Raw genomic sequence first — 144,179 nt, 5'->3', positions numbered from 1 at the left:
TCAGAAAAAATCCAAATGATGTTTGAAATCACAGAATAAAACAGATGGGCACACACCCCAGCCTCATGTCTTTCCTCCATGAGAGATTTTGTTTGGAAGTGAAGAGAGGAAGGCTGCAAGAATTGTTTATACCAGCACAGGGAGACATATTTGTCCAAGGGATCCACAGCTGAGGGGAGATAGGAAGTTACACTTAGATGAGAAGTATGCAAATAAACATCATTTGTCTGTCTTATATCAAGCACACAGACACATCCACCAATGAAATCCCCAGCATTTTACAGTGACGTAGATCAATTACTGACACATCTGTAAAAAAAATTATTTGCATTTGAAATTCAAGGTTATACTATGCCAAGGTTGCTTTCGTAGTGGAACTTATAGACCCTAAATCAGAATTTTAAATTACAGTGGACACCTTCAGAAGATATGGAAGGCAAATGGGACAAGGAAGCACTGTTAATAGTTAGCAACATTTTCTTTCACCCCCACATTTTCCACCTTCCAGCAGCAAGGGAATCGGCACTGTGAACTTCATTTTATCCAAGAATGGTTTTTTATCTGTGCAGAATAGATGACTAGTTAGACCAAAGTTCAACAAAGAGAGATTCTGCTGATACAACCTGGTTGTGTTCTTTTCTTCACAAACTCATCTGGCAAAATACTGTATGATCTTACTTACTCAACTCCAGTTCAGTGAAACTCCTGAAGTTCAGTATAGTTTCCCTACATTCAAAGACTGCATTCAGACTTCTCTAACCCATTTTAAAGGGTTTTGATCTCATCATCTCTGGAGACACCATTCTTGCTATATCCTAGTCATATACCAACTCTAAAAAATGGTAAAACATGTTCATCAAAGTAATTTCTTTTTCTCAGAATATGCAGAGCCTTTTTCCAGACACCAACTTGCAAATCACATTCCTGTCTTCTGTCTTGTCCTCTTGACATCAGCTCTAAAACTAAAAACCCAGATGTGAAAACGCTGCCTGTAAAGTTGGCCAGCCTCCTACTCTGATGACCAGAGGTCCTTTTTGATTGTCCTTTTTGACCAGCAACACACCCCTTTTTCCTGACACTTCTGTAGTCTCCTGTCTATGGATCTCTTTGCTGGAAGGATTCCACCTTCCTTGATTCCATTTTGCTTCTTTGTAGAAAGTTTGTGCTCTAAATCCTGTGCTCCATCTACTTCACACTGCTCTATCTCCAGTGGGCTCTTCCAGTCAAGGATCCACGGATATGCTTCTCTTCAGGGCCCGTTTCATCAGGAACATGAAATGATGGCTTGAAACAAGCAAAGAAGAAAATTTTCCCATATGAAATAGAGTATATTCCATTTCCCCAGTATACGTAATGCCCTACGTAACCCTAGAATCAGTCAGAAATAGTTATAAATAAGTACTTATGACTACAGATGCTGACTTCTGGGGATAAACTACTTAATCATGAGCTAATGACTCTCTTACAGTCAGTTATTCCAGTGCCAGACTCTGCTGGCTCAAGTTGCCCTATATGCCCTTGTGTTAATTACTTTGACTAACTGCAGAAGCAACTTATTAAATTTACTGATTGCCCTGTCTATAAACCAATATTTTACAATTCTTCCACATCCATAGCCAGAGCACTGCTCTCTTTAGCTCTGATAATTTTTCATTGGCCTTTATCGCTTTTGTACAAATTCAGTGAAATTTCCCTCTGTTTACAGGACCAGCACACCACACTAAGATTCAGTGACTGAGTTGTGCATGTTTTGTTGTAGCCCTCTCCAAGGGACAATTTTTCTTCCAACTCCAAGGTTTCAACATTTGGCAAGCAGTAAAATAGACAAATATTATACAGCTTTGATATTAAGATATATGGGACCTTATTCCATTTATGTCTTCTTCCAATGCCACTGAACTATTCCTGCAATTTGCAGAGAGGCTGTCACAGTTCAGGCATTATTAGCAGTGCCATTTTCAATTTCTTTCAAGAACAAGTTAATGTCATTATCATCACTATGTATCAGTACCCCCCTTAAGCTGTCAATTATGAGGGAAGAACACTAATGTAGAAGTCAGACGCGTCCTCAGCATTACTAATTTTAATGCCAGTGTATCTATTAGTCTGCATATGTATGAGGAAATAAATTATTTCATCTGCTTCTTCTACATTATATTTCCCATCTCCTCCCATCACTAATTTCTGAAATTTCTGCTTATTTTGGTCTTTTAAGATCACAAATTTAAATATCTTTGCTTAATGTGTCTTGAAGCAGACTAAAATTGTCACCCTTCTGCAAGTTGCATTAAACTTTGGTCTCTCAGGTCCAGAGCAGGTGACTATCTTTCTCCACTTTTAATTAGCATAATTACTTATCTCTGTGCTTCACCAGCTACTTATGGCAGAATCTAGAGCAGGCAGTGACACAGTATTGCTCCTATTACTACAGGGTAACAATGGCAAGGTTTCCCATTCATAAATGGAACAGAACTCTAATTTCTGGTGCCTCTAATGCATCATCTTCCATATGTGTAACTCCCTTTAGCTCGTCAGACACCCATCTTGAGTTAAGAGGTTGTGTGGTAGCACAGCCAAGAGTGCTCAGTAGGGGAGAATTAAGGGGTCATTAAACACCTTGGCACCAGGCTCTGGAGGGAATGCAACTTAATTAGGATAAGGACCCGAGGCTTTCTAAGGTGCAGTGGCTTCCCCAGACTGTTTTAAAGCATTTCAGTATTGCCTAAAATTCCAACCAGATGTTTTGCAGCTCAGTCCCTCCCATGCAGCACATCATACGCTTTGCAAAGGAACTTTAAGAAGGCAGCACCTGATTATACCTGAGATGACAGACCATTCCATGGTCAAGTGGGAAATTTTTAAGAGTCATTTACCTTTATTTGGAGCAAGGACTACAGAGAAGAGGCATAAAATGAGGATTTCAGACCTTTCTCTGTATGATAAAAACCATAGTGCGTTTTAAAAAGTTGTAACGTTATTTATATTGAAAATATGTATACTGTATTCCAAGCATTTGAACCATTGTAGAAGAATAAAACCAAAGAGCAGTTTACTACATTGTAGTTTTGTCACTGAGCTGCTATTTTACCAGGCATTGGAATTTGATAGTTATCCTGTATCAACATGCAGCACAGAATTTTGTGAGTCAATGATGTTTTGGAAGTAAGCCAGGCAATAAAATAATGAGGGATTTGGGTGTGAGTTAGAGATAAATGATCCAGAATATTAAAGAAAGAAAGGAAAAAAAATAAAAAAAAAAAAAAAAGAAAGAAATAAAAATAAATATAATTGACCACAACAGAGTAAAAATCACAATGTTTTAGAAATTACTGATCATTTTTCTAATACTGCATCTAGAAATATATTGAAGAACCTAAAACCAAATGGCTTTATTTTCAGAGATTCTGAGCATTCGTTCACACAGCTGGAGTGGTTTCTGTTCAGCTCAGATGCTATTTCTTTCCTTGTAAAAGAAATAATTTCCTACACTACTGTGTGTCACCTCTCACAGTGTTATGACTACAAGCAGCCAAAACCTAATGATGACACAGATTTCTGTTGGAAAAAGACAATTAGGTTTTTTTAAAAATTATGTTCCATGGTGAAAGCTCAATTTTTGCACATTTTATAAAGCTTTTCTTCTGGGAACCTGGGTCAGACTTTTCAACTTTGGAGTAGATTCAGCTTGGAAGCATTTAAAATGTTTCTCCCAAGGAACCAGAAGCTTTATGAATCCCACTGTGAACCAAAGAATTCAGGGTCAAAGTAGTGCTTGGCATTTAACACATGTAGTTTCTTTGTTACAAACTTGTGATCTTGAAAATTGCAAGCTTTCTGTTCCAAGATGGCGATATTAAGTAAAATTCAAAAATCTCAGTCCTACCAAAACTCACATTTGCAATTGTGTAGTCATGAGATCCAATTATTCAGCTGCACAGCTGCTTTTTGAAGAGGGAGGATTCACCTAAAATGAGAAGAATTACACGGCTTTTGGTTATAATCTCTTGGAGATCACAAGGAACACGTTTCATTTCACAAAATGAAATTTTTAGGATATTAATTATAAACCTTTTTTCTCATTATTCTGGATTGCAACTCTGGACTAGGCATTAAAAAAATTTTTTTTAAAAAATGTGGAAAGGAAGCTAAGACTCACAGCCAGCTTGAGACAGGAAGATCCCAAAGGACCACTGTTTCTTTATATTTCTGTAGAGCTCCTTGGGACCTTTTACTTGAATGCATAAAAATAACCATTAATATGGCATAGCAGAATTAGAGGAGTCCCAAGACACATATGTAAGCTGATTTGTAAGGAGCAGAAGATAAAGATTTGTGTCTTTTTATCTATTTTTCCTCTAAAGAGAAATTACCTTTTTTCAATCCACATTTCAGATAGTAAATTATGTGTTATGGAAATTTTTGATAAATATATATTCCTTCGTATTCCTTCCACTCAACACCACTCTGAGAACGGGGAAAGAAGAACTTTTCTTCATTTAAGTCACGAAGGATTGAGGAGTGTTAGAACCACCTATGAGAAAAAACAGAAAAACTGATACCTCTTCCCCTAATCTACCTTTCCCAAAAGAATGAAAAGCCCATATCCTAACTTCCCCTCCAGACATTTTCTAAAGATTGCTCTGCTTTACCTCCCCAAGTATTTGATCAAAACTATTTGCTCAAAAAAAGCAAAGGTTAATGACTTCCAAAACCTTCTCTTTACAAATGGATCAATAAAGCCTCCAATGGCAAAAAGCAGCTCATCTCTCATTGTCATCTCAGTATTTGCATTTTCATCCACTTACAGCAATCAGAGACACAGGGACCCTGCTGATATTGTGGACTTCCCAAGATATGTGCTAGAAGGAATAATGTGTGTGTGTGGATAGATACCTGCACACCAGAGATCACCAAAAACACAACATAAAATAATCAGCTAATACATAGTCTAAGTAGGAGAAAATAATGCCCTTTATGTAAATTTTATTAAAAAGTCCTAAGGATTAATTTCTAAAAGAGGTTTCAAACGTTATCTGTGGATTTCTCTTTTCCTGCTTCTCAGTAGTCAGCATTGATTGGCTGGGGTTTTGTATAGCATCGTGCATGCAAACGAGGTAGAGTTGTTGTTAGCACTGGAAAATCACCTGCCACTAAGCTGCACACTGTGGATGCAAATTTAACATGCTCATAAATGGAAAACTTGAGAGGGGTACAGAATGTCCCTATGGCTACAGCTCGGAATATTAATCAGTTTGAGATATATTTAGACTGGATGAGCTGGGATTAATAACATCTCAGAGATAATAGATCTTTCTTCTTTAGATAATCGATCCAGTTTTTACTTTATTACTGTTTTATAGCAGTGTGGTGGCCCATGTGAAACAAATAGGAGGTTCTGAAGTTTCCTACTGAACAGCTTTGCCCGCATTTCAAGATCTCTCTCTCATCTCAAACAGTGTTTGTGGCCCCAGATGAAAGGTGAAAGCCTGAGGGGGCAAAGGTAGTCCAGGATGGGATTTTCAAAGGCTGGATCAGGGCATCATCTCAGATTCAGAAGGCCCCTTTCTCTCCTGTACCCACCCCCGGGGTTAGAAAGCTCATCACTGACTTACCCAGGGTTGCTCTTCCTCGCCACCCCAGCAGTGCCAAATTCTTCACTGAACATCAATATGGCTTCAGCAGGAAAGGCCAAGAGGAAGGGTAACTCCAGAATCCAGTGGTTACAGTGCTCTCCTGGGAAAAGGAGATGCAGACATGAAGCATTTCTTTGCATGCAAAGGGAGATCTGCTAAACCAGGTTTCCTGATATGTACAGCTCATGCATGAGGTCACAGGGCTCCTGCCTTCTCCTCATCTTCCTTGACTGCAAAGTGCGGTCACGTACTAAGAGAAAGTCTCACGTACTGGGAGGTACAAAACACTGCAGCACTACAGCTATGCTGGCTCCTATGAATCAACCTGAACTACAGCATTTCTGCTTCAAAAGGTTGAAATCCAGCTCATCCCATATTTTATCTGCATGTTTCTCACATACCCTGGCTCTAACACTTGTCTTATCCCACAGAAAGCCAGTGCAACTCACTAAACATGAAAGCTATTCAGAAGATACATTTTGAAATAGGAGGGTGGCTTAGGAGTCTCGTGAAACCCTTCCCCAAGTCCTTTTTTCAGTCTGAGTCCAAGATTAAAAGACACCCCACTCCTGAGTGTCCATCTAGGGTCAGCCAGCTCTCTGAGCAGCTTGCTTTATTGTCCCCCCTTCATGTTTGACTCAGCATTCCTGAATCTTCTGCAGGCACCAGGATATGCATATCAGCAGTAGCTTTGCCATACCTGCGACTCATCTCTACAGGCTTTTATGTGGATGCCTCCCACTGTTTTGAGTTGAGTCAGGAGCTTAAATAACTGAAAATTTGATCCTGTAAGTCTTTTTTTCTAGCCTCAGCCCTGAAAATTTCAGTCCCCTATGCCAGGAACTATCATTATTGGTTACAAAAGGCTTACATTCAGTCCTTACTGAAGACATAAATACACGACTTCAGTTTCTGAGAAGCAATTTTGAAATAAGAGATAAATATGCCACAGCCCCTATGCATCATGGTTTCCAACTTATTTTACTGCTGACTGTCAGCATGAGATTTTATACAACCCAACCCGAAAAACGAAGTTTATCATGGAACTGCTGATAGACTCTTTGTAATGTGTTATATGTTAATGCTTTTTAAAGTCCTCACATGCAATTTAATTTTAAGAAAAGTAACAGACAAGGATGAAACCTCACCACTAATACAGTCTTTTCACAGTGAAAAGATCTTAGGGTATTTCCACATATACACATTACCCCAGGGTAATTCACCTTTCAGTGTCTAGCAAGAAAATAGCTATCTTCATTAAAAAAATTTGCCTCAAGGAACTTGACAAAAGTTGAACTATTCCATTAAAGAGATTTTAATGAGCTACCCAGTGAGATGAGGGAATTACAAGAGGATTTTATTTTTTTTTGTTCTACAACTACCGTTTTATCACAATGGAATAAATACATCTCCACGAATACATCTGTTGTTCTCCATGGTTTTGCAGTGGGGATAAATTAGACCTAATACTTCTTGTTGAAATTCTGTAGTGATGGTTACAAAAACACCTTTATGCTTTCCTCTCAACAGCAAAGACCTTGTAACTGCAAACGCTGAAAGAACCAGTGGGATTCGTCTTCAGATGCCATGTTTTGCTAGTGTTGGCAAAAACAACCCCAATGAGGAATTTCTTTCCTCATGGAAAATTTCAGCAAAAAGAAAAGCTTTGTCTAAACTTTGCATTTAGTTACAACACTTCAGTCTTTTGTCCCAGAAATATAAACGGACAAAAGTCTTATCTCAGAAATTTCAGGTAACACTCAGGATCTAGACATTCTGGTGTTAACTTCAAGCCATTAGCAATATGTTGGATATTTACTTATATATGGACTCCTTTGGATGTTTATTCTTCACCATCCCCTTACCATAGTATCCCACTGTCCAGTAGTATGTCAAGTTCTGTCACAGGTATTCCATTTCTCCAGCTTATTGTCTGTGCACCCTCTCCTCTAGAAGAAGATGGGAGCATGTGGGAATGGGCTGCTGTGGGTATTTCACAACACAATAACAAATAATTCTTACTTGACAGCTATCATACCCCACTTAAAAAAAAACAGTGGGAATCTCAGCACTCGCGTCAGTTGCAGTAAGAAAAGAAATAATATTTATTGTATTTATTATATTTAAAAATCAAGGGAGAAGAAGGAAACTTTTCTTGAATCTAAGCTAATTTTGACAGTTACAGATTTTACATACTTTTAATCCCAGATCTCCTGCTTTAACAAATCTTTTAAATAAATAAATAACTGTTACCACAGAAGTAAAAGACCACCACGTACTAATTACACACATAATTTGTGAGGAAATGGAATTGATGCGACCAGTGAAAGGCAAAACCAATATACATTATGGTATTTGTTCAGAGCAAATGTAAAAGTAGAAGCCAAAACCAAGCAAGAGTAACATTTCTCTTTGAACTCATAAATTGTTTTAATTAGAAACAAACAGGCTGACGCAGCAGAAGGTGACCACCTCAGTGAGATCAGAAAGGACTTCTTCAGGTCTCCTCAGAGAATATTTACAATTGCAAATCAGGTTGTGGAACAAGCACAAAGCAGTAAGAGTATCCTCCTCCAGTCTGAATTAAATCCAGCTCTGTGACAGTATCGAAGCTAATTTAGGTATCCTGATTTAATAACCTCTTTTACAGCAAAAACAAGAACAAAGAAGGTTTAGCTACTAATTTTTACTATGTATCTTAATATCTAACTTTCAGGTAAGTTTAGAAACAGGACAAGTGTTATTTCCTTTATTTTACTGAAGGCTACAGCACAAAAGCAATGTGCTACCCAAGGTCAGGAGGGTTGGCAGCAGAGCTGGAACAGCAGTGCCCAGCTGAGAGTTAGATTCCGTGGTCCCCTGATGCAGAAGGCAATCAGAGAACACAGGCACCTCTACCCCTTGAGAACCAGTTTGCCTGAAGAGCTGTTTGTACCTCTGAAAATACTCAATCAGCTAATCTGGGGGCCAGGAAGTGAGGAATTCAAACTGGAGAGCACATTGAAAGTTCTTATCCTGAGCACCTAAGAAGGAAAACAATAAACCTCTTTCACAGCATCTCCATTTTCCCCTGTTATATTCCTCTACAGATTCACCCTCTTCACCACTCTCCACCTCAATCAGGGTGTATATGCATTACGCAAACAAAACAATAAAACCCAAGCATGGAGATAATTTTTCATAAACTACATAAAAATAGCACTTCTTTGAGATGACACTGTGTTTCAATGTTTGGTTTCTCCACTCCCACACACATTACAGATAGCCTACAATGGCACAGGGACTCTGTGGGGTATGATTTATTGCCTTGATTTATTGAACTGAGCAATGACAGAGCTCCCGCTTGACAAGTTTTCGTTTCTTCATGGCAAGCAATTAGCCTTCATATTGCCAAAGGGCCCTTCAGCTGCCCTGTCAATGCTGTTCCAACCTAATAAAAATACATCATCTTATCATAGTAAGACATTTACATTATTCACATGCTGCTTTCCAGTAGCCTCTCATTAGCTCCAGCCTGCTTAACTTCGCTGGTTTATATGTTGCAACAAAACGAAAAATATGATGCTCAAGGAGGAAGGGAATCGCTCAGCTTCAATCCTGCCTTGCTGCTGGGTTAGAGCAAGGTCTTCTGGCACCCCCATGCCAAAGATTTTGAAGAGAGGATGTGAGGATATACACCCCAGCACACATTTTTGGCTATATATTTACTCTTTAGCCTTCACAGAGCTGCATCCTGTCATTAAGCTCCACCACAAATAACAGGCAGTGTTATAATCTGCACTTCATCACAGTCATAATCTCTCTCCTACCTCTTCCTCCTGACAGGTAGTTTACAGCTATCTGATCCTGATACCAAGCTCATCTCCTGCCAAGCTGCCACTGCTCTAGGCCAGCAAACAAAATCTTAACCACATCCCTACCTCTTCCCTAACTACCTGGGGAGAGGATAACTGTCAGGAGTTCAACATCCTTGCTAACTCTCTCAGACTGGGACCAAACCCTGCAGGCAAACAGTCCAGCTGGGAAGGAGGAGGAGCTGTGAGGGCCTGCTGTCCAAGCCACAGTGCTGCCAGGTTTATATAGAGGAAGATGGTCTCCTGAGTAATTCCATAAAATCCTGCAAAGAGAGCTCCCACTGAAGATTGTGAAATGTAAAGTGATTCAACACCTTAGCACATATCACACACAGACCTACCCAAAATAACTTTAATCCAGCCGGTGCAGCTGGAGCAATCCTGTCCAGCAGCAAGATCTTCAGCAAGGCTGTACAACAGCACCTGGGACCCCTGGTTAGGATGACAGTCAGATTTGTGAGCAAGAAAAAGCATGTGGTGAGAGTGAACAGATGAGCTGCCACAAAATATACATTCAGCTAGGCTGTCTTATAAACATTCTAGAATGATGCTACATGCTTTCAGAATTCTTTTAGCATTTCAATCCACAGATTAAGATGCTAAGGTGTTTTCTACACCTTGCAATTAATTTTGTTCCTGTTTCTGGGACAGGGAACTCTTCCACATTCATATAGGACTGGTCTGTCCATTGACTAGAAGTCTGGACTGCAAGAGAGAGAAATTAGGCAGCAAAGAATCCTTATGAAGAAAACCTATTCCTTCATCTGCAATGGATGATGAAGAAATATGAATTTTACCTTGTGGACTTCAAAGCTGTCAATGAATTGCTTAATCTACAGTGAAAAATTTCAGTCTGCCACCAGCAAGTATTAAAAAGGTGTAGGAAACCAGCACCTGGCAAAGATACTTCTACAAAAAGCTGCTTTCTTTGCAGAAGCCATCTTGCTAACTGTCCAGCAGAATATTTAGTGAGTTTATATTCAAGAAGAATCTAACTTCCATCTGGACTGCTGGAGACTTGCTGGGTTTATGCCAGATAACAGTCTAACCCTAGGTGAAAGCAAAAGGGTAAAATAGGGAATAAGGACCTCCAGATATGCGCTATTCTGTAGCTGTTCTCAGATCTTGCCTTCCCCAGGAGGCATAATGAGGGGAAAGCAAATCTCATTGCCCTCTCTTTAATCCTAACAAGAAAAGACAGTGAGGAAAAGGTGAAGCATGCTCTCAGTCTCATCAATCCCACTGGATTGCACACCTGAGAAATACAGTATGTAATATTCATGAACTGGGCATATTGCTCTCAGCATGTTCTCCACCACAAATGAGAGATAACAGATAAAAACATTGTTCTCTAAATCCCACATTCTTCCCCACAGATCCTTTGAGGATGATAAAGACACATATATCTCCTCATTCTGGTTTTCTACTTCTACCTTTATCCATGGAAGGAATGTCTCATCACCAGCCTGATGCTTACTCTTTTGCTTTATTTCAGCTTTCAGGACAAACAATTCCCTGATGTAAAACTACTGTCCAAAAGAGCAAAGCCCAGAATGGATATGGTCTTCTGTTTGCCTGTGTTTATTTTTTCTGGTATCGCCTTTGATACTAACACTGTATCTTCCTTTCAATCGGCAAAGTACCTAGAACACTTTCTACTGTGCAATCAAAAAATATTAAATACTCATAAAACATTGCTTGGGAAACATTGAGTAACAAAAACCCAGCTGTCCTACAGCCATGTATTTTGACAAAAAAAAGTAAGGGTTGATTAAATTCGTGCTGTACAGTTTAAGTGTTGCTATTCCAACTGTGAGCAACTACATACTTCATCTTGAGCTTGCCTTTCAAGGCAGTGCCTTAGGAGGGTCTTTAGTCATAGTTCCTTGCTCATTGCAGAAGTTTCCCCATGCCAGTGCTATTATGCATACAGCAACCTTGGAAACTGTGATATTGGGCTTCTAATGTTAAGGCCAAAGGCTGCAGATAAATCAGGTTGTGGTGACCCAAGGGAATCACGTATTTCTTCTAATTGCTTTTTCATTTTCAATCTGAATGTTTAGTGACAAAAGTCTACTGAAATTTCAGCATAGCAGAAGGAAGAAGGGTGAGAACAGAAAAGTAATCATTTTTTCAAGTCTCCTTAAGCCCTAAAGGAGATTCAGCGGTGAAGTCTTGAAAGTCAAAAACTAGGTCCTGCTTTTCTACCTGAGTGATCAGAAAAAAAAAAAAAAGCTAAATTTGCCTGATACTTAAATCCTAAATACAAAAATGAAAAAAGCAAAAGCTGAAAGTTGCAAGAAAACTAAAGTACATTTGTAGAGATTTTAATGACAAAAGAAAATCCTCCTTCTTTTTTTCCCTTTGACCCACTTATTATCAGTTTCATTTAAATCTTGCTGTGGGTCATGTAAGCTCTGATGACACTCCTGTAAGCAGTAGGGAGTTTTCTTGTAGGCTGAAGGCTGTATGGCAGATAAAAAGCCTTCCCCAAGATGTGGGGGCTTTTAAATCTCATTAATCCCTTTTTGTCTCTCTATTCTGCTTTTCTTTATGAGGCTTTGTTATGTTTCTAACAACTCTGGAAGCCCCATCCCTCTAACTTTTTTTTTTTTTACTGGCATTTTTCTTTCCTTTCTCTTTTCTTTTCCGAGAAGTCTCCCTTGTACTTCATTACTTCCCCATTTCATCACATCTTTCTTTTTCAATTCCCTGTGGTGGGGGGAATTCTCTGTTGTGTGTAACCCATCCCCTGACAATGTTGGCATTTCTCTTATCGAAGTACTGCAAAACTCAACACCAGAGTTGTATCAACATCCCCAAGTCTGGTTTCCTCACAGCACTTCTCATTATTGCTTAACTGTGAAGAGATGTCCTCTGAGATGACAATTCATGTACAGACAGTTGATGTCTGAAAAGCTACTTGTACTCACCCTGCCCAAGAATTTGTGCAAGGAAAGGGAAACAGGGATTTCTTCCCTGTTTTGATTATTGTTCACTAACTCTGAAACTAAAGGCTCCATTTGCAAAGATGGGGTTCAGCCAAGACATAGATGTGCTGATACAGATGCCAGCTGAGGCAACGGTGTTGCAGAAGATGATCTATTATTAGCTTTTGGCAAGCTGGCACCAAGTCCTACAAGCTGCTGAGTTAATGAGTCATGAGAACAGGATGGGAAGGAAGACATCCCTCAGGGTAAAAACTGATGTCCTTCAGGGACTGAACCAGAGATTTGAAGAGCTGATTCTCAGAGGGGCTGAGTCCAGAGGAATTGCAGTTGATCAGCATCACTTCACATTTTCCTGCAAACCGCCCACAAATGTGGATCCTTTCTATGTGGCCACTGTGAGTTACAAACTGTGTACCTCAGAAATCTTTACGAGTGCACCTTTCTCAAGCCTTCTCAAGCAAAACAGATTCATCTATGGAGTCCTTAACTACAACTCTCATTTCAGCTCACCAGTGTGTTACAGCCCTTTGTGTAACACGAGAGTCTAAGTAACAGAGATTCGGTTTCCAGCAACAAAGTAAATACTAAATCTCCCTCTTAGTTCATGTCTTACATTGAGCCAATGGTTTTATAGCATTGCCAAGCAACCATTCTGCTTTCCCTTAGTGCTCTTGGTCCTGCAGATTTCCTGCTCTTTATGCTACAGTGTTGAAACAGATTGAATTGTGCAGACAAATCAAAACTGAGGGGGTTAAAAATCCTCAATGTTTTGAACTGTTTTAGTAGTGTTTTTCAATATTTTCCTTCTTGGGTTTTTTTTTCCTGTTTAAAACTCTGCCAAAAGCAAAGAATAAAAAAGGGGGGAAAAAAAAAGGAAAAGAAAAAGAAAAGAAAAGAAAGGGAAGGGGAGGAATCACAAGCATGATCCAAAACCTAGTGGATTAGGTATTCTTGAGATGCACACTCCTCTAGCCCCTGCACTCCAGTGAGGGAGTTTCCCAAAATGTAGTAAGAAGGATTTCTGCCTTCTCCTGCATTCTCAGACACCACACAGCCCAAGAACTCTGACAGACAGAAAAAAACCCAGAATGGTACATCATAAGACCATCAAGACAGTACTTGGATTCACTTCTAATAGATTTTTCTCATCACTTTGTCACATCTAGATTAGATGTCCAGCATGTAAGAGGTTTCAGAGGCTTATACAACAAAAAAGAGATAGAACTAAAACTGCTGACTATCGTATATTCAGAACACCAACTAGAAGAGTTAAGGGAAAACTCACTTCAATAGGAACAACTCCATTATCCTCTCAGTGGACCAGTCACAGAAAGTGTATTAGAAGAGTAAAAATATGACAAATGGTAGTAACTCTCACTGGACGACATTATTTGTAGCACAAACATGATTATATTTAACAAAGAATTTTGGCATTACAGATTCCGGACCAACACTTAAGAAAAGAAACAAGATACTCTAATAATATATCACTGGATAAGAACATTTTAAAGTGTTTTTACAATTTTAGAAAGATCAGCCAAACTTGCTTGCAGCTTCTAATAAGAGAATAGCTCCTAATAAGAGAATAGTTCCTTGTGTAGTCCAAGGACCTTCAGTACAAACTGAAGTAGAGGAAATATTATACTTTTATTGTATAATTTATTAAAATAAATAAAATTATAAAATAATAAAATTATATCATCTGTTGATTCTTCTTATCTGTTAAAATGAGACGAAAAACAAGTAAAAAAAGGTCATTTTCATTTTCATTAGATGTGTCTTCACTATGATATTCTTATCACTACTCTTTTCCTAACCAATGCAAGTCAACCAAGAAGTTTTAGGAAGCAAGCCTGGGAAATAATTACCTCCTTAAATAAAATTAAAAAACCATCATCCTTTGCTTGCTGCTGGAAGGTGAGAAAGCATATAAAAAATGCACAAAGGTCCAGCTGCTCCTTTGCAGCTCAAAGCCTCCTGCTTTTTGCAGGTCATGGAAACAACACATTCATTTGTCAAATCTAAAATGTCAATGCTTTGAAGTGCCAACAGGGAAAGGAGAAGCAATACTGGGACTAAAAACAGGGTCCGTATGGACACGGTAATTTATTATTTACAAAGCAAATTTTGGGTTTTGTTCTCTGATAAGGACTTCAGCTGTGATCTTTGATGAGTCATTTTAGGACAAATCTGAAGAAAGACTTCGGTTCCAGAGTCCTGCCTGATTTCCATTTGAGCAATGCAAATCCAAATTAAAGTCTTGAGAATCATCCCACAGCTGCCACTCCACAGACTCTTCACCTTTTGCCAAAGACGAACTGCCTTTATAAAATATCATTTCCTGGAAGTGTTAAGAAACAATCTACTTCAGCTTGGTCCTCTTTAAACTACTGCCTATGGAGTTTTTGCACTGATAGATAGAAATAGTATAGAAAGTCAAGGAAAAAGGCAGTAGTCAGTTGAGAGAGCTGGCTGATGCCATTGTGTCTCCATAATCTTTAAGAAGTTGTGGAGATTGGGGGCACATTCCAGCAGACTGAAAGAAAGCTGTGGACAGGCTGGAGAGGGTCCAGAGAAGGACCACAAAGATGATCAAAGGACTGGGAAGCCTGTTGTATGAGGAAAGGCTGAGAGAACTGGGTTTATTCAGCCTTGAGAAACAAGGCTAAGGGGAGACCTTAAGACTCCATGTTCCAGTATTTAGAGGGTGACTAACAAGAGGATGAAAACTCGCTTTTAACAAGAAATCACATGGAAAAGACAAAGGGTGGTGGGTACAAGTCGATCCTGGTGAGATTCCAGTTACACACAAGAAGAAATTTTTTTACAATGAGAACAATAATCCATAGGAATAATCTCCCCAGGGTAGTGGTGGATTCTTCAAAATCGGACATTTTTAAGATTTTTCTGGACACTCTGCTGGGGCATCTTGTCTAGCCTGTGCTTTTACCAAGAAATATTTGACCAGACAACCCTTGAGGTCCCCTTCAAACCTAGTATTCTATGAATCTATGATAAACTGAGCATAACAGTGCATGCTCAGTTAGGTAAATATTACTCAGGACAAAACAGTTGAATAGAGATAAGTACATGTGACTCTAAAATTCATAAAAATACCTTGATTACCTTAATTCATGCAACAACACACTAGATTGTATAGCACAGCTAATACACACATCTGAAAACATCTTAAGGAATGTCATTAAAGAAAATCTTAAAATAGGTTTAAGAAGAAAAACATGAGAGCATCCATGCAGGGAGAAAATGAGGGGTCAGGAACTGCATTATGGGTCCCTGCACTACGAGATGCTGAATGAGTAAAGAAAGAAACTGTTGTTGCTTTATTGCCACACTCCATGCAGACGTTCATGCAAAGACAGCCACAGACTTATTGATTTTCATAGCCACAGGACAGCTTAAGGCAGTTGAGAGAACGCTTTTAGAAAGACAGAAGAAATGGGTTCAGCAGGAGAAATGGTTAAAATATGATCCTCTGGTTTTGCTCAGCTACAGTTGCCCTTTTTTTAGTTGGACCACAAGGTGTATATAAAGTATTGACATACAGAAGGAGAAGAAGACCTCAGCCTCTAAAATTGTGTTAATAGATAACTTCAAGGGGTGGAATATGAAGATTCCCACTAACAAAATCATAGATGTGAATAAGGACACAAAAAGTAAAATAATGTAGAAGAAGAAGAAAAAATACAGAAGGATAGAATATAGGCATAATAATTCATGCCTGGCCTGTAACAAACAGAAGGAATCCCATCTAAAAAGTTTAACTTCAATGGGAAAAAAACAAAGCCAACCAACTTTGAATAAAAGTTTAAAAAGGAAGAAGTGGAAAGGAAATGGCAATTTCACCTTCAGATAAAAGCTACTAAGGGAAAAAGAAAGTACAGAATGTAAAAGGGTATTTTCTTTAAAAAATATTTTACATATTTCATTTCTGGTATTTCCCTTGGGGTTTGCATATTTCAGTCACATAGTTATCCAATTAAAATGAAAGCTCTGCATTATCCTTTAGGCGAGGACAGCTGCCAGCTGCTAAGTTTTATAAAGTCTTTAATCTTGTCCATAAATATTTAACAAGAATTGGTTGGTACACAAGCCAAAGTAAAGTAAGAAATCAAAGGCATGAGCTCTGCAATAACCTCTGTATTGTCTGAATGGAGATGAACTACTTGAACAAAATTATGACTTTTCTCTTTTTATGTTAAAATTATTATTAAAATGTATTCAGGCAACTTTTCTGATCATTTTCCCATTTTTTTATCCTCATGTAATGTAGAGTAGGGAAGCGAAGAACTAAACATTTCAAAACTGAGATAAATCTCTCTGTTCCAAACTGAGTTTGCAGCACAGCAAAGTACCAATCTTTGTCACTTTATTTTATATGCTTTGTATGTTAATGAGTTGTTTCTCAAGAACAGCCTTCAATAAAGGGTTGCATCTTTTCAGGATACACTGGATATACAGAGGCTCTGTATTCAATATGTGCAGCCCCCAGTCGGGTCTTTGCAACATCAGCAGCAGCACACCCTTGCATGTGGAATGTTGTCCAAACCCCACGGCAGCAGAAGTGCAAACAGCCTCCTCATTTAGACTGACAGCAGTCTGACAGCATAAGTCAGACCCAGGAGCAAGGAGGAGTTCCTGTGATCTGCTGTGTTCCCACAGATTATGTGCACAGGAACCTACTTAGGAGGAGGGACCCCTCAAAGGGTTTGAGGAAAACAACGATGCAACAGCTCCATGCCAAACCAGGGAAAATTGGCAGCTCTTGCTTGGATACAGGATATTCCAACTGAGGGACTTGCACACTTACATTTTTAAGGCTGCATGCCTTACATAACCTGTTTTTTCCAAAAAGCAGAGGAATAGTCTTGTTGGCTACAAGGAAAGGGTATCCTTAAAAAATAATTAGCGTGGCCAATTTCTTGCCCTTTTGGTTGTCAGGTCTGTAGAAACTCAGAATTGAGAGTGAGCAGTTTCAGTCTAATAGAAAATATCCAGCAGCAAGGGCTGTTCTTAATCCTGTTGGTTTGACAGTAGCTTTTTAAACATCATACTATTTCAATGGGCAGAATATTGAAAACCGCAAGCGAAGGCTCTCCAGGCACAAGCTACTGAAGAAGAGGATCAGCCAGATGACCTAATGACTCTGTCTCTGTGACAAAAGCAGGTATCTTTGTCAGCTTTACCTAGCTCAGTGAGTGAGAGAGATGGTCTTAAATTGATTGGTTTTTACTAAGGCAGATGTAGCAGAAATAAAAGAAAGAAAAATAATTTTAATTTCCAGAAAGACTGTATGACTTATAACAACATAAAATAACTATCTGTGTCAGAACGTCATGCCTGATGTAAACAGACAGTTAGATATTGGAACTACACTCAGTAAACTAAAGATGCATATGCTATAAATTGGTTATAAGGCACCCCATGGCACTGTGCTGTGGAACAAATCACACACTAGAGGTTAATCCTTCTGCTTTCTGAATCAATAGAAATATTCTTCTCAACTTAACAGGATGGGATGAAAACACTAGAATCATCTTCACATGAGTAGCAGAGCGAATTGTGAGGGATGCTGGGCATAAAATCATATGAAAGGGGTCATTTCCATGATCTTTGTGAGTGACAAGTGCTTTTCAGAACTTTGCATTTTCAGTTTTAATCTGAAACCTGGAAATAAAAAAGCTTGACTTTTCAAAATAATTAAAACCTTGACATATTCAAAATCAGTAGTCATTAATGAAAAAATGACTCATTCTCCCATCTCTGCCATTGATGAGTCAAGAAAGCCTGGAAAATTATGGTAGGAAGAACAGGTGACTGCAAGTCTCTCTGAAGTTAATGAAAGCTGCAGGGAGCTGCAGGGAAAAGTCAAGTTATTAATATCCCTGCACCAAAATTTCACATAATTCTGAGGCAGTATTGACTTATCTTCATCAAGTAATCAAAATAAGGACTCCGAAATACATCCATGAAAAAATTGCTTCAATTAGTCTGAACACAAGCTCAAAATACAAAGTCTGTGGCACATCCCACCCAATCTGTGTTTAAAAAGCTACATGAACTTTTGAGTCCTTCACAGGACTGTGAATAATTGAACAAAGGAATTGCAAACTGCTATGGTCAAGGTGAGCAGAACTTGATAAATATTTTCATGAAAGAACTTATCCTCATAAGAAAATTTCATAGCACAGATTCATCTCTGACATGTATTAATTATAGATGAGGGAGCTCAATGCAAAGATAAACTAGGCCAGATAGGTACTATGAAAGATTCAGAAAACTTGCACTTAGCCTATCGAGCAACCCCCCTTTTGTCAAAGCAGGGCTCCTCAGGCTCACAAGCCCTTAGGGCAGAGCTAATTATAAAGTTCAGAAAGAACAGCAAGAAGTGATGAGTTTGACAATTCCTCTGATGGAGAAAACAATCCAGGGGATACCAGTGGAAGGCTGAGCATAATCAACCTGAGAGGTGAGATGTGTCAAAACTAAGGAAGGCTTAGGAAAAGTGGTGATATCTGGGTGAGAACAGCTGGGGTAAGCAGGCTGCCATCCCATTCTTTGCAATGAGGGGTGCAGGAAAGCAGTAAGTTACTTTTTTTTTTTTTCTACTCAATGGAAACTTAACTTATCTTCAACAAAAGCACAGTTTGTGTGTTGAAGGGCAGCAAAACTGAGCACGACCTTTGGGCTACGCCTCTACATCCAAATTTTTAATCCTTGATCCTGAATTAGCCGTACTGAGCAATAAAACACTATTGGATGAGGCCATGGCTACTGCCAGAAATGCTATGGGTGGATGAAAACATGCAGTTCAGCTGTAGAGACTGCTAGGGGCACTTAGCTGCTGCAAGCTGAAACATATTCTGCAACTACTATGGGACAGGGAGGAGAGGGGGAGCAGTTCACCTCCAAAGGGTTAAACTGTTCAGTGAAGCAATATAGACTGGCAAAAGAGAGAGCAGAAACCGGATTGTGTGCATCCAGACAGCAATGTGCCATCAAGAAGCTTTGGTGAGAGGCACAGACAACAACTCTCCCATTTTGGATCTCCCCAGTAGACAATACCTATAAGATGTAGTACAAGACATAAACAACTTAAAGTGCAGGACATATTGCAATTCTATTTTCACCTGATGCTACATCAGAAAAGATTGTGATTAAACTACTGAAAACTTATAAAGTATTGCCAACTGCCTCTAACTGATACTATTACTTTAACTGATTCCTTCAGCAAATAGCCAGCAATAGCCTCTATTTTCTAAGTTACTTCCCCACAACAGTAATCGAATTCTTGTTAACAATTTTCAGTCATGGAGGAAATCTGAACAAACCAATCTCTGACAAAGCACCTCTGCTCACAGCTCTGCAAGCTGAAGTATTTCTGAGAGAGAGACATATTAAGCCTTGAAATTCTTCCATTTACTATCCTCATGCCAATGAGAAAATGGAACATTTTAATTGAGTTTTGAAAGAGTGTTTGCAAACTGCTGACCTAGAAGGAAAGCTCTGCAAATCATTTGCCATAGATTTCTTACACAACTAGCGGGAAGCCTGTCATGAAGCAAAACAGCCACAGCGCACTCACAACGAGTGAGTAGTGCATAAAGATCAAGGTAAATGCTGTTCTTCTCAAGCTTCAGCCAGAGCTACATGGAGCTTTGATTCAGGAGCAAGTGAAGCATTTTGCACCACAGCATCACACACACCACTTCAGCTTTCCTTTAAAAGGGAAAAATCAGGAAAATATAAACAGATTCAGATGATCTCGTTTACAGTGCTTGCCTCTCAGCAGAGCACACAGGTAGAAACTCAAGTTGCTTAAGCAACCACCTGCCTGTTCTCTAATTTGGGGGAGCTCTATGCGAGCTATCATAAAACTTAGGCATATAGTGGATATGTTCATATAGAATCATAGAATCATAGAATCATAGAATCGATTGGGTTGGAAAAGACCTCCGAGATCATCGAGTCCAATCCTTGGTCCAAATCCAGTCCATTTACTAGATCATGGCACTCAGTGCCACGTCCAATCTGCGTTTAAAAATCTCCAGGGATGGTGAATCCACCACCTCTCTGGGCAGCCCATTCCAATGCCTGATTACTCTCTCTGTAAAGAATTTTCTTATCATTCTGATAAGAATTGATTCAGCGCAATTCAGCTCCCTTGAACAGACCAGCACAGCACACCACCAGTAGGCAGCAGAGGCTACTCTAACATGGACTTTTTGTAATAAATTATTCAGGTTGGATTCTAAAACTAGGTTTCTGACAATGAAATGTGCTCCTAAGCCCAGAGATGCTTACAGCTGCAGAGGAACACACACCACAGTTACCAGTAAGGAAAAACATGAAATGATATAAGCCGTACTCTTGCACTTCCAGACCAGGAGATTACCTTTTGGGTTATCTTAGCAGGGTGGATTGGAATACTTGATATTTTGGGCAGAGCATAGTTGTGACAAATAGTGATGCTTCCCCTCTAGTCAGCCCTGATGAGACACCTCTGGAGTACTGTGTCCAGCTCTGGATTCTCCAGGACAAGACAGACATGCACAGATGGTAGTCCAGCAAACCATCACAAAGATTACTAAGGGCTTCCAGTGCAGCAGAAGCAGCTGAAAGAGCTGGGGCTGTTCAGGCTGAGGAGGGGAAGGCTTGGGATGGTCTCATCAATGCATCTCCTGATGGGAGAAGCCAAGAAAATAGACTCGGGCTCTTTTTAGCAGCTCCCAGTGGCCAGACAAGAGGCAATGGCCACAAACTGAAATAGGGCAAATCCCATGTAAACATAAGAGAAAGCTTTTTCACTGAGAGGGTTCTCATGCTCTGGAACTCAGAGAGGTTGTAGAGAGTCCATCCTTGGGGCTATTCCAAACCTAACTGGACAGGATCCTGAGCAATCTGCTTTAGCTGACTCTGCTCTCAGGAGGGCAGTTGGACTGGATTGTTTCCTGAGTTGCCTTCAAACAGTAACCATTCTGGGATTATGTGAATTTACCATTTTGGTTAATTGTCTACATATCTTTCAGTGAGGTAATCCAACAAAATTGTGATATGTCTATGATTTCATTTAAGAAACGTATGTATGGCACCAGGCAGGATACATTTGGTGGTGTGTTTGACAGCTGCAGTCAGGGAAATGGTTTTAAAGTGTACTTTATATTGCAGTGCATTAGTGTGACTGCTCCTGCTGTCTAGGGACTATTCTTAGACAAAAATACCTGAAAATATGGATGCCATTGCTCTTTGCAAAGCAATGTGTCTATGAAAGAGTCCAGCCTCTTTGGTAATGCACAAAGAAATTGTAACTCATACTTATATATATTTTAAAGCTTCCATAATTCAAAGATGCCAGCACTTACATGTTATTGATTATACTTACAACTCCTGAGTCCTTGGACTTGTTTCTCAGAGACAAGGATCACCTTTTTTCCCCCTCTAATCCATCCATAATTGCTTATTGAAGAAGGGGTGTTTCACTCACAGGTACCCACTTGTAGTCAGTTGCTGCTTAATAGCAACTCCTTGCCTCTCTGTTTTTCTCTTAGCTCTGGTATAATCTCAACAGCAACTCTGTACTGACTAATCTTACTCACATTTAGTGTATATATGTCTCAAATAGCACAAACATTAAATTACAAAATGCCACCCTCTGTTCTGGTACTTCTCTGCCTCGGTTTCCTTTCTAAATCTGTTTGTCTCATCCATAAACTTCTTTGGATCAAGAAGCATTTCAACTAAGGCAGAAATAGGTGGACAGAAATAGGAGGAAATATGAACAACAAATCCCTCTCACTGCACACTGAAAGAAGGTCTTGACTTCTCTCCGCATGTGCATCTTCAGAAAACAGATTGTGATGATTGAACACAGGAAGATTTTGCCTCTTGGAGATAAACATGGTGAGGAGGGAATATAATCAGGCGATACTTGAATAAATATATTAAAAAACAAACTAAAATAAAACAAAGCCATGTTTTCTCTAGAAAATTCAATACCGTGACCAGCCTTCTCCATAGATATTCTCCCTGTCAGAAGTACTAAGTGCTGCTATGGTGCCATCTTAGGTGGCCAATAATGAGTGGCTGGGGTATGACTTAGTGTGGTCTCATCAGCATTCAGAAGCACTACATCATACTGCAGCAGAGATGAGACAGAATGGGGGAGGGAGAGGAAATAAAAGGAAAAAAGGATTAAGATAAATATTATTTCATAAATTACATGGTAGGTTTTCATGTTAATGGATATCCCCTTCCAGACTTCATGCTAAGTAAAGAAATTGGCATAGTATGTAGTGAAGACTAGCATGATTAGTTTTGGTGGTTACACTCTAGCAGGAATTTTGGCAGTCTTATTCCACATAGATAAGTAGACAAATCATTTATTCTGTAAACAAGCCTCCATTACAGCCAGAACAACATCTACTATTATTCTCTTCTTCCCTCTCTCTGCTCCTGAGACAACACCAGCTTTGCTTGAACAAAAATACATAGAGTGTCCACAGTCTTAACAGCACCCCAGGCCCAGGTCTAATTTTGGTGCTAATGACCACAGAGTTGCTGTACACTCCTCACTGATCTCTGCCAGAAAGCATCTATTGTCCTAGTGCAGCATTTGTTAAAAGTATTTAGCATGCCTGTTATTAAAGTTGTCCACAACTTCTACAAGACTGTAATTAGGTATGGCAATGAGGTTTTTTGGAATTTTATGAGGTTTTTAAATTATATTTATATTATATATTTGTTGGAGGATAATATGTATTTATTTTCACCCTTAAAGCCCCTCCTTTTCAACTGGGCTAAAAAATTGATAGCTTATGCCTTTGATGAAACTCCAACATTTTCAAGCAAAAATCTACCTTGCTTAGCACTGTAACCTGGACTGTCTCCAGGCACAATTCCCCCATGGAACTGTCACACCCTTTTCTCATGCTCTTATGGCATTCCCATTATCTAGAGCCTTCCCAGTCCCTCACTGACCAGCTGTGTTGGCTGCTGGGGGAGAATGGAGTCACAATCGCAGTTTCATCTCCTCAGACTCACACAGAATTTGGTAGGTGGGAGTAATAGCACCATTCCTTCTTAAGGATTTACGGCAAGTGCATGTACTGCAGAAGAAAGCAGAGAGAGGGAACTGTAATGAAGATACGGGTATAGATAAAGTTCCAGCTTGTAGTTTCACATGGTGTCACTGTGAAAAGAAAAATCACTTCCATTTAAGTCTCCTCTCTTATTAATATTGCTGGATATATCACCAAACTTCACTTTCAGACCTTGTCACTTGGCAATATACAAACAGAGCTACACCTGGTTCTAATTGATTACTTTTACCTGTTTCAGAGACCCTATCTAAAATTTTATAAGATATAATTCCAGCAGTTTGCTGTAGATCTATTCAAAGGGACCACAGATTTCTGACTCCCATTTGTATTGAAAATCAATAACTACTAGGCATTAAACAAGAGATTTGTTACTAAAATGGAAGGTCGGGAGCCCATATATGGTGGTTATATTTCTGGGTTTAGCCTTGGTGTTGTGGCTCCAAGTATATCACTTCATATTTGCCTATCTAGCTGCATTTGTAAAATGAATTATTTAATTTGCAGAAGGCTTGCAAAGGCAAGGTATCATTTACAAAGGAAGTCTGAAGTCTTCAGGTGGACAGGCAGTCTGGTGTCACCAGACTAACAGTAGGTGTCTAGTAAATTCAACAGGAAACAAGTGAAATGGGAGCTATTAGGAACAAAGTCTGGCAGAATGCAATTAGTCAAGGCCAGTTCAGTTGCCCTGATTCCCTTCCCTTTCTACACACTGAATAAGGTGAGTACTTGTAGAGAACTAAAGTAGGATGTTATAATTTAAGGCACTGGATATAGAGATAATGTTGCATGGACAACCATAAATCTGGCAATTTTCAGCCTCAAAATACTTGATTTTGCAACCTAAGCAACTGCCTTAATGAACTGCATTGTTCCAAATAAAAAGTAGACTGTTAATCTGGAACAAGCATCACTTTGAAGTGTGAAGAAATATCAATAACATCATTTCATATTTAATTTTTACGTGGTCCCAAGCTTACATTCCCACAGACAGTTTGTTAGTCATTCTATGGACACACCTGCTAATCCCACAGCCCCATGTTCTGGGGGTCTGGCTGCATTTGCCTGAATTCAGAGGGTATCACTGAATCCTAAAAGACTCCCAGCCTGTGGGTCAAACAAGCATTTACTAAGGAGATAAAATGGTTATAACAACTCTTTCTGCCCCCCACTTTCTGCCTGTGTGTCACCCCTGACTTTGCTTCTCCCCTAGAAACACCAATCTTGGCATCTACATCCTGTACCACATCCCAGCCATTAGCACCTGGAAAAAGTCCCAGAGACTTCATTTAATTCTTATTTGAACTAAACCATTCCTTTCTGTGAAAGAACAGTCTTGCTATCTAGAAAGGCAAAGAGCTCTAAACCTTACACAGGCTCTTTATTTCTTGTACGACACTCTCATCTAGGGGGAAGGCTGTGTAGGTCAGATGAGGTGCCCAGTTTCACCTGTGTAACACCCTCGCTGTCAGTGTGTTTGCACAGCTGTGACTTAGCAAATGGGTCTAATGCTGAGGAGAGACAAGTAAAGAAGTGTTTTTCTTTGTGGTATTGGCTGAGCAAACCTCGTAGGCACTCTGCTAACAGAGTGAAAAATCATCCAAAGGTGTCTCTTGTCAGGCGACTCAGCGAGTGTCATACTCTGGGTGCAGCCTTGTTGAGAAGGAAGAGGCAATTCTTACATAGATACCTTTTGATCTACAGTGCATTTTAAGGTAGAGGTATGTATCTGAAAGTGAGAACACAGAGACCAGTCAGAATAGAAAGAAATGCAGCTTCTGCTAGAATGAAACCAGCAATGGCAAAAAGGACAAGACTATGATGAAATACTTTCTTTTACAGCATGAATATCCAGCTTCAGCATATGCCCTTCACAAAGCCTTGAGGGCTGACCCAGAGCCTGCTGAAATGAACAGCAGGCTTCCACACAGAATATTGCTAGTGGCACCCTGACATGACTGCAGGTATTTATACATTTCTTGCAACAGACACAGTATTTTGTACCTACTGAAAATCAGCCACTGTCATTACCCAGCCAGTGGGAGGCCGACTGCTTTCCATTATATATGTAAAATAACTAGAGAGAGAACTAACTAGGCTGTGATCTGGCTGCTTTCACCCACCTGTTTATCCTTGTGGCAGTGCTGTATGACTGACAGCAGACAAACAACAGTGTAGGTTCCTTCTTAAGAATGAGTTTTGCCAGGCCTCTTCATTAAAATGGTACAGACTACAAAAAAATGTACGTAGGAATGTCCCTATAGCTCTCCACAACAGGTTGTACCCAGCCTTGTCTTTCGGATTTACTCTCAGATGTTAAAATAAGCATTTCAGCTTATTCTTGAGAGTCGCAGCAATCAGACAGGTATCCCTCCTGAAGCAGCAGGAATGAGTGGCAGAAAGCCTTTTTAACCTCTGTTGGCATTATATATATCCTCTCTTGAGTTAAATCTAGAAACTGAAGAAATGCCTGGAAAAGTGCAGCTGTAACCTGAGCAGACACACTGATCTTTATTTCACACAGCTGTGTCCCCAGCCCAGTCTCATCTCCCCAGAAGCGTCACCCCAGTGTCAAGGACAAAAAGATCGCTGGCGTTCCTACCTGCAATCTGCAATTTTGTGGTGCACCAAAAGCAGATATACACACAACACAGTCAGTGCATGGGAAAATGCCACTAGCTGTTAATTCAGTTAATGGCTGTATTAGTAGTTAGTGTAGAGTTTCACGTCCTAACAACTGGCATATTTTAAAATTATCTCTAGAAGTAGAGAGCTAGAACAGGATCACACCGAGAAAAAAGGTAATTTCAGCCATTAAAAAAAAAAGGGTTTGATTTTTAAAAGTAGATTCAACACTAAAATGAAATTAAATAAATTTTCCACAACTTTGAACGTGATATTTGCAAAAACGTACTAGTGTATGTGGGTTTTTCCACATGAAGCAGTTGATATGTCCCAAGATTTTCATGCCAATAGAGACAGCATTTCATATGTCATTTCAGTGCCTTCATTTTGGGGTTTTTAGCTCATGGCACATTAATGAAACTTTTCAAGGCAAGTAAGTACTGGTGTCAGATGAACACATCAATCAAAGCACCAACTAGCTCCTTTCTTTGGAAAGCACAAGTCGTGTTTTTTTATGTAAGAAGTGAGCTACACAAAAATGACTATTAGTTGCCTGCCCCACTCTAACAAAATGTTTGATTTCTTACAAAAAATATTTGAAATTATGACAACTCACTATCTATGATGAGGTACTGTTGCAGGATAGTCCCACCCTGACCAGACCCAAGATCCAACCAAGCTATCATGCAAGATCAACTGCTGGACCCAGGGTGTTGTCTTGGGTGTTAGCTATGCTAAAACCATCCTGGTTCATCAAACTTTGAATACACACCCTGCTTTTTGAAGTCTGATTTGACATATAAGCTGATAGCTGGCCTGTAAAGGTGTGACTAGCAGTCAGTTGCTTTATACTATAAAAAGTCTGGTCCCCTCTCATGGAGTCAGGTTCTTCTGACATAACCCTTTTTGGGGTTTGGCTCGGGATGCCCTCCAAGGTTACTCCTCGAGGTTCAGAGAAAGAGATCTCCCCATGAGCGTTGGTATGGGTGAGTTACATTAGATCTCTACTTAATAATTATTTCTTTTTGCCAGCTTTAATATAACTGCTTTGATAATTTCTTTGTTACAGTGTACTATACTACTTTATGCTATATTATACTCTACTAGTAGATTTTTAGTGTTTATATTGTTTTAGTGTTTATGTTGTGTAGTAAATAGTTATGATTAAGGTTTTTTGTCTGATCATTTGTATAAAATAAATCATTCATTTTATATGAATATTCTCATTTTGCCATCATTAAAATCTGCGAGACAAAGTGGTGTAATACCTCTACAATTCCTTTGAATTTAAACCATTAACACAGTCCGAGGCTAAGATAGGATTCAGCCACACTTAAACCCTTCCCTGAGAAGGAGTTTAGAAAGCAAGGGAGTCCTTCCTGCACCTTGAGACTCCCCAGCAAGGCTTTGCTTTCTAAAACTTTGTCCAAGCCTTCCACTCTCTCGTGCCAGGTACCTAAAGGATGATGGCACAGTAAGAGGTGCACTCTGCCATCTCTCGCACTGAGGTACAACGGGAGCTTTCTGACTCCTAAGTCTGCAGGGGTACTCGTGCTGCCTCTGCAGTCCCTTTAGGGTCTGTGTACTTCCAACTTTTTAAGCAAAAATTACTCCTTGTAATTTTGTAGGACAAACCTAAAAGGGGATCAACAGACTACCTGTTTGAGAAATTGTCTTTTTTCATATTTAAGAAGCAATTCAATATAAATATGAAGCCAGAGGAGGCTGTTTTTATTTACAATGTCCTAGTTAAGGCTGGTTTCTATGGCAGCACAAAAAGAAGGGTGTTGTTTCTTCCCATACACACCCCTCTAGAAGAACTATTAAACTACTGAATTTAGGAAGATTTATTTAGCTTATTAAAAGAATTTTTCTTCTTTGATGATATGCAAATAGTGATAAAAGATCAGCTACTTATCAGCATATCCTTCTATGTGTCTGCAACTGCATTTTCTTATTGCTGTTCTGTGTTTCAAAAGAGGTGTTTAGAAATATAGCAAGGACATTTGATTATTTAGCATCAGCTGAGGTCAGAAAATCACTCTGAATAATGATATTAAACTGAGGAGAGTCACAAAATTAATTATAATTTATGTCAGATCTTCAGAAGCAGATAGCTCTAGGTTCATAAGAATGACATTAGGGTTTGGATAAACAGCTATATAGCTGAAGATAATTTCTCCTATTAAAAGTATATGCATTTACAATTTCTATTTTTGTATCTGATAGCAAAAGCTATAATCACCAAGTCACTGTGCAGATAAGGAAAATTCTGTTCTAACATGTCTAGGTTAGGTAAAAAGTTGCAGACAAAAGAAACAGGAGTCTACTTTAATTGAACACCTTACAGCCACACATTAGTAGGCAAGTTCAAAGACTCAAATACTGTGATCTTTCTACACTGCCTGCGGAAGACTAATATACTCTCAAATGGCACAGTGGTAAAACAAGACATACAGCCTGGCATTCAGCAGTGGTGAACAACTATAAGGGCAGATTTTGGATATCTGCTCAGGATTATTTAGACAGTTAGGCACTCTGAGACTGATCTTATTTCCACTGAAGTCAGTAATTACGCTTCCATTCACATCCATGGTAAAGATTTGACACTTTGACTAAATAGTTTCCCTGTTCCTTGATAAGTCTTTTACAACAAAATATGTCAAGCTGCACAGCTTCCCAGCACCAGAGGTATGTGTATATATAATCAACATCTGGTCAAATTTGTGCTCAGTCCAAACCACTACTGTGTCCATATTGTGTGGACACAATTTTGGTTTAAATCTGCATGATTCCTTTATGTATATTGAAAGAAAACAGTGGAAAAAGCTGGATGCCTCATGTCCCTTGGCACAAGTCCAACTGCATTGATATCCAGTGTTGATAGGACGGATATGCTACACTTAAGAGGTCTGTTGCCACATATCCCACTTGCTCTTGCAGCAGTGGCTGAGTCAAGAAGACTTATCATCTCCTGGGTCTTTCCTGGTATCCTTTTGCTTGCATATGAGCAAATTTTACAAGACTCCTGCACTTCAAGCAATGCTATAGGCAACAATCCACATACACATCATATGCACAGCTCTAGTTCTTACCTTCCTCTCAGGTGTTTGTATGGCAGATTCCCTTCAATTCATGAGAGGCAGCTTTGATGCAGTGAAGATTACCTCGGCAGATCCATCCCATGCTTTGCAGGACCTCTTCCATCTTCTCTGCAGCACCACTACCTTCTGGAACATAGCAAGCAAATAAAGGACATAAAATTTATTGTTTTTAGAAGGATTCAGTCACAGAAAATCATTGGCATTAGCATGGTCCCAACTCAAATAACACTCTTTTATGGAATTTGCACCCTATATTCATAGTTCTTTGCTAACCTGGCCTTATAATCTTCAATTCTGATGCCACAAATACTTACACAGATAAGCAGTTTTTGGGATAACCCAAAATCCCACCTATGGAACACAGTTCAGCAATCTATATAACTATAAAAAATGCTGCTTAATTTGGAGCACTGCTTTTATCACACTGCTGTACTAAACACTTAACATTACTATTCCAGGATGACATACTGTTGAAATGTGCTCTGAGAAACTCTAGTGTACAAACAGTTTTGCTGCACTGTCCTGTGAAGCCTTTCAGTTCTGCAACTGCTTCAGTGCAAGGCTCTGAAAGCACAAAGAAGAGTGGCACCTCACTCCCATTGACTGCACTGAGAATTACACTTCATTCCTTTACAAATCGTCCTCTTTCCTCTCCCAGATGGAAACTTTCCAGTTTCTACTGGAGGAAGAAGAAAAAAAAAAAGAGATTAAAAAGGCAGCAAAGTGTATGGTGATTGCCTTTTTCCCTATCTAGTGAACATTGTCCCAGTGATGTTCTCCTCAAGTCAGATAAAACTGAATAATATATTTTAATATCACTGAAGGCTAAGTTTGACCTTTAAATATTAATATTTAAATATTAATGAAATAGCAGGAGAAAGCAGACTGACAGGTGTAATACAAGTCAGACAAAATAGCACAGTAAAATTATCTCATGCATTGAAATTCTCATTAGTGATAATGAGAAATGCACCTATAATCCATGATCTGAAAATGTACTCCAGGAAATCCTAGTAGAATAGATGATCAGAAAATTTTGCTTAGAGTAATTATTCTTATTTTATAACTTTGAGGGAAATTTTTTAAGAGAGGAAAAGTCAGACACCTCCACTTACGCATGGACTTTTTTCTTTAAATTGCACTCTACTGGATCTGTTTCCTAAAATATTTTACCCAAGGGCCTATTTCCATTCCAACATATAGGAAAATCCTAATCTTTATACAATTCTTCACATTACCTCACTAGTCTGTTCTTTATTTATCAAAGTACATCTCTCAAACACACCCAGAGTACTGTTTATACCACTAGAGCTGTCTGAGAATAGCAGAAAATTACATGCTGAAATTATAAACATTTTCTCATTAAGTTGAATATAATGAGAGACAGAACTCTGAAGTAGGATCAGTTCTTCATTCTGCACCTTCAGTGTAACAAAAAGGCAAAATCAGAGAAGTCAGGTAGAGACACTGGGAATTTTCAAATCATTCACACTTAAAATCATGTGTGCAAATCTACAAGATGGTTTTGAGAACAAAACTCAAAGAATCTGCCTTAAAACCAATAAAAACACACATAATGAAGGAAAGCTTAAGAGATTCACAGCTGCTGCCTCACAGATCTGTGTGTCTGCTAAAGCTGTGCTGTTTAGTGGAAAGATAATATGATGTTGGAAATTATGTAATTAAAAAATTATTTATAATTGGTTTGTTTATCCTTTTTAAAGATAGTTAACTACTGAGAAGGTGTAAAGTTGTAAAAGGTATAAATGTGTAGAAGTGCATGGTGGAGGTGATGTTTAACTTCCCTGGAAGTAAATATTCTACAGTAAAATCGGGCTGGCTAGGGAATTTAATTTGCTATATCCCCCAGTGTCTCTCAGCATCACCTCCAGGGCCAGGCTTATTCAATGCTTTGTCTTCTGTCAAAAAAAAACAGAGTAACACCAATTCTGTGGCACAGCATAAATGACTTTATTTTTGCAGATAAATTCTTATCCCAAGCAATCAGACTCTGGAGGAAGTCTTACAGTAACCAAGAAATAGCAGTACAACATCAGCCAGTGTCATAGTACTGCAAGATCATGAACGTAGAATAAAACTGAAAATGGTGTTTTCAAAGGGCATGTCTGTTCTGAGGAGGCCAAAATCTGTGTGTGTTCTAACTTTGAGCTGCCACCACAGAAAGTGTTATTTTAAATAGCACCACACCACCTACTTTGCACTTCCTGAGCTCCCAACGCAGCCCTTGCAATACTTACACCCCAGCACTCACCTGCCCTGTGCGCATTTCTTTGGCTCAACATACAGTCCTGCCAGCTCTTTACTCTCCCTAATGATTTCTCCTGATTTTATTGTGCCAGAATCCTGTAAATAGCTCATAACAGGACATGACAGGGCCCTGAGAAAACACAAGCACACCTTTGAGGATACACAACATATGGATGGTGGTGACTGAAACACAGCATGTTCTTGGATGTGAGATATTGCATTTTGGAATCATCAAAGGACTGTCCCACTGCTTTGGTCAGGGTCAATGAGGGAATGCTCTTTCAGAAGAGCATAATCAGAGGACTCCAAGGTGTAGCAAAACCAAATCTTTTTGTTGAAGTTGGCTATCACTTTATTTTAATGAAGGTTTAGTTCTAGGGCACTTGGAATAGCATTTTTAGAACTGTAATTTTGCTCTACATTTTGTATCTGGACAGAAGACATTTTTTGAATGCTTATGTTTGCTGGGATGTTAAATCTTAGAGCCTAAGAAGTCACACAGAATTCTGTTTCATTCATCAAAATCCACTGCCCATTTGCAATATATATATATATATATAAAATATATGTATATATCTATATATGTTATACTCCAGGTCTCCAAGTGAATCCTTGCCTTATTTTTCTTGAAATGTACAAATCCCAGGTCAGGATCTCAGGAATTTTTTCTTTTTTTTTTTTTTTTTTTCATTTTGCCATCTAAATTGGTTACGCATCTCTTGGTTTTCTTGCCTTCTTTTGTGAAATTACATGACTACAGATTAATGCCATTCAAGGTTGAAGTAATTCAGGCTTCATTTGAAACCCTAAATTGTCCTTTTACACACTGTAGAGCGAGTACATTTGCTCTCAGCCCAGAGCTTACGTATACTGATTTGCTGGCTCCTTTGCTTTTGATTATCTTCATTCCTCACAGACATGGATGGGAAGGTGAAAGCACGCTATTAATACAAAGGATGGAAATTATATAGAAGCAATGTCATTCTGAGACTAAAACAAAATAAAAATCCTTTCCATTTCATCAACCTTAGAAAAAGTTTTTTTTTCACTCCATACCCTCCAGAAGAGCAATGAGGGCATGGGCACAAAAGCTGCTGCAAAGTAAGCTGAAACCAGAATTCCCTCATGTTTTGTGCAGAGAGGGCTGAGGGTGGACAGGTTCTCTGAGAGGCCAAGGGCTTAACAGGAGGACACGGGAACTGGTCCAGGCCAGACTCTCTCTGACAGTAACCAGGAGCTTTGATTCCCTACATACCCCGGATCTAGGTCAAGGACTGATTATTGTCATGGATCAGAAGCATAATGGTTACTGAACTCTGTGCAAAAGGGTATGAAGAAGCCTCTAGGGAAGTAGAGCATTTCAACTCAAGCGGGTAATGCTTATAAACCTATAAACCCAGATAAACATCCAGCATGATTTCCAAAACTGCACTGAAGGACTGCTCTGTACTCCCAACAGTCCATGAAGAGAGACAGACACCGCTGTGACATTTGGACTGCTTCTTGAAGGGAGTGCTTTAATGTAGGACCTCTGTCACCGTCCAGAGTCAGATGGCAGGAGTGCAAACATTTATTTCAATCATGTAGAATGTCTTTGGCAGAGGTGGAAGCTCTGCATGTAATCTCTGAGTTCCAGTCCCATAACTGACACTGAAATAATTCAGTTATATTACTAATGTTGTTTCTTTACACCTACCAATTTACATGAGAATGTTTTAAGCTGTCAGAGAATGGGGGAGTGCAGAAACTAGACTGTATACCGTGGCTGAACACTGTTTCAATCACCAAATGCTTTCTTCTTTCACTAATGCATATCCTTAACAAGGCTGTGTTAATTCCAATATCTGATGTGCTGTTGCGTGCTTGATAAATGACCTGTGTTTTACCATTATGTAAGTAAAGATGGAACATCTCTCTTTGAACGACTCAATGATTTAACAGTTATTAATGAGACATTATGTCTTCAAACATTTCTGCCAAATGATTAAGATAAATGTTGGACATAGCTTTTAGAGGCCCGTAGAGTGATGCTGCATAGCAACTGAAAGGTCATACACACAGCTAAGGTAAACTGTTTCTGATATTCTGTGAAACTGAGAAAATAACAAACTTTGGTAAATACGTTAAGGGTCATTCATATGTCAAGCAGTTTTTGCCACACCAAGGAGTTTTTAACTCTCAGTGTATCCATATTCCAAGCCTATATCCAGATACTCCTTAGCATGTACACAACTCTCACCTGCAGAATCCTGGCACACCAGTCCATAAGACATTTGCCTTCTAGATGGGAACAGCTCTTCTTCCTGCATGCCAAGTTAAAAATAGAGTTCTTCTGTGAGAACCAGTCATCTGCAGGATGACTCCAGGATGCATGAATGCTCAGGAAAACAGTGCCAAGACATTGAGTAACATGCATCAAATTGAACATGGTGAGCTGCAGAAGAAAGGTTAAGGACCTTTACACAAAAATATGTCACGGAGGTCTATTATTACTAACTTGAAAAACCAAAAAACTTTCCCTTAAAATACTGACAAATATGAGTGAGAATGTAGCTGGACCTTTGGAACAACTTATTATTTTTCCTCTTTTCTTGGTTCTGCGATAAGCTCAGGTAGCAATCAGAATACTTAATAAACAGCAGCTAGCTTCTATATCTGCCCATCTAATTCAGCACGGCCTAAAAGAATGTTTTCATTTTACTATTGTTAATATTGTTGGCCACTGAGGGGTTATTTATGACAATCCGAAATGTTTGTAAGGTACAAAGCAAGTATTTGCCCCAGTAGTAGATGAAGGATTAGTCCAAACAATGTAAAAGCCTGATGTGGTTATGAATATAATGTAATGTAACGTGTGCTCTTGGTCTCTGTACACTTGCCATTCCCCTGCACCTTACTGCAGTTTAAGGAAAGGAGTGGTAACACTGAGAGGCAGCTCTGGGAGTCTGAAGACCATGATGACTACGGAGATACAAGATAATTAGTTTGTTAGAATTAAATCTATCACTGGTTCTAATAAATAATTGAAGGCAGATCATGGTTTTCCTAAGCTCTGTTTGAGTTGCACTGTGTCAGTAAGGACAAAGACTCCATTTAAGACACTCTTGTGCTCTCCTGTGTCAGTTTCTTGTGCTTACTCTACAGAAAAACACAAAGAAAGGATGGAAGGTTTTGTTCATGCTTGCAACCAACAGCTCAAAAGAAACTGCTGCCTAATACTGACATGCAGCAATTAGTTCTTTAGCAGGAATAAGCAACCACACATTAGTGCAGTGATATCCCAATGGGTTATAAGCCAATGTGATGCTGCCTTTAATCAGGTTAATAACAGACCAAAAAGCACCACAGCCAGTCAAAACCATCTTGGTCACCTGCAGAGCAGCTGAGCAGTCCAAGAATGGTGACAAATAAATTAAGGGACACACTAACAGAGAGACAGAGTGGATCACACAGTTTCTGGATTACTATATTTTTACTGATTAAACATACATGAATGAACAGTGGGTTGTTTCTAAGCCAGTTTTCTGTGAAATAGCCTGCCTTCAGATGAAGGACACAGTCTCAAGTGGGCTGGCTAGTCACTGACTTCCCCTGTGTGTTACCAGGAAACAGAGAACTGTAGTTCAGGTATGTTGAAACAGCCAGGTAAGAAAACTGCACTAAGGCCAATGTGAAGACTTGGAAAATCACAACTCCCTGGGTTTATATGATTGTTCAAGATCTGACACCTGAAAGAAAAGCCTCTGGAAGATACCAGAGGGGTCGAGTAACGACTTTCTGTTCCAACGGGACAAGAAATGTGGCCCTTCCCTCACTTCATTTTAAATTTTTGCTTATTTTGAGGAAAAGGAACAGAAATTGATAGATTTTAACTGTGATCCATTAAGAAAGACTGCCACCTCCTGGTTTCTTCAACGACAGTTTTCCTCGGGATAAAAAAGGGTTTAGTTAAATCTCACGGTTCATCATAAAGTCATGCTTGCTCTGAACCTGTAAGGGAAAATGTCACAGTTAATAAAGGACAGGCAAGGGAAACTTGGAAAGGCTAATGCATTACAGCTACACAATATAGGTTAAGCCAACATGTGCAATAATTATAACTATCACATCTTGACACAGTTTATAAAGGCTTGAACTGTAAAAGCTCAGCCCAATAACACAAGCTATTGAGCATTCTCTTCTGGAGTGCTGACTCTCCAAGCTTCCACTGATTTTCCATCAAAAAACCTAACATTACATAATAGACTAAGAATCAACCATTCTCATTCTCAGGAATATTAAATCTCCTTTAAATGGCAGTCTGAAAGGGTCTTAAGAGCAAAAATAATTTACACTGATCTTAAGGACATGCAGAATTATGTAAAGCAGAAGAGTAGTGTAAAACTATGGATGTAGGAGCATACTAATAATATTGGGCAGGGGAGGGGTGAGCCACCCAAAGGAAAATGTGAGAATGAACCCATTAGATATTTTCTTGAAAGTATTCAAGAATGGGCTAAAATATCAGTCAGCCAGAGATACCACAGATTATTTGACATGTTCTGTGTTCACTGTTTAGTTTACTCCTCTGTCCAGGTTGATGAGAATTTTATCCCATAAGATGTGTACTTTGTAATAAAATTGTATTTTACTATTGCTTGTATGTTTAAATTTTGGTGGTTAAGAGTAATACACTTTTGTTTAATATTAAAATAGTGCCCAGAGCTCCCTGACACACACAGGCCTTCTCTGTTCCAGGTTCCATACAAACATATTTTTTTAAAATAGTTCTTGCTTTAAGGCCTTGCTGTCTAAACACAAACAGGCAGTGAGAGTAAGGGAGTATTGTTATCTTCATGTTACTGAAGAAGATATTCTCACTGTCTGGGTGAGATAAATGAAATTAGAATGACCACCTAAGGTAATATGAGCATCTACAACACAGCAAGGCATTGAGTTCTGTCTCCCAAGTTCCCTACAGATGTCTTCAATGAAACCAGCATTTAAAGCATGAATGTCACTTTGAACATGGGCATGCTGTCTCTATCAGTAAAATCAGGGGCTTGAGCTAAAGGAGTTTAATATTTAAGATATCTACTCCCAATCCATAATCAGAAGAATGCCATTTAATTAATGCTTTGTTTAATTCAAGATTTTCAACTTCTTCTTCCTTGAAGGAAGAACTTGTACTGTTTAGAGTAAAGGTAAAGGGAATTTCAAACTGTTACATGAAGAAAGTATTACTCTTCAGCACAAAAAGGTTTACATATTTTAGGAAGAAATGTAACAATTCAACTACGTGATGGTATCTGAAGTTTTTCACAATAGTTACCGTTGCATCCTTCTATAAGCTTTTAGACTTCTAGGTAAATATATGAAAATGAATGAGACTGAAGAAAACTCAGAAAAATAAGTCACTGTTCTCCATCATCTTTTTCACCTACTGTATAAGAAACATAGGGCTACCATTCAAGGAAGTAAAATCTGATTTCAAATTTCAGAAACTACTTTAAAGTATCAATTAAAAAATGATAACTGGCATGAGATAATTTATTTAAAAATATTCAACAAGGTGGAGAAAATTTTGCAGTGAACACTGTTTCAGGATAGGTAAATGAAGGAACACATGTAATGGACAACTTAAAAAACAAAAAGGTAAACCTCAATCCTTCATTCTTTTTCCTTTTCAACTAATGGCATTTGTGTGTTGGAGCTCTCTCACAGCGAGGGTGACATCTTGTGTTCATTCTATCCACAAATTGCCACTGATCAATCTCCATCCAGCTGCCATGCTCCCAGAACATCCCTCTCCTTCAAATTTCATCTTCAAAAGAATTACAAAGAATTTTAGCTGCCCCTATGTATTTCACTTACTGCCTCAGATATCATAATCTCTTTTAGTTTAACTGTGACTTTATATTATTTGAACAGAGCTATTTTAAATGAAGATCTGTAAATGATAAAGCAATATAAGAGACACACTCCTTCTGAATAGGTAGCAGTAATATTTTTACTAGGATTCTTTAAATTCATGAGGGCACTGTAAAAAGAATGTCTTTTATGTCTGAGAAAATTATTATTTTAAAGATTATGAACCTGTCAGTCTGTAAATTATAAACTAGTTGCTACACCCGCAGTTTGATTAATATGCTAATAAATCACTTGATCCTATTTGTAGCCCTTGCAGCATTTTGAAAAACCTTCACTAAGTTTTCTAAAAATGGGAAAATATTAAAAAATAGATCTTTGTATGTAAAGAAAGAATATTGTGAATATTGTGAATACACATGCTGTCTTAATAAGAGTGGTTGTATCTTACTGTCATGTGAGAACAAGATGTTTATCAACACTTACTAAGGATGGTGGAACAGTGGAAACAAACAACTGTAAACAGTATCCTAAAACAGAACAGAAAATGTTTGATTATTATTTCATCTGATTCAGAAAAGCAGCTTCTGAGTACCCCAAAAATATTTTGTAAGTTTAAATACAAATGTCAGAAATAACTTGTAAATAAAATAAAATAAAATAAAATAAAATAAAATAGAATCAAATCTCAACTATTCAGCTGTGTGTCCTGCATACTTTTACACTACATTTATCCTCATGGTACCCTTCTGCCTGGTACATTACAAACCGCTCTTGTATTATGTATTTTCTGTACTTTCGTTGTCTCTGTGAGGATAAAAATGTGCATAGCATCCTATTTTCCAAGAAAATTTTTTTGTTTGCAGTGTACAGGTGTTAAATATAAAGTTATTGTCTATCTATCCTGGAAATAGCAAAGTTTTCTTAAGGAAAAAGAGTTACACAATTATAACAGAAAGTCCCACAGAAACAACTGTGACATACAAAAGGGGATCCTTCCCTCTGCTCAGCACCGAGCTGAATAAGACATCTCTGGACCTCTGTGTCCAGCTCTGTGTCCCCAGCACAAGGACAGGGACATTCTGGAGTGACTTCAGCAAATGGTCAGGAAGGTGATAAAGGGATTGGAGCACCTGGCATACAAGGTGAGGCTGAGAGAGCTGGGACTGTTCAGCCTGGAGAAGGCTCAATGTGTATCAACACCTGATGGGAGGGAGTAAAGAAGATGGAATCTTCTATGGAGTCTCCATCCTTGGAAACACTCAAAATTGGAGCTGGACAAGGTCCTGAGTAACCTGCTCTAGCTGACCTTGCTCAAGCAGGGGAGTTGGATCAGGAAATCTCCAGAGGTGCCTTGTAATTTCAACCATTCTGTGATTCTACAATTGCAACTTTCTTCTTCATTTCTGAGAGATTTAACAAATATTTTAGATAAAGTAGGCCCTAGTGTTGGTGTATTTTGGAGATGAGGATCAAAACATTGACCTTTGCACAAATTTCAGTGGCAAGAAAAAGTATAATCCCTCTTACTGCATGGAAGAACTACAGTATTTTATAGTAGGTGGCATTTCCTAGACTTTTCCCCTCTATCTGTGTAAAAGAGAAGATCATGAATTAGAACAATTGCAATGGTTGCAGTTCCAGTTGCAAAATATGGGCTGAAGAAGAAATATCCTAAAAAAAAGTCATAAATGTGATTTGAATCCACCTGTATTGCCATGTTCACACAGCGCTGATGATGTCACTTCAAACTGAGACAATACTTACATATGGCACAAGGGAGACATTATTTAAAAGCAGTATTAAACAAAACCCCTAAAAAAAGGTGATTATGATAGCCCAGCTTGCTTTTTCCAAACATAGATACATTACTCTCCTTGCAAACCATACTTTAAATTCCCTCACAGATTCAGTGATATTCAGTGCTACCCTATGAAGACATGATTTGTACCAGCAATTTTTAACTCCCATTAACATTGACATGTTCTATAAATCAAGTCATCCATTCTCTATATGATATACCTGAATATATCTGGATCTATACCATTTACATCAGTTCAGGTTTGGGCAACTTTTCTCTGTCAAAGTCCAGATTTCAGAATTGTATATCTCAATTAAATTAGAAAATTGATTATTTCTGCAGATACTTTTGTATCCATTATTTGCATACATATACAGATTAGCTTTCTTGCATAAAGTAGACACATTTGGAAAAAAAAATCTGATATCTGATTTTAAACCAAGTCCTTTTGTATTACTGTGTGACAGATAAATTTGCTCTAACAGGGAAAATTATCATCTGTTAATGATGAAAAGACAACTCTTAGTTTTCCAGTTCAAAACTTTTAGCTTAATGGTGCAGATGTTAAATAATTACATCAGTGATGATTTTTTTCATGTCCAATCTAAGACATCAAAAAAGCATTTTTTCAGACTCTGACTTCTGAAAATAAAACCTGTCTTCTTTAAATGAACTCTGTGCCCCAACTCTTGTATCAAAAAATGACTACACACTTTTGTTTCATGACCTTTTATATACCGGATTTTGGTACATTTTGTACAAATTATCACCATCTACCTGAAATTATACAACTGAAATCAATTACTACTTTTGTGTTACATTTTAACCAACCCAAGTTAGTTAATGGTAACCTGGAAAAAATATTTTGAATTTGGCTTTAATGATAAATTGACTCTGGGAGGTAAAATACTGACTTTGGAAGCCCATTAAAAACATTCATCTTAGGAGATAAATTCAGAGTACCTTATATGGACTTATTTAGCTCTATGAAGGCTTTACTAACACAAAACATGTTTCTCTACAAACCTTCCTGCAAGACCATGTGTAGAAAATTTGAGACATTTTGACAACAACTCAATAACCATTTTAAAAAATCCTTTTGTTCGTAACGATTGCCTGATAACTCAAGCAATTAGGAATGAATTTATTGGACAGAAATGAGACATGTACTAGGTGGAATTCACACAGTATCTAAGAAATGACGAAATTCAGAGAAAAACTATTACCATGAGTTAGTGGTTCAAATTATTGTCTAGACCTGTCACAATAAAAATATCATTATTACCTTCTGAGTCTTCTTTCTGTGACAATTACAGCTTGAAGAAAAAAAAAGCAAATACAAAAAGAAGGAATCTTTTTAGACATGTTTTGAAATTTCCAGAGACGCACACTTCTTTGTTAACTCTAAGCAACATATTTTACAAGATTTTGAGAGAAAGCAATGTTGGAGCACATGACACTTTGCCACCTAATTAAATCTTCAATTTCTGAATTCCTATACACAATGCTATGACATCTGTTTACACAGATGCAAGATCATCTTTTATCTACAAAGTTCTCCCTGTGCACCATGTTGACAGTAGCCAACAGACAAAGCCAATATATTCTGGGGGATCTGACATAACTTCTCAGGACAGTTTATCAATCTAGGCCTTGTGCCACACTAATGCAATTTCACAAAGACTTGCCAAGTCAGCCAGGACCCAACATGGCCACTGAGGTGAGTTTTTATTTAGGCTTTTACCTGACCAGGGTTTTCAGGTCCTAATTCTTGGCAGAGCTGGGGATGTGATGACGTGGATAAAAGCAAAAACAGTTATGATCCCGGCACTACTGGTTAAGATGGGACCATGTAGACCATGCCATGGCCAAAGGACATAATCTTGTCGTCCCTCAGTGTAAGTATTAGTGCCAGCTCCCTCCTGTCCAGGTTTTCAATACACTTTATCTGCACAATGACCATATTCCAGAAAGAAGCCCTGCCTGGATTAAATCCAGATCCAGATAGTAAACACGTAAATCAGTACCGACTAAGGAGAGCAAACCCATGTCTACTTAAAAATACATCCTGCAAACACAATATAAGATCGCCAGGAAGAAAATATGTTCAGAACATAAATTACACTGCTCAAAATTAAGCTGGTAAAACTGAGTCCCCTGGATTTTGTACCAAAAGCCTTTCTTGCTGAGGATGGATCCATTTGCTTTCCAATGCAGCTGATGGAGATGGCAATTTTCCGTTCAACTCAATAAGCCAGTGGCTAGACCTGTTATCTAGTCCGTGAAGGTCTGGACAAGTTCACATGGTTCACAGTCTGAAGCTGTGGCAAAACAAATTTAATTCTCATCCTGCTGATCCATATGACCTCTGCAAGACAACAATTATAGATGGTGAAAAATTACTTTTGTTTCATCTCTAACATCAGTAGCTTTAAAAAAAATTATATGCAATAAACACTCAGAAATTAATACAGAAGTATTTCTGCAGGTTATTCTGTGTTAAAGCCAGGTATCACAGGCTGAGCCGTACACAATTTGTAATTATTCAGGCTTCTGAGAACGCGGTGGTTAGCGATTTCAGGTAGCAAAGCTGCAGTGCATTCCTGTGCAGTCTGTGCCCTCTGCTGGTCATGAAGGAGCTGATGGATGCTGCGATTCAGCCTCGGGGAATCACTCTTTGGAAGAGGATGCAGAGGTAAAAAGCAGGAGGACACTAGAAGGAAAGGTCATGCTGCTGGGAACTCCAGTTGGCCGGCTGGAAAGCGCTGCCTAACAGAGCTCCAAGAAACCGTGCCCCGGAAATAACGGGCTCCCAGATTCACAGATGACACTAGAACAAGTTGCACAGAAAAGTTGTGGATGCCCCATCCCTGGAAGTGTTCAAGGTCAGGCTGGATGGAGCTCTGAGCAACCTAGTCTAGTGGAAGGTGTCCATGGCAGGAGTTTGGAACGAGATGACGTTTAAGGTCCTTTCTAACCCAAACCACTCTGTGATTCTATTATTTGGGCATGCCAGCACTGCCAGGCTGTTGAAAATGCCAGGGGATTTCCATGTTTCTTGCACAGGAGGAATAGACAGTGGTGGCTACCAGGTGGCTACTGCAGATGCAGGTCTTCACCGAAGACACAGCTGTGTCCTTTATCCCCAGGGTCAGTGCTGGACATTCTGCAAGCCTGAAAGTTTCACTTTACAGGCTAGGGGGAGAGTGGTTGGAAAAGTGGTTTAGCAGAGAAGGACCTGGGGCTGCAGGTCAGCAGCTGGCTGAACATGAGCCAGGAGTGTGCCCCAGTGGCTAAGAAGGCCAATGGCATCCTGGCCCGTATCAGAAATAGTGTGGCCAGCAGGACTAGGGACCAGATTGTACCACTGTACTCAGCACTGATGAGGCTGCACCTTGAGTGCTGTGTTCAGTTCTGTGCCTCTCAATTCAAGAAGCGCATTGAGGTGCTGGAATGAGTCCAGAAAAGGGCAACAGAGCTGGGGAAGGGTCTGGAGCACAAGTCCTGTGAGAAGCAGCTGAGGGAGCTGGGGTTGTTTAGTCTGGAGAAGAGGAGGCTCGATGGAGACCTTATCCCTCTCTACAACTCCCTGAAAGGAGGTTGTAGCCAAGTGGGGATTGAGCTCTTCTCCCAGGCAACAAGTGACATGACATGAGAGGACATAGTCTCAAGCTGTGCCGTGGGAAGTTTAGGTTGGACATTAGGAAGAATTTCTTCACAGAAAGGGTGATTAAACACTGGAATGGGGTGCCCAGGTAGGTGGTGGAGTGACCGTCCCTGGGGGTGTTTAAGGAAAGACTTCACGTGGCACTCGGTTACACGGTGGTGTTCGGACATAGGTTGGACTCCACGATCTCAAAGGTCTTTTCCAACGTAATCGATTCTGTGACTTTCTCCCGTTGGAGTTAAACACTCGTAATCGTGAGCAGAGGCATCACCATCGGGCAGACGTGTCCTGCGGGGGAGATGGCGAGTCCCTTCCTGCGGAAAAACGGGCCCGTTTTCCGCCTCGGCGGCGGAGGCGCGGGCCTGGGCGGGGTACTGGGAGGGTTTCCCCCCCCGTCTGACGGCCATGCCCGGACACGGGCCCGGCCGGCGCTGCCTCCGCCGGGCCCCCAGAGGGCGCTGCCGGGCTCCCGTCGGGCCCCGCGGGCGGTTCCGGCGGCCCCGGACGCGGCGCTCCCACGTGTGCCGGGACTGCGGGGCCGCCACCGCCGCGATGTCGGTGCCGGCGGCCGCCAGCAACCTGCCCATGCGGCTGCTCCGCAGGAAGATCCACAAGCGCAACCTGAAGCTGCGGCAGCGCAACCTGAAGCTGCGGGCGGCCGAGGGGGCAGGTACGGGCGCGGCGGAGCCTCCCCCCGGCTGAGCGCTGGCCGAGGGGGGCACTGAGCGCCGAGCGCCGCTGACTTTGTGTTCCCTCCCTCTTTCCCTCTCTCCCCGCGCCCCGCAGTGCCCTCCCCGGGCCAGGCGGCTTCCCAGGGACCCCCGGAGGAGGAGGAGGAAGCAGCGGCGGCCCCGGAGATGGAGGAGAGCGCGGAGCCTGCGGACGCTGCCGGACCCCACGGCGGGGAGAAGGAGAAGAAGAAAAAGAAGAAGAAAAAGAGGAAAGCGGCGGCTGATGCGGGAGATGGTGCGTTGTCTTAGCAAATACAGCTTCTCTCCCAGGGCTGGGTTATTCTTAGGCGCCCCTAAAGCGCCTCCTTAGGGTTTCCTCCCCGTGCCATGTGCCGGTCTGGTGAGTGTTTTAAAGCCCCAGAGGTCTTCAGCATTACCTGTTTTATTGCAGCTGTAATGTTTGAACTCTAATTCATTCTAAATCAGTAGCAGCTAATATAATTGTTGCATAGAATTCTGCTTGGTAACATTCGGTTCAGATGTTTTGCTTGTTTATTGTGGAAATGTACACCCTGTGTTTCAGAGTAGAGCTCTGACAGATGGGTGGTCTCTTTGTGCAGCCAATACGACATTTTAGCAACGTGTCCAGCCTTTGGCAACGTCTTTACGTTATGAAACTAAAGTATACTGGAAAACTACCCAAAAAATAGCACCCCAGAAATATTGCTAGATTTTCATGTATTTTTTTACATATGCATATATAAACGGACATATATATTTTTCAAACTTCTATTCCTCATGTATTTAATTTTTGTGACGCTTATCGTGGTTATGCCAGTGAAGAGATGCTTTCATCCTCTGAGGATTCAGGTACTTAAAATGCAACAGAGACATTATGTTTCACATATTCTGAGCACAGACTATGTTGGAAACTTGATGTCTGCATTATAGATGGGAAAGAATTTTGTAACTTGTTTAAGGACAATTTATCTTGTTTTCACAGAAAGTATCATTTAATATACATTAAGCTTCATTGTTTTACTATGCAAAGTGGGTTGTATGGAAGGGACTTTGGAATTTTTGCCTTAGAAAAATTCAATAGAAACCTTGCCTCCCCTTGTCCAGGCCCTTCCACCTGATGGAAAAGCATGATCTTTGTACGTGGTTTAGAGACTAAAGGAGATGCAGTCTGTGGAATGCTTTTTCATGATTAACGTGTCCTTTTTATTGCTAACTGACTGGTCTTCTATAAAACAACACTCTAGATACAGAAACCAAAAAAGCAAAAACTGAAGAAGATGAATCTGCAGAGGTAGAAAATGGAGATAAGCAGAATTCTGGAAAGAAAGAAGTGGAAGAGGAGGATGGGGAGGAGGATGAAGTGCCCAGTTTACCACTAGGTTTAACAGGTATCTTGTGTTCTCTTTTTCATGTGTGTGCAAAAATCCAAAGGTCTAACACCTTCTTCCAGAGCAACTTGCAGTTTTCAAATGAGCTTTGTAATGCGGGTGTTTGAATTATGGTGATGGGACACTAGCAGCTGTTCAGCTGTCCTCCAGTTACTCTTGGGAATTTGCATTATGTACACACCTGTTAGTCTTAAAATTACTAGTGAAAGTGTGTTTTTTAAATCTGTATACACATGTGTTTAACTGTAGAGGAAAAAATCCATGAAGAGCAAGGTGGAAGCATACAACTAATAAATTGGCCATGAAAAGCAGTGGATTCATGTTTGTTCTTATTAGCTCTGTGTAGTTTTCTTAGTACCACATTAACAGAGAGCATTTTGTCAATGTCTTTGGATTTTATGGTAGAATGCAATAAGAAAAACACTTTGATTTTTTTTTCATATAGGTCAGTTTTAACTGGGTAATTTCAGAGGACAGATGAAATTGAAGAAATAAGTTTAAATATTTTTCATTTTCCCCCTCACTTCAGGTGCTTTTGAAGACAATTCTTTTGCTTCCCTGGCTGGTGCTGTCAGTGAGAATACATTGAAAGGCATAAATGACATGGGGTTTACACACATGACCGAAATTCAGCATAAAAGTATTAAGCCTCTTCTGGAAGGCAGGTAAGAAATAAGTCCTTTTAATGACTCTCATATCTGAAATGTTGTGTGAATTTTGCTAGCAAGCTAAATACATGAGTCATAGAAAAGAATCGTAGAATCTTTAAGGTTTGAAAAGACCTCCAAGGTCATCAAGTCCAACCTCTGACCCAACACCACCTTTTTGACTAAACCATAGCACTGAGTGCTATGTCCAGTTGTTTCTCAAACACCTCCAGGGATGGTGACTCCACCACCTCTCTATGCAGCCCATTCCAATGCTTAACAACCTGTTCAGTGAAGAAATTCTTCCTGATGTCTAACCTGAACATCAAAGCTTGAGGCCATTTCCTGAAATATGACTTTCTGCAGCTAAACTGTTGGGGTTTTTTAATGCATTCTCTTATGTTTTATGTATTTTGTTTATAGTAATTAATACAGAAAGTCTGTCATTACTGTGTGTGAACAAATACTTAGAGTAAGGTCCTGGAGCAGCTTTGCCTTTGGCTTTGGAAGCAGAGAAGCCTGTTTTCATTAGTCTTGTCAGAGTGTCTCAAAGACACTGTCACCAGAAAAAGAGTGACCAATTGCTGTGACCTGCATCTGACACCAAGCTCTTAACACCAACTCCACTGGTCTCCTTTAAGCCATGTCAGGTTTCTACAGTGTCAACATTGTTCAGAGTGGGACTATTCTTTTGTCTGTATGGCCAACTAAATACTTATTTTTCTATCTAAATACTTTTTCTAACTCTGTTCAACACAGGGATATTTTAGCAGCTGCAAAAACAGGCAGTGGCAAAACACTTGCATTTCTCATTCCTGCAGTAGAGCTCATCTACAAGCTGAAATTCATGCCTAGAAATGGTAAGGCTCTTCATTTCACAACTGAATTTTACTCAGCCATTTAGGGACTGAGTGGTTAGGAGGGGACTAGATGAGTTGGAATTTACTCCTCTCATTGATGTATTTTTTTAGGAACGGGTGTCATTATTCTTTCTCCTACTCGAGAGCTTGCTATGCAAACCTATGGAGTTCTTAAAGAACTCATGAATCATCATGTTCACACCTATGGTCTGATAATGGGGGGCAGTAACAGATCAGCGGAAGCACAGAAGCTTGGAAATGGAATCAACATCATTGTAGCAACACCAGGGAGGCTGCTGGATCATATGCAGGTAGATACAATATTGATGTCTAATCTGTGTTATTAAAATGTGACTCCTGTCCCTGTCTGACTGTGACTTTGTTTATCTTCTAGAACACTCCAGGTTTCATGTATAAGAACTTGCAGTGTTTGGTAATTGATGAGGCAGATCGAATCTTAGAGGTTGGATTTGAAGAAGAAATGAAACAGATCATAAAACTTTTACCAAGTAAGAACAAAAAAATCAGTCTTTCCTGGAAATCACTTGACTAACATTATGTCTTCTTTCTGACTCAAGTATTATAAGAGAAGTCATTAATTTTATAGTTCTGTAAATGAACTGCGTAGTGGTTGTCTTACTCTGTCTTTTTTTTTTGTAATACCTAGTATATATTACTTGTTTAACATCATTTATCTGACGGATAGAGTTTTCATATGCACTTTAGAGATATAATTCTGCTCATATAAGATCGTTTTTTCTCATTCATCCTCCTTTGCCTGTTTATTTCTTGCAATTCATTATTTCCTAATAAGATTTAACTATAAGGAAAAAGATCTTCTGTCTTGCAGTTCAAGGTTTTTTTTCATACATCCAAGACCAGTGTCTTAAGGAAGTTTAAGTATTTACCTAAAATTTTTCTTTTCCTAATTTTTCATTTAGTTATTCTTTGTAGTTGCTATATTAAACACATTCTCAGCATCAAAAAGGCTCTCTCCTTTTAAACTTTAAAAATGCAGAAAAAAACCCCCATGGAAATAGTGCAGAAAAAAACCCAATGATAAATATTTTGAGTTTCCACATCTTAAATATTAAAATTCAGATCTACATGCTTAAAATGCAGATATATAAATCTAATAAATAACATCATGTGAAGAATGTTAATGAACAGTGCTAAAAAGAGAAAGGGAAGGAAGAGCGTGAAAATTACATGTGGAGTGGGAATTGATAGAGAAAAGAAATATTTACTTTGCATGAGTTTAATTTGGTTTCATTGTGTTAGAAAGGAAATTGTATTTTAAAAGGGACTCTTCAAGATAGAAAAAAAAATCAAAGATGGTGGCACTGAATGTTCATCAAGAACCGTTGCTATTGTTCTTGAAGTTGTGACATGGAACAGGCTGAGTGCATTTCCCATGTACCTGTGCAACAAGAAAATCTTGTAGGATCAGGATGTGTGTTTGAGCTGAGAGATGACAGTCAGGCAGGAGATTTCCTACACAAAAACATTTAAATATTCATGGGAATTAAATTAATTAATAGATAGAATTACAAGGCCAGTCTCTATTTAAATAATTGCTTTGTGTCTAAATTGGATTGCAAATGATATTGACATTTTCCCAGAGAGGGAGAATATTGCAAGTTTATAGCTGTCAGGATTGTGGAAGTGGGACCAGCCTAAGTAAACAACCTGTACAATCCATAATACAATTACACTGCTCTTTGTTTGTCAGTAGCAGTATGTTTTAATTAGAATTTAATTGAAAAAAAGTAAGAGACTTGCTCAGGGTAGTTTTCAGTTGGGTATTTTATGGACTTGTTATTTGAATTCTCCTTTAAAAAGTGAGGCTGTCTTTCAAAATAAATATTTTTCCAGAGCGCAGACAGACGATGCTTTTCTCTGCTACACAAACCAGAAAGGTTGAAGATCTGGCAAAGATTTCTCTGAAGAAAGAACCACTGTATGTTGGGGTTGATGATAACAAGGAGACAGCAACAGTAGATGGTCTTGAACAGGTAAAGCACAAACGTTAGAAGGGGTATGATCTGTGAACACACCAATTCCTCTGTGTTATTAATGGGGTTGTACAAACGCTGTCTTAAAAGGTGTTTACCATCCTAGTGGGCAGAAGCCATCCAGTTGCCTAAAGGGCTTTATTCAGAGTGCAAACTCTGGTAAGTTACCTGCATCTAGTCAATGTTTGCAGGACAGATGATATAAAACCTCATGAAATAATAATATAGGTACTTACACTTGTCTGTTCCTGTTACATGCACAAGCTCCAGTTGTCTTTATAACTGTATTTTCCACCTTAGTGACTAGAGATCGATATGCTACAGATATATTTCATTGTTTAACTATTTGGTGTATTTGTTTCACAACATAACCCTTCCCTGATTTAACTGTATTGCTGAAACAGAATTCTTCTCCTTACTTCTCCGTATATAATAATGTTTAAAAATTTCCCAGGGGTATGTAGTGTGTCCATCTGAAAAAAGGTTCCTTTTGCTCTTCACGTTCCTCAAGAAGAACCGGAAGAAGAAACTAATGGTATTTTTTTCTTCATGTATGTCAGTGAAGTACCACTATGAATTACTCAACTATATTGATCTGCCTGTTTTGGCCATTCATGTAAGTGTTTTATTCATTAATTTTCAATTAATCTCATAGTACCTGGAAGTTGTTACTGACCTTACATTTGACTTGTTTGTTTCAGTCCAGTTTCTAAAAAAACAGACACCCTACTCACAGAACCAGTGATGGTCCTGATTAGTCTGTAGAGAAAGGAGATAAAGCAAAGACTGTATAATAACAACACTTCAGTAATTAAACTTGCTATTTTTTGAACTAGGCTGAACTATGATATTAATTTATGCTCTGTGTGTAGAAAGAATTATGGTTTTTTCCAAGAGGTCGCCTTTCACAAGAACCAAAACTCAATTTGTGGAGTAAAGCTCTTGTCAGGAAAATCCAAAGTTTCTGATCCCTGAAGTGTTTGGTGCTTTTTCTAAGTCCAGGGTGATGTTTGGTTGTGCTATGCCAATTCTTACCATTTGGATGAGCATTGTAACTTTTCTGTCAAAACCACAAAATGCATAGTTTAGGACAAAGAACTGACTGAAAGTCTATGAAACAGTTGTAACGAACCACAAATGTCCTTTTTTATTTTGTTCTTTGGGAGATTTTTTTGCTGTTCTTTGATAGAACTGCTACAAGTCTGGGTTTTGTTTGGTTGTTTGCTTTTTAACCTGTAATCACTCTTAACGTATTGCTAGACTTGCAAATGTCCTTTTTCTGAACTTCAGACATTTATGCAGCCCTCCTGAACAGAATGTTTATGCAATTTTTAATTTTTAATACTTTTGGTGATACACTGTAACCTCTGGGAATTGTCACTTGGTGTAGCCCTGTGCTGTTTAAGTTTTTCCTTGTTTCTTCACTGTGAAATGATCCTGCTTGGTCTGTACAAAACCAAGATTTGGAAAGATGCCCCAAATTATTTTATATGTATAAAATAATGTATATGTGAAATGAGAAATTGTATTTAAGTTTACCAGCTGGCAAATTTAGCTTTTTTTGGTTGATATTTCATGCTCCATGTGTTTGTTTCCTTTTAGGGCAAGCAGAAGCAAACCAAACGTACTACAACGTTTTTCCAGTTCTGTAATGCAGAATCTGGAATATTGCTGTGCACTGATGTTGCTGCCAGAGGATTGGATATTCCAGAAGTTGACTGGATTGTCCAATATGATCCTCCAGATGATCCAAAGGTAAGTTAAGGAAAGAGAGAAAGAAATCAAATCTTAACTACAAACACAGTTGCAGAAAAAAGCTGAAACTGCTGCTTGAGAGAGGTCAGGATTCAGCCATGATCATATCCAGCCACTGATTTCTTTCACTTCCCTTCACCACCTCCTAGGAAATCCTGCTCCTGAGACCTTTATCATCTTTTTAAAAATTACTTTTTAAAACATTCTTTTTGCTGTGAAATTAATTTAAAATCTAATCAGCTAAACAACAAAATGCTTTTCAAGAGGAGTGTGAATTTTTGTGTGCATCCCTGAGTCTTAACAGCTTTTGCAGTTGAAATTTGATTTTTGTTTAAAAAATAATATTATGATTTGAATAAATGTCTACTATACACAAGTGAAATTCAAAAAACTCAGAAGTTTTGACAAATATACACAGCAAATTCACCAAAGCCGAGGTTTAATTTTCAATTACAGCAGACTAAGATTTTTTTCCCTCAGTTAAAGGGAAATTACTTTGGCCAACCAAAGGTTCTGTCTCAGCCTATCTTTGCTTTGCATCTTTGGCAGTTGGTTTCCCTCATCCATGTGTCAGTGCCAAGAATAACTCTTAAGAAAGAATGAATGATATGTTACGTTATATTAATGTCAAATTTTGGGTATTTTTTGTGAAGCACTTTGATTATTGCAAGTTTTTAAGACTGATTGAATTTGCTGTTGCTTATTCTTCCCAAAAGGAATATATTCATCGTGTCGGTAGAACTGCCAGAGGCATAAATGGGAGAGGTCATGCTCTGCTCATTTTACGACCAGAAGAACTGGGCTTTCTACGATACCTAAAACAAGCCAGGGTAAACTTGTGTCTACATTTTAGTGGGGTTTTTTGTTTGTTTATTGTGTGTCAGGTTTTTAAATTTAAACACTTTTTTACTATTCAAAGATCAATTTCAATATATTAAATTCCAAAAGAAGCGTAGCCTTCTCATAAATGTAACCATTTTAATATGATAGAGCTGGACAGAGTTTTTTTGTTGCTCTCCTTATGGTCTTGTTTTGCCACTTTTAAAGTGGTATAACTTCTGAAGCAAAAGTGGTAAAAGAAGGTGTCATACTGAGCATCTTTATTACTCCAGCTTAAAGGAAGTGATAATACTGTCATATTGATGTAAAGGCACTTTACAGATACAGCTGTGGTGTTAAAAAAGAAATCTTCTGTTATCTAGCAGGTCTTTTTGTCTTGGGTCTTAAACACATTCACTATATACAGAGTGTAAATAATTTTGAAATTTCATTTCCTCTTTTGCTTTTAAGGTACCACTGAGTGAATTTGAATTTTCTTGGTCAAAAATTTCAGACATCCAGTCTCAGGTATGAAATGACTTTATACTACAATTACTTTGAATATTATATTTTACATGGAGAGTGTCACAGCCTATAACGACTGCAGTTCAAAAATAGGTGTGCTTGTTTAGGAAAGTTCCTGTAAATGAGCACTGTGCAGGAAATCCTCCTACCCTCGATGACAGTAAAGCAAGAAAATATTTAGAAATTAAAGATGAATTTTAATATCTAGTACTAAATCGTCATCATTATACAGTACAAATTTGCTTTTAAGAATTGTTTTTTCACATTACATCACAAAATAAGAAAAGGACAGTGATGCAAAATGACAGTGATGTCAACCTGCTTTCAGCTTTTGAACAAAATGTTCTTGCCTGGCTTAGCAAATAGGGGTTTTGTTGGGTAATTACTTATGTTTAGATTAATTGCGAGTAATGTATGTATTGTAAGATGATTTTCTCAGACTTCAGTGTGCAGAAATACACCCAGTACCAACACTTAGGAATGTTAGTATATAGTCCATATGTATTTTTAACTAGCTGGTGTTAATAAAGCCCAGCATCAGCTAAACCTGCTTTGTGCTCTGGTGCTACAAAAATAACCATGGAGCACAAAGTTGAGTGGAATAGCATAGATAATTCTGTAGGTGTGAATTTCTGTTGTTGGTGAGTTCTGTGAATCACAGTTTTGATAAGAGATCTATGAAGTTTCTTTGCAGTAACTTAAATTTAAAATAGCAAGTACAAGAAGCTGGTCCTTACATAGAGAGGTTCCTAATTAAGAATAATCAGGAAATAATGGTGTCTAATGTAACTTATTTTTAGTTTGCTGAATTAACATATGTTAATCATCAAATGAGACACTCTGATTTAATGAGAATTAGGAACCTGGCCCACAACAAATCAAATATCTCAGTCTACACTAGTGTATCTGCATTTTTGTCTTAGAATTAACACTTCTTATTTTACAATGCATTTGCACCATAATGGATAAGACTGTACAGAATTGCACGGAATCGTGGAGTTTAGACTTAAAAGTATATTGTCGTTGTCCAGTAATTCTCAATACACATAGTTTCATGGTGTGGCTGCAGTTGTATTCTCCTTCTAAATTAACTTTTTTTTTATTATTTCTATAAATTTAATAGTTGCTGAGGCTTTGTTTGTAATGTAATTCAGCTTCAAGCTTTTTTGTCCCTCTACTTGTTTATAAAAGCATTTGATACCTGTATGTGCACTCTGCTGTCACAGGGCAGTTTTGCTGAAGTGAATAGAGAATGTCATTGCCTCTCACAGTGTAAACAATCTGCTGGAATAATATGTATGGACTTTACAGATATAATTGTTCGTGACTCTTGGTTGTTGTTTTTTTTTTTCTCTGACCAGCTGGAAAAACTGATAGAGAAGAACTATTTCCTTCACAAGTCAGCCCAGGAGGCATACAAAGCTTACATTAGAGCTTATGACTCCCATTCTCTGAAGCAGATCTATAATGTCAATAATTTGGATCTTCCCAAAGTCAGCCTTTCATTTGGTTTTAAAGTTCCTCCGTTTGTTGACCTCAGTATCCTTTTACTGCGGTGTTTCAGAGTTGAATTTCTGCATTATAAGTGTTCTGTGCAACTTACTGAGTTCCTGTGCTACCTCAGGTTCTGATGGTTTGTAGTTGTGGGGTTTTTTTTTTGCTATTAACGATTGGAATCCATCATGCTCCCACAGTAGTTTATCGAAGAAAATGTTACATTGCACGTACTATAACTGCAAAAATTGCCTACAAGCATCTGTGTTTTGGTGCATGTCCATGCTGTGTGTGCCTCAATTGCTGTGGGGCAGCAGATACTGGAATGCACACGTGTTCCAAAGTACTGTTCTCCTCTGTGCAAAATTATTTTCATGGAAATGCGCACGCTTATGTTTCATAGTCATGGAATATTGTCATAGAGGGGCAAAAGCATGAAATAGAAGGCTGTATCTAGATTACTGTCAGACCTGGCAGTGGATGGAACTTGAAGCAGTAGCACTTTGGACAACTGCAGGAGTATTTACAACCACAGGCATGTAGTTCTGGTTTCCTCTATAGTTATGCAACTCAACTTTTTGTATAATGCTGGTATTTTTTTCCTCATATTAATAACCCTTTCAAAACCCAAAAAAACAACATTCGAAATTATTCCTTTTTAAGTTCTTTAACCAATAAAACTTCAGATGTGAACAGCAACCATGGCAGAAGACTTCAGAAAAGAGGTGGAGGAGGAGGATTTGGTTACCAGAAGTCCAAGAGTGTCCACAAAGCGAAAATCTTCAAACACATCAGCAAGAAATCAGACAATCGGCAGTTTTCTCGTTAGTCATCCAGTCATTAAAATGGCTGCTGGCATTGGAAGAGCCCACCTTGATCAAAACCATCTGACAGTTACTTTCAGTTTAAACTGCTCCATTCACGTGTTTAGGTGGGTTTTTTCCCGGGAACATCTTTTATTTCTAAGGTCAGGAAGACTCTTTGGAAGGGAGACTAAAGGATAATATGGCCAGCTAATTTTGCCATATTTAAGGAAGAAGCTCATTTAATTACTTAAAGTCAATACTACAGAGGTTTTTATTAAAGAAAGAAAAATTACTTTTAGGTTTTATAGAAGAACTTGCTTTACATTTACCCTTTTTTCTATGCACACCTCTGAAAATTGTTGGAGTGGTCAACATAAGGACATTACAACATGAGATGAAAAGGTTTTGCTCACTTGAATCTTTGCAAGGGATTTTAGTGCTACAGAACTCTGCACTGGCCATCAAATATGCTGAAGAATATAGGAAGATTCCTTTAGAACAGAGTGTATGGATGAATAATTAAGGCTGTATGAGCTTGTGATTAATTTCAGACATGGTATCTTTATAACAAGTACAGTGTCCAAAATAATAAATCACCTCTTACACCACTTCTGGGACATGCATAATACTCTTTTGATGTTGTGGTAGAATGGTAACATTCTAGTGCAATGTTTGGTTTTCCTTCATGTTCACTTTAAATCTGAAATTATCTACTGTGCTCTCTTATGAAATGCAAAAAGAATTAAGAAAAGCAGGTAACATAAATTGTACTTGACCCAGATAATGTTTTTTAAGATACTTCATAACCTTGATGCAGAGAAGGTTTGTAGTTGTGTCTTGTAAATTACAAAAGTGAATTCCTTTTAGTATATCGATCAGTGGTGGGCAAAGTCAAAGGTGCTGCCATGGGACTGAGGGTGGAGAGACTCAATACGTGAAAAAATGAAATGGGGTATAGATATACTAGAAGGGTATTTTGAAGGGAGAATATAAAAGACTGAAGTGGAAGAGGCTGGAATACACATTGCAAACGAAATGTGGAGGGTGCAAAAAGAATACAGAAGTTGGCAAAAGTAGAGTAACTGTATTACATATTATTTTCATCTCTGCTATTGTAGCAGTAGGTAACTGCTCATATGAGGCTGCAGTGGTGGTGGGCAAGTGTTTAGAAAGTGTTCATGTGTCAAGACAGGGAAAGACAAATGTCGCAGAATCCAGAAATCTGGACCCCATGTGATTACAGTAAACCAGCTTTTAATTAGCATTTAAAATGTAACTCGGGGCCAGTTACAAAAGCATGAGAAGTTATTCCAATATAAATAGGACTGTTGTTTCTTAGGTCTTCTGAAGTAGTATGTCAGATTTAAAACTATGATATGAGCGTTGATGTATGGCCAAAAAAAAATAAGTGAACTTTGTTTTCATCCTTAAAAAAAAAATAGATAATTTTTGGGGGGGAGAAATAATATCACCATTCTGTTGCCAGTGCTTCCACCATTCAGAACTGAACATTGCCTGCTTTTCCATTTCTGTCTGTAGACTTGGACTTTTCAAGATTCTTAATTAACACTGGTCAGATCTTCAGAGCTTCTGATACGTCAAAATATTTCAGTAGATTAATTTTGTCACATGGATTTGAATGTCTTGTGCTTCTAGGGTTGCATTGAAATGGCAAAATCTGCTCTGAAGGGTAAGCAATGCTAAGAACATGATGCCTGTCTCATTGAGTTCTAATCTTTGATTCTGGGGTTTCTTATATATTTATAAATAATAGATGTTAAAATAGTTCTCATGCCTGGTTATTAGTGGCACATTTTAGGAGTTATCTCTGAGACCTACAGCCTCATACAGTTTAAGGCTTCTGTCTGTACTTGCCAGCTGTGTAGTCACAGCATGGGAATTAACTTACATTACAGCAAAAGAAACGCTGAGGGACTCATTAAATGAACTGCAAAATTAATTACTTGGAAAGAGATGTAAGCAAAGCTTTAGTAAACCACTGTGAAGATCAGAGCATGGTGATGTGGGGGAAAGCAGCCTGGTTGTGGTACTTTGGAATATTTGTTTGGAACAGGTAAAAGAGCTGAGATGTTGGGCCCAGTCAGTGGCCACCTGTCTGACCATGTGCTGCAGAGCCAGAACTGGTTGGGCTTGAAAATGCATTAAAATTCCTGCCACTTCCCTGTGGAGGGAAAAGCCTGCACTATGGAGAACTACTTTTATCTGTCAGTCATTTTGGGAACAGCAAGCTGACTGCTTTCCCAACAATTCGAAAACCTCTACCTGCACCTAATCTTTTCTTTGGAAGAGCTGAGGTACTGTCTGATACATGGGAAACACTGACAAAACAGTGCTTTGGCATGAGCCTGCACAATTCCTCCCTGGGATATTTGGGTTGCATTTTCTTATAGACCCTACTACAAAGAAACCTTTGAACCAATCTTACTTAGGAGATGAAAAGACTGGATACTATTACTCTAGAGTAATACCAGCTTACCCTAAAAAAAAAATTAAACACTGTTACTTAAACATTATATATGTATGATGGCTGCACAGCCTGTGGTAACTACATAATTTGCTCTAATTTCCTGATCAAGCAGAAGACAAATTCACGAGCTGAGACTAAGTGGGAGTTAAAAGAGAAAGGGCTTCAGCTTCCTGGCTTGTGCAGATGCAATTACCTTTTGCTTTGTTTATGAAATCAGAAATGACAAATAGTTTCTGATGAAATATCATGTATGGGGCAGCATCTGTTCTACTGTGGGGTACTGCAAGAAGTGTAAAACATAGTCAAACTGATTGGAAATCCAGCATTTCCTTTGCAGCTTCCCCTGTTATCAATCTTGTGAGCAGTTAATAGACCTCAGCCCTCAGACTCTCAAGGCTTGTCTCATAACAGTGACCGATAGGTTGGGGACTAATATTGTGTGCCTTGAGAAATTGCCTCCTTTCTCTTAGAACCTTGACAAAGAAATTGGACTCTTTAAACCACTTAAGGGGGTCATCAAAACTGTCCTGCTTGAACTCGAAGATTTTTTTGACAGTTCTTGGAACAGGCCCATAAAGGAGAATTCCATTGCTGAGCTACTGTTCATAATCATGAAAGATCTTGTCATGATACGAGTTTCCTTTGCCATAACAAGTTATAGACAAGCACAAGACCAGTCAGAAAGTGTTGCCATCAAATTTTTCAGGGTGAATGTCACAGGTAAAGGCCACATTTATTGACAGTGTAGAGCAAGAATGCTTGAGAACTGGGTAAGATATTATCTGCCGAGGACTGCTGTAAATAAAAACTGTGTTTATGTTTTGGCAATAATTAGCCTTTTTGTTTGATGTATGAGTTGATGACTCAATTTAAGTAAGCTACCAAGCTCTAGATACTCAAATGATTTCCTTTCAAGCCAGTGATCTGAGGCTCAGGGGAAGCAAGCTCTCACAGGAAGAGTGAAAAGGATCATGTGATTTTAAAAAATAACATTTTAGGAGAGGTCCCCCTGTGAAGGAAGGCAGGGTGCTGACAAAACACAGCACAGCTCTGTGACTTTTGCTTGTAGTTCTACCACTGTCCTGTTTAGGAGACAGTTTTCCAGTTATTTCACCACCACCCCACCCCCCAAACTTAGAAGGGATTTTACAGAGACCTAAAAACCTAACAACTAGAAAAGCCAGTTATTAGCCCTTGAAAGGTGGGTCGGTTGTTGGGGCTGGGTTTTATTTGAACTAAATTAATGCTGAAAGAAGCCTAGAAGCAAGGGGCTGGGCGTAAAGAATAAAGTCTGTCACTGCTCTTGACTTTTGCTCTACCAGCTTGGTTTTCTCAGGATTTTAGCTGCTTGGCTTGACAGGGGAATTCATGCAACTCTTTTTGATGCTTTTGTTTGTCCAATGCTTTTAGATTTATAGATGATGTTGAGCCCTGACAATAGGAACCCAGCCTCCTGAACTGGAATGCTCTTAGCTTCTGAAAAATCTGCTTTCTTCCATCAAAATCATAAATACCATGATGTTGCTTCTGTCAAATCTCTTTATTGCACAGCCATGTGGGGAAGAGATTACATTTTTTTTCGCAGCCACCACGATAAACTTTTGATATGGAGTTGTGAGGAGAGGTAGAGGAAAGATGCCATTAAGAGAAGGGAAGACAAATGGAAAATTGGGGTGCTGTCTAGAAACACATTCACTTTGCTATATCTGTGTCATCCAACTTAAGAACTGCATTCACTTTAAAAAAAAAAAAAAGAAAAGAAAAAAACCCAAACCTGAACATACTCTTCAATAGCAGTCCATCTTCCTAAACACTTTTGTAAGCTGCAACACTAAAAAACAAAACCATCTACTATTTTTAACCAGTTGGTCAAAATTTAAAAAAAAAATTCATAGGCTCTGCAAAATCTTATATAACAGTACCAAAACTTCAAAACTCTATTTTGGCTGTCAGCTCAATGTGTTGAACCACCCAGGCTTTCTGAGCTCCTCTTTTGAGTGGTTGCAATCACCTATGGATATTGAGAATTACAGGAATACCAGATATGTCACTCAGAACTAAGCCTAGATGTTCACAGACCATGTGAATTTGCAGGGGTTATTGGGTCTCTGGATAAATGTTCCTGATACATTATCACTTCTGATTTAAAGCACTTTCTGTATGGGAAAACAGAGGAGGAGGCAAGTTCTCCCTGGCACCTTTCTATCGTTATTAAGAAACCAGAGAAAGAATTTGTGAAAGTACATAGTAACACTAGTACCTACAAAATGTGATTTGAGGGCATAAATGGAACCCTAAAATGACATTGCTAAAAAAACCAAACCAACCCCACCATAAAGCAACTTCATGGTTTTATAGAAATTGTATTCACTGATATCTTTGAATTCCTCTCTTTAAGTGTGGCAGAAGAAAAATTAGCAAAATGGTGTGTGGTACTAAAAGAGATAATTCTGTAATACTAGAAAAATAATCCTTTACCAGTACTAAGCCCTATTGCAGATGATCTGTAGCAAAACTGTATGAAGCTTTCATAGGACTTTTCAATCTAAAACAAAAATGGAAAATAAGTCAGTTCAGTGTAGTCCCTTTATAATGGTCTAAAAGTAATCTGCCTCCATCTCTAACACATAAAAAAAAACTTCTGAAAAATGTAACATTAAATTTTATATATTTGCTATAAAAATACAGCATCACTTCACATAATGAGTTGAAATTCTGTTATCTGGATGAATCATCATCCTCCAAAGCTGTTCCTAAGCAGCATTCTGGTTTTGGAAGTGCTTGGAAACAGGGTGCTGTAACCAAGCTGGCCTGGGCAATTGCTGCCTGGTCAGGACAAACACTTCCTTAGCACAGCTGAGCAAAGGGGAGCTTGGGCAGGAATTATGAGGATGCAGGGAGGGTTAAGCCAAGTTAAGAACTTCCAGACTGACAGAAAAAAAAAAAAAGATTATGACAAGACTGAGTCTGAGGAGATTCATTTCAAGAGAGAGGGTTCTGTGGGTGATGTTTGGTAAAGTGATAAAGACAAGGAAATATGTTTTGCAATTCCTCGCCTCTGTCACAAGTCCTCTTCTCAGCAATTCTCAGGTACACAGGGAAAAGTGAGAACAGATGCAAAGGAAGATGTAAAGTATTTCTCCTCTAAGACTTACAAGCAGATTACTACTTCCACCCTTTTTTTGTTTTGCATCCCTCAGACTTCCCAGCCCACAAAGAACCAAACATCCAGATGGAAAGATGACGTTACTTGGTATTCACTGTTAATTCTATCACCCTTAGTCACATATTTGTTTGCTTATTTTAAGAGCAATGAAGTGGTTGGTTACACACTGTCATACTCCACTGAAAAAAAAAAACACCTATGAAGATTTAAACCGTAGTTTCTGAAGTCATTGAAAAGTATCAGTGAATGAAACAAAGGGGTTTCATTTTTTTCAGTTCACTTTGACATGGCAGCAGCTTATCATACTATAATTGTGCATAAAACTAAACTAGGTCCTCCTTTAGTTTCAGTAGAAGGAAAATGTTTTAGTTTTGGTTTTTTACTTTCTTGGTTTTTTTTTTACCTATGTATTTTATCGTGTCATGTAATTTGTATTTGTTTTTCTGCTATTTGGAATAAGTCAATACGTGCAAGTCTCCTCATTTTTTTTATAATTCCCTCTTTTTCAAAGCATACCCTGGTTTCTGAGACATTGTAAAGTGTTGCCATAGCAATCTTTGAGGAGTGCTAAGCCTTTGCAGTCACAGGACAAGACAGCAGTGGGGTAATTATCAAGAAAAAATAAACCCCTTGGAGACTTTATTCAAGCCTCTGTATTATAGGACTGGGTTATTTCAGCCAAGAGGGAGGAAAAAGTGGGAGATTTCAATGCATTTGATGTGTGAACTGGAATGTAACTCTCAGGATGTGGCACGTAATGTACACATAATAAATAGGAGAAGAGGGATGGGGGACACGGCTTCTAGGAAAAGAAGATTTTGAGATCATCTGGGCTGCTTTAATGATGGTCTGCAACAAAAGGGTCAAAAACAGTAATCTGCTTGTAAGTCTAAGAGTAGGAATAGTCTGCAACCCGCCAAGGAAGTACCCTCACACAAGAAAAAGACAACCTCATTTGCTGCAGGAGCAGGAACCAATAGATCATATCCTGGCCCATTTGGGCCCCTAAACATGAAACTTTTGCAGTTAGTCTAAGTTTTGCTTATTTGTATGCAGTCTTTCTTTAATAACCAAGTTAATTCACATTGTGACAAGATCCTTTTAGTCCTTAAGTTCACAGAACTGGACTGACAATTGTTGAAACATTTAGAAGTTAAAAGGCTTTTTTATCTGCTTGTTTCCCTGCCTGCTTTCGTGTTTGGCTGCCTTTAAAATGAACGAAGTGTGGTTCAGTAATCCTTTCACTGGCATTTTAAAAGTGGCATTAACTAACAAAGTGAGACACAAATTAGAAAGGAGTGATATAAGGCAAAGCATGCAAAGCTGGTTGTGAAGCAGTCACATGCTGCCTGCCAACCCTGACAAATTTTTAGCAGTGTCTAGCTGTCTCAGGTGCTGCTTTAGGCTTAACTTGCAGCAGTATTATGCAAAGCCTTTTTTTGACAAGCTCTGTCAGATTCTGCCCGTTGGAAGCTCAAAGCAAAGGAAGCCCATTCAGCACTCAGAAGTCCTTTTCTCCTCATAATAAAAACTGGTAAGTGATGCAGATAGTCTTCTCTTTGCTGCTGGCTTACACTAGAACACGTGTCAGAATTACTGTAGGAAAGAACAGCTGAAATCATGTTTGCATTAAGGGCCTGAAAAAGGATTTATTGCTTTATTATTCATCTGGTGAGTGAAGTGGCATCCAAAAGTTAACCAACAAAACAGCCTGGTTATTCTGACTACAGTCATTGCCCTTAATTTCTGTAATATTTTATCACTGTTCCAGATTCTTAAGTTGGGGACCCCTGAGTAAGACAAGCCGGATCCTGCTTGCTGTGGGTAACACAGTGGTGCTGTGAGAGGTTTGTGTTTTGTCAAATGGTGCTATTTCTTCAGTGAATATGAATGCAAATGAAGAACATTGATTTGAGCAGCATTCATGTAGACAGGACCATTCTGACCCAGAAAATACTCCTTCTCTACCTCAACAATCAGCCAATCTCCTGCCCCCAAATTCTGCCCCACTACAGTTTGTGATGTAGGTGTGCTGCTATTTTCAAGGAAACAAACCACTGACCTTCTTTGGTCTTATTTACGGATGCTCAATTTCTTCTAATCCCTTTGGATATCTCTCAACGGCACCATATGACCTGGTAAGGGAAAAGAGCCTGTGTTTTTCCACCAACTCACATTGAAATAGTCCTGATCACAGACAGTGGGGAAACAGAGAGGGTGAAAATGGTGATAGTGGGTTGTAAAGGACCCCAGGAATGAAAGCAGGCTGGGATAAAGGATAACTCCCAAATACCTTAGATATAATGCTTTAAACACACTTTAGATATAACACCCAGGTTGCTATACGATCCTGTCACAGTACTACAACTACGCCAAGTTGACTTGATGATCTTAAAGATCTTTTCCAATCTTAATAATTCTGTGATTTACTGAGGATGGTGAGGCACTGGAACAGTTTGCCCAGAGAAGTTGCGGATGCCCAATTCCTAGAACTGTTCAAGGCCAGGTTGGATGAGGCTCAGAGCAACCTGGTCTAGTGGAAGGTGTCCCTCCCCATGGCAGGGGTTGGAACGAGATGATCTTTAGGGTCCCTTCCAACCCAAACCATCTGTGATTGTATATTCCATGATTTTTTACTCAGGAAGTGAGAAATCAAATTGCTATATCTCCTTTATGCTACCATATTGTTAACTCCTATTACAGACTTTAAAAAAGTTTGTGTAATGGGTTTAAAATAATTTCTGAAACATCTTGAGTTTGGGGGGAGTTGGAGTAGGGGGTGTTCTGTCACCTCATGGGGGCTGTGGGGAGAAGGGGGTGTCTTGTCACCGCACAGGCTGTGGGGACACACAGACTTCTCCTGTCTGCTCAGCACTAGTGAGGCCACACCGGCAGTGGTGTGAGCAGTTCTGGGCTCCTCAGGACAAGACAAGGAGCTACTGGAGAGAGTTTAGCAGAGGCCACAAAGATGATGAGAGGTCTGGAGCATCTCTCTTATGAGGAGAGACTTCAAGAGCTGGGCCTCTTTAGACTAGAGGAGACTGAGAGGGAGTCTCATTAATGCACATAAATATCCCAAAGGCGAGTGCCAAGAGGACGGTGCCAGACTCTGGTGGTGCTCAGCGACAGGACGAGGAGCAATGGCCTTAAACTAAAAAATAAGAAGTTTCACCTCAACACGAGGAAGAACTTTACGTTGAGGGTGGCAGAGCCCTGGAACAGCTGCCCAGGGGGGTTGTGGAGTCTCCGTCTCTGGAGACATTCCAAACCCACCTGGACGCGTTCCTGTGTCCCCTGCTCCAGGTGACCCTGCCTTGGCAGGGAGTTGGACTGCGTGATCTCCAGAGGTCCCTTCCAACCCTGACAATTCTGTGAGGAGAGGGCGTCCGGCCGCCTCCCGGGGACCGCGGGGCGAACCAGGGGGAGCCGCCACCCCTCAGGAGCGGCCGCCGCGGAGCGGCTCCGCCACCGCCCTCGGGGCGGCCGCTGGGGCGGGGCGGGAGCGGCGTTGCCGCCCTCCCTCCATCCCTCCCCGTGCCCGCTCCTCGTCGCCGTCCCGCGGAGCCTTCTGCCCTCCTGCAGCCGCCCGGGATGGTTGTGAGGAGCGGCGGTCGGGAGCCGCGGGCTGCGCTGGGGCGGCGGCACATGGCGGGCGGGCGCTGAGGGGGCGCGTCCCGGTGCGGGCTCCCGCCCGCCGGCAGCGGGGCTGGGGACTGTGCCGGCGGCCTGGGAAGGGGGAAGAGTGAGGGGTCGAACCCCGGTCCCGGGGATGGCGGAGACACTGAGCCCCTGCAGCCCACGGGGCCAGTGCCAGCCCGGCATGGGCGCCAACGCCTCGTCCGCCAACATGGACACCAACGCCTCCTCCTCGGCCGCCCCCGCGCTGATGGGCGGCAGCGCGTGGAGGGGCCGGGAGCCCTTCTCCATCTTCACCGTCCTCGTCCTGACCCTGCTGGTGCTCCTCACCGTGGCCACCTTCCTCTGGAACCTGCTGGTGCTGGCGACCATCCTGCGAGTGAAGGCCTTCCACCGGGTGCCCCACAACCTCGTGGCCTCCACGGCGGTGTCGGACGCGCTGGTGGCGGCGCTGGTGATGCCGCTGAGCCTGGTGAAGGAGCTTTCGGCCGGGCGGCGGTGGCGGCTGGGCCGGGAGCTGTGCCTCGTGTGGGTCAGCTTCGACGTGCTGTGCTGCACCGCCAGCATCTGGAACGTGACGGCCATCGCCCTGGACCGCTACTGGTCCATCACCCGCCACCTGCAGTACACGCTGCTCACCCGCCGCCGCATCTCCAACGTGATGATCGCGCTCACCTGGGTGCTCTCCGCCGCCATCTCCCTCGCCCCCCTCTTCGGCTGGGGCGAGACCTACAGCCCTGAGCAGGAGCGCTGCCAGGTCAGCCAGGACCCCTCCTACACCATCGTCTCCACCGGCGGGGCTTTCTACCTGCCCCTCTGCGTGGTGCTGTTCGTCTACTGGAAGATCTACAAGGCGTCCAAGTTCCATATGGGGGGCCGCAGGAGGAACGCCGTGGTGCCCCTGCCCGAGGCTGCCCAGGTAAGGGTGGGGATGGGGAGGAAAGCCCCTGCTCTCTCCCCCAGGCATCCGTGATCCTCCGTCTCATCTGCTCCCAGCCGTCACTCCTGCGCTGGTGGTTTCGGCACAGTGAGAAGGCTGCCAGGTGTCCTGGGGGTCCCGCGGGAGTTTAACTCTTTTACAGACTGGACACTGTTACAGACTGGACGTAGCAGTAATTAGTCAGTCAAAAAGCACCACTCTTGGAGAAGAGCTTTATTCTCATTGTTTCCTTGTGTGTCCTCAGAGTGAGAAACAGGTGCATTTACTGCCAGTCGGGAGAGCCATTTAAGAATATTCTCTTTGTTCTGAATTTGCCGTTCTTTGGGGTTTTTTTCCTCTTTATTTCTTTTTACAGTGTTAGTGGGGTAAACAAAGACATAAACAGACATAAACAGATCCCTAAGTCTGGTAAGTAAGAGTAAATGCATGCATATTTTATCTACCAACACAGACTTTGTATCAGTATCTCAATACATGTCTCAATACATTTTAATAAGCAAATTATGCACTTCATTGATGTGCTTGGGCTATTTTTCCTTGAATACTGCTCACTACATAGTGTTAAAGCAATGAGCAATTAATTGTTTCTGGTTTAAAATAACCTCCTGTATTAAAAAACATATCCTTCTTCTTATCCCAGAGATTGTCTGTAATCTCGCAGTGCCTTAGTGGCACTTAGTGTGGGAGTCTCATTCATTTTGAGGACACACCTTGCTGACAGGAAAGCTGTGTCCCTTCAGAAGGGTTGGGGTTGGCTCCTTGTGTCCCGTAAGTCAGGCTCTCTGCATGATGATGCTGTCAACCATGCCATGGCACCAAAGTGCTTGGCAATACTCTCTATAAATTCTCCCTGCTTTCTGTCATATATTCTTACTCTCACTCCTGCCTGTGGAAAAGATTCTTTATGTTTTTGTGGTTTCCTGTTGTACTTGCTAAGTCCAGCCCTTTCCCAATAGCAAAAGATGACCTGTATGGATGTCAGAGATATCTAAAGAGGCATGGAACATTTCTGTTCAATTTGGGCTAATCCTGCAGGGCCTCACTCCTCTAAGTTTGATTTCAAGTCCTGGTAGGAAACACGTTATTATGGTCACAAATAGAAGTCTGTAGGTTGTGTCTCCAGATTCTTGCAAGAGATAACAGCACTGGTAATTATATGTGATTAGACTTGCAGATTTGGATTGTAATGTCTTGGAGATATTTTTAATATATATTGGTTAATTAAGGTGTCTTCTGTGCAAAAACATAAAATGTGTTAGAAAACTTGAGAATGTCTCCTCTAGTGGCATTCTTTTTTTTTCCCACGATCTTCACCCCCTAGTTTGCACCAAATTTCTGTCCAAATTGTTATAAGTATGAGGAATGTATTGCTTAGAGTTAATGTATAATCTTGACAATTGCAAAAGCCAGCTGATCAGTTGTAGTGGTTCTGCATGCTGTGTCTTTTACATACACACATACTCACACAGGACTACTTGTTTGGCATCTAAAATTCTGGGAAGCTAAATGAACTGAGGCGTTGCTGCTTGAGCCGATCTAGAGACATGGTGGTATCTCAGTTTTGGCAGAAAAAAGTCTGGCTCCTGCTTGTCATAGTTGTGTCTGCAGAAGCCCTAGCGTGAGCCCAGCATGGGTGGCAGGTGAGTGCTTTTTGCTGATGCAGTGTCTGGGAGCTGGTTTAGGCTGTACTGACAGAAGAGCTCTGTCAGTGTGAGCTGACTCCCCATTTTGGAAGGGTTGCCAGCTGTTTACTCCTCACCTAAAGGCAGGGCTGATGCCCAGGTGTACACGTACTCATGTAATGAACCCATGGATCAGGGGAGCTGGCATTCAGGATGCATTTCTTCTCAGTTTTCTTTCTAAGAGACTGAGACTTATTCGCTGAGTTTCATCCTGATCTTATTTAAGCTTATAAGCAGGATCCATCACATCCACAGGAAGAGTAGCAGTTTCCCAGTGAATTCTGGAGGGGAATCTTCAAACACAACATGAATGTTCTTTGGCAAAACCCTTTTTTTTGTTTTAACCTGCAAACACAAGAATAACATTGCCAGGATATGTGGCAAACCTGGGGAGGTGATCCAGCATTGCTTTTCCACATGCAGAGGTGATCAAGCTGTCAGCATCAGCTCTGTCCTTCTCTCTGAGGGGGCAAATTCTGTTCCATATCTCTTGGTTTGCCCATCAGCTCACCCTAATTTACCATTTCTTTCTCCCTTAATGCCTCTCCTCCCTCTGCTTTCTTTCATCCCTTCCCTCTCTGAGAATGCTCACCTGTCATGCTCTCCCTGGCAACGTTTTCCTTCTATCACCCTTACTCTGGATGTGGATTGCCCTCCGCATGTATGTCAGTTCTCACGTCAGGTGCCCTGCACTATCCGAGGAACATTAGAGCGGTTTTTGGCAGAAGATGCCAAAGGCTGGAAGTGCTTCCCGGTCTGGAGGTGAGCAATAACAGCAGCAGTAACAGATCCCTGCTGGGAGAGACGTCAGTGTTGCACTCAGGAATTGGCTGTCAGGTAGCGCTGGATTGGAACTGTGCCCCATGGCTGAGGTATAACCAGCTGGTTAATTCTGGCAAGTTTAAGGAGGAAAAGGTTTGAGTTCATAGTGCTGATGGGCCAGTAGAGATGCCTTGAAGAAACAAATGCACCAAGTAGAACAGTGATGGTGATATATATATATATATATATGTGTGGGTGTGTATGTATATGTATATTTATAGTTACCAAGTAACTATTTTAAGTAACTTTTTCGTTAAAATCATACTTGTGTTTTTGAAAAATGGTTTTTATAACCTTCCAAAAAATCCAGGTGAGGGATATGGACATGAAACATCTAGGGTGCTTCTAATTTTAATGAGAGCTTGTTTCTTGCCTTCCCTTGAAACAAAAAAAAATTGCAGAATTGGGATCCTAAATTAAGCTGAGGCTCTTATAATTGTTTGCTTGCTAGTTATGAAACTCCTTAAAAAGTGAATTCTGCAGGCAATATTGATGTGGGTGATCCTTGTAAAAAACCTAGTGACATACCATCACTGACAGAGAACTATGCTCTGTCACACCTTCTTGACAGCAGGTAATAATTTTCTCTCTAAAGAGTCCAGTTGAAATAAATGAAACTGCTTGAAAAGCAGCAGGTACTGCTGGATAATGCCCTTTTAAATCAATGAAGTCCCTTGTAGCATAGGCTTTGCCCAGGAAAACCATGGATGATGGAATCTGAATGTCTGGATTACTTACAAGTAGCAATTGCAGAGTCAGGATTAAATTTCTATGTGAGGAGTTAAAAATAAAGTTCCATTGATGGTTGGGTGTTTTTTAGTTGTTGTTTTGTTTTTTTCCTTTTTCCCTCTTGAAGTACTTGTATAAAAAATGAGGCACGATCCAAACCTTACTGTTCTGTGAGAGTCCTTCCCACTTTACACAGTATCAGGCCCAGAGCTCCAGCAGTGCAATGTTATTCTTCACCTTGGCCCCCTCCAACTCACAATGTGGGAGAGAAAACAGATTTTCCTTCTCTGAAGGGGTCACAGGCCTTCCATTTCTTATTTCTGCTTCTGACTGTACAAATAGAAAAGATGGGTCAGGAAATGAAGTTCAATTGTCTGGAAGAGTGGCAGCAAATGTCAGATAGAAGCAAGGTGAGGCAGGAAGCAAAGTGGAGTAGCTAGTGGTTTCCTGGCAGAAATACAGTTATTCCTGCTTGCAGCAAAAGAAAATCCTGTGAGAGAAAGCAGGTGTTTTTCTCCCTATCAAATGAACTGTTTGTCTTATTGGTGGAGCATCCAAGAAAGTGTAGATGTTCCTATATTTTGATCCTTTCCTGTGCATTTCAATTTCTTGTGTTCTTGTTCAAAGAGCGAGAAGTGCCAAAGCTGCACTGAGGTAATAATGACCTTTGCTGAATCACACTGAATTTGTGGTAGTAAGCCAGATTTGATTGAAGTTTATCTTTACTGTTGTTTTGTTATTGCAGACCTTGGAGGTGCAGGACAAACACACAGATTACCTGCCACGAAGGACCAGTAATAGCAATCATTAAAGCTATAAGAAACATTTTAAATCAAGGGATTTTGTCAGAAGCTCCTTGGTAACATGTTTTCTATGACACTGCTAGGAACATAGGAATTGGGAACATACAGCTCTTGGAACATGTAGCCATTTAGTAGTAGTGATTCACTGGGGACAGACAAACAAGTGAAGGGGCATTGAACTGTAACTGCTGATCAATGTACAGAAGAATAAATTCTGAAACTAAAACCAAACTCCTTTGTGTCTGTAGAAGAATTTGTACTTGAGATCTCATTTCCTTCATTTACTCTATTATTCTCCCTGGAAAGCAGTCATCTCTGTACTTCTCAGAGCCTGTTGTCCTGGAAATAACAGATTTCATGAATGCAGAGCCTAATTCTGGCCTCAGAGTAGCAGTCCCTTCATACCAGCTATTTCCCCACTGCTCCTGACTCGTAGATCCTGGAGCAGTGCCTGGGCAGATGGAAGGAAGTCAGTGCCCAAGGCATAGTGTGCTGCTGAACACTGAGTGAGAACAGTGTTCAACAGCGCAGAGATGTTCCCAGATGAGAGGTGTCCCTGCTATAACCCAAGCATCTCCATGGACTGCTTTAATTTACAGCCTGTGACCACCTTTTCCACTGCCACAGCCTGCTCATCAGCAGGCCTGAAATGAGCTTGTCCCTCATTTCATGTGGTGCAGGGATAATGGTCAGGTATTGTGGCTTATGTTAGAAATTGGAGTCATGCAAAGCCTCCAGGATTGGCACTGAGAGCTGCAGATGTGGTATAGCCAGAGCTGTGTTTAGTTCAAGTAAATCACAACTGGCAGGGCTGGAAAGCAGCCACGTAATCTTTTGACCAGTGCTCTTGTTCAGACAAAGCCAAATTAAGGTGGATTACCCTGTGCCTGCATAGGGGAGGGAATCCTTCAGCACAGCTCCCCTGCCAGCACTGTGCACCCCAACAGGGCTTGCCTGCAGCAGGCTAATTGACCTTCCTTGGACTTTGCATGGGTTGCCTTGTAGAAAATATCTGTAACAACGTGGTCTTGGGGGCTGATAGCAGTAGTAAAGATAATCTTTACACCAACCAGGCCAGTGAGATGAATCAGGTCTGCAGCAAATCATATAGAGAGCAATAAAAATAAAATTAAAAAAAAAAATGAAGTGATAATGAAAGGTTGGACTTCCCCAGCTTTGCATTCTGCACCAATACATATTTTCTGATGTGAATGGCACTTCTGATTAAATCTGTGTTTAACCTTAAAAGCCTGTTGGGCTCACTCCCTGAGGAACAAGCCCCCATAGGAGAGTTGAGGTGCTGGAGGTCCTGCAGGAGGTGTGGATGGTGACTGGGCAGGGAGGGAGCACTGGTGCCTTTCCAGGGCATTGAGCACAGGAGTGCTGAGCACAGGGCCTCGCTAGAAACCCTCTGTAAATTTGGGGCCCCTTTGCGGTGGTACAAGCCAGGAGCACCTTGGCCATGTCTGCCAAGAGCAGCGCTCCTGCTGGGGGCTGGCCCTTGGAGCAGTGCCCTGTGCTGGGAACGCCTGGGAGGCAGGTGTGGTGGAGGCTTCTACACAGCTCCCAGCTTGTCTGTTGAAGGCACAGACTGAAAGACCTCGCTGACCAAGAATACTAGTTAACCTTTTCAAGAACATTTTGTGTATCCTTTTCAAAGGATTTCTTATGGAGAATTGAAGCAAAATATCTCCAGTGTGCCACACAGTTACTTAATGGAAGGTTCCATGAGAGATGCCATTATTTTTCTTAAAGGACCTGACTACTATTTTCTCTCTTATGGGTATTATTGCTGTTAATACAACTTTGTTCAGAAGTCTCAGGCAAAACTAGTCAAAAAACAAACGGAAAAAGAGCTGTGACAACAGAGAAAGTAGAAATTACTTAGGAAGATAACTGCTGTCCTGTAATTTATAAAACATATCATGATCTATTTTCACTTGCTGTTTAGTATTCAGAGGCTGGATCGAACAACCAGTGAAGTTTGTAAAAGCTCCTTTGACTTCAGTAGGAACTTGACCAGGCAGTAAATGGGGAAAACATTAGGGAAAACACCTGAGGACTGTGATATTTTCTATCAAAGTAAATAATTTTTTCTTAAGATATGTAATTAAGTGATAAAAGGGTTGCTGCTACTAAATTCTGCAATTGAGTCATAAACCTTTTAAAACCTGAAGTAGCAAAAAGGCTCTGATTTGATGGTGGCACACTGCAAGCTCTATCTTTTGAGCAAGAGTTGAAGGTTAAGCATAGTACCAAACTGTACCCAACACTATTGACAAAGTCCTTTGTATGGCTCTTCCCAAGAGGCACACCTATGTAACTATTCCTCAGGGCTGAGACGTAATCTTTCAGGGTTGCTTGTCACAAATTTGTCCTCGTGTCATACATTCATCCCCTTTTGCAGAGTGTGATTAAGGATGTGCAGAGCAAATCCTTCTGCAGACAAATGGTGTGATCCTTGCTACATGAGGGGTGTCCCATTTTAATTGTCAGAACAGATGTGATTTTCATTTTCCTCCATTATTTGCCTGCACCCATAATCTGCTGCTCTTACATTCTGCAGTCATGTCTCGTGCCTGGGGGTGCAGACAGGGATATCCATCTTGAAGAGTGATTGTTTAGCCATTGCCAGTGCTTCCCTCTCTGAGTTGCCATGTTCATATTAAGTAGAGGCCCTCCATCTGTTATAAAGCTTGCACAAAGGTGGCACATGCGTGTGGAATATGTAGCTAATTTAACAACAAGCCACCCTTGGAGTGATGTCAAAGTCTTGCAGTGCCTGGGGATTATCAATTAGGCAAATTTTAGAGCCTCATCCTTAAACTGTTTCTTTTATGGCACTGTCCTCATAACTGTAGTGCCTAGAAAAACTTTAATATTGCAGATACTTTAATCTTCAGATTAAAATCACAGAGGAGTATCTTTTTCTGGTCAGACTCTAAGCACATTAATAACTTGTGCCCAGAACCTGTTTGCCACAGTCTCAGTGCATAGATGACTCTCCCATAGAGAGACAAGCAGACAAGAAGTGCTGTCAGCAACCTGGAGTAGCTGAAATGTACTCCTCTCTTGTGGAACTTCTGCTGAAGCCAGAGTTTGAACTGAAGGCCAGCTGAAATGGTGCTTTTCTGGCAGTGGAGTATTTTTTGAGAGAATACAGAATCACAGAACGGTTGGGGTTGGAATGGACCTCTGGAGATCATGTAGTCCAACCCTTCTGCTACAGCAGTTCATCTAGACCAGGTCTAAAGGACTCCGAAGGTCATGTACAGCATGAGTCTAGTGTAGGGATAGGCAGAAGGTGCATGCCTTTGTTAGCCTGCCTTAACAACCTGATTTCCCACTAGGTATCAAGGCATCCAATAAATGAACTGAAAAAGAATCCCACAACACACATGGCATCAGTTACTTTTTATTTAGCTCCATTTGTCAGTCACACTTGGCAGCTTTTCCAACATAATGAGAAGTCTGGTTACTTTGGCACTCAGGGGCATTTTCTTTCTTTTAACATGGAAGGAATGAAGTTGAGGCCTTTTGTGGTAGGTGCACAGATGTTGTGCTGTCACTTAGTAATAATACTTCACTCAAACAAACTGTCTTGGTAAGAAACTGTGTTTGCTTTTGTTTTGAGGTGAAGGAAGCTTCGCATGAACCACAGATGGTGTTTACAGCTCGTCATGCAGCTATCACTTTCCAGACAGATGGAGAAACATGGAGAGAACAGAAAGAGAAAAAGGCAGCTCTGATGGTTGGCATCTTAATTGGAGTTTTTGTACTGTGCTGGATCCCTTTCTTCGTCACAGAATTAATAAGTCCCCTCTGTTCCTGCAACATCCCACCGGTCTGGAAAAGCATCTTTCTTTGGCTTGGCTACTCAAATTCTTTCTTTAATCCTCTAATTTATACAGCATTTAACAAAAATTACAACAATGCCTTCAAGAACCTTTTTGTAAAGCAGAGATAAAAGGGGACACAGAGGAGAAAATCATTCTCTGTTGCATAATGTAGAGATTTCTGGAGGGAAACATGCCTGTGATATGTACAGGTTTCATGCACTAGAGCTACTCAAGGGGATTCAGGAACAATGAGAAAGAAGGTGGAAGATGTTTGGATATAAACCAACTGACAGTTTACAGTTCCTCCTTGGAAATACATATGTGCTGCTCCAGGGTTTGGCAGAGAAGATGGAAGCAGTGAATACCTCCCGTCTGCTCTTGGAATCAACATGTGCTGAGGTCTAAAGCGAAGCACTGTGTGTGTCTGATACCATGACTGTCAAACCCAACACATCTGATCTCATCCAACCTACACGTGCCATCCTGGAGCTCTCTCATCATTAGCAAAGGCAACAGTGGGAGCTGCTAATTGAGCAATACCAAAATGTTTGTGACAGGGGCAGGATGCTGCTTCATTTCTGAGATTTTTTTGGAAGGGAATAAACATGATGTATTCAATCAGTCGTTGAGTTGATGTGAAATTAAAATGGATGATTAAGCAGCTCAGAAACATGCCCTGATGATTGAGGGGCTGCGTGTGCTCTAGTAAGCAGTGCTTGATGGGCTGGCTTGGCTGTGTCCCCTGGAGTCCCCTGGGAGTGAAATTTTAGAGCCAAATGTAAAATTATTCAGAGCTCCCAAGGACATGCTCTCACTCCTTGCACAGCAGGCGGATCTAGCCTGGAGTTTTCACCTGTGTTGCACCCTTACTCTGCAGGGCTCAGGCTCTCCCTGTTTTATGAAACCCAGGTGAGCTCAAGATAGACCCCCAATACCTCCAAGTGAATGGGGACTAGATGCATTATTGTTTCATGCTACCATATAAGTGAGCGTGTCTGTGTTACAAACACCAAACATGCTGTTCAGTCACCAGGTTTGCTGGCAGCAGCGTGTGGCTGCTTGGCAGTGGTAGGTGAGTGTCTGCACCGTGTCTTGCACCGTAAGTCTGCTCATCACCCTCCCTGATTGAAGTCCACAATTTGTCAGCTTGCATCAACTACCTCCTGCTATAAGAAAGGTGTTGATGCCATCAGGTGTGACTCCCCAGACCCCAAAGTGACTCAAAACCAAGCCTTAAATTGTTATTCCAAGGTCCGACAAACACTCCTGTCCACCAATATATACATAAATAAATGAAGTATTTCCTTGCATACTGCAAAATCTATCTCACTCCATATTGTTCCTCTAGTGGGTTTCACTTCCTCCCCTGCCCCGAGGGGGAGAGCTGAGAGCATCTCTGAGTATTTCTTGCATGGCAGCTTTTTACTGATGGAGAGTCCTGGCACCCTCTTCCATCTCCTCCTAAAGCTTCCTTAAGTACTGTAAGGGCAAATCATCATAGCTCTTATGGAGCTGGGCAACATCACAGCTCCTTCAGAAGCTGAGGTTTAACCTTTCACACTGCCCTTCTCTGCCAGTCTTGTATTTTCTGCTGCTTAAGAAACCCTTTGGTTCAAAGCATGCCCTCGGGCAAACACAAACTGCACAGGGTGACTAAAAGTCAGGAATTTCAGCTCCAGCAACCTGCACCACTGGCATCTCCATCTCACTGCAGCACATCACACTCAGCCTCATCTCTGACAGGTACCGACCCAATGGGCATCGACACCGGTGCTGAGCATGAAACTCCTACCAAAGCCTTGGTATCCTGGCAGTCTCTCCAGGCAATGGCAGCCAGGTGTGTTTCCATAGCCAGGGACTGACGTCCTGGGCAGCCACGTCAGCGAGGTATTATCGAGTACCTCGTGTGTTCTGAAAAATAAAAGAATGATGCAGCCTTTACTTCCTTAGATTTAAAGCAGAGTCAAACTTTAAAGAGTTAACTTTAAAGGTAATCTAGTGCATCTTAAAGTGATTCATGTACCTGGTGATGTCAAATTGAGCTTAGTGTCAGGTATACTGGCAACTTAGACCCAGGCATGTTCCTGCTCTTTTCTAAACAAGTGATTTAAATAAATGCCATCAAAGCACATGTTCCTCCAGCTCCTGAAGTGAGCCTGGCTGTATCTCAGGAGCACAGTGTGTGGTGAGGTCAGGCACTGCTGTACTTCACAGCTGCAGTGCTGTGACAGTGTGACCTGCTGTGCCTGTAGCCACAGCCACCTGTGTGTCTTATGCTCCTGCAGATGGTGCTTCTCCTCTCAATTTCAGTGGAAATTCAGAAATTTTAATAACCTAGAATTTCAGAGTTGTTAGATAGTGGCTCAGACTTAAATGCCAATTTAAATAACTTTCCCTTGTGACTCTCAACTTGCCTTGCATATGGAATAGCTACCATTTAAACTACTGCTTGGAGGCTTAATTAAACCAGAAGGAAGACACATATGTAAGAGACTGAAAGTTACTAAAACCCACAGGCCTCATTCAGAACCATTCACAAATTTTTCAAGTCAATTGAATTTTTCATGTGAAAGAAAAATTTTAAAATCCAAACAGATGACATGGAAAGAAGAAATGAAGAGGTCATCTTGAGCTGGTGTTAAAAAGCATACAAATCTCATAATAGCACTTTTGCCAAATTTTAGTGCCTGTACCCCCTGTGCCTGGTAAGACAAGCCATTACTATCGCAAAAATCCAATGCCAACCCTGCTGCACTGAAGTTAAGGCCCATCACAGTGTGTGGCTGCAGCAGCAGCAGTGATACTCACGTTCCAACTGTCTGTGCCAGCTGACCGGAGCAACACCTGGCTCCAGTTCTGGCACAGGAGCCCTTCCAAGAAACAACAGGTTGTGAAGGTACATTTTACCATGGCTTGGCAGCTGGAACTTGGGAGAACACCACAGAGCTGTGAGGTCACTGTGCAGGTCAGTGCAGCTGCACAGCTGCACAGGTATTTGCTGCAGACAGAGATGCAGCAGGGTGCCCTCAGCGAGTGGCAGAGCTGGGAGCAGGGCACTGACGCAGCACAACACAGCTCTCCGCCTCCTCAAGGATGAATTTAGCTTCCTTAGGAGGCGAGTCGGAGCCTCTGCAATTTTGCTGTGAGAAGTTCTGAAGATAATTAGCTGGTGCTCTGCCCGCCCAGGCATCTGTGACAGCAGCGAGCGCTACAGTGACAGCAACCAGCCGGCTTTGAATGCACCCAGAGGCGCCGAGGAGCAAGCGGGGCTTTCACTTCATTACAGTGGCTTTAGAAAGCTCTGAACAAAATCGACTTCCCACACTGGCACTGGCTCTAGATGCAGACTGCATTTAGGAGAGCAGCAGCACATGTTCAGGGTTTAAAATCCTGGGGTTTTAATGGCATGGAATCTAAGCTTAGTGCAGGGAAAAGAAATACGTTATCTGGAGGTATGGCCTAACCTGCTGGGTGCTGCTTCCCACCCAAAGTCCAAAAAGGTGTTCCCATCCCCTGGCCTCCTGCACAGCAGGCCCAGAGCTTTACCCTCCCATTTGCGTACCAAACCCAGTGACCTGGTACAACAGGAGACTAACTGCTGGATAGTCATCAACCCTGATTAAAAAAATTTGGAACTGTGGATAATGTTCTACGTCCCTTGGTACTTTTATTTCTGCAATTAATTACTCTCATTATTAAATCTTGCAACTTTATTTTAATTGAAAAAAGAGTAAAATCAAGCGTGCAAAGGATTCCTCTTTTTGGCACTTAAGCATTAGGGTTTAGATCTGACATTATTGCTGTGCAGTTATCCTTGGCATCAGGATGGACCAAAGAAAATATTGAAAATACTACTCCCATATGAACTGAGATAAATGACACAGTATCTTGACTATCCAAATAGAAAAAAAAAAAGCAGTTATTATAAAGGAGCAACATTTTGCAGAGCTTAGACATATGGTAATTTATTTCCCCAAATAGAAGCTGCCAATTTGGAGTACAGCAATCATCTCTGCTTGCACACAGTGGACTACTGGTTTTAAACTTTATTCCCTGACACTGAATGTGCTCCTAGAAAACCCCACTGGAGCCCATTGCTCAGCAGAAGGGCATTGCTGCCTCCTGCAGCAAGGCTCTGAGAACCCTGCAGCAGCTGTATTGAAACGAAGGCCTAAGTTTGTTGTGCTGTTGGAGTCCAGACTGTGCAGAAATGAAAAGGCTTTGGAACATGAACGTGAACAGAAAATGCTAATAACCCTCTATGCTCCTGTCTCCAGGAAACCTACATCCATGCTCCAGCCTCCACAACAGAAGCTCTTCGGTAATTCATTGCTGTACCCAGGAGTTGCTGATCTTCCAGCCATTCTCCAGCCTCTGCGCCGGAGTTCACACCGGCTGCAGCCAGGGCTGTGCAGGCACTGCACAAATAAACAGGCTGCAGTTCATACATTTGTAAGATAAGAACTATCCTCAGAGTATGTCACCCACCACCCAAACGAGCAGGATTTGTGTATGGCCCTGTCATGTGTCCCACTTACAAGCCCAATTTAGCAAAGCTGCTCTAAGGGGGTGGGTGCCCTAGCCAAGCACAGCTCTCCAGCTGCCTGTTTTGCATGAGTGGCAGCAGCTACACAGAGGGGGACACACCCTTTCTCTCATGCAAGTAATTTTATGTTTCTAAAGAACTTTCAGCAAAGTCTATGTCCTGTGTGGCTGGGTGTGCCCATAGTGCCTCTGGAGAGTAAAGAGTGCATCGTGCCAATTTGCCACAGAGTAGAATGCTTTTGGTGTCATACATTTCCTCCCCATCAAACACTGGTTGACTGAGGAACCTACACACTAAGGTCATGCTTCAATATGCAGATTTTGTCATAAAATAAAGAGGAACAAGGGAAGAACCCTTATAGAAAATACTGGTTACATTTAAAGTTGCCTTCAGAGATTTTCTTTATTGACGTGAGAGGTGACTAGGTGCAGTACTCCATTCATTGTGATATACTGTAACAAAAAGATTGTCTGGATTTTGTCAACTGTGTGTCACTGATTCCACTCTCAAAAGATGCTTTACAAGTGCACTTGAGGAACTGCATTTAAAGAGAGCTGTCACCATCTAAGGTAAGTGTATGCCTGAATTTCAGAGACTGTCTCAGCTTCTGAAACAAAGGGCAGACTGACTTTCCAGCAGTTTATTCATCAGTATATCAAACTAATTACATTTATTGAAATGCAAATTAAAGCTCTGAACTGGCTCTAGCAAATAAAAAAAAAGGAAGTTTTGCTACAAGTCCTGTAAATGTTACTTTACAAGCCTGGTGACACCAAATGAATTCAGGGCACAACCTTCCTCTTTAAACAAAGAAATTCTGAGAAACTCTTACTCCTCCCTTGAAACCAGCTGAGATGGAGAATTAAGACATTCTCCTTGCTATTGGTTCCTCCCCTGGTATCAGAGGAAATGGCACTCAACACATACAGCCTGTGTCAGAAGGCAAGGATCTATCCTCTTTTCATACCTCTCCAGCCTTTTTCTTCTCATTTTCACAAGAGTCTTTAGGCAAAGATAAGTGTCCATCTGCCCTGGGTTCCATCTGTTTTAGAATCAGTTATAATCTGGACTCTGATTTATTCCCTATGAGCAGTAACTGCATCTTCACAAACCTCAGATTTATATCTTAGTCAAAATTACAAACTCTTAGCCAGACAAATGGCTCTAACATTTTCATACTCCTCGTTGAAGTTTCCAGGTTACTGTGTTTGTAGCAGGTAAGCATAAAATTTAACCTTATAATGAACAAATAATCACATCATTTATTCTACATCCAAGTTCATTACTTATCCTACCTAGGAAATTTTGCTTGATGGCTAAAGCAATTTTGATGAAAATGGTAAAACCCAAATTGAAACATCCACTCAAGTTCTTTTTTTGAGAATTCCACAGTACAGAAATACAGCACAGTTTCAATTCTCAAACAGGTTTTCTTGTTGCCAAAGATGAATTATTTGATTTACAAACTAGAAAGAGCATTACAGTTTTTATAGAGGGCAAAGTTTGTAGATAAGAAATAACGTAACCTAGTATCAAAGCTGACTACAAAGTCTGCAAGTTTCCTTCTTTGAAGGAAATGCTGAATATAATTTTTTCCTTCTTTAAAGGGACTTGGAATCTGATTTTGCCTTCCTTTCTCACTAGCCCTGGGCAGACTGACTTTTTGAACAGATACAAGAGGAGCAGCCTGTATCTGTTCAGTCCCTGACTCGTGTGGGAGAGCAAGGTACCAGTTGGCTCAGTAGAAAGGTTTTCTTTATGTTTGTGCTGAAGGAACAAGATGTCACAAAAACAGCATCTCATTTCACTACTGACACAATTCATCTTTTAAGGCACTTGTAACTTGAGAGCCTGGTAAAGCTCCTAAGGCAAGTTCCACCTTAAAGACACGACAGCAGAATGTCACTGGATTCCAAACATCCTTTATTTTATATTTGCTGCCATAGAAAGTAATTGAACAGCACTGTCATCAGGGTCATTGGGAAAAAGGAACATGGATTTCTTCTCCTGAAGATGTGACGTACATTAAGAAGTCAGTCCAAAATCCTGGTGTTAAGTACAAAAAGCAACTGTTTGAATTATAAAATACTGTATATACAGATATAAAAATGTTTCAGAAAGTGTCCCACAAAGTTTCTAAACTTTCAAGATCAAATCTTCAGCAGGGTAAGTAGGCTGTTGTCTTCAAAGGTGAGCATCAGTTCGTTTGAGCACAATGTCTCAATCTTTATCTTCCTATATTACAGGTGATAGACTGATTTTCATCCCAGCCAGGGATAACATGGTAGTCCTAGTGATTAAGGTGTTTTTTCCTGGAGCTATTAATTTAACAAGCATACTCTCTATATATAAAAATGAAATTTCAAAGAAATTTATACAACAGCTAGACTTTATAAAAATATAGATCTATAATTTTACACCAGGACTTATCCAAGGTAAGTCTCCATTTTCTTATATCTTAACCATTAGAAATTAATTTTTATCCTTTGGAATCCTATCTATGGCTAGACTGTAAATTAAAGTAATGTGAAGTTATTAGGTGGTGAAGCGAGTTTCAAGAATCTCATTCTGCGGGGGTTTTTTGGGTCAAAATTAACAAACTACTGCATTCTGCAGTGCTCGTCTTGTGGTACTGGACATATTACACAGTACATATCTACTTATTCCAGAATCTTGACCTAATTCAGTGTTAAAACCCAAATAAAAACCATCTCCACTGTTCTTACTGTGGGGAAAAAAAAACCAAACCCAAATCCAAATAAATAAAATTAGACAGTATTTCTATTTTGCTGTACTGTGTTAACTCTTTACTTTGTAGTGGAGGCAATAATGAATAATACAAGCCATGTGATGAGGGATTGTAAAGTGAACACATACTGGAAAAAACAGACTTTTACAGCTGTGTGTATATACTTTTTTATATATATATATCTATATATATACATCTACATTGCAGTTATAACTGTCACCTCACAAAAGAGATTCAATGGACTGAACAATCTTCTATAAATTTCCCTAGCTGGAGTTCTTCAGGAAGAACTGGCTTTCAGCTTGGACAGCAGCATTTCATTCTTACGGCATTCCTGTGAACAGAAAGCAAACATAGGAGGAGGTAGTTGCTCTTTACTAGTTGTATCTCCACATCAACAAAACCAAACGCTTTTTTTTTGTTTTGAAGGATCTCCAAAATCCAAAGTAGTCTGGAGTGAGTGATGAGCTGAAGATAATTCCTATTCATCCACAATGTTATTCCAGTGATCATACTGATTAAACTTTGACATGCAAGCCAAAAGGAACACTGCTTGACCATTCATCTAAAGTTGTAACAAGTAGCTAAAGCAAATCCAGCAATGGAATAAAAATGGGTTAAAAATTAAATAAATAAACCTCCACCTAAGTTCTGCAACAAGGATGTAGAATTCTGTATGTCAAACAAGCAGCTGAACAGTCCCTGTCATTCTCCCAGAGCACATTGTCTGAAACAGGAAGAAACTGTCTCAGAACAAAGCAGGACAAATTACAGAAAGATGTTTTTCCTCCAACATCTGAAGCCAAATGACAATTTTGCCTGGCAGCACTCCTTTGTCATTCATTCTTATGGAGACAAGAATTAACAGAAGTACAAGATGATTAAAAGCTTGGGAAAGGCTGAATCAATGAAGTGTTAAACGGTGCTTTCACAGTCGTTAGACAACAAGGCTGGTTCCCAAAGGTATTTATAACTACCAAGAATCTGCACTTCCTCCTTATTCACACACATTCCCTCAACCCTCTTTGCTCCAGCAAAGAGACTGCTCATATGTCTTCAAGAAATTCCACTCAGAAACCTAAATATGCATCTTGCTTGATAACAAATTATCCTCCCTGTAACATGGAGGGATGCCAATCTAGCAGTGAAAGAGGAATTGCCAGAATCAAGGGTCCAAGATTCACATGGAGATAACCACCAGGATACATCATGACCATGGTGTGATAAGCATTGTGGCAGGAAATCTCGTGCATATATTAGTGCACAAATCAAGTCAAAATGGGTCACTGAACATTTGACAGTTTTACATCAGCAAAAGTGCTCTTACCTCTTTAAATTCTTTCACTGTTTTGAAGTAAAGCCTCTGTTTCTCTAGAAGCTCTAAGTATTCATCATTCAACTGGTCTCTTCGCATTTTGTTTTCTTGCTTCTTCTTTTCCATCTGTTGGTGTGTAGGAAGGATAAGAGATCATACATTGTGCATGGAATACACACACAGATATCCTGCATAAGGAACAACTATCTATAAAACACAGTGGCAGACAGATGCCTCGTAAATGATACCTAGAAACCTAGTGCTGAAGCCCCAGTAGCAGTGGCACTATAGATGGCATTTGGAAAGCAGCAAAATAGCCCCCAGTGTTAGCAGAACAGTTTTGTCTTCTCTGAACCTGTCCTCGCCCACAAACCCTTTCACTTGCTATGTGGACACAACACACTCAGCAGTAAAGCTCAGCCATTTCTCAACCAGGTCAAAAAACCCATCTAAGTGGATTCAACAGGTGAGGGCTGCAACTAAGACAAGGGATGGTTGGGACTCTGAGGTGCTCTGACCTTCTTCAGCAGCAGAGAGCGGCTCCCATGAGCTCCAGCTGCCTGAGGTGCAGCTCTGACTGCACCCACACAATCCAGGTGGAGGACCTCTCCCTGAGTTCAGTGACATTCAGCTGACTCAAGCATTTAAATCACTACACTGACAATAACCAAGTTATGGGGTATAAGCTTCCTGTCAGGTGTTATAACACCTCTGTTCTACTCTGTTCATTAACATTTAGTGGTGAGAAGTTTCTTATCAATGTGAAAAGAGATAATACTTGTTAGCTGCTTGCTTTATTTGCACCTCACATAATGGATCTCTTCACACACAGTTAGTATCCAAGAGGCTTTGCTGAAATAACTCCCAGGTTCTAGCAAACAAAAAGTGAGAGGAGTCTCAGACCTTCATTCGATTCTGTTTGATGCCTTCTACAATCTGCTCCATCTGCCGTAAAAACTGCTCACGAGAACCAGAAGATGCCATTGCTCTGGAAAGAAAAAAGTGTAACAATTGACAGGGATGTGAAACACCGTGTCTCAGCTACAAGCTCAATGTACAAAGTGTCTTGTACATTTAGCCACATCCAAGAATTCTCATTGCTTAGTGTTCTGTGTAAAAATTCATCTTTGCAATCAGTGATTTCAGTAACAGTGCAGCTCTTCAGCTGCTATAAGCTACCAAAGAGAGGAGCTCATCACAAGTGTTGTCCCTCTCAGTTCCTTGTTCTCATGTGCTGTACAGAAATAAATTGCAAATAACTAAATAAAAGCATAAATTTTTAAGAAAAAAATCGCTGTTATGAATGTTAAGAAGTTAGTAGAGGTCTAGGAGGTCAGAAAATATTCACTAAGCATTTTCAGGCCCTAACAGGGAAAGCCTAGAAATCATTTTAGACTTTAACATATCTTAAACAGAGCAAGAAAAAATAAACCAAGGAAAATGCAATCCCCCATGCACACCCCCCCAAAAAGCCCCCAGTCCAAAGCCCAGCTGTCAATTACAATATTGGTTTCTATTGTCTGGACAAAAGAATCTCATCACTGAGCAAAACAGATCTACAATCCCTGCTTCAAAGGAAAACATCTGAAATAGTAAATTCCTGGGTTTTGTTGTAATTATTGTGTTGGATAACATAATAGGAAAAAAAAATTAAAAATAATTCTGATCAAATACAGAAGGTCACAAGTGTATAGAAGAAAGTAAAGAGATAATTACTCTGAAAAAAGAAAAGCTTAGAATTTCATAACAGAATTATAAAAAGATATAATAGGAAGAACTGTTTAAAACTACTAAATGGCCATCTCCTCCCCCATGACTCTCTTGAATTGAACTGCTGTGACAAAAATTCCTAATGGGTTTTTGTTTCTGAAATCAAAAAGATCCAGAGAAAAATAAACATTGGCTGCATCACAGACTGATATTTGACCATGAACTTCAAGGGAACCATGATTTTACATAAGGACTTCACACTATAACAAAACCTTTAAATACAGAGTTGTTTTAAAATAAACATGTCTGAAACATGTCCCAGTCTGATGTTTTGTACATAATATAATAACCACAACTTCACAAAATGGAGGAAAATATTTAAATTAATGCCAGGAAAATTATGACGGAATTTCCACATCTAAAGACTCAGATATTAAAAACATATGTTGGCTATAAAAGTCTGGGGAATCATAGACTTGGAATTACTTAACCGGTTTAATCAGAATTAATAAACTATTTTATAAACCAGTTTATGATTATAAAACTTTAACAAATTTTTAGTCTCTGTAACTGATGCCCACCACCATTCTTCCAACCAATGCTTTGTCACTATAAAGAGATAAAGGACCATTACTTACTGATGGAAGTTGTCATGAATAGAATTTAGTAAGTTAACCTGTGAATTAGAAAATCAAAAAAGAAGAAAATATACATTTGTCTTTTTGGTATGAGTTCTCACAGACAATAAGATGAAATTTAGTTCAAAAAATTGACTATAGAGATACTGCCTTGAAAAGCAGTATGAAAATCATCATAAGCTTTCTTTCAGGACAAAACCCATGATTCTTCTGATTAGTAAAATCTATTTCAGTGGTGGAATCACAGAAAGCAGAAGTAGGTCTTGGATCACAACTGAGATTTTTAATTTCACTGACACTCAATGATATCGCTGAGAATTTTCTAGCACGATGACTTCCCAAACTAAAGCCATATGGTAAAATGGCCTGTACACATGTCCAAAATGTGTTGAAACTTGACATTAAAATACCTTATAGGTACTGGCCTAGTGTTCAACAGTGACTGTGCACAAGCACATCACAAATAAACAGAAAAAACCTCCACTCTGAGACTGGAACCACACACTGTATTGTGATTAAGTATCTCCACACAATCCTGTGAAGACTCACCAAGCAGTGCAGGCACAGCAGGTGAATTCCTGCCCTGCTTTCATCATGCAGATGAGTTTTACAGGTTTCTGAACTGCATCATTACTTGCTTTCCTTATATGTACTTTACAGGATGCTAGAAGATGAACTTGCAAAAGGTACAGAATGGCATTTCACTAACATTGCACTGACTCAACACAAAAATAGCAATTTATAACAGCATCACAGGACTATTTGTTGCTTGGTATAAATTCCCCCAACTAATTAAACTATATTCAATATATCCCATGTAAACACCTTTGATTTTTGTCTTGTTTTTTTATGTATTGCTGAGAATATTAAAATTCAGCAACTAGCAATTAATGTGATCTTTTCTCTTGGCTTTGAATATATCTTCCAAGTCTCCTCTGATTCAGCCTTCCAAGCAGTTTCTCCTTTTGATGAGTGTTTGAAGTGTTCTGCATTAAACAAACCCAAGTGTAGCAAACAGAATCACCTGCCCCACTGCTGTGGAAAACTGAACCCATCTCTCCCAAATTTAAAACCTTCCACCTGGATGAGACAGCAATAAGCACATGCATGGCAGAATCTGCAGGTGTTCCTGACCTTCCCTTGGAAAATTTAAACAAACAAATTCTGAACAGACTCCAGAGCAGCCAAGATGCTTAAGAATTCCTGTTATTTACAGGACAGAAATTGTTGCATGACTCATCATATCAATGATCAAATCAATATTTGCCAAATCCACATCCCTGCCTCAAGACTCTTCCAATAAGTGTGTGTTTGAGAATGTAGTTACAGTTTATACCACAAAGCATTCACGTCATGAAAAGTAACCCTGCACAGCAGTACTGCACAACCACTGCACAGGAAGATGTGATGTGTTACATTACAGTGAATCAGAGTCTGCACCCCAAAATTGAAAGACATTATGAAAAAAAGGAGTTCAAAAAGCATTTAAAAAATCTTCCATAAAATAATGATGAAAACATGAACCATGATCACAGAGACCATTCATGTCAGAACTAAAACCTCCATAGCCAAAATTCAACTTCAGAGTAATTCCTGCTATTGCTATTTTAAAGCAATGATGTTCAGTGTGTTTTATGAAAGGGTTGGTTTGGGAAGGAGAAAAGAAAAAAAAAATAAAAATCAGGAATAAGACAAAGTGTAAGTATATTCCAGAAATCTTTGTGAGGCACAGATGCCAAAGGCATCTTTTGTACATTACTAGACAATATTTAATTGGTGAAACCTCAGTTCTCATATTAAAAGCGACTCAAGGAAATCTCAATGGTATTATACATTTAACTAAGTTAAGATGGGATCAGAAGAACAGTCAGAATTCTCCCTGTGAACCCCCAAAAAGGCACTGATTTATTTTGACAAGAGTACTTCCAATTGATATATCAGTGAAATAAATCTGCTCTGTATTCTGTTGCCTGTTGTTTATGTGCCCATTTCAAAAACAATCTTGGCATGCTTTTAAAATTTGCAGGCTTGCCCTCAAAATAAAAAAACCAAATAAATCCATATTAAACTCTAACCTAGGGGAGAAGGGAAAGTAATATAAATTCTATAGCTGCTACTTAATGTAGTTTTTTAAGTCTGGTATATGACTCTTCTGAACAGAAAAAAATGAAAACTACCCAACAAGTAGATTAGAATCAGCTACTTAAGGGAAGGAAATGTTTGCTTATAATCTTTGAAACCAGAGATACAGTGTCTTTACACAGTCAAAAATTTGACCACTGCTTGTCTGTCAAACTAAACAAATATATCTAAGTAATGCAAAACTCACTAATCTGTTCTTATTTCATCAGAATAAACAGAGAAGCCTGAAGTATCAAAACATATTTTAAAAGTAAAGTCATAATTTTTATCAACTCTTGACAACTCCTATTTCTCCATCTTTACTGAAATCAGATGTTTTGTCATTGCCAAAAAAGAAAGCTGAAATCACTCAAGTTATGCCTAGCAAAGAGGTGAACCCTGAATAGCTGGGAGAGACAAAAAACAAGTTGCTTCCGTGAAAACTACTGTTCTGATACAGTAAAATCACCAGTGGCTTCAGTGCAGACAGGCTCAGACCCTGAGAACTAACTCTGATGTTGCTGACAGCAGCTGGAATTTGCTCTCCAAAGTTATTTCCTGGAGCATTGGTTCATAATAAAAGATATTGACAAAACGAGAAAAATAGGGCAATTTGGACCTGTGATAACATGACAGAGATATTTGCTAATCAAATGTTACTCACGTTTTGTGAACACAGCAAGTGGTTTAAACATGGTGTACTAACATCAATTCTCTTACAACACAGACCATTTCCCCTCCAAGATTAGAAATATTCCTATGAATCAGTTGTTCCATTTTTATTTACAAAGACTGGTAACTCTGCTATGACAGGACTGAATATGGCGAAAGCCAAGTAAAAACTTTTTATCTCATTCTCCACAGATGGAATATTTAGAAAACAGTAATAACAACTTCTTACCTCCTTTTCCAAATATACTTTCTTATCATCCAGTGTATTATAAAGAGTAAAAAACTGCTTCGTTTCTTTGTGAGTTGCTGAGACTGCAAACAAAAAACAAAAAAAGGAGTAGAATAATAAAAGAACATGAAGCAAAATGGAATCTGTAGAAATACTTCATAGGTTTTATATAACATACTTTCCTCTATCAAAAATGGAACACAGTCTTTAATACACTTTGGAAAGATGTTCCCTCTGAATGTAAATCTCAGTAGGGTTTCCAGCTATCATCATTTATAAGGACAAACACAGCTCAGTGTCTAAATTAAGCCTCAAATGCTGACAGTCCTTTATGGCAACATATGTTGGCACCATCAGCCTGTCCATCCTTTCTTCTCCAGCTTTAGTCTTACACCACACAGGTTCCTGTGCTGCTCACAGTGGCCCTGGCACAGCTGTGGTGTTGGAGAGGCACAGGCTGGGCAGGGACAGACAGACAATCTGATAGTACTGTGTGGGAATAAAGTGCATTAGACTATATATTTCCAGCTGCACAGGTGCAAGATGACCAACAAAGCTTTTTCTGTTTCAAAGCCTTTTTTATCTCCTTAGAATCTATTCATGGTGATAGAATTAAATAATACTTTCTAGTTTAGGTGTTTATAGCAGATGTTGGTCAGAGCTCATTGGGGAAGGTCAGGCTCAGCCATGCCTTCCCTTTGGGCCTACAAGATGATGCCTGATACTCAAATCTGCTGAGTGCTCTTCTTTTCTTCAATGCCTAAGAAACCCCAAGATATTTGTGATTCCCAAGGAAAGAGTTCAACACAGAAAGACAGTCAGCAGAAATCATTAATATATTAAGTACTGTCTAGAAACCAGAACCTGAAAAAAATGCATGGGTTAAAAAAGATAAACCTTGGTGAAATCACGCTCATTACATCACACTCTATAGGCTAACCAACTGCCATCTTTAAATAATACAGTTATGGAACTAATACACTTGGCTAAGCTTTTCAATAGAACCATTTACAGACAGAATGACCTCCTTCCCACAGTACAACCTCACTGAAACTTCCAAAATTTTTTAAAAAAATTCCAGCTTTTGATTTGTACCATCCTCTTCTCCAGCTGAAGCTCAGGAGCAACCCACAGCCCAAAGCTGTATGTCTTAGTGACAGAAGTTCAGCAGTGGCTACTTCTGTAGTAGGAGATGCTTGGGATCAAAGAGCTTTGTCAGTGTCACAGTACAAATGTGACATGTTCTGCTCAAGCCACAGCCTCAGGGAACACACTGAGTACCAGGAGCCTGGAAACACTGAGGAAAATCAGAAAAGCCTGGCACAGGTCGACAAATTAGTAAGGGCTGTTCAGTATGTTCCACAAAGATTTTCCAAAAGGTAAAATCATGCTGCAGCATGAAAAACTGCAGAAACACAGGCAACAGGCTTATATCAAGTGTGGTCTCTTAGTTAGTCTGGGTTTTGCAGAACTGTTGCCAAATGGAACCAAGGCTTTTCCCAAACCACTTCCTTTGTGCAGCTCTTTCTGTTCTTGCAGCAGCTCTGGTAGTCCAGATTTTTTATGGATTCCACGTACCAGCTGAGAAAACCTCTCAAGATTTCCACTGGGCAGAATGTTGTACCAAGTTATGGAGCCTTATGGGCACACACCAGAACCCGTGTAAGGTACGACAGACAAAGAAGAAGAGGAAGAAAGAGCCAATTGGCTCATTGATTCTCTTGAAGCCTCAGCTTAATGTTTTCAATAAAAGAGGCTCTGTTAGGTAAAAAATAAAGCACTGAACATTGGAACTGAAAAGCATTCTAGTACAAAAATCACAAAATCACTAAGGTTGGAAGTCATCGCTGAAGGCAATTGTCCAACACCCCTTGGATCAAGGTTCAAAAAAATCAACTCTGAAGGTCATCTGAATCTGGCTAAATGAAAAGCCTCTACGTATGTCTAAAATTACCACAATTCACAGAAAGACTGGCTAGAGATTGTCAGCTCACTTTTCCAGAAGTTTAGCCTGTATGACACAAGTTCCCAACCACGACTGAGCACTCTTTTATCCTCAGTTACTACACATTGTACTACAGAAAACAAAGTCCCATAAAATTCAAAGCATCTTAAATCTACCGCAAGCTGCACAAGTCTCTTTGATTCCAATCTTTCTGTACTTCCTATATAAATGAAGCTCAATCATCTGAGCAGGTGGATGCTCTGACTAGAGACTGAATTAATGCAAGACAACAAAGTTCTTTGTAGCTGGACCTGATTAAATGAACTGCATGGCACAGCAAAGAGGGGGGAAGAAGTACTGGATTTTTACTGACATCTCTTCCATGTATTGAGTTAGACAACACACATGGAAGACAGCACACGACTGTGTCACTAAAGATGCCTCACCAGGGCAAAGGATCTGGATCACAGTTAGATAACCAGACTGGAACTGCTCAACCCTCAAGAGCTTGGTTCACACACATATTTAATAAATGCAGAATATCTTTAAAACATTTGCTAGTTCTTTTTGGTAGACTTAGCTTATGCTAATATACAAGCTCATTAAATATACACCAGTAAGCACAGTGGTCTGTTACCAGTTTAATGAACAATTTTGAAATTTCATTGCATTTGCATGTTCCATACCATCCATGCACAGCAAACACACTCCTATCCAAAAATTCAACTGAGCACACTTCCCAATTTTATAACTTCTGATCATAGAAGCTAAAGACAATTTGTACTCTCTTTCTACCAAGATACTGCAGGATTTTACTAATCAAAAATGAAAGAAAACAGTCCCTTCAAGAGACTGCCTTTTCTTTGTAGTTCTTGACACAGTCTGGTTCAGATTCAGATATTTCACTTCAATGAAAACAACGAATGCAATCTAATGGTAAGGCAAATTAATTAAACACAACTCAAACTTACAGCAATCTCATTTGTCAATGGTAAATTAAGGACTTTCTAAACACATTGGTCATTAACCTAAACGACAGAACCTGTTGCAGACAAAATTTACTCCAGAGATCTTGTGCATTGAGTTTCACCCTCAGAAAAATTCTTAAAGCCCAGCTTATAAAACCTTGAAAATATGGTGTAGAACATGAATACCAAAAGACCCTTAAAATACCACAAAATTAATAGTGTTGTTGTTACATGCCATATGCTCAAAATGCAACTGCCCTCCTTTCAGGGCTTTAGCCTTCAGCAGGATGTTCCTGCTTGATATACATACCCTGACTGTAAAGTTCAATAAATCTCTTCTGATACTGTGTGAGCTCAGCTCGGCTGGGTACTTCATCAATCTTGCGCTGTAAAATGGCTATTTCTCTGTTTCTTCGTGCCTGAATAGAAAGTTAGGAGGGGAGAAAACAAAGCCTCTTCTTGTTCTCTTCTTAAAATGGATGAAGCCCGCCCCCCCAGCAATACTTTGTTACTAAATAATTTATTTTAAAAAAGAGAAGCATTGGCTGAGGATCAATTTTTTTTTGTAATTGATTTGTGGCAGAACAACTTGTTAAAATTAGAACAACGAAGAGAAGTATTAGAAGTTACAAGAGAAGAAAAATGTCAGCAATTTCATACAAGTAAATTCACAAAGAGTTACTCACCAGTAACAGCCGGATCTTTTGAAGTTTCTCTTTCTCAGCTTGGTACTGCTGTTCTATGATCTTATTCGGCTCCTAGAATTTGAGAACCCAAAGCAATTGTGTATTACAGTAGCATATAAGAGCTGTAGTGCATAAATGGGCAGACTGGGTTTGTTTTCTGTTTTTCTCTATCTTCCATTTAACGGTGCCCATAATGACATCACCATTTGCTGTTTTAGTTTTTTTTTTAACAATAATTCATAATCTGTATTAAAAACCTGACACATCTACTGTAAGCAAGTGCATTTAGCTAGCTTTTAATTTTCGATATTTTAGTTTAAGATTTGTCAATAGTATTTGCACTACTTTCCAAGAGTCGCACTTTAAATATGAATCAGAAGATTGTCCGTACCCTTTGTCTGAGTGTTTATACTTTGATTCAGTGGTGGGTTTAAAAATAAACAAGGCATCAGGAGAGAACATAAATCCTCTGACACATTCAATTGTGGATTGTGGATTTCAAGGTAACTTTTTCTTGTTAAAAATTTAAGGTTTAGGTTTATTTTCTAATTTTTTCATGCTGTGTTCAGAAGGACAGCAGCATCACAGAACTTCTGATCTACCTCATCTCAGAGGCATGAATGTATCAAATGTTTACCCATGGAAAATACAAGTCATTCAAGCTTTTCCTTTTCTGTTCATTCATTATTCATTGCCATCACTCTGGATGCAGTTGTGTTGAAGCCTAACTTCTGACAGCTGCTCACAGCATGCAATGTACCGAGCCACTGAAAACTCCTGCTTTCATCCTTCAAATAAACCCACTTCTAACGAAAAAACAACCAAGCCAAACATGCTTTCTGAGGAAGAGCTGTTTCTGTCAGAGGTATGCACAGTTCTTAACACCCAGAGATTCTTCTCTGGTACCATACAGAAAGAAGTAATGCACAAAAGAAGAAAGATGCACAAAAGCATCACTGAGTAGATCCCCATGGATCCTGCAAGAATAATCAAGAATGCTACAGCTGTTTCCAGAACAGGAATTATTTCTAGGATTATTAGCCTCATCTGTGCCTTTACCAGGGGGATATGGAATTTTTCAGATATTTCAGCAGATACTTTAATGCTTACAAGAATGTCCCAAAAGTCAGAAGGACTTAAACCAACATTTCAAAACAAAAATCGTAAGTCAAAAACTTAGACATTTGCTATTACCTGTTCCTGCCCATCTTCCGCTGCTTCAGCTTTCAAATTCTCAATACTTTGTTGAAGTCTCTCCATTTCTTCCTGTAATGCAAACAAAAAATGATGGGGCTTTTAACTGAGACCTATTCTCTTAGCAGGGGAGAGCAGGGATCTTGACAACCCCCACTAACAAAACTGCAGAGCTGACCACACATAGTTTGAACAGCATTCCCTGCTTAAGGATAAGGCATCCATTAATACTTATTACATTAAACTGTCTGCTTTTATCAAACACAGAAACAGATTTATTTTACTTGCAAATACACTAGATCTAGCTAAGACAGCTAATGAATGACATGGGCAGTGAAGCTGAAGAAGCAAAGCAATATTACAATAGCAGCAGAGTGACATGGGACTGTAACATATGGCACTTGTAGAAATGAATGAACCTAAAGTTACTTGCAAGGAAGTTTCCATTACAATCCTTTAGAGCTTTCCAAAGGAGTATGTATGGAGAACATGAGGTTCTTATGCTCCATGTAGGCCTTAGGGCACTATTTGCTTCTTTTCATTCTACGAAATTACATCCATTATTGTTTGAATAGAAGGAAATGAAAACATTTCTCTCTGATCATATTTCTGGGTAGTCCATAAACACAGCAGTAAATAGGAAAGTGAAACAGTAATTAAGTAGTAAAACTGGAACATGTTCTGAAAACCGGAATAGCTCCATCTCAGTCTTGTCTCTTTTGGTGGGTTGCTCCACAGATAGGGGCCTTGATGAACACTCCTCTTTGGCACTTTGCCTCTCCTCAGGTCCCTGCTGGTTGCATTATCCAGGAAGAGATGATCCATTTCAGGCTGTGAATAGCACAGCTGGGTGTCTAGTACAGCCCAACCTCAAACTTACATTTTAGTATCCCTGTCAGCCCACCCCAGGTTGCTCTCAGCAGAATGGTGACGAGCAGGAGAAGAGCCAGAAGGGTCACAGCTTTGAGTAGCACAAGGCAGATCTGGAGTCTAGGAACTGCCCTGTATTAAGGTCCACCACATGAACTCAGCTGCCCTGGCAGCCCTCAGGGCAGGGGCAGGTCCCTCTGGTTAATCCAGTGCCAGCCCTTTTGGTCGCAGCCTTGCTGCCCATAATTCTGCTGCAAATCAAGCTGGTGGCAATATTCAACATCAGCCTGGAACTACTAGAACGTGGGGGGTGGGGAGTGCTGGACAGATGACAGACAGCGACACACACAGCACAACAACAAATCAGGAAGAAGTACAATGCTTACTCACCAAGTTTTAAATTAATCCTTACATAAGACACTGGAACTTACCCTACAATGTGCTTTGAACTCTTGCTCCTGGCTTTTCAGGTTTTCATTCATGGCCACCAGCGCTCGCAGACTCTGTAATACGCTAAATTTGAAGATCCAGTAAATCATATTAGATTTTTAGTTTCTAATTTAAACAGATGGATAATTAACATATATTAGAACAAGCTTAGTTCTAAGTAAATTTCTAATAAAATCTAGGTAAATTAAAACCCCAAATACCACCACTGATATACCAAGGTCAAAATAAAGATGCAGTATTTTGATGGCTTTGCTATGTTTTAACCTCATTACTGTGGAAGTTTTGAGAGACTCCTATTTAATTTATTTGAGATGAAGGCTTCAGAACAAAATAATTCAAGAAGGTCTCAGCTACTTGTCAAATATGTCTAGGGCTCTTCTGTTTTAAACACCTACAATTATTTTGAACTACAGACTGACACTTTTCATTCTGACTGAACACTATGGTAATGTTTTCCTGTCTTTGGAAAGCAAGCTGGAGAATTATTTAATTTTAAAATTTTAGTTATTTGTGTAGGTTGATAAAGGAAGAAACATTGAATGATTCATTTTAAAGTCATTATTTTTCAGAATTTCAAAGGTCATAAAGGAAGAAACTTACCTAGAATCTGCCTGGGCTTCTATTGTTTCTAAGGCTGCCAATTCCTTGTCCAGTTTTTCACTGTAACTCTTAACCTAAGGGTTGCAATTAATAATAAACTGAAATACACTTCCACACATGAGTCATGCTACTTAGCTTTCCCACCCCATGGGATTAGTGAGTTAAGCTGGCAAACACCTTCACCATTTAATACATTCTTTCACACACAGAACTTCTTAAAAGTATTTCAGCTACAATCAGCACACAGGAAAACAAACTAAGATTACCTCAGCTAATGTCTTTTTTGCTTCGGTACATTTTGCCTGCAGATCAGTACATTTAGCTTGCAACTGTTATGAAAGAGAAAGAAAAGATTTTTATTCTATATTCACACTAATTACACCTGTAAAGCAGAACAGCAATATCTGAGCTGTTCATGACTGTCTCTTAAACAACAGGCCAACTATCACAGACAGTCTTTTCTTGTCAGCTATTCCGAGAGCATTTGACTGCAAGAATTCTGATTGAATATTTAATTAATGACAGCAACATTTACCACGTGACCTTCCAGATAAAGTCCCAGAATAAACAACAGATTGTACAAAATATATAGCAACAGAAGGGTAACTTATTGCACAGAACTCTGTGAAATTACTCGAACTTATTTAGCCTGGTTATACCAGCCTAGTTTCACACCAGGCTAAGAAGAGAGTCCCATTTTGTACTTCTCCAAATAAGTCAGGGCATACCACATGTCCATACCAAATAAACAAGCTGGTTTATGGTTTTCTTTTGTGTAACTATGGAAAGTCTAATAAGAAGGTAGTTAGCAAAATGCCAGCGGATATTTCACTTGTAATAATTTACAGAGGCTAATTTTAGAAGAGCATCCTTCTTTAAAGTCTTTATGATTTAAGATAACATTGCCAATAGTAACAACAAAAACGGGACATGGGTTACAAAAGTGGAGCAGAAGTGAGCAAACAAAAACCACACATGTAGCTCTGTTTCACTTCCCTTCATGCTGGTTTAGTTTGCTGTTCGCAACACAGAGCTGTGATTTAATGCTCCACTTATTCCTTTCCAAAGCCTAATTTATATTTAAAAAAACCCTTTTTAATTGTTTTTCATAACTTCACCAATAATTCACCAATAGACTGGATTCTAACTAATTGAAAAAATTTTAAGCCTGCAGTCCACATCTCATGAAAACTGACATAAAGATTAAAGAGCTATCTGTTATGAGAAATCCTGCCAAAACTTACTACACTATTGATGCCGGAACTCCATAAACGTTTTTAAAAAGGTGGGGTCTTGACCATCACTGATTTCAAATACTGCCTTTGGCAAGTAGTAAGAGAAATTCAGCCAGGAAATTTTTACTTTACTAAAGTGATAAGAGGAGTGTATTTGTATTTGTACATTTTTTTCCCCACGTATAAACAGCACTGAGACTGTTATGTACTGAAAACAAGCCACATAGAATTAAAGGGTCCTCAACTGTTAAAATGGTATGAAAACAGACTTAGGAAATACTTAAGTTTTCCTGTGAATTGTGAAGTTTGTTTGGCAGTTCAAAGCAGATCCATAATGAAGTAAGAGCTCTACCAATTTTGTGTGGTTTACGACCAGGGCTCCTCCTCATCCTAAACTGCTTTCTGATTCTCAACAGCACATGGAAAACAAGCAAATACATTCATTCATATACCAGGGAAACTGGCAAAGGAAATTGCGTGCACAAGGCATGAAAACGTAATCCCCACAACATATATCTAGTTAACAGACATATTCTGTATTACTGATCCAGGAGCCAGACTATGCTCAAATTCTCTGGAATATCAGAGTCATCTGCTACAGACAAAATGCTTTTGAACACTTCAGTCATTGAGGCTGCAGACAGACTTTGATGGATCCTTTCTGCTTTCCAGATCACAACTGCACAACACAGGAGAGCTGCAAAAGCCACCCATGACTGCTGGGCTCACTTACCAGCCTCTCTTACTGTTCAACTAGGCAGAAAGACTAAGGGAACAGCACGGCTGGAGAGCTGTGCTAGTGCACATCTGCACTTTTTGAAACCTGAGCTAGCTGTTGCAATTTCCTAATGCCACTTCTCCTCCACAACTGTATCCAGGCTGTCCTCCCCAAAATTAAGCCTGAGCTAACTGCCCACAAGGGAATGCAAGGGCAATGCAGTGTTCTAGAAAATACACACCCTCAAACTGAGCATGCCTCCAGTATGACTACAGATGGAGAAAAACTACAGATGGTTGTGAGCTGTTGGACACAACCAAAACCTGTAGATTTGTAATCAGAACTCAATTAAACCTGAGCAAATCTACCCTCTTTTATAACAGGACAGTGCTATATCATTGCCAACCATGACAACAAAGCTTCTTACCTGGAACAGGTTTGCTCAGAGCAGATGCTGCAAGTGCCTGCATCTATCTCCATTCTACAATATACACACACCCTACATCTCTATGTCCCTTCACATGTACTGTGTCCTACAGCCTTTGTGGTTTAAAAGAAGAGTTAAAGTGTGACACAAATGTACTGCAATGACTTGGGATACGCTGAAATTCCCCACTTCTGAAATTACAAACATCTCATTTTGTAATTTGTTTCTACTTCAGAAATTAACTTCAATCAAACACAGGAATCCATGAGGATTTAACTGTCTGTAAATCCATACTATGATTCTGAAAGCCCGACACTTCAGCCTGTATTTAAATGCTAGGTAGTGTCAATACTTTTCTTACTGACAGCCATCATCCTGACAGGACACCAAAGTTATGTTTGACATAAACAGACATGAAAAATTCACATTACCAAAATGTTAAAAGAATATAAACTCAAGTAAAAAAACCCAAAACACAAAAAAGCTATATTTTATTTCATTATATAAAATAACATCATTAATTATAGTATATCATAATACTTTCTAATATTTGCCTCTAGAGTGAAGAAGAATTGTGATGGACATAGTTTGCATTCAAGACACAGTGAAAACAATAATTGTAGTGTTATTGACAATTAAAAAAATGCTATTTCTAACAGACAGGCATGCCAGAGGGCAACATGAACAGATATGCATCAGTTTAAGAAGAACAAAACTAGTTTGGCAAATTCCAGAGGAAATGCATTCTAATATTGACCAGTCAAAACAGTCATATTCTACCCCTCAAAATTCTTCTTTTCTGCAAAATAAATCAAGAAGAACCTGCACCAGTTCTTAATAAAGCTTTTTATTAATTTGGAAAAAAGAAGAGAGAAATAAAGAACAGGATAGGCAATTAATCTTTCAAATGTGTTGTGCATAGGTTTTATTTCTCCAGTTTTATTTAAACTTAGCATCACTTGAAAGTTAGTCAGAGACTTCAAAAAACGTTTCACAGGATATGCTTTACTTGAAGGAGATTTAAGCCTTCAATGGATAAACAACCTTTAAATAAAAGACACTATTGCACTGTTGAAGACTATTTTATTCTAATTTTATAAATAAATAAATGAGTTAAGTCTGTAAGTGGCTGAGCAGGAAGGTTTAGAATCCAGTGCTTCCATAGCTATCCCCTAGAAGGCAAGGCTTTCCAAGCTACCCTTCTTTTACCTCTGTTGTTTGTAGGACAGAACATAACACCATCTCATAAAATGTCTCATACAGACACCTATCTATCACAGCCCCTGAAACCCAACACTGAACAGATAAAAACAGTTAAGATGTAAGGTAAAGGCGTTACTGACAAGAGCAGAGCAAATCAAAACAAAAAGCAGATGAAGGCTGCTGAAGCAGTGCTGTACTTGACAGAGCATCACTCACAGGAGTCACCGGCAACTCTTTTTCCTCAAGTATATTTATTTTTTTGGCAAGCTCTTCCAATTACTGACTCTGATGCAGTATGTTTTCATCAGATTCTGCAAGCTAAAGATGGTGCTGATTACAGCAGTATGCATAATTAAAAGCAGCATTTCAGTAATGGCATAACTTTTCCACTTACACTTTTCTGTGTTTAAATGGCAATAGCATAAGTAGGTTGAAATAGAGGAATAATGGAATACTTGCCCCTAGTTATAGATATTAAAAAAACATCACTCACAAATTCAAGAGCCTTTCCTTCCTAAAAAAAATGCGAAAATGAAAATTGAGTAGTAACTTGCAAAAACGTCCACAGACAAACCAGCAAAAACCCCACCTTGGTGAGACAAGCTGGCTCATATAAAGGACAGGAAGTGCTAAAAGTAATTTATAACATATTTTAGAGTAACTTCCTAAATCGTTTCTTAAAACTGTGAAAACAGCACATTCAACACTGTAGCTAACAAATCAAACAGTGATACACTCTCTGTTTTCCTCTGAAAGACACGCAAAAAGAGGAAAAGCATGTTTTGATTAGCTAGCCCCCTCCTCACAGACAGGGCTACACAATTTTTTAATATAAAACCAGCCACATTTTCTTAGTAATAAATGTGCAAGCAAGACATTCAGAGACGCTGAAATGAATGTTCAGCATGACAAATTGCTGGTACAGAAGATAGCTTGCAAATCTTTTTGGATAGCAGCAACTTTGTGATCAACCACATTTATCAGAGTTTTCTTCTTTATTACACACACAATACTTACCTCTTCCAGGAGCTTGGTCTTTTGCAAAATCTGCTTGTTCAGAGATGCTACCTTCCTTCTGTGTTGTTGGGCAGCTCCAAGCCTTTCTGGTCGCTCCTCAGCTGAAAGCTCAGATTGCTAAAATAAACCATAACAACAGCCTTTTGGACCTCACAACATTGCTTTCTGCTTCTTCAGAAGCTCATGAAATACCAAAGTGGGACACATCTATGATTTTTCTTATCTAGAACTGCGCCCCACTATCCAACAGAAAGAATGACTTACCAATTTTTCTCACACCAAAATAGGAAGTAGCTGAACAATTGAATTATATTCCAAAATTTACAGGTAAAGTAAACTAAAAATAAAGTCAAGTGTCCTGGTACAGGTGGAAAATAATTAGAACACAGACATAATTTTTTGGCATCAACATTACAGTTAAACCTGGTAGAGTCCTTAAACAGAAAAAATATAAACATGCTAAAAACCACCTTAAGCCATGATATTTACTGAGCTTGTTGACTTGGAGATGCTCTACACCCCAGTAAGCAGATCCAGGACTTTCAAAGGCCTTGAACAATAGTGTATTTAGATTCTGAAATAGAGGCTTGGATGCATCTTGATGCTGAATGACAACAACATACTCAGTGTGGTAGATAAAACCCACTGAGTGGTAAATGTTTTTTGTGTGTGCACATGTACTATTGACACCAGCCTTTGAGAACTACTCAATCCAGCCTGCAATGCCAAGGAAGTGTCTCATAAATACATAATGAAGACAGCAATCTGGATCCAGTCTCCTCTCTGAATAGTGAAAGCAAAGCTGACAGAAACATTCTTTACCAGAAATAACATTTATAATAGAAATTGTATATTTGCAGTGGACAAAAGAATGATTAAAAACCTGTGACAGCCTGATGTCTAAGGGATTATTTGCCTAGAAATTATTTGTAACTTTAGAAAGTCCTCTGTTTTGGTAATTTGCTTCATGCACTCATACTTCTTTTTTTCAATTAATCCATTTTCCAATATTTCATTAGAAACCCAGTTAATTTTTAAGTACTTCAGGTGCTAATTTACAGTCTGTCAAAGACTTCAATACTAAGTGCTCTTTGAATAATCACCAAATATTGACAACCACTACAACTTACAATCACCCAAAATGCTGCAAGAAGTATGACATACTCTTCACTCATATTTGGTCCTGGTTCCACTTTAGGCATGCAGGTAAACAGCTTAATTTTAAATGAAAATAAGAGGCAAAATCTGTCTTCCTCTTCACCATTTTCTATGTTATTCAATTTGAAGAGCAGCTTAACGATTTGTTGTACTTTTACATCCACAACACAAAAAGACCAATTCTGACTTCTTAACCCAACAATTCACATACTTTCTCTCCCTTTGTCAGGAAAGGAAAAAATGCCTATAAGCGACACCTGTAACACTGAACTATTCAAGAAATACACACTCAGACTCACTTATTTTTCTCATTCTTTAGTCAAATCACATTCTCTCATCATGTCATGCATTCCAAGATCCCATCTTTCTCACCATACATTCAGCATATCTTATATGCATAACATGCCAATTGAGAAAACTGGAAGCGCAAGAGAAAAAAACATGAGCTAAACCAGTCCAAGACTGATGTTTGCAAAAACAGTAAAACCCCATACAGTACAGCTTTGGCACAAAAAAAAAGGTCATGTCTTAAGAATGAACTGTTACAGTTTGCTTTTTGAAAATGGGAAATAACCATCACTATAATGCAGAGGTTTCTGCAGAGAAATCCTTCTGGTCTGCAAATGAAAAAGCCACGGATAAGCCTCATGCAGTCATAGTGGGCTAAGGATCCACTCTGCAGCAACACTATAAAGTTATTGAGGAACTAGGTTCCAAGTTGTGGAGAAAAATCCATCTTTCAGCACAGAAGGAAGAAAGCACAAAGTATAGGAGCTAGTTTGCTTTCGACCCTGTTGTTGCCTGGAGCAGCAGCTGCCTTTTGAACACAGTTTAAGAAAGCTGTATCTGAGCACTAATGTTTCTGACTGTTTAAGATTATCAATTTGCTCCTCTATCTCGATATATGAACTTCAATTACACGTGAAAAAAAGGGATACATGGATACATCCTTCAACTTTTCTGTGAACACACATTATCCCCACCACTAACAGGTATAGATTCACTTCTGTATTCTTCCCTGTTTCCTGCAACTGCTCAATTGCCCTAAAAAGATTTAGCCAATTCAAATTAGTTAAACATGAAGTGTTACTAGCCTCATTTTGTATGACAGAATTTGATAAATTAAACCACATTATTAGTTATGCATGAGGATCACTAACCCATGGCAGCTCAAAAACTGGTAGCCAAAATACATAGCTAATTCTAGACTTTCAGAGCCTGTCTCCCACAGTTCATATGTAAAGCTTCTGCAATTAATGTTGTTCTTTATGATGAGGCTCTCACACATATATGCTATAAACTAATAATTAAAGAATTCAAACATTACTCTATAGAATTTTACAAGGGTTTTAGAGTGTTTCCTCAAGCCAAAAAAATATAAAAATATCCAATTTATTGTCTTCTTTGAACAACAAACCCTAATCAAACTAAAAGGTTAAAAATTTTATTGTATAATACTTCTACTGACTGTATAGGGAGCATAAAAGTTTTTGATATAGGGTTCTAGAAATCCTAAAATATGTTGAGTCAACTTAAGATATAAGTAACTTGCAAACAGCACCTAAAACTCTTGAAGAGTATTCTCCTTCAGGCATTTTTGAAGGAGGTAGTTTTGACACAGTACTACTCTACTTTTAGTCATTCTCTCACTTTACCAGGGAAGAAGGTTTTGCTCCTATTCTACTCCTAGCAAAATCACTTGTTATTGATCACTGTAGTTGTAAATTCTCAGTAAAATCAAAATAATTGAATAGTAATTGAATAATTGGCCTTCGAAAGCTGGTGATGAATAGACTGATAAAAGCCACGTTAACGATTTTCTGTCAGTATTTTTAGAAAGTGAGGAATGACACCAAAATCCTCCCTCCAGTTTACTCAGTAAGCTAACACAGCAGCAGAATGGAGGGGCAAATGCAGAAAACTGTATGCATTGATCTTCTGCAAAAATGCCTCTTGTAAGAAAGGTCCTGGCACATGGCAACATCAGATCTAGAATTTTGTTTGTCAGCTATCTTCACTGGGCCTGTGGATTCTATTAAGACTCTGGTAGACAAATAAGCACTGCTGCATTCCTCAGACTGTGTTTAGTTACAAGGGGTTAAAACTATTAACGTTATATCCAAACATTGCTGAAGCTTCAATAAACTGTTTGATAACATCCTTAATTCTTTTTCTGATGCATGAATATGTGCACAGAAATTTATTTCGTTTTATCACATCCAATAGTTTTGAAAAGTGATCTATTTTTGGTTTGACTCGAATCAGTTCTTACTTTCCAGAGTATTAATCATTGTTCTACTATAATAGTCAAGGTTCTGCTGCCTTCTCTCAGAACAGAAGAAATGTAACATTGAAATATGACCCTTGGGCTTCTGTTCTTCCAATTCTTTATAATAAAGAAAGGCTTGGAATTTGCTATAGACTCTGTTGAGCTATAGGGTTTATCTCCCAAATGGGAAAGGTCCATACCTCATATGTGTCAACAAAAAGGAAGAAATATGAGAAAACTATTGGACAAATAAGAGCGACCTATAACTCATATCTGGCAGTGATGTATTGTATGGATTAATTGCTTGAAGAGCCAGATTTTCTTTTCACATTACAGTAAAAACAATCACAGTTGAACACAATAAATGGGGCGAATGTGCACATTTAATTGCCTTGACTCCTTAAAGCAACAAAGGCTTGGGTTTGATGAGACAAGATTCGAAACTAGAGACCCAGGGCATGACAGAATTGGAGCCCAGTGCAAGGAAGATCCCAGTATATGAAAATCTGAGTGGAAGAGGACTAGATTTTTTTCTGAGCAGGCCCTCAGAACTGTATTTCTGTGCTAAACACTGAGCATTTTAAAATGTATTTAGAGTTTAGACCTGTAATTTGCATAGGTACCAACTCGGGCCCTTCTTCCTTCACAAAAACATTTAAGCAGGTGTTTAAACTCAAATTACTCATACATCTCTTTAAAATACTTCCCTGAATTCTGGCTTTGGTGCTATCCACAGCATAAATGAAGCAGCATGTTTCAAGAGAATTATGGCAATTAAACTGGAAGCTAAGGGCCTAAATTAACAAGCTATTGAACACGACGTGGTAAAACAAAATCAGGTGACACTTACCTTTTCAGCATATTCAGACACTATTTGCTTGATCTCATCTGACTGGAGTCCAACAATCTGGCCAACTGTGCTTGCTGTCAGTTTTCCCTGCAATTGTGTCAAGAATATGTTTGGAGTTTTGGAGCTGCCTGTACTTTTTACATGACAATTTCCACAAGCTCTAATTTTTAACAGAAATTTATAAAATTTTTACACCGGGTAAAAAATCTCTAATCAGAAGAAAAGTCCAGGAAACATTCCACCCCTCAAAGTCAACTTTGCTGATGGAAATTTCTCATTTAAAACCTTTCAGCAAATTTGAATTCAGATTTCAGAAACTTAATTTTGATTCTAATCTCTATATTGAATTCTATATTTGCAGTAATAAAACTCTAAGAATGCAGGCACGTGCAAGAATGCACCTTTCAAACTGCATGCTTGTATAAAAACAGTTTTCAAACAGAGCTGAATTCTACAACGGATTTCAGTAGAAAGCATGTCAATCAACTTGGAGAGCAGACTAATTACTGCCTTTGCTTTTGTGACTTCAGTATAAACAGAAACAATTTTTAACAACTGAATTCTTCCTATTCCTCTCACCCAGAAATCAAAATATAAGGATTGACTACAAGTTCCATTATGTCATTAAACACAACCAATTAAGAAAACAAGATACATACCCAGTATTACATATCCAGTATTTTCAGTATCTTAGACCAACATTGTTGGTTTTAACTATTTATCGGTGTATTGAAAAGCACCTTGAAAGGCACAGAATTTTCCTCCACCCTCCCCAGCAAAACAATTCCTCCTCTGCATAACGTCACAAGATGAATAAAGTAAGATCATACTGCATCTTGGGCAGCTGCACAGTGATGTCTTTCCTCTGAAATTCTCCTTTATAGAAACCATTTGGAAGAGGCACTAATTTATATTGTTGTTACCATTTCAAGGCAACTGATGAACGCATCAGCCTCCTAAAAATTACTGTCTTTCTAATTCAACCATCTTTTATTGCACTCTCCTTATGAAAGTTCAAATGCAGTCATTCCAAGACTTCATACCTGAATCAGTAATCTGATTTTAGGAATAACTGCCACAATCAACCATAATTTAAACAAAGCTGTATCAGTTTTAAATGGTACTCACCTCTTCTGTTGCCATTGCAGCCATTCCAGTCATCAGAGTTTTAATGCGAAGCTAGAGCAAAATAGGAAGATTTATACATAACAATTTAACTTCTATTATTTAGCTTTTTTCTGCCAGGGACACATCTATACAATTAGTATCATACAACATCTGTATTTTAATGCATGTAATGGGGCACTAAATCTATGAAAGTTAAAGAAGAGCTGGCTAAAGTTACCAAATTTAAGAAAATTCCTTGTAACAGAACACATTCCCTCAGATTATTCAGCTCCACTGTCAACCAAAACCCAAGTTTTTAAAAATGCTCCAATTCCAAAACAAAAATTGAGTTTTGGAGTATTAAACACCTACAAACATTTCTGTGCATCAGGTTTCATATTCTCCTGGGGGAAGTAAATGCCACTTCAACTAACCATGGAAATTTTCCTTCTTCCAGAGAACAACTGGGCAGTGGTAACTGCTGCCCTCCCCCCAAGTTAGTAACATCCATGCCTACTATGTCTGTGGCACACCTCTTCAGCTGCCTGAAGGTCATCTTCATCACAAGGCTCAGCTTTTCCTGCTGCTGCAAGCCCTGCAGGCAGCACCGCTTTTTTATCTTCAGCCTTTTAAAGAAAAAAATAAGACACTATTATATCTAGTTCCTGTTTTCTAAAGTGTTAAATAAGACGTCAAGGACAAAACTGGAATGTAGCTATTCTGTTTTCATGAATACATTTCAGCTACACTCCAAATCATGTCAGCTGAAACGTTAGGCTCCCTGATTTCTCACAAGTATTCCAGCTGTGTTTCTGGCTTCATAGTGACACATTTGGTGCAAAGATTCCTTATCCCACAGCCTTCTGAGAGCTACCAACCTCAGAAGAAAACCAGCTATCCCAAAACATGATATTTGCTACATAGCAGAAGGCTGAATTTTTTTTTTACATAAATAATTTTTATAACTTAATACTGGTATAATAAACACACAACATAAGAAGTGTAAAACTGCCTGGTTTAGTTAGAAGAACTCATACCACAAAATTAGTGACAGCTGGTGACAGATAGACTTGATTTCTAGGTCACTATTGCACCACTAACACGACTATTTCATTGTCCACTTCTGCCTTACTGGAGACTCCCACAACAATCATGATGACCACCTAATATACAATATCCCAAAGTCAACAATATTTTTGAAGAAAGAAAATTAACTCAATAAACAAGACTGCAGCCTGGTAGCTACTATGAGGAGAAAACAGCCATGCCTAGATTGGGAAAACAGCTCTATTTATAAAATTTAAGTGTGAAATTTGTATGTGGAATACTGAGATGATGAAGGGCAACCTTAACATAGTCAATGTATTGCTGAGTCCATGACACACTTAATGCATTATTTTCGTTATTTCTGTCTCTGATAAAAGCTTGTAGCCAAATTAATAGTAAATAGTAACACTGCACATACTCTGACAAGGACATTTTAAGATTTCATAATCATCAAGAAGCCCAACGATTTATTTATGACATGGTATCATGTTTCTCTACCACATTTGATAACCTGTTTTGTAATAAATGTCTACAATATTTCTTACCGAGCTGAATGAGTCTTTAAAAAGAAAAAGAAAAACCCATTAACGATCACATTATGGAACACTTAGTCAAAAGATGCTTACTAAGCAGACAGGATATATCATTACCTCACAGTAAAAACAGAACTAAAACAAACACAACACCCAACCCCTCTTTCTTTTAAACATGGAATGCAGATTTTAAGTTCCAGTTAGCAGTTTTTTTAGAGAGGGTAATAATGGAAGTTACAGCTGTTTATGCTACTGTTTTCTTCTAAGATCTAAGAGTTACCAACACTCCAACAATGCAATTCTTGCCACTATTTGAGTATTTTAAATTAGTATTTTTTTACCTGTTCTGTTTTTCCTGCTTGTCTGCTAAATCCATATCTCCTAAAAGAACAATAGGAAACATGAAGGAAATAGACTGTTGTTTACAACTTTCACAAATACATTTCTATCAGTTTTCAACATAAGATATGCACCAACAGCCAGATTCAGGTTAGTTTTTGGAATGTTTCAAGGTAACTAAATAAGCAAGTACTGGAGCATATTTACAGAATGATTTCAACTCCATCTACTCTTTCCATCACGATTTGCAAATCTTGACTCTTCATAAAATGCTGTCGTGTAAAGCTCATGAAAGGAAAAAGCAATGCCCTCTTTCCATTTGGAAGTTAATCCTGAGCTATTACACTATAGTCCATGTTACTGTTAAAAGGAAGGCACTGAAAATAGTGAGAACAAAAAATACAAACATCTATGGCTTTGGGGGGAGAAGAAGCCACAGAAGATACAAAATATAATTCAAATGTCATTTGCACTCGTTAAGTATGAAGAGCTCAGACAGTAGACAAGCTGTTCTTATCACTAAACTGTGAAAAGAAAAACTGGAAATAGAAACCTCAAATAGAAGCTCTGTAACTTCATTTTTACATGTTTGGAGAGCTCTCAGTAAACCAGAGGGGCTTTCAAAGATAATGGAAAAGTGAAAACCTTGGTAACTTGGACTTTATATGGGAGTTCGCAGAAAGTAAAAAGACCAAACAATGACTCAGCCTCTTGATGTAACAGCCATATTAGAACTATAAAAAGAGGCAACAGCAACTTCAGCTCCTTTTCCCCTCACTTTCTGAGGATTGCTTGCAAAAAGACAATATTGATTGACAGTACCTAGAAGGATCATGAATTTAAGCCACTTCTATAACACAAAGAACAACCATGTTAAAAAAACAAATCCTACTAAAAGCACAAAGTCTGAACTTGGGCTCCCATTGTACAAAAAACGGTTCACACGTATAAGGAATGTCCAGTCCCCAGAGAACTTACAGGATAAGCAAACAAAATATGAAACCGAACAGGAGTACATTTCACATAGTTCATTTCTGAAGTAGTATGAAAAAAACCATCACAATCTGAATTCTATATGTAACGCTTATAATACACACAACACAAACCCCAAGGAGAATTAAATGAAGCCTTTCACCTGCCGTATTCCAGAAGTGTAGCATGAACCTTCGATTCCTCATCCAGCAGCTCCTCAGCTCCCTTCTGACGTTTGTATTTTCTCTGAGGTTTGTAAACCTCCTGTAAGACAGTGAATGGATTCAGAGCTCGTAAAAGGCTTTTCTAAAATAAATGATGAATTGTTATCTCAAGTGATATACGCATTGTTTACTTTCCAACTCAATATACTTACCCAAATAAACATCCCTCACTTTGTCTTTTTGGAATTACATTATAAAATCTTACTGAATTCATTTCTAAACAATTTGCTATACAAATAAAACCTTTCCAAGTTTAAAACAAAAAAAAAAGTGGATATTTAACAACAACACAATTTCTCAACCAACTCTTCTGTCATGTTTGAATGAAGAGTCAAAAATAATAAACTCAACATTTATTAAGATTATTTGGCTAATGTCAGTATCTAGTAATGTTACCTCCTTTGTGAGTTAATTCTATTTGCAAACTCTGATTAGATAAATAAATGCAATTATTTTTTACTCAATAATCACAGGTTACAACAGAATTAAAGCAGATTTTATTGGAACAAAAATACCTGAAGGAGTTTGTTAGCAAAATGATTCAATCTAATGCTATCCCAATGTGATCCAATAGCTGGACAACAGCCCATCAAATAAAACAAGGATTCACAAGTATTATTTTGTTCTCATAGAGTTGCTTTCAATTTAAAAACAAAAGGAAGAACATTTTTTGTTTGTTCTGACTTTCTATACAAGACAAACTATTATTTTCAACAAGCAGTTGCTGCACTATAACATTGAAACAGATTGAAAGCTATTTCAGCAAAGACAGGTAATCCCAAAGTGGAGATTTCAAACAAGTGAAAATTGACACTATTCCTTGGCAAGTTTCTACTGAATTTGTCTGTTACCCTTTGCAATTTTTACTTCATTTCTAATCTTAATTTCTGTCATCTTTGCTTCCAGCTATTCAATCTTGCTACATTTTTGACTGTCACATGAAAAAGCTTTTTAGGACCAAGGATCTCCTGCAAAATGTACTTTCATACCTACAGAGAGGCAATGTAAGAAAAATAATTATAGCTTTCATGATGGCACTGTATTTTATACCTTTGCTATATAAAGTGTAGGCATCATATCATAAACATTAGTCTTGGCATCAGGTAATTGAGTAGTTGAATAAAACCACTGCAAGATAACCTCAACTGACTAGACAGTCACCTTTCAGCAGCAGCAGTTCCTATTCCAATAACCATTACTGATATTTAATATTCCCTTTTCCAACCTTTAGGCCTGATCATGACCATAAATCTCGGTGTACTGACCCCTTGAGAAAAGAAGGGTAGGTCCTCAGACCAGAGTTGTAGTAATGAATTCAGACAACAAACTGTTCTTTTACACTTGCTGATCCTCTTTTAGGAGAGTGAATTTCTCTTCCAGTTCCAATGCATAATGGTTTAAAGGTGACCTACAAAAGTACCTTCATCTAACAGCCACCTTCTCCTTCCAGTTCCTATGGATAGATAGAAAAGCTTCTGCACATTCTCCCTTGCAGATTCATTCTGTGTTTTTCTGGGCTGTACTTATGCTTTGATGCCTTAAGAGATCTCACGAACTAATCTTTTGTTAAGAAGATCAGGTGCCAGTTGTAGAAGACATGATCCTGACAGAGCTCATATACTTAAGGAAGAGGTGTTTGTCTAATGATACCCTGAACAAATGGCAAAAACTTTATGTACCACGAAGGTGCACCTAAAAACAAGATAACTGAGCCAGAGGAGAAGATAGAATACAAATAATGGAACATAGAAATTAAGCCTTGAAACCACTTCTGTTTCTCAGCAACCACAGGGAACCCTTCATCACTGTTAATCAAATACCTTCTGTATATTTTTGAATGACACTGAAAATTCCAGGTACTGCTGTTCCATAAGAGCATTGTGATTACTTTGTTTCTGTCTCTTCTGTGACAAGGTCGATATCAGCCACTTGGATACAGACTCTTTAGTGCTATATAAAGACAGTGCAGGTAAAAAATGGACACACTTGAAAAACTAGGACAATTATTCTGAAAATTGAAAATAAACAGAAGCCAAATGAATTTCAAGTGCTACTTGATAGAACTCACATTTGGAATTTGCTTTATCCCACGGGTTTGCATTCCTTCTCAATTTAAAAGGTTATACAGGTGCATAAACAATGCAATGATACCTATGTACAAGGGGAGCTAACTTGTAAAACAGAAAACATCTCAGTGGAAAGACAAAGTATTTCTGGGTGGAGTAAAAGACTCATTGTAAGTCTGATAATAATTAAAAAAACCACAATCAAACCATGGGGAACAGTACTTAAGAGACTGTAACTGAAGTTTTCAAAGCAAGGTCAATTATTCAAATAGATTGACAAGGGATTTGCACTGGTCATCACCCGGAGACTTTCACAGCGACCTTGTTCTACAAACACAGACTGTAACTCAACCACATCCATGAGGCTCAGCAGCACTCAGGTCACTAGTATAGAAAAACAACTATCTCCAAAATGTGACAAAAAAGTCAGATGACTTGTCTGGTCCATCACACAACCTCTCACACAGCTCATTACGCCGGCAGTGGACACCTCCACCTGTGCATGAAGAGTTCAGATGCCTGGTAGAGCTACCTGAAATATCACTGGTTTTCTCTGCAGAGTAGGGTTTCACCATCTATTGAAGATCCCTGGAAATGTCCTAATCAAATCAAACCCAGATTTTTCATCCTTTCTCAAATGCTGGACTGGAATTTATCAAGATGGTCCAAAACAAACAGTAGCAAACTGTGGGGAGTCAGGAATGGTGAACTGATGGTCCCAAGCAAACAGGGAAACTAGAAAGCAAGGACAGAAACTCCAGGGATAGAAACTTCAGTTGTAGCTAGGCAGCTGAATTTAGGTATGAGAGTCAGAGAGCCTAGATATGTTACATGTCATTGTAGTATTCATGAACAAGCTTTCAAAAAATATAAACAAGCGGTTTATCCAAGAGTTAAAAGATCTGCACCTGAAGAGGGAGGGAGAACACAGGTGATACCACCTTTCCCAACCAACATCTGCCACTTGAAGAAAACATTTCTGAAGTAGAATGTGTACTTCTACAGCTAATTACAAGTAAAAAAGACAAGCATTGAAATGCAGACATTTAAATTGAAGAGGTCATCACTATATTAATTAATTTCAAGATAAATAGTCCAACTGCTGATAGCTTCAAACAGTCTACTGAGAGTTTAATAGCCTGTAAGCTACTTGGTGAGTTTAGTTTGATAGTGAGGAATTCCACACTCTGTGCAGGCATTTGATATGATTTCTCTACTCATATAGTGCACACCTAAAAGGTTTTCAATCTGATACATTGGCATTTGAGACCTGTTCTAAGAATGAACCTCAACATGTAACTTAATTGGTATCTTCTCGTGAGAAAAGCCAGGACTGGCTGCATTAAACAGAATTAACTACCACCATTTCATTACTAAAGCCACTTGTTTCTTGATCACGAAAAAGGAAAAATCTAACATACTTACAAAGATATCAGTAACCGTTTTGATCGCTTTCTCTTTCCTTTGCATAAATTCATCATCCTGAAAGACATTAATGGAGGTAATGAAAAAGACCAGGAATGGAGATTAAATCTCAACCATTCTAATGATTCTGTGAAACCAAGTTGTCAAATAGTTTCTGAGTTGTCCAGTATTTGGTGAAACATTAGTGATTTCTTGTAACACAGAAATGTAGTTGCTTCTGTCATCTGATGCTGGGTAGGTCTTTAAAACTGTATTCAGATTAGCAGTCCTGCTCTCTGCTTATACAGGACCTGACACAAATGCAATTCCAGCACACTACTGGGATCTCCAATCTTTACTACACTATAAAAAAATGAAGCAGTGATAGGCTTTATGTGGAAAAGAGAAAAGTATTCTCTACTGTTATTTTAGTTTCTAAGCATTAAAAATAATTAAAAAAACAACCGAAAAGCTAACCAAAAAACAAAAGCACAAACCCCAAAACAAAATCCAAACCATTCCAAGTTAGTAAAATCTGTCTATCCCAATAGTAGGGCCATCTACCTTTAATACTGTTACTAAGTTACAAGACAAACTTGGGTTCTAGGTATTAAATTTGGAATTAATAGAACTGAGTTCTGCACTACAGGCACATATCCAAGCTCATTCCACCCCTCCTCCTATACAAAGGAAACAAAACAAAATGATAGCAAAAGCAACTCTGGTGTATTGTGCTGATTTCAGAGCTGTGAAGCTGGTACTGCACCTGAGCATTTGACACATCATAACAGAAACAGGAACTGGCTTCATCGTACCTCTGGCAGTCTGTGACTTTTTTGAAACTGTGATATAGAGTAAGAACGGACATAGTCTCCCATTTCTTCCCTTGTTTCTATTGCACGTTTCACCAGCCACTGAAAAAAAAAATTATCAGTCGAAAGAAGAAGAGTAACAGCAGCAAACAACAAACTGCTGCATAATTATTTTTAATACATGATAAAAGCTAAAAGCACATTTTAAGTACAGAAACAAGAACAAGTGATTTTTTTATTTGTAAACATGGTAACCCAGGGACCTAATCCTAACAAAGTGATTCAGCATAAGCTATTTTATAAACTTCAAATTTCTTCTTCTTCTGTGCATATGATTCTTTTATGAAATTTTCCTACTATAGATCTCTGTTATAAAAAACTACAGCTCCACTGTGAAAAGATGTATCTTCAAGCCTATGAAGTGCTCATGAAGAACCACATGCCTGTGTAAGAAAAAAAAGACTTCTGACATTTATAAGACCACACAAAAAGCCACAAAATATTGAAGTACATTTTAAACAATGTCGGAGAAGATAAATCCTGCTGGCTGTTGACAGCCCGTGCAGGAGGTCACATAAGAGATGAGATCAATCTTGGGATCCAAGTTTGAACCAGCAACTGTTTCCTGTGCTATAACCATGAACCCCTGGAAAGCAAGGGGAAGATGATGACAACGAGAGATGAAAATGTAATCTATTAATTACAAAGTACATCTCAACACAAGTTGGTGTACATACTTTTGTCTGTGAACATAAGTACAATTTACCAGGAAGAACAGCGACATTTCTGCCCACTGGAATATTTGTTATGGGAATTCTTTTAAATTATTTTCTTAAAGTTCTGCTACAGTCTGTGGCAGTGAGCCAACCCAACCTAATTTCTTCCTGTTGGGAAGGATTCATCTAAATTTTTCCTGTCAAGACCACCAGACTAGTTTACACAGTGCAAGAGGTATTGGGACACAATGCCAGGTAGAAGAGCAAGCTTTTTATTAGTTGGGCACTGATTTGAGATTTACAGATAGCAAGTGGAATCCTGAATTTAACAGGGCACTGAATAAAGTGTCATTATCAAATACATAATTCCTACATGGTGTAGTCAGCATTTTATAGCTCTTGCATGGTCTTTTTCAGAACAGAGTATGCTGGTGACATCAGCAAGTTTTCTAGAAAGCCTGTCTTGGCTGGGATGAAATGAGGAACCCACAGTGTGTGGAGCAGGCAGAGTTTCACAGGAACCTGACAGAAAGCCACAATTTCTAAAAAAAGATCCTCTACAGACAAAAAACTAAGTCAATCAAGAAAGACTTCTTCAAGTATGGGTCAGCTATACCACCTACTGGCCAGCTACTGAGAACCACTGCTCTCAGAGAAACCCAGAAGGAGATTTCCTCCCTGCTTAGAATTAATGTTTCTCCTTTCCTGAGGTAATATCTCAAACCAGGATTTTGGATAAAGCAGGTCAGAGAAAAGAATACCTTGTGCTATAGTTCTTACAGCAGGAGTAATATTTTTCCTGTGAAAGAAGCCTAGTATTTAATAAACGTAACCATTCCTTGTCATCAAGTGACCAGGGAAAGAAATTCACCTGGATTGGATTTATTTTTTTTTTTGTGTAGGAAACAAGAGTTCAGAAGTAAAAAGTCTTATTAACAAGATACAAACTTTCCACCTTAGGCAGCACCAGAACAGCTTGAAAGCTGTGTAACAGTAGCACACACCATGGAATGTTTTGTGGGGAGTGCAGTTAAGTGTGGTTTCGCTCAGGAGACTCCTACTAGAAGATAAGACAAAGCATCAGGATGTTTTCCCCACTTCTTACAAACTGGAACTTAGATTCCATTCTTGCTAAATTCCTTCACAGGCAGGAGGTAGTGAGATATTTAATGAAAAAAAAGTTTGCTTAACAGTCTTTATTTTCCCTGCGTATCAAAGATATGTTCCTGTGTGCACATGAAAGGAAAATCAAAAACTGATAACAACATGCCAAGGATTCTCAAAATACCACAGGTAGCTGTGTAACACTAACATCGAGTGTTAGCTTAAACCTTAATAAACTTGAGAACTATGCATATGCACATGTTTAGCTAGTGGTGCTTGTCAGAGCAATGTATTTTTCCACCCATACAGTTTTTAAGTGATAAGAATTAAGGATGTTAAAGAAACAATCCCAACTGCCTTTAGCCTTATTCACATTTGATTCACTGACTATCTTTGTAACTTACAGTCTGTGTTTAAGCTTATGGAATAAGCAGGTATTCCACAAAAGGCAGAATCTGACTCCATTTCAAAGGATTTAGAGAATTTGATTTGCCGCCTTCTTAAATATGGATCAAATGATACTTAAGGATTCTATCATCCATAATGTCACTCCATTCTTTAAAAACATTAAATTACTTCTCTGTGACTATTCATTTCAAAGTTAAATAAAGAGTCAAACAATAATACAAAGCTTTGTTAATTTTTTTATGCAAGTTTTATGGCCTTTTTCAGCAAACTATCAATACACCATAAAATTATTATTACCTGTATAACAGGAAATATATGAATGAAATCCAGTCCCTGGATCTGATGTGGCTCCAAACGATGAGGACACTTCATTTTTGGTAATACTGACACAATTTTTTCAGTTAAGGCACTATTATAAAACAACAAAAACACAGATGTGTTTTTCTTTTGTAAATTACAAATTATTTTTGCAAACGCAGTTAAGTCCCCTCTAGTTGCTTCCACTGTATGCAGTTTTTCTATTTATAGTATTACACACAAACCTTCTAAATCTGCGTGTCTGGTCAGATGAAATACCCAGGTAAGATACATCTACAAACACCTTTGCATACTCTAGTACATATCCACACTAGCTTTAAGAACAATTATAATAAGAGATATGCACTTAAAAAGTACAGAATCAAATGTAAGGACTTAAAATTTGTTTGGCAGAACTCCCAAAACATACCTTGATGCTAGTCCTGAAACTTGATGGTTTTAAATATATATTGCACTTAAAAGCTAAGTACACAGTATACTTCACATAGTTTTCAAGTGGGTAAAACTGAATTTGCTGGCAACTGTCTCATTCTAGAGCTCAGGCAGGATCTGGTAAAGTGAAAGGATTACCCTACCACAAGGGATTCATCTACAGAAACTTCATCCTGTTTCCACTAAATTCTTTATTTTAGGGCAAGGAATTTTTTTGCTGTAAGTGATGCCAAGTACATTTTTAAAGTAGGTGTCAGCACCGAGGATGAAAAATTTACTAGGAAAACCAAAGCTATTTCTCCATGAAGGAGAAAAAGTAACTGGTCCAGTACTGACCTCAGTGATATTTAGTACTGCCCAAATGGACAACTGATATTCCAGAAGAACAAAACGGGAGCAAGAGCTATGAGACCAAAGCCTGGGAAAACAGCCTGAAACGTTATACCTATTAAAGAGAAGTGGAGCACAATCAAAGCAAATGCAATTAAAACAAAAGTTTTATCCAATAGATGCAAGGTCCTCTCCTAACGTATGCCCGTGTTTATTTCAACCCAGCAATTAAATAACAGGACACCATCACAATGTCTTTGGAATAATACTGAGAAAACAAAATTAACTTTTCCTTGTCTTGAGAACACCACAGAAGCCCTGAGCCACCACCAATGTAAACATTACATGGACATCAAAACAGCCTATGCTTGTGTGATTCTGAACACTTCAGATTTACAAATAAATCATTGTTGCTGTTTTGGGAAAAGAGTCTAGTTTTTGTTTTGCCAGTTTTGCATCCAGTCAGCTGGAAAAATAACAGAACATTTTCAGGACAACTTAACTATTTCCTATCCTGCTGTTCTTAAGGATAACAACGATGGCAATTATAAAAACCTGGCGATTATAAAAATTATCACCACCATCTTCATTCCTAGCTTCTACTAAATTCCTTGCACTTGGCAATGCTTTATGTAGTTAGTAATCTATGAAAATTTGAATGTCCCCAAGGGCAATGGCAATACCCACAAATCTTTACTTTTAGAAGTGTTACAGCCTTGCCAATGCTCAACGACTTTCAAGAAAACAGCACAGAGAGATGTTCTTTTCAACTACATTGAGCAAACAAGTCTCTTCATGTCACTGTAACTTGTCAGGCTATTCTTATTTTCTGCAAATTTTAATTATTGCTCTTTTATCACAGATACGCATGTGTTTGGAATGTGTTCCCTTTCTCAGCATAAAAAAAGTTTATAACCTCCCTAATACAGGAATTAGCTGGCTTATGAGCAAATTCCATGCATAAGAAATTAATCAAAACAGAGTTGTTTCATTGGGTCAGTTTGAGAAAGGAAATCTCCCACCCAGCATGGGGCAGGTAACTATTTTGGCAACAATGACATGCTTTAAATTCTGTTTGCTGATGCCTACAATTCCAACCCAGAACCATAAAGGAGAGTCAGAGGTTATTTACACAGCAGAATTGCAGACAGAGGGTACTCAGGAAAGGTCTTCTAATGTTGCACTCCAGTTTCCAGCAGCGTGGTCTCCCTCTGCCCTTTGTTTTGGCCTCTGCATCATCCCCTTGTGCCAGCACAAGCATCTGTGCAGCTGTGCAGAGAACTGGATCCAGGAATTCATTCATGTTAAAACTATTTTCTTTTTCTTTTTTTTTTTTTAATAGGGTTTAATCAGGATCAGTTCCCAATCCAGTTCGGTGAGGAGCCACACATATCCCTACTAAGCAGTGAAAGCATTTAAGAGCATGGCAGCCCAGTGGGAATAGCACTGCCTTTTTTGAAATAAACTTCTTTCTGGTTTTAGAGTTTGTGGAACTCCAGTCTGAGAAACCCAGAAACTTGTGCAATGTTTTGCAAACAGGCAGTCTTGAAAAGCAGGAAACTTGGACTAAAAATCTTTCTTAGAAACAGGCAAATAGCAGGTAACTACCCCTTCCCCACCTGCTTCCTCTTTTTTAAGAAGAATTCAAATACCCCACTTGCCATTTAACCAACTTACATTTTTTGACCAATAGTAGAGTTTTCCTGAAATAATAAATCAACATCGATATCGAAGTTGCAAGTAGTGATACACCACGTCATGCCACCTACCACCTATCAAAGGAACAACAGCAGAGTTAGTTCCATTATAAACTGAAGAGGTAAAACCAAATACGTCTTACAGGCTGTAGTGTTCTCTCCATCCTCAGTATTCTCATAGAGAGACCAAAATAGATACCAGAACCATATCAACTTCTACATACAATACACATATACAAGAAAAAAAAACAGCAGTTATTGATATTCTAAATTCCTCTCTTAGCTTCATTTAGCCTTAGATTTGAAATAGCTTTCAGAATAAAAAAAAAAAAAGGATAAAACAAAGTATGTTTAACATACAACAGTATGTTAAATGTCATGATCTCTAAAAAGTGACCAGATTAAAATTTTATCAAGGATCATGATTTTTGCATTCATGTACTTACCTTTATACATACACATTTGCTAGTACTATTCCTTGCTTGCTAAGACAAGTGTTAGACACAGTACGAGCAATGGAAATCCTCAGCTCTACAGAAATCTCTATTTCAGGCCCTAATCTGACATATACTTCGGCATATTTAAACTCCTGAGCCATTTCATCAACTTTATATAAATATTTAAAGACAACCTTGCATAAACATAGGCAAGATAACCTAAATATATGCAAAGGCAAAGAACAGGAAAGGGATTAAAATATGGAGTAACTCACCAATATCACCCAGCAAATTGGGAACCTTGTTCTAGACAAGGTTTCTGACACATCACCCGTCCCACATTCCCCTGTGAAACAGTTAACCTCCAGAATCCCTTCTGCACTAGCACCTTGAGCATTTGCAATAGCAACGCTCCTTTTTGTGAGGTTGGGCATTGTCATAAAATGATACCTTTGCAATTGTTCTTAGGTAAGTATGAACCTGACTTCTACACACAAATGCATCAATGTTACATCCTAGGGCACTCTCTTTCAAACTACTCTGTGCCTGTGTGCACAGACTCCTGAGCAGCTACACTTAGCAATAGCAAGGAGTTTGGAGAAACTAAAATTGCATTGTAAAGCGAGGCTGTGCTATGATCAAAGAGCAGAAAACAGAAGCGTCCATTTCAAGGCTTCTGTAGTTGTGTGTTTTCAAACCTTGGTTTAGGAATTTCTCACAGAGTCAGCACTGAAACAATTCAGAAATCTCTCTTCAACCTGAACTTTGCTCACTGTCAGTATCACACACTTCCTGTCTGGGACAATGAAAGGTTAACATATGTGACATTCTAAAGATACGTAAAAACAGCCCCAAAATAATCTCACATGGATAACTGTTCCATTCTTACACAGATACTTCCTCATTTCTCATTAACGAATACTTGCTTTTAAAATTATCAGGCTTTCTACAAGTATCAAATCTCATTATTCTAACTGCAGTTGAGAGAAGGGGGGAAATTCCCTGGATACGACTCTTGCACAGGCTGTAACACCCACAAAAAAAGCAGACAGCAATTAGGTTGCATACAATTGTCTCCCTTAAAACAGGCCTTGCTGCACGAAATCATCTTTGAAGACTGAGGAGGTCCTGTCTGCCTGAAACTAGGTCATTTGCAGAATTCTTTACACAAGAAAGCCTGACAGGTTGCAAGTGTCCTTTATAAAGTCACGTAGCACTGCTAAACAAACTAGCGAAATACATGAACCTCATATACTTTAAAAAAGGGTTTAAAAATATTGCACTGGTCTCACCTTGTCAAAGGGTGACAATCCCTTGATTCTTGCTCGAAAATACCCAGCAGCCACCAACAATTCCAAAATTTCAGTCAACTTGATGTTTTGTTCCTCATCTTCTCTCGTTTCAACCTGACAAACAAACAACACAACACTAATTGAGCATTTCTCATTCATTTGAAGAATGAACATTTTCCAAACTTAACCTTAGCACAGACCACACATCAGGGAAAATCTTGACTACCATATGCAACTTGGTTGTTAATATGAAAGACATTAAAGAAACAGGTACATTTCTACATGGATTTAACATCACATTTTTTTCACACAGTTAAATACTTTAATCTGGTTTTCCTATTGAAACTCCTGGTCCACTGCTTGCCTCCAGCTAGACAAACCGCCCTATTGCCACAACCCACTTAATTTATTCTCCATTTTGCACATTTCCTTCAATTTCAGGCTTCATAAAATCACACACCTCAATTTAACCTCTACCCCAGCCAAAACCAGGACACGCTTCTATAATCCTTTTACAAAAACAGGAGGAGAAATCCACATGGAATTCCACTTTTTGGAGGGGTAATGCAATTTCAAAGCACAGCAGTGACAAAAGTAAAGTGTGACAGGCAAACCGGAGAGCTCCAGTGCTCCGAAGAGCGACCGCAGAGCACCAGCACAGCCACCACATCGCTTTTGTCCCCACCTTACAGGATGAAACCCCACAGCTCCAGGGATACACACGGTTCAGGAGAGGCGCAGAGCTCCCACACACCTCAGCCCTAGGCCGGAGAGACGGGTCACAGGGCTGCAGGTCTGCCCCGAGGGGCTGCAGGGACCCACCTGCGCACCCTCCCCACCTCCAGTGTTTCGGACACCCTCCCGCTCTCCCCTCGCTCCCACGGGAGCCAGGCGATCCCGTCCGGCAGCGGGGACCCGGCAGGGCGGTGGAGCATCGAAGGTGACCCGCACAGCGTTGCCGGCAGCCCCGCAGGCCTCCCCGCGCCCCCCGCGCCCCCCGCGCCCCCGGGCCGAGCCCGCGGCGCGGCAGCGACCGCCGGGCTCCCGGAAAGGCTCCGGGAAGGAGAAGGCGGCGAGCCCGGGGACGCCGGTGCCGCTGGGCCGGGGGGAGCAGCGGCCGCGCCTCGGGGGGACTGGGGGGCTGGGAGCGAGCGCTGCGGTACCTCCTGCGGGGCCTGGCGCTCCTGCCCCCGCGGGACCCCCATCGCGCTCCGCCGGCCGCGCCGCTGTCACGTCCGCTCGCCGCCGCCGCCGCAGCGCCCCGGCGAAGGGGTGTTCCCGGCCGGCGGCTGCCGGGTTCCCCCGCCCCCGCGCAATGGTTCGCCCGCACCCTCCCTGCGTACAAGCGCATCCGGGCCGTGCCATTCGCGGCCGAAGGGGTGCGGGGGAAGGAGGGCGGTGGCTCATGTGACTGACGGGCTGCGCGGAGCGCAACGGCCGCGGCCCCGCCCGCCCGCGGGCTGCGCCCCTGGGGGCGCCCCCGGGTGCCCCCGTGCCCGCGGCTCTTCGGAGCGCGGCTCCGCCCTCAGGCGCCGGGTGGTTCCCTTCAGCTGTACTGCGTTTCGCACTGCGCTTTTTCCTTCATTTTTTCCTTTTCCAAGGGGTCCTGAGGCCTCCCGCCGGCATGGAGGACAAGCTGCGGAGTGCTCTGTGACCGCGAGGTGCCTCACGGCCGCTGATGCCCCTCAGGGCGCTGACACTCCTCATTGCCAGCCAGATTCCCTTTGGTGACCTGATTGCTGAAGGGGATTTTAACTCTCTTTTTTTCTGCCCTGCTCACAGGTCACAGAATCACAGAATCAATTAGGTTGGAGAAGACCTCTGAGATCATCGAATTTGTCCTGTGACCAAACACCACCTTGTCAACTAGACCATCGCACAAAGTGCCACGTACAGTCTTTCCGTAAACACTTCCAGTGATGGTGATTCCACCACCTCCCTGGGCAGCCCATTCCAATGTCTAATCGCTTCTTCGGTGAAGAAATTTTTCCTAATGTTCAACCTCAACTTCCCCTGGCACAGCTTAAGTCTGTGTCCTCTCATCCCACTGCTGGTTACCTGGGAGAAAAGCCCGACTCCCACCTGGCTACAACCTCCTTTCAGGGAGTTGTAGAGTGATAAGGTCATCCCTGAGTCTCCTTTTCCCCAGGCTAAACACCCCCAGCTCCCTCAGCTGTTCCTTGTAGGACTTGTGGCCAGTCCCACGCCGAGTAACCCTGGCACTGCCGCAATGCGGTGCTGCCTCTGCCCCCCAGCAGTGGGCACATCATGGGGCCATGTCTGAGTGTAGCCTGGTGGGAAGGCAGGCACCTGGATGTACTGGAACCTGGCCTCACATCCCAGGTTTGGCAGCACTGGGCAGACCCTGAGGGACGATGGGTGTCTGCTGAGGGCTGGATGCTGTGCCCATGCCCTGTCTGGGTGCCAACACATTTCGGACTCAAGAATAAAATCACACTAATTCAGGAGGATTTGATGGGTGGTAACAGCTTGGTAGCAAACCATGGCATAGCATGGGGACAGGACAGCATTCTTGTTGGCAACGGCTTCAGAAGTAGGTAGACTCTTTTCAAGTCTACCGCAGGTGTTCTGTTTCCAGGCTCTTTGCCATACACAGAGCATTATAAAAAGTAAACCATGCACTAGACTGTGGCTAGAAGCATCTCAGGGAGGTCAAGGAACAGGAGAAGCCACACAAGAGTGGTGTTCCCCTCCCTTGGAGGGTAGCAGAGCATATGTGAGCCAGTCCATACTGACTGCTGTCCTCACGGAGTGATCAAAACAATCATAACAATAAAAGCAAAAATATGCCAGACAAGATCAGACCATGTGCTGGTGTAACCACAGGCCATGTCTTAATTAGAGCTGCAGAAAACTGTTATGCAGTCGCAGAGGTTAACGTGGTCACCAGAGCAATATGGGTGTTCTGCTTTTTGTCTGCCTTCTCCTCACAGAGAACTGTATGACACTAATTTGATTGCCGTGGAGAGGAAGACTGAAACAAACAAGCAAAAAACAGGGACAAGGAGAAGGGTTTAAACAAGGAGAGTGTTAGGAATGGATGAAGGTGACCTTCAGATTCAGCAGTCAGTGAAGGTTGCAAGGTAACTGCTGAAAAGAAACACCAACTTGGATAAAAGCTTTCTGAGCTATGACATGGTCATAAAATTCTCTTTAAAAGATACACATGAAAGAAAAACAATAAATAAAAAGCCAAGGGTAGTATGGACTAGGGGCTTCAATAGTAACTGAGTATCAGACAATGGAGGGAAGAAACCTACCCTGGGAAATTGAACTGTTTCTCTGGCTTTTTAGAGCATAGTAAAGCAAAGGAGGGAGACAGGGTTAATTAACTCCTATGAACTTTAAAACTCATGCAACTGGAACCCAAAATCACAAAGCTGACTTGAAATTATGTACTTACAGAAATGTAATAGGGTCTTTTAATTTGCTCTATGTTTATGAGACCATAAGGACTGGAAACATTTTTCTTCTTTACAGTGAAAGCTGGAATTTTCCTTCACCTGGTATATAGTTGGGAAAGGAAAAAGAAAGTCACAAAAATACAAAAATGTATCTCTTTTGTCATTACAACTCATCTTTGATCACTTGAACCTCAATAAAATACTCTGCAAAGGCATTGCTTCCTAATACTTAATTGTGATGCAAATTCACCCAGTTACCCAGGCAGAGCCGTTGTCCCCTATGACATTTGGATAATCAATCTCCTAAGTACCAATTAGGTTTAAAAAGAGTCCCAAGAGGGGTAGCATCTAAAAAAAAAACCAAAAAAAACCACTTCCTTCAGATCTTTAGATTTTGTGCTTGCAAATCTGTAGCAGGTTCAGCTTTAGTCTTAGTTTTCCCTTCCCCTTTCCCATCCCCTATTTTGATCTGTGACAGTAAGTGAGCTCTGACTCTTGATGCAACTGCTTTGAACAATCCTGTCTTGATTTTTCAATTTCATTCATTTCAATCCCATGAACTGAGATAAAGAGCTTCCTCCCTTTTTTTTTATAGCCATGTGATTCGTTTTGCTGTTCAGCCTGGACTTGTGACATCATCAGACTCGGTCACCACTGAAAATGTAGCAATAGGTTCCACTGTATCTTTTAGCACATATTTGTTTCTTTTGATACTAAGAATAAAATCTGAGATGGAGTTGTAACAGCCACAGCAAGGGCTCCTCACTTTGTAGGGCAGACGCAGTTAGATAAATAAAGTAACCTAAGTCACTTTCCAATATTCTCTATGCTGGGAAGGCCTAAAAGATATTTATTTTCATAAATTCTGGATGATAGATAAAATACAGATAATGTAAGTATAAATTCCCGGTACAACACTCTTTTGTGTGTTCCATAAAACACAGTGTCATGGACAGATCTCAGAGTAAATGGAAAGGATCCCAGTGACTGCATTGGACTATGGACCTCCATTCTGCCATGACTGCATCTTCCCAGTTGTATTCCTAGTTACAGGAGAAGCTGAAGCCAACTGTAGGGAACTAAACCCACATCTTCCAAAGTCAGTATCAAATTTTGCTATGTGTTCTGTGGCTCATATTTTGGATGAGCTCTGTTTTCAATGCATTTAGTTACCTGGCAGCTTCAGCACAGAGATCAATTCCATCCTGATTCCTAATGAAATGATTCCTTGTATTCATCCAGGTTTCTGGAATTAGCAATACTGCAGGGCACAGCAGCAGTATCTTCCTCTGCATGCATTTACTTTTCTTTTTATTTGTTGTCTCGGTTGTGTCCCGTCTCCTTATAGTTCAGCTCCCCTTCATCTATTTCCTGAGATGTAGTAGGCATAGGGAACTATTCAATAGGCAATTGCAAATTCCCAGTTATCATCAGTGGAAATGAGACTGTGCACTGTGAAATGAAAAAGTCACAGACCTGTTACAGTAGCCACTGTTAGGGGCTGCAGCAGACCATTGCATCCCAGCGAATGGGCTGATATGCTTTGCAAGGTATTGTGCCCTTTCAGCAGTCACACATAACAGTAAATAGTGATGTTTTAAACATGCCCACTATCCTATTCATGGATGACAGCTAGAACATCCAGTCCAGCCAAGGTCCTATTCAGTCTCTCCTCTGAACAATTCCTATTCTCAGCATTTAATAGTTTAAAACATACAGGCTGACAAGAAGATTTTTTTTTTCCTTGAAAATTATGTTTGTGTCATTTTTAATATTGTTTTATTAAGATTGGCAATATGGACATGCACATTTTTAGCTCAATTACCAGTTAGTTCATCCCAACCAAATCCAAGGCAAACACAGGCAAAACAGGTGGGAGTAATGAATGTGGAAACAGAAGAAGCTCCTGCTCATGGTCATCTTGGTGATGTAGCTTGCAAAGGGCCAAATAGTAGTTCCTTTTTAAAGCAGGAAGAAGAGAAAAGACCTTATGGCCTGTGGAATTTGTAGAGGAAAAGACTGTGAAAATATTGAGGCTCTGGTAAGAAAAAAAGCACAGCTCCCTCATGGTCTACGTGACAGAAGCTGACAAAATTGGTGGCTGGTCCTCTCTCTGATTTCATCTGTGCAAGGTCTCTCATATGAGTCTGTGTGGAGAATAAGAGAATATTATAACAAAGTATTTGATGAATACTGAAGTTTTTACCAAACTTCTCTTTTTGGAGTGCTGTGATTTTGATCACATCACTATAAGATTGTGATCAGAATATTCAAGTAACTAGTCATTCTGGCTACTTCAGTTTTCAAGAAACTTTTGAGAGGCTTGATTTTCAGAGAATGCTGCTGTGAAAAATCAGGCTAATGAGGAGTTTCTGGGTTTCTACATGGACATACATTCCAAAGTTCAGGCAAGGACAGGCACAGCACACCCGGACACAAAGTAGTTACCTATAGTGAAGGACAGGGCCTTTACACATCTTCTCTTATGAAAGTCTCAGGTCATCTGTAGCTGTTACATTCAAAAGAAATTAATCTATGGGAGAGGTCTTTTATGAAACAACTAATTAAGTCTGAGTCACTGAGCCTCTACCCGAGAAGATACAAAGAAAATGAGAACCTTTGCACTTTAAGTCTATGATTTGGGCTAGGATATTAAATTTCAGATCACAGCTGTGTCAGATTACAGTGAAGTAATGTTTTGCTTTGTTTTTCTATTTATTTATGAGCAAAAATGATTTGGAATTGTTGGAAAACAAAAAGCCCAGTAACTTATAATATACTTTTTTTTTAAAAAAAAGGATTACTGGCTTGCAAATCCTTACAAAGGGGCAGAGAGATGTATATTTGCACTGTAGCATTTTTAGGCAAAATACATGGATTTAGATTTTACCTTCTACATGTCATAATAATATGGCACATCCTTAACTTCAAATGGTTGTAAGAATGAACAGTTAATTTCCCCATGGAGTGAGATAATCTGACACAGTAATAGACTTCTCACAGATACACTTCACCCCCAAGAGAATGATGATCTAAGGTGGAGGAGTTTTTTTTTGGCTTTCTTCTTCCATATCAATTTCTGTGAAAGAGAATCGAAAAGGCAGAGGAGTGGTAAGAGGAGCAAGAGAAAATATCAGTGATGTAGGGGTAGAAGAGACAGAAAGGTAGATATACAAGGTGAGTGCTGGCAGTGCAACCTTGGACAGAGCTAAGTGAAAAGGAAAATAGCCTGCAGAAAAAAAATAGCTATGTGTTGTCTGGGTAGACATCAAGTTTAACTTGAGTAATTTATACATGTGTGTGTTCTGAAATGAAAGAGTCCCACCAAGCAATGTTTAGGAATTTTACTCTGACTGCAACTTAATCCTAAACGAAAAGCAAATTTTGCCAGCATTCACTACTACTCCCTCCATCTTCAGACTAATTCTAAGCAGTATATTCTGGCATAATCCAAAACTGCCATTAGAATCACACATGTTTTTAAGAATCAAATCCTGCTTACACTCAGGCAAACACTTTGACAAATGGTGGAAGAGCACCATCTGGTGACACCAGGCACTTCACTGTATTCTGCTGCCATTAGAAAATACATTCCTGGTGCGTTGTGCTTTGGAAAGCCTGCCTCAGTGTGTTTCAGTGTGTTTTAATTCATTATTCAATTATGCATAAGGAGTACAATAGTGAACATCCTGAAAACAAATCAGGGCTGACAGTGACCTTATTTCTACTGTCCCTTAAATCACTGAGAAATTCTTGTAATTTGAATCAAACATTTTATGAATTGTTCTGAGACATTTTTTAGGAGGCTTTGGAGAAGGTTTTATGGGCACCATGAAATGCAGTCCCAAGTTTTATTGCACTGGACATTTCAAGGCTTTTCTCTGTGTGATCCAAGTATTTTCTTACAGCGTTCAAGAAACTTGGCTTAGCTGTCTTTTCAAAGATTTTCTTTTTCCACAGAAGCAATTATGAAGAAAAATGAATTATTTTTTGCCATTCTAGCTATTCAGAGGTAAGGAAAAAGGATAGATCTTAACCTGACTGTTATTTGCAAATCATAGCTAATTTCAGCACAAATTGAACCCAAATATGCTAACAAATAAAATACAGAGTTTTTCTAAACAGGTTCTTTTTCACAGTGATGATGGTGCCCATTTCATTAAAATTCAAGGTCAAGTTAATGTGAGTTTAGTCAGGAATTTATAAAAGCAGTTAGTAGTTATAATAACCTTAGAAAACACTTTCCAGAATTTTAGTCTGCAAAGAACTGGTTTTCTAAGTCTGTGTTTTGTGCAGACTAACTCTTACACTTCAAAACCCCCTAGACATCAGGGAATCTTGCCAAAAACTAGATGAAGGTCAAGAATGTTGAAACCATGGAAGTTCTTAACTGTGATGTGGGACTCAAGTACATAATTAATGAAAAAATGTTCATATAATTACAATATTATTTTCTAATTTATCATATGAACCTGGTTCACATCATAGTGATTTAATCTTTTATTTGATAAAATAATACAGCACTACATCCCCAAAGTGCAAAGAAAATCATCAGAATGTCACCTAGAATAAAACTGAGCAGCATTTCTGAATAAGCCAGCACAGGGCATACCATGATTATCAGGAAAGAAAAGTGATGTCCTGCTTCCTCCCAGCATCTCACAGCAGTGGGGTGATAAATCTTTATTCAGCCAGTGATGCCCTCTAAAAGTGTTAGGGTTGTTTCAATGTTGAGCATTTTGTAGCAGAAACACTCAACTGATAAGTCTGCCGTTTGTGCAGTGAGGAATATTGAGGAAGGTTTTAGTAGTTGATAAGTCAGAGAAAAATCACTCATACTGAATGGTAACTTAGAAAACAGGTCCATTATTGCCCAAAAGAGCGAGGGAGGAAAAAGTTACATCTCCAAAAGATTTGGCCTTCAATTTGCACAAGACTTCTAAGGCTTCTCAGAGTCAGAAAAAGTCTCAGAAGTCAAAAATAGAAGACAAGAGAGCTCCAAGCCCAGAAGACTCAAGTTCCAGCTCAATTTTTAAGTCACCTAGTAGAGCTACATGTAAAATAAAGAAGAAACCTCCCTTGAGTTTAGCATCATTAGTGTTACTAAATAATGAACATTAAAAATTCAGTCTTCATAAATAATGTAATCAACTTAAATTAGATAATTTAATATATCTAAATCATACATCATTATGAAGGTTTTTCTATCTGTTTTTTGGGGGGGGAGAGGGTTGCACACCTTTTTTCAGCAACACAAAATGAAGGAAACCTTTGTTTCTTAATTGAAACAGAGACTTTCACCTAATCTCTTGATTCTGGGAGCTGGGCTATAAACAAACATCAAATACTGCAAGGTTCATAATACAAACAAGGAGAATTGGCAATGTCTTATTACACAGTTTCATATCCTTTATGCAGGGCCACTTAGGACAAAGATTTGCCTCCAAGATTGTTAGCATTTTTCTTGTCAGTCTCCTTAAATGCAGCAGTTTGTCTGACTCCAGTGACTGTGCTGGATTTCTTTTGCAGTTCAAGGCTAATGAAGTCTTTTGTTGTAGAATTCTCCTACTAATTTCTCCACTGTCTCCAGTAGTTCATATTCCTGTGAGTTTGAAAGGCTGGAAGTAATATGTTTGGAGTTATACTGCTTATCCCCAAAGCACGCCCTCTTACCAGGGACTATGCCTTCTAGAAAGAGAAGATGGAAAAGGATGCCTTGTTAATTCTATGACTTTTGAAATTAGGAGGAAAGTTCCGACTGGTACACTAACACCTGGGATATGCCATATGATGTCCAGTCTAGTTTGTTCAGAATGGCCATTAAAGTCACAGCTCATTCAAAAAGAAAGTTTTAAAAGCTCTAGGAAGCTCTGCTTCCATTGCTGGTGACTTCTTTCTTGGGATCCGCATTGCTTTTGCTTACTATAAGAAATAGATGTACAGCTATGTCTTCTCTCCTAAATCTGCCTCTTTGTATGGAATGTAACCTCTTCCAGCTTCCCATCTCTTGGCCCTGCTCTGAGAACTTACTGTACCTCAGGCTGTGATGCCCTGTGGTTGCAGAGATGTGTTGTTTGTCTTACTGAGACTCTTTGCAAACTAAAAAGCCATCCTGTAAAACTGTCCATTCCCTGCAGAATGGACTTAGCAGACGTTACTTCCTTGCACTTTGGGAAGCCTGGGGCTGGTGGGAAGCTGAGCAGTGAGCACGGAGCAATGCTCAGCACTGGCAGTTCAGCACAGTCCACATGGAGCAGAAATGACTGAATCCAGGAACTGCTTCTAACAGAGGAGGTGCAGTTGCACCCATTAATTCAGGCACTATAACTTCCACTGAGACAATAATTAACCTTTTACCTTGACTATTCTACTGAGCTTAAAGCCACTTCTCTGTCATCATATCTTCTGGTGAGACTCTCTCACCCAGTTCCCTTTCTCTTTGCAGATTTAAAGAAAAATCCGACAATGCATTTTCCTTTTTGTTGGTCTTAGCTTCCCTAACTGGCTGTCTTGTAGTCGATCCATCTGCTATGCTTCTCCCTTTGTGTAGCCAAAAAAAAAAATCCTGCCACTTTTTGGTTTAGAAAGTAGGATGAAATGAGCTGCATATGCTCTATCAGAACATCACATCAGGATTCGCCTGCCTTTATTTCTGGAAGTGTGTATGAAGTGAAGCAGCATGTTTCACAGTGGCTCAGAGAAAATAGGCCTGTGCTGGTCTGTGTGAGAGAGAAAATTCAAGTCTGCTTTCAATAAGATAAAGTGGACTGGGAGTTCCAAAGTGAGAAGGCGAGCAGTGGCTCTCATGCCATGCACTAAGTCAGAAGTACCAAGTACCAGTGATTTCCCATGAACTTTCCAACAAATTTCAAATGTTGAATCAGTTCTGAAGAGATTTTAGTTTATGAAAGTCTGCTTGCATATATGATGGCTGGTTGTGCAAAAGAGTGGGTGTTCACAGGAGAATAACCACGTGTCATAGGAGAAACCGAGGAAACGAAGAAATGCACGGTGAAAGGGTTTGAGTCAGGACAAGTACTTTAAACACTTTATGAAAAAATAAAATGTAAAGAAAAAAATCCAGCATCTCTGGCCTTTGACCGTAGTCAGCTCTAGTCCAACTTCTTTCCAAAGTTTTTTCCTTAACTCTTTCATTTTCAGAGTATTTTGTTCCATGTCTGATACCGAGGTTTTTCAGGAGGCCTGGACATGAGTATGCCTGTTAATACATTCTGCCCACCACAACACAATCCTGTGCTAACAATGCTGGATGAGACTTTTTCATGCAAATCTTGTTGCCCCAAGGGATGTTGTTCTACTTAAGAACTGGCATGTTGGTGTTCCATTCTCATGCTTCTTCAATTCCATATCAAATTCACTCCTTTTATAAGGCAAAATAAGATTTTTCTAACTTATGCCATGTCTGCACTTAACACAGTATCTAAAATCGAGCTACATTTTCTCTGCCATATAGTTCATAACTTAGCTTTGATAGCGACAGATATTCTGAGATCAGGACTGAAATGCAATTTCATTGCTAGCGCATAAGGGGAGATAGACTGAATCTTGTTTTTTCTACAGATGTACTGATTATCAAGCCTTTTAGTAATTAGAAAAAAAATAAATCAGAAAAGCAAGGAGATTGAAAGTATTGCCATGGGGAAAGAGTTAATACCTGAGTAGTAAACTGCTACTGACAAGACCCTATTCCTGACATTGTAGATTAAAAATATACTATTTGTAGTAAATGTATATATAACTGTAATATCATCATTTACCATTCAAGGCCATCAGATTAACTATCTAAACACAGTATTTAGGTTAATCTTCAAATATCACTTTATATTCCACAGTAATTTTACTGACAGTCTCAGCCAAAGCCTACTGTGGTCAAAGCAAAGTTTTCTGTTGCTTTATATTGAACCAGGCCAAAGGATTAAGTCATTGAGTCAAAGCTGGATACACATACATAGGAAGAAATAGAAAATGTCATGCTTTTACAGACTTCCTGTCTTTAACTGCACTCATCACTAGTAGAATATATTCCATTTTTAACATCTTTTCCATAACCAAACTCTATTTTTTAATTCATAACCTTTATATATATATACAGTTGGGGGGGGGTTTCTTGGGGGGGGTTGTTTGGTAGGGGTTTTTTAGTTTTTTTCCTGGCTGCAATCCATTACCCATACTGAGTTATTTTATTTGTTAAGCGCAGTGAAAATGCAAGCATCAATGAATTAGACTGGAAGGAACTACCTGACATACTGAATGAGAAGAGCTGGTGATCCATCTGCTCCAGTCCTCTCTGCCTAGCGCTTCCACTGCACAAAATGAGAGATGTTATAATGACTCATTACTTTTCAAGCTGTTCTTCTACATTCTTTTAAGCTAGGTGGAAAAGATGGGATTTCCCAGGATCTGTTTGATGGAACACAGAGCAATAGTGCTGTGAAAAGGAACATGAGGAAGACTTTCTCTCTAGAGCAAAAGGAGGAGGAAGATGAAGAAGGGAAACATGCCCGAAGAAGGAAGGCGTTACTTATGTTGGTGTCTTTGGAGTCTTCACAAGGTGTATCAGTGATAAAACACTCCCTTGGGTGAGGTATAAGGATGCACAAGATGACAACCACCAGCAGTCTGCGAGGGGCCAGGCTTGCTTTGGATCTAGTCAGGGGCCATTTTAACACTTAATTCAGTAGGACACAGCATCTTCTGGCCTCTTAGCAGAACTCCTGGCAATGGTAGCAGTAGCACAGTGTCCCATGGGACACAAATCTCACGGACAACTATTTCCTTCCTGTCCTTTACAGCACATCAAAAATGTGTAAACGTTGGAAGTACTATGGTAAGTCATACCTGGGCACATCACAGCTATTTCTCGGGCCTGTGGACCAGGTTCCCTTCCTTAACAGCAGATGGCAGTGAAGTTAAACAAATGAGGGGAAATGAGTCAAGAAAATATGTTTTGCCTGGTGGATGGTGCTGCTGCAGAGCTCACAGAGCTCTGCCCATATTCAGACAGTGTAAGGTTCATTTCCAATGCACAGGTCGCCTGTAGCACATTCAAGAGGCAGAAAATATTAATTCATCCATATCTGTTAGTAATCCAGGTCATGTTTACTTTGTTTGTGATGTCTTTGGTGATACAGATAAAATCTCTTGTAATTCTTTCTTACATCCATATTTAAAACCTATGCATAGCTGAACAGATGAGGATGAAGCTCAGTTTCAAGTGAGTAAGCTTTTACTCTTTATTATGTATCCTATGCTACATCTGAGAGAATGAGAGTGTATCACTATGGGTTGCTTTAAAACTTTTGTATTGCCAATTTTTTTTTTACTGCTAAAAAGAGTGTGTGAAAGGGTTAATAAGATATCAGTTTAAAGCCACAAAGAACAAAGAGTTTGAGAGTAAACTTTTACATTCCTGCCTTACACTTTAAATTAATCTCACTTCTGGTGGCAGGATGGCAGAGGGGGGGTGGGTTTTTTCCGATTTTCGGCAAAATGATGGAGATGTCAATATAGATATTTGATTGTAACTTTTAAGTTCCTTGCCTAAAGTGAAAAAGGGATGAAAAGATAGTAGGGATTTCTATGTGATGTCATTAATATATTAGTTCCATGGCAATGTCATGAAAAAAACATATTTGTGGGGTCTGTGAGTTCCAATCAGATGTCAGACCATCAAATACAGCATCTATTTCCCTTATTTACTGCTCAGGGCCTGATTCACCTGAGGAAAACCAGCTCGACTCTCCCTCCTCACATACAGAGGTAATTACTCAGTCCTGTAGGGCTATGCAAAGCACTGGAGGAGTGCCTTGAATAGGGCATTCAAGGCCCAAATCTTTATTTCAAAACCTTTCAAGACAAAACCAAGCTCTGGGTGAAGTCCTCAGCTGTTTACAGTGCTGATCTCAATGTCAGTACTGTCATAGCAGAAGGAAAGGTACCAGAGGAACCTTTCTTGCCCTGCTCTTTTGGACCATTAATGCTCTGCAAAAGAGACTTGGACTCTGCACTCCTGTTCCTAAGAGAGGTACCAAGCCAGTGAGACTTCCCAGAGAAGAGAGGGCTTTAAGGCTGCTCCCAAGAGTTTGATTTCCCTTAATATTGCATGCATAAGTACATATTTTCTTTTCAAGCTCATATTTACACATCCTATGGTATCAATATACTTCTAATCTTCCAGTCGTATTCAAATTTTTTGTTAAAAAAATTCACATGGCACCCCAGCAGACATATTTATCACAAGCAAGGGCACAAGTCTCAATCACTTGTGAAGAAGGAGCCCTTCTTAATCTGTCAATCAGCCCATGCACAAAATGCACAGAGCATCAGTTGCTTTTTAGGTTATTTACGGTGACTTATGTATCTGCCAATAAATCTAAAATACAGGTCAAAGAATATGTAGCTCAAGTAGATCTATAAATGTAGCAGAAAAGCTTCACTAACTACCTCAGATTGCCAAAGCTGAGGTCATTTCCTTGTTGTGAGAAATACTGAGTCCATAAATTATTTTTATCACCTCTGGGGCAGTGCAAACAGTTTCCCACAGATGCTGAAAGTATGATATGTTTTTTATTTAATATCAGAACACCACTTTTACACAGCTCTTAAAATACAAGGTCCAAGATTCTGCTTGAGCTTTAAGGCCCCAATTCAGCAACATATTAAAACAGATGCTTCAGGTCCTGACATTAAACACGTGCCAAAGTGCTTTGTTGCATAGTCATAGATTGCTGAATTGGAGCCTGAAGACTAAATCTTTTCCCCATGAAACTCTGGATTTACCTTCCATTTTCCTTCAAGGAAAACAAGGCATTTATGCAAATATAATATACATAAACGTTTAAAAGCATTCAAAAAGGCTTGTCTTTCAGAGATCACTGGGTGAGCCATAGTTCTGGAGGTAAACCTTGGACAAAAGTTGATGTATCATTTTTTACAACAGTTTAACTGGTGTTTATTTAAGATTTAGTTAGTGTTGTTTTCACAAAGAAAATAAAAATACTTTGAACATGTGAAGACATAAACACGGATGGTGAATGTCCTACAGAGAACTTTGGAGAAAGCACCACTGAATTAACTTACAGTACATTTGTTAAACATGAACAGCTCTAATAATGACATTTCATTTAACAATGCCCTTTGTCTTTTCAGTTCATCAGTTACCTATTTCAGTAATGAACTGCAGTCATACCATCCTGATTTTCTCCTAATGTAAAGGCTGAGATCACTTCACTTGCAGTGGAGCGTGATGCTATTATTCTGTTTGTGGCTTAGGAAAAAAGCTATAGAATATATCACAATTGTAATTGTCTAACAAATATTAAAGTCTGTGATCAGTAAGGATACCAATAACTTCGTTTAGCTTTTAATGGAACAAGTAAAATTAAAAAAAAAAAAAAGACAGAAAGGGTTGAAAATGCTCAGCATATCTATTTCATGAGCAGAGCAGTAAGTATTCAGCTGGGAAAAAAAATGAGCCACGCATTAAACGTTATTTTAATTTTTTATCAACAGTCCATGCATAGAACTTAACAGCAACATTTTCACTGAAGATGAATAATCTCAGTCACAAAAATAAAATGGAGTTGCCTGCCCTACTTAAGAAGGATTTTCTAAAGAACTGGAGGAAGTCAGATTAAGTGGGTAATATCCCACTTTGCACTATGTAAACACAAGACAGATATAAATATCATAGGACTACTTGATATGATCCATAAGTCTTACAAGGGGTAATGGAGCTTACTTTCACTCATTTGCCTACCTCTTTTTTGGGTTTCTTAGATTTCAAAAGCTTTATCATTGCCTTTCTAGCTGCAAGAGAGACATTGTAACTGGATTGCTGTTTTCACTTTTCTGTTCACTGTGATCTATTCAAAATATTTTCAGAGTTCACCAAAAACATTTAATTAGCAAAGAGTGGTGTCCAGGACTCCATATTCTTTTCCCAACTGAACCAAATCTGCACAATTTACAATAGATCTTTGGAAAACGGCTTTTTACTGTGTGCTGCATCTATAGATCTCTCTCAATTACCCACAGTAAATTTAGGCATTGTACAAGAGCAAATTTTACAGTCCATGAAGAGATGAAGTGAAATCTAGATGAAATTCATTGTGACAGATTCTCAGTTAGTGCCCTGATGTGTCTGTATTACAGAAGATAGACATTCTATTAGCATGGAAGCTCCCATAATGGACTGTGAATCATTTCAGGTAATAGAGATGCCAACTGGAATGACTGAAAAGCACTATTGAATTCCATTAGAGCTCTTTGTTTTTAAATCAGCCATTTCTTTGTGAATATCCAACTATATACTTCTTGACCCTAGCTGAGAGTAATAATTGTGAACTAATATTACAAAACATTAATCTGAGTTACTGTTCAATTAATGTTTCTGTTTGAGGGTTATTTTTATGCTGCAAATGTGAAGGAGACTGTGGCTTGTATTACAAATATGTATTTGGGCTTGAGCTAGTGCAGAATGCAATTTTCAGTTATATTTCTGTCTCCACTGTATTCAGTCTCATCTCATTAGCTGTAAAAAGACTCGGGTATTGGCTTTTCTTTTTCGAAGTCATCCTACCAGAATAAAATAACTATAATCAACAAATCTATAAAGATAAACATTTTTATAAGGGATGCCACAAATAGTCTTGTTTCATTTAGGTGCTTGGTTAATTATCAGCAAAATAACTAACACCATATCCTGTTACCCAAACAGCCCCACCTTATCTATCAATCATGTATGATTTATCAGACTTGATAATTGCTTGGATAATTAACACAGAATTTAGGTTTATTCAGTGTGCTGAAACCTCAGAAATGTCTGCATAATTGCCATTTGTGTAGTAGATGAAGTTATGAATAATTCTTTTTCACATAAATAAGAAGGCTGGCTTGCAGGCAGCACGTATTTCCTCACCCATAGCCATTAATGCAGATATCATGTCATACAAGTGCTATGGCATTGTCACATGTTAACTATATGTATATAGTTAGAGTAATTAAAATACATATCTGTAAAAATAAGGGGAAAACCTTCCCCTTTGTTTGTAAGCACTGCATGCCTCTTTCGTGAGGAAGTACAGAAGGAGAATGAAGGAAAGTTAGTCCATTCAGTACAGCAGCAACTGGATTTGAATCTGTGTAATGTTCGCACATAAATCCTTTGGGAAGTCTTTAAAGAGAGTAGGTTCTATATCTTCTGTCTACGATCATCTATTTTCACATCAGAATGAGCAACATTATCCTTATATACTGGAGTATCTGTGTCTACAGCTTGAAAATGAGCCTCTCCTTAATGTTGTAATGACAGGTGTAAGATTAACTTTGTTAGGTGTCTAGCCACTCATGCAAACTAAATTAAATTAATGGAACAAATTTCTCTCATAATTAAGATAAAAATTCATGTCAGCTGTAACCTTGCTGTACACTAATTATATACAAATGATTTATCATCTGCTTCGCCCAGAATATTAATCCTCAACTCATTGATAACTGCAGCCAGTGTTAAGAGATGAGAGTTGATTAACTATGACAGATTGGGCAACCACAGTACCAAATGCCTGAACAACCAGTGAAACCAATAATATTCAAATAGCACTTCTTATTTAAAAATGCATTCCCATGGAAACAGATGCATGTTTAATGAGGGACACAGAGATTATTTCAATAACGACTGATATTGGAAGAGTGGGCAGAACTAATCAATAATAATTAAGCCCTTAGCCTGGTTAAGATATGGTTCTCTAAAGCAGGTTATGTACACATTAGTGAGGTACTAGTTCAGGCCACGTTACACATAATGTCTTCATGCATTGCTGTTGGCTATTTATTTTCCTACTGCAGCAGGTATCACGTAGTTTACAGATGTTAAAAAGCCAACAATCTAGTCTTGGCTCCCACCAGCTCTAATAAAGACAAGAAAAAGCTGATGCCACCAACAGTCTTTTGAAAGTCAACTCCTGTGGTAATTATGCTTTCTGAAAATGTCATTCTAAAAAAAAATCAACCCAACCAACACAAAACCCCCCAAACAACTCTTGAAGCATCATCTATTAAACAGGACATTCATTCATCTCTGGGAATATGACATTATATTTTTCCTTTAAATGAAAATTATTGAAATTAACTTGTAAAACCTTAAAAAAGATATTACTTTTTATTTTTTAATAGGTGACAGGTATTTTTTGGGAAGATTGTTCGTTAATAATGTATCCTTTAATGAATTAAAAAATACACAAAATTTCAGATATGTTGAAGCGTTTCAAGTTGGGGCTTGGGATTTTTAGTATTAATTCTGTCTCTCCAGGACAGCTTTTTTAAACTAATTGCTCATTGAGACTCCAAGAATCCCTGTCAGAATGAAGAAAAAACCCAGTCTTGTACCTAGGCATTAATAAGGCACAACCAGCCTGCTGGATGAACTAAGTAATATTGCTGTAAATTAATTACTTTCCTCAAAAGCTGGTGTGTCTAAAGACAAGTTATGTGTGAAAAGGAAACTTAAATACTAATATAAAACTGAAGGCAATTGCAAAATCAGCACAGAGTATGAACCTGTTCTTCCCACTATTAAGGTGGGACGAGACCTGTGAAACCCTGCATGGTGTTGGCACAGGGATGTACAGCCTGGTCTGCAGGGAACGTGCCGATGGCACAGCTCAGGTTTTCCTGCTGGACAGACTGGTTTGATTCTGACATAAAGGAACAAAATACAAGAAATTGGCTCCTATCCTACAGCTGTTCAAGGCCTGGCTTTAGATAGCCTGCCTTTCTCAGTCTGCTCACTCTTAGTATTGAGGACACCTATTCCTCTGGAACTGGAATGGCTTATTTCACAGACTCCACCAGGATTATGTCTTAAATGTGAATTTGAGCCCTTTCTTCAGCTCCCATGTTCCATAACACCCATTCAGCACCTGACTGAACACAGGTGTCCCTGCATAGGTAGCTTCAAATCTTGGCTTGAATAAAAATTTGGGCTCCTATTATGGATTGTAGAGCCAGCTGAATGCCAGCCCAAACACAACAGATGGTGGGCTGCAGGTTTGTCAGTACTCTGTGGTGGCACTGCAGGCTGGTACTGAGCACATAAACCAGGCTGGCCTCTAGAAACAGTCAGCATTGCTCAAGCCCAGGCTTCAGCTGCCAGGAGAACCAAAACACCAGAGCCCAGCCATCCGCACCAGAGCCCAGCCATCCCAGCACTGGCAGTCTCAATATGTGGATGACAGATAAGGAGCTGCTTTCTACGTACCAGTATAGACTCAGCCTCTCAAAGAATATTTGAATCCCCAGCATAGGAAGCAAATACTCTATTTCATGATAATGGTCCTTTTCAGCCTCCCATCCCATGAGGGACTTTTTTTTTTTTTTACATTTGTCTTACGTGCTTCAAAAGAAATTAAAGTTCCACTTAAATGAAAATGTGAACTTTATGGGAAGTAAAAATTCAAACATTTCTTTCTCTACATTTCTAGCTATTTCAGGGCTAATTGCCTTTGAATTTGTAAATGCAGATAATGAGAAGAATCCTATGTATATGGAACTGAAGAGAATATATGCAGAGCAAGTAAAGTACTTGATATCCAATTTAACTTGGAGTTGGATATCAACTTTAAATAAGCAAAAAGGCCTTAAGTTTTTTTCATCATCTTATCCCTAGGGGATACATAGCTGCTATGAACCTAATCAACTACAGTACATCACAGATCCTCTGTGCCAATGCTAATGAACGAACATTCCTGTAGAGGACAGAGATGAACCATCAGCAGTACAGGTCTGATGTGTCTTTTCAAGGAGAAGCTCAGCATAGACATTTGGCAGTGATGGTGTCTAAATGCAGCCTTCTAGGAATGGCTAAAACGGGTCTAGACTGATTAGTGCTACTTTGGCTAGTTCCTCGAGGTAGGAACTAGAAACTCACTGGTAGCCTTCATTGCTACCAGTTAGAGCTATAGCTGATAGACTTAAATTTTGCTCATACTGACACAAAAGAAAGTACACCACCCTGAATAGAGTCCCTCCAGGTTAAGAGGCACAAGGAGAAGCAGATGCAAAATGTGGATATTGTTCTTGTACTAAATCTTTTTTGCACACTGAATTAGTGATACCTCCAGCATCTCCTGCCCCTTCCCCTCAGAGTAAGAAGTGTGTTTATGCTGCCTTCCCCAGCAGTATCACTTCATTCCATTGATCAGGCTCTGCAAACAATGCAATTATTTCAGAGGAGAGTTCAGCGAGCCCTAGTTTTGCTATTTCCACTTATTACTGAGGAGCATCAAACTACCCAGCCCTTTTCCTGCAGCCATCTTTAAAAAAGGCAATGATCTCAATGTGCTGCTGACCTAATGAGGGCTGTGTGTGACAGAGCCGTAGATACATTTTCTCACTAGACTAATGAGCAAAGTGACAGACAGTGAAACAGTTCACACTTGAGTAATTTTCTAGTCATCAGCAACTGCAGTGTTCATGGGAGCAGAAGCCAGAGAAGGGATGGAGAGATATACAATAAATACACACTGGCTCCATTGGCCAGAATAAGTTATCACTAGGATAGAGGTCTTGGGGCAAACTCCCTGAGGAAATTCAAACAAAAAGAGTCAATTTAAGGCATCTCTAGCAGTGCGTTCAATTAAAATTAAATTTAAAACGTAGGATCAGCTGTTGGGCTGTTAGGCCACCTGCCCAAAGGAAGAAAAAAATTAGGGACGTAACGAACCTTTACTCCTGATGTCTGCAAGCTGCTCGTGAATCACTGAATAGTACCACCTTCTCACAACCACCCATTCAGCACAAAGTACAGTTCTTCTTTGTCTCCCACCCCAAGAAGAAGGAAACTAGCAGCAGATAGCTCGTTATCCATATTGACAGCAAGCCTTCCCATGAAAAATACCGTCCTTCTTACATTTTTAATGTACTGGCAACTTCTTCCAGTGAAACTGTTATTTCTCAAGGGAGCATTACTATGAGCCAAGCCTTGGAACGTCCACTGGTGCAGGCTCCAGGATACAATAGGATTTCCACAAGGAGATAGCAAAGCCATTCAGAGCCATGCAGCTCTCCAGGCACTATGTTTGTTCACAAAGCACCTCCCACTGCCCTGACAGCCAGGTATGGGAGTGGAGAAGAGACACAGCTGAGGTGCAAGGGAAGGAGCCCTTCCCAAAGATAAGAAAACCAACTGGTGCAAGGAGAAGCATTTCACTTGTCCATGGTGTGATCCAGGTCTTGAAGAGATGCCATATCAGCTTTTCTTATCCCTTCTTGATCCCCCTCCTTGGATATTGCAGTTTTTACCATAAAATATTATGCCTGCCTCGCTTCCAACTTCTCTCAGATGAAGAGAGGAGACATTTGCTGCTGCTGGGACAAATAAAGCAGCAGCTGCACAGAGTCCACCTGCCCAACCCCAGAACTGTCCCCCTGTGAATGGGCCTGACTCACTAAGCAGAAGGGACATTAGGAAATGAAGGTTCCTCCCCTGGATCCTTCTGCTGTGGCCCTTCCTGCCATGTGTGGGAACCAACCCCTAGGCAGAGGGGCAAGTCCTGTTAGCATTCTAACTGTACTGGAATCACTTCATGGAGAGCTGTGGACATGCTTTAGAGGTGCAGCAATTAGATGTGGTAGAGGTCATACTGCCCTTCAGATCTGGTGCTGCTCTGCAGCTGCCCTGTGGGAGCTGGATGACACCCAAAATGCCTAAACTCACCTCCTGCTCCACCGATCTCAGCTTCAGTCTGTGAGGCTGCCTGGGCAAGTACACAGTCTAAAGAGTGGATCAAAATACCTTCCAATGATCTCAGCAGCAAGAGATGAGCCCATGTGCAATTCAATCCTACCCTGCAAGAGCCTGGAGAGAGCACACAGGCTCTTCCACTGAGGGCAGAGCAGCTCTCTGGCAGAGCTTTCGCACAGTGTTAATTAGCTAATTCTCACAATCACACCATAAAGTTATTTCTGCCCAGCTTTTCAGGCTGGTGTAGAAATAAAGGACTTGCCAGGAGTCACCAGAGGCACTGATGCAGTTAGCCAGGAACCAAACTCAAAGTTCTGGGCTTTGGTCCTCAGCTCTGGTTGCTTGACCAACACCCATTTATCCAAACTCACTATGAGCTTGGCTGAACTGTTGTTTTCTCAGACATTTCCCCTTGCATGTGTGAAAGTATTCCCTTTGGCTTGTGACAGAAGTCCTGTGGTTCAGGAGGTGAATGGGCTCTGAGTAGGTGCCTCTGTTCCTCTACAGCATCTGCTACTGCTTCCCTGGGTGACCCAAGACAGGGTATTTAAACTCATTGCACCACATGTGCCATGTTGGAAGAACCCAAAATTGCTACTAAAATGTTGTTTTGTCATCAAATAAACACTGGGATCTTTTAAAATTAGGGAATTCAGAGCTTATCTTTCACTGTGACTTTCATCTGGGCTCAGCATTCAATTCCTTTAAGCTATTTTAAAGACCTTTGTCTAGAAAAAGAAACTGGCATTTATGGGCACAGCACAAATATTAAACTACTTTGACTAACTCTCCATGTGGAACTGCTCATATGCAATAAAAATGGCAGTGTTTTCCAGTATAAATAATCACTCATTTCTTGAAATCATAAATCATTCACCTTTTGAATTATCTGGGTGTCAGGGGATAAACTGTTAAATCTATATTTAGTATCTACCACAAAGTCCTGCCTGGTTTTCGGAAATACTGCACACTCTTCAGCTGGGAGAACTTTTACTCTGATCCCTTGGATAAAAGTATTTAAATTTGAACTTACATACTTACAGTTAAAACCTTCAGTTTAGGGAACTGAAAATTAGTTAAAAGTTGTTCTGAGCATTTTTTAGAATTACCCAGTGGAAGGCATTATGGCTTGAAATGCATTTTAAATAATTTTTCATAAATGTCTTCCTTCTTTTAAAATTCCGTCTTGCTCATCATAGGTATCTTGGAACGTACCTGGCCATAACAACCATGCCCTGGATCACCCAGTGGAGACAGGGAGTGAAGAGCTGGTCTTGGGGGGGAAACCAGCCAGTTGTGTCAGGGGTATGGGACATCAGGATGGGACAGAACCTGTGGTGCAGCGCTGCAAAGGAGATCTGTACTGCCCTCGTGGTGGGAGATGACAGCCCACTGTGCAACCCTCACCACCAACACACTGGATTTGACAGGTCTGTGGAGCAGCAATAGAACTGCAGCCCAGGTGCTTTTAATACCCTGAACCATTTGAGTGTCTGCATAAAAGCCTGTCCTGCACTAGACATGGTGCAGCATTTTTAGAGGACCCTTAGTGAAACTGTTCCACTCCCTGTGTAGAGATGGGCACACAGAATCTGCCAAAAAAATGTTCAGCCAACCAGGAAGTGTCAAGAGAATTTTATACAGGAAAAAAGATTTGAAGAAACTCAGTGGTTAAAGGAATGTTCATTTTACTTTGTAATTCACCTTAACTGATCCTGTATGTGAACCAAAACCCCTGAGACAAGAAATGTGTGCAAAAGATATAAACCTGTGAAATGGTGGGACAAACAGTTTCTCCTTCTCTAGTAAAATGAAACGGCAGCTACTTGGGAAAAGAATACACGTGCCAAATCTGTAAATATGCTTTCCCTCTTTTTGTACTGCTGCTATAATTAATGTAAGAACCTTTAAAATTCCTATCTGATACTTACACTTGTTATAGCAACATATTTAATTCCAGTGCTACATCCTTTAGCAGATTCTTTTACTTCATTCAAATTACTAATCGTTTAGATTCTCTCTGAAAGTCTTTCCTCCCTTGCTCCCCATGCATGCTTAACCTAATTAACTATAAATGAGAAAAAATGCTATTCACATAAAAAGAAAATGTTAACCTATAAATTATCCAGTGCTCCCTCCTGAGGCTGGCAACGCCTCTCGCAGAAAAGCTCAAATGTTGGTGCAGTATTCTTGGCTTCCTATCCTGTTTCTGCCACCCAAAATCATTTTATACAACACATTACTCTGCCATTTTGTACATCTGGCAACATTTGCTGATACTAAGTCCTCTCCCGTGTTTTCAAGACTACACGAAAGAGGATTTTGAGGATGATTAATTGGAGACAGAAAACCATTCCTTTACATTTCAAGGAACATTTGCAGAAGACTAATGGTCATTTATGGAAATATGGCCTCTTTATACCCATTAATGTCTTCCAGTGCTCCCTGTGGGTCACACAATCAACCACCGCTTTGTGTTTCTTTGCTGCCATCATCCAAGGTCCTCTCAGTTGCCATCATCAGTTGAAAATCTGCTTTGCCATCGCCAGATCCAAAGCTCACTCAAGTCTGTGGGGCTGAGACATCTAAGAGACAGGATCCTTGCTCTGTACGTTTCTCCTCAAAATACAGTTTCTTCCAGAGGTTCTCAATTGCATTTTGCCAAATTTGACCCTGACAACCATTTGCAAATGTATTTGCAAATCCAAATAAAATGGAGAGAGAATCCTTTATTTTTTGATTCTATTCCCATGCTTTTGTGACTTTCTTCATCTTACTGTCTGGTGGTGATGGAAAGATCTTTACTGTCACTAGCACAATATAACTCTGATCCACATCTAGAGCTCCAGAGTACTCTCATAACTTACTGCTATTATCATTAGTGTTACCATTATTTGGAATTATAACATTTACTTCCAGTAAATCCTGAATCCCTGTCCAGTAACATGACAAATGTGTGCCCAGGTGCCAGGTCACATCATGGGCACCACGAGGGACGCTAGGCTCAAGCAAAGACTGGCACTAGGCATATCTGAGGGAAATGCCCTTTCCATCACATTTTCCACGGTTCCCTGCTGTCCCTCCCTATCTCCCTGTCACTGCAGGGATTTGTGTCAGCGTTCTGAGGGCACTAATGGGCCTTAATGGCCGAGGGATTAGTATTACACAGTATGCTGCCCAGTTTTTTCCCCTTTTGCCAATGAAAGGAGACTGCCCTGGCAACAACAATCTCTTGCCAGGATATTTGTGTGCACTCTATTTTGGCACTGGCATCTCACCAGCTCATGCTTCAATTTACCACCAATTCCATCTCACTGCTCAGTGTTTGCCCCATGCACTGCCTGTGAGCTCCAAAACAGATGCACATTAAACTGGGAAGGGCAAGGTGCTTGCAAACACGCTGGGAAGATGGATTATCCATTGTGAATGAAAATCTTTTATTTCCTTTCCCTATCATTATCCCTTTTCATTTTGATTAACGAAAGATAAAGAGTACATGTATGTTGAATAAAAGGCACAGTGTTGCCCAATTACCCACGTGTAAGTTGTATTACACTTGGTAATACCATCCATGTAATAAGCCTGGGGTTGGGAAACGAGTTCTCAGTTATTCCACATCTGTATGACAAGAAGATTTCTCTCTGGTGACCTGAAAAGGAAGAAGATGGTTCCAAGGACTGAAGCAGACACTGACACCATCATCTCTGTCCCCTGCCAAAGGGCTGCAGCCACACCCCTCAGTAACCACCCAGAGTTCAGACACCACGAGGAAGCTGATGCTGTTTCAGGCAGTGTCCAAGTCATTCAGAGGACACTGGTCCCAGGCACATATGGTGGTGTCACTGTCCCATGGAGATGGCTGATGCCCACAACAGCCTCTCCTTCCAGAGAGGCGGGAGAGTTACAGCCATCAGCCAACACCAGGGATGGGTATCTGTTGACACCTCTGGTTTGTTACAGTTTCCTTTGCTATCCATGTAACTTGTTCCAGGTATTTTATAAACTGAAAAACATCAACACTAGAGGTTTTTTTTGCCCTTGATATCAAAAAAGACGTACCCAAGCATAGAAAAAAATGAGAGAGAAGAAGGAGAAATGAGGACAATACTGATAAAAACAGAGAGAAATGATAGATAAAAAAACTGTAACTTAAAGAAGAGACAAACTGCTTATCTGTTCATTCCCAATTCCCTGAAATTTTCCCTGTTTTGATGGTGCTTGCTCACAAGCTGAGAAGAGATGGGCCTTCCAGCTGTGAGGAGACAGCCTCATACCAAAACAGGAAAAGAAGCATAACCTACTTGCCATTCCTGAATACAGTAAAAGAAACAGAGAGAGAAAATCTCAGGAACAAACTGCTGGCATTTTGTTGCATAGCAAAATAAAGACATGCATGTAATGAGTGTGTGTGCATTATATGGAGCAGGAAACACTGACACCATTACACAAATTAATTGAAATTTCTGTAAGTACACAAGTCTGATAAAATATCCTTATTAAAGGTATGTATAAAATTCAGGAGACGATAATGCCATCCAATCTCTTCTTTAACATTGCTTCAGGATGATTTACAGCACTTTAGCAGAAAAATACAAAAGCTAAGCATGTAATTCACTCATATTTTTACCTACAGGAAGGCCTGTGCTCTTTTCTGTGGTCCCTCAAAAGACTGAATCAGCACCACAGCACCTTGCAGACAGACCCCCATTCCTGCCCACTGTCTCCCCACAACCTTCCTCACAGTTACTGCCCACATTTCGTGTTCCCTGGGTTTCTCCAGTGCCACATCCATTTCCTTTCTCCCGTTTCCCATCAGAGGCTGAGCCCATGGCCCCAACCTCTCGCCAAGGGAGCACCAGCCAGTCCTACCCTTTTCCATGGACCCCTCATTTCAATGCCAGCACAAACCCCAATCACTTACTATTCTGTTCTCTACCAAGAGCCCCTTTCACCAATGGGTTTGCAGGAATACAACTGCTAAGAATTTGAGTTAATTGGCACTAATTATAGTTAAGGGGTAACTAGGGGCACATTCACAGGGGGGAGGGAGGGCTGAAGGAGGAAAAATATAATTCAGTACACTCTCAACTCTGTACACACACTTAGCTGAACAGGGTTAATAAGAGCATCGGTCTGGTTCCCAAGCACATAAGAGGTAAATAGAAGCCATTTTTCATGTTTTATTCTTCAGGTACAGTTTTACCATGGCCCGTTTTACAAGTGAGGTAAATGAGTCATAGAAAAAGCAAGTAGCTTGACCAAGGCTTTGCAGTAAGACATCGGCAACATAGAGAGAGCACTGCAGGAGCTACTTTCCAGCCCACTTGATCCTCAAGAGAACAAAATCTTGCATTATTTTTACTATCATTACTGCTGTGTAATAGCTATCCTTCATCTCCAGCACCAGAAATTTTAGGCTAAGCTGTGGCACAGCTGCACAACTGAATTTGAATCAATCAATCTTTAATCCCTGATTAGGTGAACACAGCAAGAAGAAAATATCTGAGGGAAAACAAACTTCTGTCAGAAACAAAATTATTATTTGTGAGGCTAACGTCCTGCATCAGTTTACAATTGATAAGATTCAGTAAGCAGCAGTGGAAAAATATTATAAAGTCTATTAGGAGACACTTAGGTGAATATTGTGTTCTAACCTTTGAAATCCAAGCTGTGCCTTAAGATTGTAACTATCTTTTTGCTCCAGAACAAAAAAAAAAATAAAATTGAAAGGCATGACTATTAAAAAAGGATAAAGGTTGAGTCGTAAGCAAATGTCATGTTATAGATTTACCTACCAACAAGAAGCCAGGGGGGTTCAGGTCAGAGGTTAATGAAAGACATCCAAAGGTCATTTCGTGATTATGTGAGAGCATGAGTTTAATAGGGCACGGGGACGACAGACACTGACAGAAGATTTATACCAGAGGTGATGACACTGCTACGAATAGTGCTGATAAAAAGAGCCCCAATATCGGCCTGAGCAGGATGATGAATGGCGCACACGTCCGCTCACACTTCTCATTATAAGCTCCTTCACTCATGGTGGCACTTAGCGGCGTTTATTTACTGTGGTTTGATGGCACTGAGCAGAAGCACAGTATATCTAATACTTTAAATGTAGACTTGCCATATAAAAATGAAACAAGAGATAAGATTAGGCCATTGAATAATTGCCCAGCTTTCCTGCAGAGATTATATTCACTAGTGCTAACATT

General features: G+C 39.7%; 3 protein-coding genes and 1 long non-coding RNA gene across 4 annotated transcripts; 3 read left to right on the top strand and 1 right to left on the bottom strand.

The window, feature by feature from the left end:
* Window positions 1-43,416: 43,416 nt before the first annotated feature.
* DDX18 (DEAD-box helicase 18) lies at window positions 43,417-57,660 on the top strand. Its single transcript, XM_027723638.2, has 14 exons — window positions 43,417-43,534; window positions 43,651-43,830; window positions 44,801-44,944; window positions 45,474-45,609; window positions 46,351-46,451; window positions 46,563-46,762; window positions 46,846-46,960; window positions 48,327-48,466; window positions 48,921-49,082; window positions 50,069-50,221; window positions 50,938-51,051; window positions 51,512-51,568; window positions 52,927-53,104; window positions 53,746-57,660. The coding sequence occupies exons 1-14, from the start codon at window positions 43,417-43,419 to the stop codon at window positions 53,886-53,888; spliced, it is 1,941 nt and encodes a 646-aa protein (XP_027579439.1). The 3' UTR covers window positions 53,889-57,660.
* A 5,331-nt stretch (window positions 57,661-62,991) lies between these two features.
* On the top strand, window positions 62,992-72,591 carry LOC113989258 (5-hydroxytryptamine receptor 5B-like). The gene is made up of 2 exons (XM_027723641.2): window positions 62,992-64,074; window positions 71,766-72,591. The coding sequence occupies exons 1-2, from the start codon at window positions 63,289-63,291 to the stop codon at window positions 72,096-72,098; spliced, it is 1,119 nt and encodes a 372-aa protein (XP_027579442.1). The 5' UTR covers window positions 62,992-63,288; the 3' UTR covers window positions 72,099-72,591.
* Window positions 72,592-74,235: 1,644 nt separating this feature from the next.
* On the top strand, window positions 74,236-76,415 carry LOC113989260. The gene is made up of 2 exons (XR_003541189.2): window positions 74,236-75,422; window positions 76,248-76,415. It is a non-coding gene; the product is annotated as an uncharacterized LOC113989260 (long non-coding RNA).
* Window positions 76,416-78,416: 2,001 nt separating this feature from the next.
* On the bottom strand, window positions 78,417-118,104 carry CCDC93 (coiled-coil domain containing 93). The gene is made up of 23 exons (XM_027723639.2): window positions 117,942-118,104; window positions 116,779-116,892; window positions 115,030-115,124; window positions 112,570-112,681; window positions 110,048-110,146; window positions 109,254-109,310; window positions 105,702-105,802; window positions 104,569-104,608; window positions 103,181-103,273; window positions 102,669-102,719; window positions 101,541-101,627; window positions 97,264-97,380; window positions 92,930-92,992; window positions 92,664-92,737; window positions 92,045-92,126; window positions 90,744-90,815; window positions 89,550-89,621; window positions 89,174-89,282; window positions 85,951-86,033; window positions 82,929-82,966; window positions 81,484-81,568; window positions 80,593-80,706; window positions 78,417-79,599 (listed from the first exon to the last, which is right to left on the bottom strand). The coding sequence occupies exons 1-23, from the start codon at window positions 117,981-117,983 to the stop codon at window positions 79,546-79,548; spliced, it is 1,854 nt and encodes a 617-aa protein (XP_027579440.1). The 5' UTR covers window positions 117,984-118,104; the 3' UTR covers window positions 78,417-79,545.
* Window positions 118,105-144,179: the final 26,075 nt, after the last annotated feature.

This window comes from Pipra filicauda, unplaced genomic scaffold (assembly GCF_003945595.2).
Source record: "Pipra filicauda isolate LSUMZ 115617 unplaced genomic scaffold, ASM394559v2 scaffold10_size6260569_pilon, whole genome shotgun sequence".
NCBI classification, from domain to species: Eukaryota; Metazoa; Chordata; class Aves; order Passeriformes; family Pipridae; genus Pipra; species Pipra filicauda.
This window is presented reverse-complemented; position numbering and strand designations above follow the sequence as displayed.

Bases quoted from the DNA above. Each gene is read 5' to 3' on its own strand.
- DDX18 (XM_027723638.2), top strand. From the start codon at position 43,417: ATGTCGGTGCCGGCGGCCGCCAGCAACCTGCCCATGCGGCTGCTCCGC. The intron at 46,961-48,326 runs GTAAGAACAAAA...ATATTTTTCCAG, and splicing joins GATCATAAAACTTTTACCAA to AGCGCAGACAGACGATGCTT. The intron at 50,222-50,937 runs GTAAGTTAAGGA...TCTTCCCAAAAG, and splicing joins ATCCTCCAGATGATCCAAAG to GAATATATTCATCGTGTCGG.
- LOC113989258 (XM_027723641.2), top strand. From the start codon at position 63,289: ATGGCGGAGACACTGAGCCCCTGCAGCCCACGGGGCCAGTGCCAGCCC. The intron at 64,075-71,765 runs GTAAGGGTGGGG...TTTTGTTTTGAG, and splicing joins CCCTGCCCGAGGCTGCCCAG to GTGAAGGAAGCTTCGCATGA.
- CCDC93 (XM_027723639.2), bottom strand. From the start codon at position 117,983: ATGGGGGTCCCGCGGGGGCAGGAGCGCCAGGCCCCGCAGGAG. The intron at 82,967-85,950 runs GTAAGAAGTTGT...TCTAATTCACAG, and splicing joins AAGTATATTTGGAAAAGGAG to GTTAACTTACTAAATTCTAT. The intron at 81,569-82,928 runs GTAAGTAATGGT...TTTTCTTTCCAG, and splicing joins ATTCATGACAACTTCCATCA to AGCAATGGCATCTTCTGGTT.